The sequence below is a fragment of the Haliaeetus leucocephalus genome, unplaced genomic scaffold, assembly GCF_000737465.1.
Source record: "Haliaeetus leucocephalus isolate CR32 unplaced genomic scaffold, Haliaeetus_leucocephalus-4.0 Scaffold795, whole genome shotgun sequence".
Taxonomy (NCBI): Eukaryota; Metazoa; Chordata; class Aves; order Accipitriformes; family Accipitridae; genus Haliaeetus; species Haliaeetus leucocephalus.
In genome coordinates, this window is record NW_010973231.1 from 3998166 (window position 1) to 4142344 (window position 144179).

Below are 144179 nucleotides of genomic sequence, written 5' to 3' on the forward strand. Positions count from 1 at the left end.
GGGCTTACCCTTCTGCGGACCCACATTGTGTGACCCGTAGCAGAGCAGGTCCTGTACTTGTCCATGAGGGGCTGGCCACCAGGCAGCCGCATGTGCTCCAGCACATCCCTTTGCTGTAGGAAACCATTTTAGTCTTGCCCCTCACTTCATGTCTATCAATCAATATCACAGCTGTTGCAGGTCTTTATACTGGAGAGGATGGTGGGGGTTAACAGCCTGATGTAAAGAGCTCAAACGTCCTATATGATGTCTGGTGTAACTCTGGGCACCTACAATAGAAACTGCAGGAGCTGGTCATCTTGGTGGGGTGCTGTGTGTTAGAAACATGGAGGGTGGGTGTGCATTCAACCTTGCCTCTCCACGGGTCTTTTATCCTGGGCTGAATGTCCAGCTGCATCTTACAGCGTTTGAGTTTGGCGCTTACACCAGCCACTTCTCACAGTTCCCTTGTTTCCCTGCACACCCAGGCTTGCCTCTCTAACACAAACATCATGAGGGTTTCAGCAGGGAGGCAGATGGGAGGCAGGAGCTTTAGGTTCAGTTCTTGCCTCTCCATCCAGTGAGCAAATTAACCACTACGAAAAAGGCTGTTTTCTTCCCTGGCCTAATGGATATGTTCACAGAGAATGAAACAGCTTCAGTAAGAGAGGCAAAGTACTTCATAGCCTCATGAATGGGGCAGTCTCCTGAGGAAAGGGAATCTTAGCAAGGGAATAATTCACCCTCTCCCCCCATATTGTTGAAGCTTGAACCCCAAGAAGCCAGAATTATAACATGGAACCAGAAGAAGCACAAATGGGAAAGTATGTGTATGTACCAGGCCATCAGACAAGCAAGCTGGCTTCTGATCCTGGTCCCTCAACAGCTTGTCTTCTACAATTCACCAGCACTGAATGTTTATTCAGTGGAAATAATGCTGGGAACTAGACTATTGCTTAGTTAATGACTTTGTTCCTGGCAAATTTGCATTCTGCACAGTAGTCCCACTTCAACAGAAAGAGCAGATGTGTTGATTTGTTTGGGGTTTTTTGGGTTATTACAGAAAAGCTGCACCAGGGAGGCAGAGTGAGCTGGGACTGGAAGCTGAACAAGGAGGAAGGCAGAAGTGTTTGGAGCAGAGCAGGGAAGTGAGAAAAGGAGGAGAGGGATGAGGGTGTTAGTTACCTGTCCTACCTGGTAATCGTTACATGGAGGGAAAACTGGTGCTTGGAATGGTGCCTGTGTATCTGGAAGGAGGCAGTCTGGCATGGCAAGATTTATTAAGCAGGAGTTGCTGTAGCTGTTGAAAGTTCAGGGGTTTCTACTGCCTAACCCAGCTTGGTAGTGAGAAAGGGAGTGGTTTCATGTACATTCCCACAGGCTTGGAAAGGAGAGGTGCAGCGGAGATTATGACTTATTCCTTGTGCTCCTGTGACTAGTGCTTTGTGGTAGTGTTCCTTAAAAGTTGAGATGTGGCCAAAACATAGTTCAGATTCAATGTTGATTATCTGTGATGTGGAAAACCTTCAGCCAGACTCTGTTTATACCTTTATTTTACCTCTAATTATAATTACCACTTGAATTAGTTAATTGAATAAATAAATAATATGATGAAACAGGTGCTAAAATGTAGGACAGAGATTAAAAATCATTAATTACTACAATAATCCAAATAATGATTGAACTCGAGCAGTGACTGCATAGAATATTAAATATTCTGGTCAATGACAAATGTATGTTAGGTGTTCTGTTCTTTGGCTTTGTTTACTGGGTTTTTTCCAACCATTTGACCATTCGAATATTCTATGCCAGTAAAATGCCTGAAGGAATCAGAAACTGTGAACCAACTGTTTAGCAGTCTGGAAACCAGGATTTTCGAAAGTGAGGAATTTTACAGAGGTGAGCTCAGACTTTGTCCATGCTGTTCTTGTAACTATACTTACATGAAGCCAACTACTGTGTTCAGGCTACAGCAAGGCCTAAAAATATGATGGACGCCCCAGTACGGTAATTATGAGAGTATAAGCAGGAGCCTAAGTTCCCTATAAAAATCAAGATACAGAATCTGCATCTCAACATCCCTCAGAATAGCCAACTGAGACATCTCTAAGGAGAAATCTACAAATGCTTGCAGGACAATGCTCCTTCTGGCTTGCCAGAAAAACCAACCAGAGCAGCAATTAGCAAAGAAGGAGCTGCACTGGGGTAAGTAAGTGAGCTGTGCTTACATCAGGAGGTCAGGTACCACTCAACATCTAGAAGACCTGTATTATGGGGATTAGGACATTTACCTAACGTTATAACTGGGTACCAGCCCTACCAGATCCCAAGAGTCTCTAACCATGAGGCTACTGTGAAAAAGGAAAGGGCTGGTGATGGCACCTCTTATGCTTTGGTTTTTTCTGGAACTTAGTGCTGACAGGCGCAATTTTGGAGCCTTTGGTAGAGTTTGTGTCCTCCCCCTCATACCTGAATTGCAGCAGAGCTTAGGTGTCATTATTCCCAGGCTTGGGGACTTCAAGAGCCTGGTTGCCCACTCTAATTCATTCAGAAATTTTGGTGCCTAATAGTCATCCAATCTGAGGGTTAGGCGAGTAAAATTTGTCTCTAGGCAAAATGCAAATTTGGTAATGATCTAAACATAAATATACTTTATAAATCATAAGTCTTCATAATAAGGAAATACCTTTCCGTTTTACCTGGTGGGAAACATTAGAAGTACAGAACTACAGTTCATCTCACTTTTTAATTATTTAGAATGGTCCTTTCCCATGGCACAATTATTGCAGCCACTCATTTCTGCTGCATTTATCAAAGGAGAAACACTCAGCTAGCATTTGATGCACCAGCCCTGCAGCACTCCACATCAAATTGTCTGGAGCAGTCACAGCCCAGTTCTCACTAGCAACTGTTGAAAGAAAGACCTTACTTCAAAGGGGGGAAAGTTGTCTTTTAGAATACATTAGGAAAGAAAAACTATAACATTGGTTGTACTCGATTGAAACAAATATGATTTTAGCTTTATTTTAGGTATTACTCCTTCCTAGTGATGAAACTAGCCAGTGAATACTGCATGGGGGATGGTTCTCCTGAGTTAGATGCCTCCGTGGACATAACTTTGAGACAATGAAGCGACTCTCCCTAGCTAATATAGTTGACTGTCTAGCTTCCAAGCAATCTGCACATTTTTTCTGCGCCCTTTACTGAACCTCTGTGGATTAAGAAAGGCTGGTTAATCTGTAGGGTATGTGCTCTATAATGATGGCTGGCCCATGCAGACATTGCTCCGAATGCTGTGCAAGCCAGGAACAGACCGCAGGGGCTTTGCAAATCCCCACAAAGAGCCGTGCACTGATTGTTTAGGCTGCAGAATCATTTCTCAAATGAAACACAGCTGAAGTGCCAAATACTGACTCTCCCCAATCTGGCTGTTACATATGGTAGTGTCTTCCTAACCAGTTAACTGCTGTGGCTGGGGAAAGCACTGTAGCTGTAGGAACACTCAGATTGTTTTGACCCTGACTATACGAGATAATTCCGAGCATAGCAAGGGTTGAAATCATTAACTGTGCTCAAACTGTGCTTATAATGTGCTCAAACTGAGCATATTAATTATGCTCAGAATGCAAGAAAGATTAAAGGAGAGATGCAGAGTTGACCAAATGCTGCAGCTGCAGGTCAGCAATTCCTGTCGCATTCTGCCTAAGATCTCATAACTGCTTCAGGATACAGTTCTGACAGTCATGTCCCAGCTCCTGCTTGCCTTCACTGTGAAGTCACCAGTTACTGGTTGAGGTGGTGAACATGTATAGATTGATCTGTGCAAATGCAGCAGCTGCTTTTCTGAAAAGTCCGTATTTTTGGCATTGCATTAAGATAGTAAGCCAAAAACCAATCAAAAAACTCAGTGCAGTGTACCAGCGCCAGTAACACCGTGTTTGCTGTGTCCTCCAGCAGGCAGCAATACAAATCCCATGTGCCACAAGAGGGGCCCATCCACCACAGGTGCACCTTTCTTGTGTGGGATACAGTGTCTGTAAAACTGTGCTTACTGGGTATCCGGGCCACCACAGCAGAGAGGAACTGGAAGCAAGATCGCATTTGGAGTAGAGGAGCAGGACAGCACAGGGGAAAATAATGTTGCTTGTAGGGAACGTATGGGGAGGACGGACCTCCTGAAGGAGCAAAAAGGCTCCACAGGGATGGCAATAGGCTGTTTGGTTTGGAGGAAATGAGGACCTAGGCCAGGATACATGGTGCACAGCTGTAACAGGGCAGTGCTGAATTCCTCTCAACATTGTCTCTTCCATTTCCCTGCTGTGCCATCACAAGCGATGACAGGCAGGTCTAAGGCTCAGTCCCTTGTGACCAAATACAAACTGCAGGAACTATTACTACTTACTTAAGTTGCTGCATACCTGATGCCTCCTGCCTTTTCGGTGGGTGCATTGGGCCATGTTAGGGCTGCAGCAATCCATGGAAGAAGCTGGAGGCCCTGGGACTCCAGCACCAGCTTCTGAAATGAGTAATTTAACTTAAACTAGGATATTGCTGATATATCGATTTTATCAAACTTGTTCTCTGGAGCACGCCTTGAAATCTGTAATGCTTCTTTTGGATAAACCATTGATTAATGTTTCATTTGCACAAAGCCATAGTGCCTTTCTGCCTGCTTGGTGAGCACATTAAGCAGGATGAAGCCCATATTCTTTGCTACTACCTAAAAGTTAGCCTGTGACAGAGATTTAAGGGATGTTTCATCCCATTAAATGGGCATGATCGAACCTGCCATTTTCAGTCTTTGAGCTTAGCTCTGAATTAAAGCGCAAAGGAAAACTATATACAAAACCTGGAATCATAAGGGCTTTGCAACATCTAGCTTTAAAGAAGTTTCATGATTGTAAGCAGAATAACTTGGTAGGAGAAATCTTTTTTCTTCTCTTTTTAGATTTCTTTAATAAAGGATTTATGATGCTGAAGGAAAAAACATTTCTCTCTGAAAATAAAACAGCCAACAGTCAAGGCTGATTCTTTGAAGTCCACTGCGTGAACTTTACTAACTCCCTACTTAATATTAGCTAATCCATAACTGAATTAGATATCCTAAATGATCCAGCAGGCTTGAGTTATCCCTATAGGTGGGAAAAGGAAACATCAAAATCATACAGAGACATTAAGTTGAATACTTCTCCAATTAATAAGATGTTCAAGAAATGTTTCCAGTACTGTAAGTCAGTTGTTTTATTTTAAAAATAGAGTCCAAACATTGTTTTTATAAGGTGCAACATATATACTGGTTTCTACAATTAAAAAAAAAAAAAACCCAAACCAAAACCAAAACAAAACAATATTCATAATTATAGTGTCTTTCCAACACAGAATCAGTGGGTCTCCTGTAATTCTTAAACATTCTTTTTCTGTTCCATCAAAGCATAAGAATTAATAATTAGTATCACTGTGACAGCCAAAGGGTCTGGCTAATGTCATCCATGTTCTGTACTTTAATAATAAACTTTCTGGTACAGATTGTTTCAAGTACACATCGGAAATTGAATGTAACTGAATACAGTTCATGCAAAACAAAGTACAATACTGAACTTGCATCATCCAAAGATTTTTGTTCTTGTTTAGTTTGACATCTTCAAAGTCCAGCTGCTTGAACACAAGGATTGAACTGAGCTTGCATAAAGTGAGCACTATATACTAAAGTACTTACGTAACTCTCAGATTGATCAGGCTACGTGACTATCTTGAGCTCTAAAAAATTCAAATAAATACTTAAGGCTGAGATCTATGTTGGAGTCTATTCTGTAACTTCTGAGACAAGACGTATTTGGGAATACAGATGGAAAACAGTGACTGATAATGGGCTTGTTATGGGGAAATACATTAAATCATTACATCAGAAACGCATTTTTGGAGAAAAGCATGGTATTAATTTATATTAAGAGTGTTCCCCATTCAGCCACTCAAGCTACAAGAGCAATGAAGACTGTAGTATGGAGGAAGTTCAAGAGAAAGACTTCCAGCCAATTCCCATCTCTGGGAGTGTCTGAAGTGCTAAGTTTTCTAATTAGCAAAGTCTGTCCAGTTTCAAAACCCTTCTTGTCATTCTAGCATCACCTCAGCCTTGATAATGCCAAGCAGCTGAAGGTAGCTATGACTATGCCATTTCTGGAGAGCTAGTTATCAGTCCCTGCTCTCAGGGCATTTAACATATTTTGAACAGACATTGGAACAAGGAGCAGCAGTCCAACCACCCACGTATAGTTACACATCCAAACCTTTTTTCTTTGACCCCTTAGATATTTAGACCATTCCATCTAAAGAGGAACGTGTTTGATAGAAAAGAGCTGAACACCCATTTATCTGCCTTCTGCTTTGGCGGTAGGCCCAGGGTCAAACTGCACCTGCAATAAGTGCATAAATCTCAATTCCTTCTGTTGTTTCTTACAAACCACCATGCTGGTTTTATGGATTGTGTTCTTAAGTCCTTAAGGCTCCTCATATGCACTCTAGTAAGACAAGGTGACAAGCTATCACAGGGCTGACTGTCAGTTTTAGTGGATCAGGCCTCTAGGTGTTAATGGGAATTAGCCGTGCAAGTTTATGCAGATGCATAGCCACAGACTGAGTTTAAGCTGATAACCCAAGTCAATACCCAAGTGAGTTTGTATCCATGGCCAGTTTAACCTCAGTTAGGTGACTCCGTGTCTTTTTCTCAGCAAATTACAATTTTTTTCAGTGTTGATCCACCATCCTGATTCCTGTTAGCAAACATTCCCCTTAGTACTATGAATGCTTCGTCAGACTTAGCTCTGTCATGGACTACATTATAATGCAACATGGACTGAAATTTCTTTCACTTAAAAAGGAAGGCTTTAGACCTCTCCTTTTCCCTGACATACAAGAAGCTTTGAGTTTGACTTCAAATAGCAGATGGATTCACTTCCCAACTTATTTCTCTTGATTTATGAGCAAAAGAGATATTAAGAAGTGTTCAGGTGGGAAGAGTACTCACTCTTGTTTCCTAGGTAAACATAAAGGAAGATGGAGAAAGTGTTAATCAAACATGTATGTATCAACATTAAAAGCTATAAAAGTGAAAAGTAGAACACAGTCCTTCAATTTTAATTTCAGAACATGGTTGCCCTCAAAAGTACTTATCTTAGTCCAAATCCCTTAGATTCTAGTAGTTTTGGGTAGAAACTGACATTTGTACTAAGCCCCACTTGGGTTTAGTTGTGGGAAAGGACTGATCTTATTTTATAATGGCATCTCTGTCCAAATGAGGGAATCCAATGTTTATGATCTTGGTTGTTGACTTGGTTGGTTTTTTTATGAGTTTGGCTGATGACAGCTTCACAGAAAAACATAAGAAACAACAATATTATGTTGTATTTCCTATTTTCAGAAGGAAAGGGTTGCTCAGTTCTATAGTTTACATAGTTTTAACAATATCCCGTTAATAATACATTGTACTGCAGATGTTCAGTTAACAAAAAGTATACACTGAAATATTTATGGGCTTTGGCCAGAGCTACCTATATTTATGTCAGTCTGTTGCAAACACTATTGTTAAACGGAGTACTTAGCAGATTAAAATTATCCCTTTACTTCCGTTTCTTTTACTTAAACAATTTTGGCCATACTTCATGTGAATGCAGTGGGACACGTGCCGGAAGGAAGCAGGGTCACTGGAGATAAGAGGAGGAATTTGTGACATGTAACTTTGGGCATCTAACTGAGGGTGCACCTGGCTAGTTGTGTCAGTTCACGGACACAGTAATCATGTGCATTGCCTACAAGTTGGATCAACAGTCTGGCTTTTGTCTGGAGTAAGCAACAAGCTCTTCTGCCATGAAAGGACTCCATCTCTGTCCATGAAGACCAAGTGGACACAATGGACTTGAGCTACCAGTATCTGTGTGAATTTGAACAAAAATACCAGAGGTCTTAGATGCCTAAATGAAGGGACCAGACTCTCAGAGGGTCTGAAGGAGATTCAGGACATCTAAGTTAAGATGCAACTTCTCTCCAATCTTTAAGCTTATAGTTATAAATCCAACACTAGGTAGTGTGGATTATGCGTTACTGAGAGTAGAATTTGGTCTTCTGTTACTGACAGCAGTACTACTAAAGTGCTAGTATATTAACACAGACAATGTTGATTCTGTGCATCTCACACAAGACCAGAACAAGGGTTTAGAAAAATTTAGCATTTTTACCTGAGTGGCTTGGAGGTCCTGGGGGCTGTTAAATCTTGCATTCTTGCTGCAAACAGATCAATAATTAAAGCTTTGCAATCGTTTGCATTCTCAGTCCCTTTGATCTTATCCAGCCACAGTGTTGTGTGGATGGATTCCACAGTCCTATGACTGGCAGATGCATAAAGAGTAGATCTGCTACAGAATAAACGTCTGGGACTGTTAAATTAACTTCAGCAATCTCTTGGCAGGTACAGACAAATGCCAAGAAATAGCAATGACAAAAAGGAACTAAATGGAAAATCAGGAATCAATGCAGAACTTCATTAGTTTTTGAAAAATGATGATGTACATAAGGGGAGACAGGTGAGGGATTCAATCTCTTGTCACTAATATCGATGAGAGATGGATACCAGTCTCCCTTTAGTGCCTTCAAAAATTCCTCCATGGGCTTCTATGTTTTTTCCTGCTGTCACAGCAAACCACATAATACTAAATATTACAGTACCTGTATGCAAAATTGCATAGAGACATAATAAATCCTTACAAATAAGTCACATTTCAACATTAATAAAGGGAAGCTGATTGACAGAAACCCTAAACTGTATAAAATTCAAAGGACTAAAGCAGGGAGCAGGGGACACTATGTTTTAAAGTGAGCTGAAGTGTGTTCTTGCTCCTTTAACTCCAGTCCTGATTCACTTAACTTTTACAAAAATAAATGAAGATGGCAAAATTTTTCATTTTAAAATACGATGATTTTTTCCCTCATGAAAATGGTATAATTCAGTAGCAAATAAATAGCCATGATTTCAATAACAAAACCAACTGACATTACTCATACACACTCTTTAGTTTGGAACACAAATCTTTATCTCTGTTAACAGCTTATACGTAAACAGTGTCTGCTAGTCTTCACACCTGCCTTGATGCATCCCACTGGTGCTCCTGGCTCTTTGTCTCTAAGCACCACATCACTTACACCTACCAACACTCCAATTGAGCTGTTGGGAATCTCATTAAGGAAACACAGCTTGATGTCTGCAGCTGCTCAGAGCTTCTAAACTGCCTTCCTCATTAAATAAGTGCCATCCTGCATCCACTCCCTCTGTCAGAGGCATATTGAGCCATTCCTCATACATATTACATTTTCTCTTTAAACAAAATGAAACACTGAACATAGCCTTTGTGTTAATCTAGAAGGGATTCCTTTGGGGTTACTTTCTTCTTCCTTTACCAGTCTAGTTAAACATGATAGATTCAGGGTCTTGGTTTGCCATTTGAGCCATATGTCTTAATACATCCTTTTTAGTTATGATACCCAGCAGCCTCCTAGAGGAGAAAAGGAAAGGAAAGGTCAACATTCATCTCATATATCATGCAGTTTTTTTCTCCTGTTCAGCTGCAGCAGTATTTTGTGAGTGCTTCCATATAACACTGTCCATCCCATCCATTCCTCAATGATTATCTTTCATAAAAAGCATTCTCACCTCGTGTATGTTTACTACTCCAGCCATGATCATTAAGTTAAATACTTTGTGTTGTTATCTCTTTTTGTTGGGAATGTGACTTAGTGAGGAGCTACAACTACTGGCACTTTGTACAACGAAGTAATGAGTTTCTTTAGACTCTGGCTGCAGAGGACCAACAGCACAAAACCAAGGCACCAGTGTGCTGAGCTAGGGCATGGGGTTTACTAATACACGAACTAAGCTAAAGCATGGATTTTCTGAAACTCTCACTGTCCAAGAGCATAATTCCTTCAACTCTGAGTGATAATTTCTCATTTATATGATCCTAAATGAATTATATCTGTCAGGAAAGATGAGGCCTACAGGATATCTGGCCCCAAGGGTCAAAAATTTCCTAACCCTCAGTATTCAAGGGCTTTTATTTCCAGTCCCTGAAGGCCACGAGGCACTGAATTTTGAAACTACATCATTGTTTTATTTTTTCCACTTTTCATTTCATCTAGGTGCTAGAACTCAAGATCAACACTTCCAAATCCAAGCACCTAAAATCTGTGCCCTGATAATGGTCCTTATTTTCTTAATGCTGAGGACACTGCATTGATAGTAACAGTTGATATGCAGTATTTTTGAATAACAAGAAGGCTTTTTGCAGAAGAATAAATTTTAGTCTTCTGCATTTGAAAATTACGGCTCTGATTTTGCTATCCTGTTGTAAAGTTTCTTCTTACCACTAGGAACCTGGAATGAGCAATGATCCCAAAATAGCTCAAATCCCATTGGAATTATGGGATGTTATTTCCAGTGCACATGGTGCAGCTTTTTACTCTTCTAATTTCAGGTTTGCCCACACTTCTTCAGCTGTTTTTTGTGGACTTTTGGTTTATATGCCTTTCCATTTTCCATCAAAGAAAGCTGAACAGATTAATTTTCTTCCACTGATATCTTTATCACAGTCTTCACAAGCATCTAATCTAGCTGGATGTCTAGAAACAGGAACATCTTTTGCAAACAGTACTACTTGCCAGATCTGCCTCTGTTGAAAACTGAATGATAGTGGGAATCAGAATGGTTTATTTTGTATTTATCTTTACCTTATCTAAATAACAATACACCGAGGATTTGGGAGAACAGAATGAAACATGACACCTGGCAAGGGCTGTCTTGGTTCTGAGTCTGATTTCTTTTGCTGCCCTGGAGAGACACTGGGCACGCTTCCCTTATTCTTCCATTCACAAAATAGACAAACCCAAAATATTCACTTGCCTGTCTCAGAGGTGCTGATTGATTAGTTACTGTCTATACTTGGCTTTAAAGAGGAAACACAGTGTTTTTGTTAATGCTGAAGAAAATCTCCTGAGATTCTCTAGGCGTGCTTGACTCAGCATCTACTCACCCACTGCGAGTGACAAGACACTGCCGGAGTCCGAGTTTCCGGAAAATATCTACCACGGTCTCCATTGGCGTGTGGTCAGTGACAGTGAAAGGGCTCAGGTTGAGAATACGCCGCAGCTTCAGTGGATGGGGACTGTTGGGTGGCAGTTCTGGGGGGTCTTCGGTGAAGTACACAATGGAGTTGCTCACCACCCCATCCTGACGCTGTCTTGCATTCTCTGTACAACAGAAAGATCAAGGTAGACTGAGTTAGGCTTGATAACAAAATTAAAAAAAAAAAAAAATCCTTGTTTGGAAAGCAAATGTAGTAGTTGCTTTTTGTCTTTAACATACTGAGGTCCCAGAAGCTGGGGTTACTGAGCAAACTTGAATTTCCTTGAGACATTGTTCCCTTGAAGCAAATGTAACCGATATTTTTACAAACACATATTTTTGCTTGGTTGGGATAATGCTTTTCTGAATAAATACGCAGCTCACTGCATTCACAAACATCACTAATCCAATTTCTGTCAAATTCAAATGATTATATGTCATTTCCTCCATTGTGAGAATCACAACAGAAACTTCTATTATATGACCGAAGGAGTGGAGTCAACAGCTGTGTATGGTCCCAGCTGGCTTGGAGCAGTATGTTTGTTCCCAGGCTTCTCAGTGGAGTTGGGGAAATCTGGGCATGATGAATGGATTTATGAACACAAAGCTAGGGAAGGACAAATTCACATCCCAGGGATCCGGTACCTCTCTGGCATGCAGGGTGAATTTTGTGGTTTTGCACTTAATTCCTTAAATAGACTTTGCGTATCTAGATTTTAAAATGGCAGAAAAAAAATAGCATCCTACTTAAAGGAAAATAGTAAAGGGAGGAACAATATATAGCAGTAAATGAGTTTGATACATTTTTCTCAACAGTACATATTTGACCACTTTCAAAAGTTCAAAAGTTATCATTCATACTTTGATCAAACTATGAAGTGAACTTCATGCTACATCTGGAGTTTACGTGATCGGTGTAAGCCTTTTACTTTAAAGTATGCTCCAAGAAGGATTCTTAGCATTGAAGTAGCTTATTTTCTTTGTAGTGTTTATCTCATTTCTACTCAACACTACAGGGTGTGAACAACATATGAGACGGATTTCCAAATGATAGACAACTTCTCTCTCCCCAGAATAAGCATATCATGTGTTTGGCTCTGAGGGTTTAACTCTTTCTTTTTTTTTTTTTTTTTTAATAAATTCTTGGAAATGGTTAGAATTATTATCTTTGATTAATATAGGTTGCTTCTTTTCTTGAGAGGTACAGCAAATCAGACATATTCAAAGCTTATGTATATATTCTTGGAGCTCGTTGCCATCCATCAAAGTGCAGAAACGTGCTCCTGTGACTTGTAATGTGGAGATAGTAATGGTTTCCAACATGTTCCAGCTGCATTTTTTTTCCCTTTAATGATGATTGTCTTGTAATATTTCTGGACTGGAGCAGTGCTCGCTCAAACCTAATATCAGTAAAGTATACGATTTTCAACCTTCTCACCCCACATGTTACAAGCCCTATTGCAATTTATAGGAATGATGCTAACTTTGTCTCATCTTGTTTTGATTCATACATCTAATTTCAAGTGTGAATATGCCTGCATAGTTCTTTGATATATGATCTGTGCTAAAAGAGGTAACATTAATCAAACTGAAGGTAACTCCCACCCTTTGATAAAAACCCTTGACAGCTAGGTATTTCCTTCCCAAAGCTGCACCCAAAGCAACAGGCCTAAGCATTTCAGCTACCACGTTGCTGTTCCCAAGGCACCAGTGACCCTGGACAACAGTGATTAGCCAAAGCCATGACTTCACTCTTCAAAGTCAAACATCTCTCTGGAGAAATTTGAATGATGTAGTACTATTGAGCAAATTCAGTGGCATCAAAAAAATGGTGTACTTTGTATGCAGTCTCACTGGATGGGGGAGTTAGAGTAAAGGTAAAACAGAAAAACAGATCATTTTTGCAGTCAGTGGGTAAGAAAAACAGATATAACTTAACAGAAAGAGCAAAGCAAATGGATGACAATGTCTGGTTTTACAGAGTAATCTATGCAGGAGGCTCTTGTCATAGCTATAGAGTGAATTAGTTCTCCCAAATGTGAAAGGGCCTCTCATATTCAGAAGTTTACAGTTCACAGCCTATATTAACTATGTTGCTCTCTCAACTCCACATTGGGAAAAGTACATTATACAGGCCACCTGGCTTGTCTCCAAGACTCTGCCTTTTGTATGATGCCTCCCAAACTGGCCAAATTTAAGAAGAGCTTTACAGGTCAACTACTCCCCTCCGTAAGACTGTAAGGTAGGTGCCATCTAAAATGTAGACACCTATTCCCAGATGGTGACTCTGCCTACCTGACCTCCCTACCTGCTCAGCAAGGATCAGCGGAAGGATGCAATCCTGAAGGTGCTTCTGAGCAATTGGAAGTGGCATTGCCATTCACTTTACAGGGACAGGATGCATTAGAGCATGCTTAGTGCTCCACTTAGTAAGAAAGAAATGACGTAGGGGTAACTCACGAGGCACAGAGCTGTGTGTGAACAGGTATTCCACACATCTTCTATAGCAAGCCTGTTCAGCCATGTTGCCATTTATGACCTGAATCAAAAGACTCAGTTCCTCAAAATTCTCCGACTTGCTTCAGACAGCATCTGATCTTTCTGCTTTTATAGTGAGGGCTCTGCATCTTCACTCCATGCAATTTTCCCACTGACATACCTCCCTGCAAGGGAGATGCAAAAGGCTATGAAGTTAGGATGGCAGACAGTGTTACAGCCACGACATGGCATGGACAGTGTAAAAGCCAGACACAGGGTAGGCTAAATACATCTAATTAAGGTTTTTTCACTTCTCATGGGAGAATGCAGAAGATATTTGAAAATCATTAGCAGAAGCAGGATAAAATACAAACTATTTTATAAATGGTATCAACTCTTGGCATTTACACATTTGGTGAAATTTCAGACATGTATTTACTTTCCTAGCTTGGCCATACAAGGCATCTTTTGTTACAACCAAAGGAAGATTAGCCCTCTTCGAAAATCAGTTGTTTGAAGGGGGGATTGCAGCTAGCAGCCTTGGACTTCATCATGGTGTCTTTAAAATCCTCTTATACTGATATTGGTACACAGAGAATTATAACTTCATGGAGACTTTTTTTCTCTTGTTTTTGGAGGAGGGAGGAAGGAGCAACCAGTGATAGTGGGCTTTTAATGAAAAAGTTAGATTCCCACACTCCTTGGAAGTTAAATTACAATTGCACAGTTAGAGGAGCTGTAGAACTGGCAGTAAGGCCTGCTCTGTTTTCCTATGTTTTGAGAAATTAGTGGTATAACTAAATGCAAAAGAAATTCAGTTCATAAACTTTTTTCTCTAACTGAAATGACAACTTCCACAGAAGGGAAAAAATTAGAAAATAATTTCTAACTGAATTCTGCACTACATTTTAAGGGGAGAAAACTGGGGTCTCATTTCTTTTCTTATTCTGCATGTGGTATTGATGCAGCATTGATGACTTTCTGCTATGGGATGAAGAGAATCATGTAACAGCTGAGTGTCCTTAAATAAATGAATATAAATTTTATGCCTAATCACTTAGACTGAGTCTTTTTACATCCAGGAGACAAAAATAAATATGCATTTTAAAAAAATATGCTTCAAAGAGCACTGTCATTTCAAATTTTATTTTAGTTTTGTGAGAAGTGAGCAGGAAAGTGGCCCTCTAAAATAGCCCTGATTTTCCATTTATGGATTTTCTTTCCTGAAGAATACAGAAGTTTCCATCTGAGATGACAGCTTTTTAAATGTGCCTGAAATGGAGGGATGAAACAGGCCCACGCAGAGAGGAATAATTCCATGTCAAAGAGGTTTGGATATGCCAGGCATTCTACTTCCCTGCAAATTATAAGGCAACCATGCCTAGCCAGCAGCCCGCCTGCCTGCCCAGCTGGCCCTTAACACCTCAGGACTGCCAGAATTGGGAGCAGGCTGTGGGGTTGATTTGCCATGCTTGCAGACCTCTGCAGCTCTGGACACCCTGGGAAGGTGGGAACACTTGCTTTCATCCAATATACCTGTCTTTTCAATCCTCACCCAGCCATCAGGCCAACCAGGAAAGGACCTGCTGGGTCAAAACCTGTAATGACCTGGATCGGGCTCTCAGGTAACCAGCCGGCTATCCACTGGATGCTTGACAAAACTCAGCCATCTTTACCAAAAAACATCCTCCACCTAAAAGCTTTCCACCCATACCGCAAAAGGCCTGAGTGTGAGAAAAATCAAGACAGTGCAACAGAAAGAAGCACAGGGACTTGTACTTAGTCACAGAGTGACAAAGGTTCACAACTGCCCCAGCTGCTGACGGCAGCCCACGGAGACTGCAGAAAGCTCAGCACTGCAGTGGCTTTTCATCTGGTTCTGACAAAAATTGTGGCCATGAGTCAGGTTTATCTCTGTTGTCTTTAGCAGAATCATATTGTACTGTTGTGAGTGAAGGCAAAATTAAGCCCACAAAAGTCAAGCCCACGGAAGTCTACCAGGTGGTATGTTGCAATAGAAAATCTTCCAGCTATGTGTCCTAGCAACTAGTAAAAGCCAGACTTGAAAAAGTTAGGTTCGGTTCTTATTTATCCATTCTTCAAGGGGAATAACACTGGTAACACCCTACCCTATCAAAATCAAACTTGTATGTACACTGATATTCTACTCACTTATTGCAAGAATCAGCTCTCGTCTCTGCGCAAATCCAATAAGTCTCTCCGAGTCTTTCGAAACCACTACTGGAAAGCCGTTGTAGTCAGTCTCCTTGATTAGTGTCTCGACATCCTCCACCGTCATGCTGTCCTGCGTTAGAACAGAGAGAGGAGCTTCACCACGCCTTGGTCTCATGACGTCAGTTGCCAGGGTTCGGTGGGTGAATTCATCCTTCACATCCAGAAATGGGTAGCCGTTCAGATGAATGTGAGCTTCATAGATCCCTTCTTTCCCAAAGGCATCTGCCACCCACTTGCTTGTGACAGCTGCAGCCATAAGAGGTACGATGTACTCCAGGCCTCCAGTTAGCTCAAACATAATCACCACCAGAGAGACTGTCATTCGGGTAACACCACCTGCCAACAAGGAAAGCAGTTTCCCTCAGTGCTCTTGAAGTATACATACTAAACAACTCATTTATATTTTTGAGTCTTAAACTCAAAAAGGCATGAGATTATTCATGCTGAGTACTTTGCCCTTATACTTTGTGAGGTATCTGGGGGCTTATTTCATTGAAGAAAGAGATTTTTCATCTACTGCAATTTTCATCAAAAAGATTGAGTGACCTTGCTCAAGCCAAAGATGCTAACATTGAAAAGCAAATAATGAGTGCTAAAAGCTATCAAACCAGAAATCATGCCAAAAAATCAGCTATACTGGATGCTTGAGAAACTAAAACTGAATCCTGCCATTAGTCCTCTAAAACGACTCCAAGAATCAGCTAAGTATCATGGCTGGGGCAGGTAGGAGCACTGCGAGCTGGCCCTCACGTTGGTTTACCTAGCGCGTTCATACTGAAGAGAAAGCTAAGCATTATCTTTGGGCACGACATGGTTACAAAATCCTATGTGAGGATAGTTTAGGGCCACTGCAAGAGCTATGTTACAGCTTAAACCCTAACTTTTGATATCAGTATAACATACAGTTTGAACTGTATACAACTTGGTTTGAGGCCATCTAGGCATGCAGCCGTCGACAGGGTTGTAGCTGTATTTTTCAATCTAGTCTTTCTGTGTTAATTTCATAAGTAAGGTCCTTACTCCTTCAGTTTACATTAAAGGATAAAAATAATCATATAACTGCAGACAAGTGTGTATGTATCACTGAATTATTAGGTAACATTTCTTTGCCTCTGTTCAAAAGGTAAATGTAATAAATCTGCTATTTTTAGGCCTCAAAATACAGCACCATTTTAGATGAGACAAATCAGAAACAGGTCATTAAAAGATGCTTTTAATCTAGCAGCATACAGGAAAATTAAATTGTTGGTTATTTAACACGATGATCCGGATATGACTTTCATTGGAGGAATGCCTTAAACTTCTGACTCTGAAAAGCTGAGAGCAGATACCAGAGTAAAGATCATTTAATACTTACTCTGTATCTTACTCTAAGCAAGACAGGTCTTGGACTTAAGAATGAGCAGTGACTATTCTGCTGTATGTCTCACCATACTATTAAAATCACTACACCTTGATTTGGACCTTTTAAAAGAGGAAGTGATTGCTGACTAGCAGATCAACTGGAATATCAGAGCAAAATTTTTCTGAATCGTTTCTTTTATGAATATTAAGATCATTTATGGACAAGAGGAAGCACTTACTCTTTTTGACTATAAGATTCATCATAGCTATTTTAATGTGTCTACACTGATGTAGGTGTTCACATCCAAAGGGGTGATCCAGACTGCCTTTATAATCTCTGGAGAAAAACAGGCACTTTTGAGGCCAAATTCATCTGTCCATTTGCCTGGTTTTAGAGGTCTATTGCCAGGTAAGACTGATTTTTCCAGTATCTCATTTTTTTTATTTTGACTGTGAAAGGTAACAATGCAGCTAGCTCAGATGTCAATGTCTACATTACAGACATTAAATTTAGACAAGTAAATCCCACCCTTCCTTCCTCTATAACTGATCACACAAATGATCCTGCTCTTCTAACATGAGACTCCAAAACTGAAACTTTTCCAGCTCTTCCCGGAGTACATCCTTCATTTCAAATCTACCCAATTACATTAATCATGTGTTATGCCTCCCCACTATTATTTCATCATCTGGTGACGGTATCAACAACAAAAGGAGGTAGAAGGTACAAGTATGGAGGGGGAAAGACATGATCAGGGAAAAACATGTTCAGATGGTACGTTTGTAACATTCCTGTTGCATCTATGACTAGAAATTTGATATGTGAGGTATTATTCAATGATCTTGCTTTAATAGTTAACAGATCATTCCTGTTATATCCAATAAATCCTATCGATTGAATGTAATCAGATATTGGCCTATGGTCAAAACAAAAACCAAAATACAGCCCAGCTGACCATAGTGTGACACACAGCCAAAATAAGACCCAGAATTTTTACCTCTGTGTCACTTAAAATTTGGACAGAAGTGGGAAGTTTGTTCCCTGCGCTGAGAGCGAGCACAGTCTAAACAAGGAAGTAGCTTTAGTCCAGCTACAGTGGATTTCACTACATCAAAAGGAAAGAAAAAACCAGCAAAACCACTGTTGTTTTCCTTCTTGGAAACCTGTAGCCAAACTTTAATTTTTTCTTGCCCTCTGTGTGCTTTTTGGCAGATTACAAGGAGTAGGCATTGGTGACTGCAAGCCTCTGCTGTTGCCCACCCAGCAGATCACTGGAGAGACCATTAGAGGAAGCTGCCCATGCTTTAGCCCATCACATCTTGATTTCAACCTCTATTACATCCAGAAAAGCCAGCATAGCACCCAACACAAACACAAAACCCTCATAAACAATTTGTAGGTCCCCAAACATCAGTGTTATTCATGCACGAACCAACGATCAGCAGGTACTGTACCCAAGCAAGCTGCCGCTCCGACCATAGCATAAAGTCCTGGTGTGACGCAGTCTGCCCCAGGTCTGCACCAGTTCCTGAAGATGATCCAGTCATGATGGTGATATGCCAGTTGCTCTACTCCGATCCCAACCATCCTGCCAGCCATGGCTCCAACAGCCATGCTGGGAATGAAGAGGCCTGAAGGGATCTTGAATAAAATATAGACACATGAGCACCTTGACAAAAATTACTAGTATGAACTTATTGATCAAACAATTTATTATGAGTAGTAAGAGAACCGAGTTTCCTTATTAAATGCTAGCTCAGAAGGCCATAGCCTTATGGCAGCCTACAGCAATGCTCCCTGTGGTCTGAGACAGGTTTCTGCAGTGACTGAGTTTGTGTGGTTACATGTTTATCAATAGCTTTAGAAAACATTAATGCATTTTTTAGAAGTAATTTTGAATCCTACCTGCTGCATCACACTGAATTTGATAGATAAATGGTGTTTCTGAATAATAGTCTGCTTTTAAAGTCAAGATGCTCCTGGTTTTGCCTTTATTGCTTTCTCAGCAGGAAATCAGGAGATGCTGATGGTTCTGTCATGGGCTTGAGAATAAGTTTAACTGAAAATAACATCTTGATTTCACCCTCTATCACATGGAGTACTTTACAGTTTTATTATTACTCTTTCAGGCTAAATCAGAGCAGATTTTAAATTAAATGTCAAATACAGAACAAAAATTCCGAGAAAGGAGGCTGACTGCTCCGAGGAAGCTATTTCTTCATCTCAGTTTGCTATATATTTTCCAGGAAGTTCTACAAATCATTACCTTGTTGCCTGCTACACAGACAAGTTACAAATCATTAAAAACAGCATTGAAATGAGAAGGAGCAAAAAAGAAAAAGAAAAGAAAATGAAAACTCGCTTTGCCTTGGCTAAGTGCATTTCCTTTTAGATGTCAAGTGCACTTGCAAGTTGGAGAGAAATTTCCTGGTGGAGGAAACAACTCCTATCTGTGGCAAGGGCTTCCATGGAGTTTTTGTTGTTTTTAGAGAGGAAAGGCTGTTATATCTTTTTAATTCTGAAAACACACCTTGAGCTTCGTAGAGAACTAAACTAACAACCTCAGCATAGCCCAGAGGCATTAAGGCTGATGACAGCAGGCTCTATCTATCTCCCCCGCCATATAGTGTTAATTTTGCTGATACAGTCAGATTGAGTCTTCTAGATTTGGTGGATAAAGCTATGTTGTCTGTTCTTTTACAGAATAGTTGAAACTGTCAATTGCTTGTAACAAATTTTAAATATATAGACTAAATAAAGAACCACATATCAAATAAAGAACCAAACTTAGAAGTTTTTAAAGAAATGAACAAGCATAACAACTAGCTGCCAGCCATAAATCAGTTTCTGCAGTGAAGGGCATCTCATTTCAAGTCCTCCTCCAGAATTATTACACCTGCAACATCCAAGTGCTCTGAAACTCCCACGTGTTCTCCTTGCTCAGTAAATCAGCAGGACTCAGTCACTGGTCCTGAGTGACCTTCTACCATTCAGTAGTTCTTGTCATCAGATGGAGAAAACATGAAAGAAAAGCAAAACTCCAACAACTTCCTACTATAATTCAGGTAAAAGACTTTTTAGAAAGATGGATCCTCAGTTCAAGCCCAGTGTTTAAGAGAAAGATGAGATGCTTTAGCTTTGAGTGTGGTATAAAATATAGTGTATAATTCAGAAAAACTTCCCATCGTCTGCTGCAATCAGATCCAGAACTAAATGCTCAGATAATGGGAGCTGCAGACAGACAGATAATGTGTTTTATATGGGCTCTAGCAATCAGATATATAAAACTCACCACAAACAGCTTTGTATATATTGAAAGCTTGGATAAATTGTTCTTGGACCTTTCATCACCCATTTATGGGGAGGAGGAGTGGAAGGAAAAAGTTGCAAATCTAGAATAATCAAATCATACATCCGTCACTCTTCCCACTCATTCCCTCTTTTTTTCCAAGCTACAGTGCTTAAAAAGATTCAAAAATAGAACTTTTCAGCTGCTTTTTTATTTTTGTGAGGTTTTGAATGGGTAAATCACTAAATTTAAAGCTATTACTTCCCTGAGCATAGCTACCTTGAGGCACATTAAGACATTAATGCAACAAGACAAACAACAATGTAAATAGTCCATATCCCTGAGAGAGCTGAAAGACAGCTGCAGTGGCAATCACCTTGAATTTGCTTATTGGCAACAGTGGATATAAATTCCCACCCAGATTTCTTTGTCACTTAATAAAACTGCAGATGACTAGAAGGTGGAAGAGCAGGGCTCATCCCTCTGCTGTGACAGGGGCCCACAGAGCAAGGTGCTGGCGGGCAGGTGAACCATTAAGCATCTCAACGACACCCATGTGGGTGGGTGCAGGTCAGAAGCACACAAGCCCTGCCAGATAGACCACAGCTGCTGATAGCAACCCATCTGCGCCTTGTGCTTGCAACAGCTTCTGCGCCTGTCCCCGATTTACCTTCATGCCGAAAGTGAATATCGTGATGACAATTTTAAACACCAAAGCCAAGGCCAGCTGCCACATGGCAGTGTAGACTCCGGGGCCGGCAGGTCTGTCGGGAATGTCGTCCACCGGCCGGGTCATGTTTGGGTCATTGATATAGTCGCAGAGCTGCGAGGACTCCAGGGCACCACAGTCATTGAAGAGCTCTGAGATCAGCTCGCTGGTGCTCCTCCGGGTGTAGGGGTTGGGGTAGGCGATGATGGCAGTGATAGCTGTTATCACTATGACCTCCAGGACTGGGTATTTCCCGAGTCTGGTAGTTTTTCGCCTCCTGCACCAGGCAATGTTGCATCGGATAAAGAGGGTCCCCCAGAGGCCGCCGAAGACGCCGAGCAGGATAAAGGGGAAGAGCTCGGCCATGTACCAGGGGGTGTGGTACTCCACATAGAACAGGACCAGCCGGCTGTTTCCAAAAGGATTGATGGACCTCAGCGTGAAGGCAGCCACGAGAGCAGCAAAAAATGACCTCCAGAGGGTTTTCAGGGGAAAGTAGTAGCTGACCTAAAACAAAGCAGAGACCATAAACACTTCACTGCATGTGACAGAGGGTTTGCTTTAATTGCCATCGCTGTGTGTTTCATCTGTGACTCTACGTCTGATTTTACTGGGAGTGCTAGTCCTTACCACAACCAGAACGCGTTCACAAAGTTATCAGAAAAGGCATTTTCAGATAGGGAGCAGCAACCAGTTAAAAAATGATAAATCTAAATCCAAAACTGCTAGCTAGAGATGATAAGACAGATGCTTGACAGCTCGGCCCATGCGGCAGCAAGCTGGAGAAACCTCAGCAAAGGGATACACTTCCAGATTGAATAATTTCATTTGTTTCCAGAAAGCCAGTGCTCGTCTCCTACTCAAATGGGGCTAAAATACCCCATTTCTTATTACTTGAAATCAAAGATTATTTTTGCTTTAGAAGAAAAATAAGCATATAAATTTTTGAAAAATAAAGAGGAATCTTAGAAAAGGGTATCACATGAAAAGATATTTATTGAAGTAAATGAACTGCCAGGTCTCACCTCTTCCAGACTAAAAAGCACGCCTCCAATTGGAGCCCCAAAGGCAACAGAAACTCCTGCGGCAGCTGCAGCTGAAAGCACCTACAAAGCAAATATTTACGTACAAGGCATGAGTACCTTGAAACACTGAGTATCCGGACAGGGAAATTAGAGATGATGTGAGCCAACCTCACCTCTCTTCTCTTTCCTTCATTCTTGCTGTACTTTGAGAAAAGGCTGCTGAAGAAGTTTCCGCAGCAACAGGCCACGTGGACTAACGGCCCCTCTTTCCCAAGGCTGAGGCCTGAAGATACCACCAGAACCAAGGTGACTGTTTTGATTAAAAGTGTCCACTTTCCCAGGTAGCCCCTAATAATGAACCCACTCAAGATGGTTTTTATCTGGAAAGCAGGAAGAACATGTTGAAGAGCTGAAGAAACCTTTTCTACTCTGAACTTGCAAATGGAGTTAAAAATCCAGCAGAGTTAAAAAAATTGCAGACTGCTTGAAAAGAGACAGTGATGGAGAGAAAGAAACCATAGGTAGGGCAACTTTCCCACAGCAATATCTGAGCAGGGGTTAAGCAGACCACACTTTTACTGTTGTTATGGGTCGGTAAGGAGTCTCACAGATCAATAGAAATATGAAACTCTTACATATCTCCTTGGCTTACAGGATCAGAGTTAAACTAGACTCAACTTTAACAAAGAAGAAAAAAAGCAAATAAACCACCACAGAATTTTCCCAGTTAAAATAAGAAAAAAAAAGTTCTAAATATTTTGAATGGCCATGCCATAAAAGCATGCAAGTATTCTGAAATGAGAAAGTCCAAGAGATCTTATTTTTACACATTTCCTCTTAATTTTGCATGTGAGTAGATAGAATAGAGCACAATGCCCGTGCATGACAGACAGGCTGCAGGGTGGGATTTGGGTTTGGACTTCAGCCCTGGAAATGGGCTGGAGCTGAGCATCACCTCACATAAGAGATTTACCACTTGGAAACTAGATTTACAGTTAATTATGAAAACATTTTAGAAATACTTACAGATATATCAAACGTAACACACACACACGACTACTTTGAAACATGGAAATTACTTAAATATTTCAAATTCTTTGTGGTTTTGTTTTTTTTACCCCCTAATTGGCTGTGAAACACTTGGATGCTTCTCCTAGAGATGAAGAAAAGAAGTATACCAAGATTTCTAAAATTTGGGCTGTTGATTCTGTCTGCCAGATTCCTAAGTAATAATCCCAGTGGTTCTATAGCACTTTTAACAAAAGACTGCCCTGATTTCAAAAATTTTGAGTAGCTATGCTGCTTGAGTTACAGAGTTTCTCATTTTAACAGCTTAAATATGGACTGAGGCTCAATATGGAAAATATTGAAAACCAAGTAGAGATTTTGGCTGCCATAGTACTGCCATTCCAGCATGACATTGTGTACACGGACACAATCTGCAGAAGATGGATGCCAGACACTTTTCAGGCATCCCAAATGATGGGCATCTCGCATCTTCAGTAGCTTAGGAAACCTTAGCTTTGTAGCCCTCCCTCTTCATTTTATTTTGGTTTTATTTAAAGCCCAGCCTAGAAAATGACTGGTTTTGGAACTGGCCCAAGTAATTTCATCCAAGGAAATTTCTATATAACCTTCCAGTGAGTATGCCTCTCAGCCACAAAAAGTTGGGAGTCCACAAAGTGATGACTGGGAGCCGTTGATTTTTAATTCAAGCTCTGGCAGTGAAGACATATGTACATTAACCTGTCACAGTGGCATTTGAACATTTTCTACTACGAAAAATTTAGATGGGCACCATAAAGGCATGTCAGGCAAAGGAATTAAGGCAGGTGAGATGAAAAGACAATCTTCTTATTCCTATGCTATCTCATAGTACAGTCCTGGAATGGGAAAAGGAGGCAAATTATCATGTATTTGTTTTGTTTAGTATTTGGATATTCATCCGCAAAGAGAAACTCACCTCTGGGATTCCAGAGCCACAGGCATAGGGAGCAAACACTCTGACCAGGGAGACTGCCAGGAAAGCAAAACATAGAGCCCACATAATGTATAGAAAATAGTTTAGAATGTAAGCACTTGCACCCTAGAAAAATAACAGTAACAAACATTGTTAGATAAATGCAGGTTGGTAAATCTCACACTTCTACATGGTATCATGATGGCATGGAGCCTGATCTTTTCATTTACATGCTAGCTGCTGCTTTTCCTCAGGAAGGACAAACGACTTGATATACTCCAACAATTTTATTACTCATGGAAAGAAGCAGCTTACGAATACATACCTAGCCCAGTCATACGGTGTGTTTGCAAGGGACACAAACACCTTAAACAGGGCATCTTTCAAGCACTAAAATTTTAAGCCAACCACAAAAAGTTCCAAAACAAACAAATATGTGTGAAGGGCAAAAGTAATTGGTGATAAAAAAGCACCCATGGCAGGTGACAGTGGATAAGACCCTGATACATCTTTTTCTGAGGGCTGGTATTCAAAGGTCAGGTCTCCATGCAGATGCTGATCTTTTCAGACGACATCCCTGTGTATATCAGTAGCCAGTTCAGTTCACAAACGGGAAGGGTAAAACCATAAATAAACCCTTTCCTTCTATATGATGCTATCTATATGACAGGGTTGAAAATCACTTGAAAACACAATAGCTTGGCAGATCCCACTCAGACACATCTCAGTCATTTTTGCCCTGATATTTTAAAAGCATTCCAGTCAATAATAAAACCTATCTTCAAGCTGAATAGCTTTACTGACAGAATGGAAATGCTAATGATCATTAGCAATGGTTGACTGTGCAGTGCCATAGTGAAAGCATAGTCAGTAGCGACCTTCAAGCTTTCTACCTGTCTCCAATGGTCAAGTCAAAACTGTTGTTAAAATCTGCCTTAAAATACCTCTCCCTCTTCACAAGCATAATTTTTTAGATTAATTTCAAAAAAACCCACCTACACAGACAAAAGAGAATCTAGTCAGAGGCGTTGAATTGATACGAGGAGCTTAAGCCTTCAAACAATCTCCTCTAGCAACGTGACACTACAGAATAAGAAAGAAGATGAACCTCAGTGCATGAATTGGTATGAATTGTTCACCTCTAAGTGAACTCTTCCTACCAGATGCAATCCCAGCTGCTCAAGAACATCAGGGCCCCCGTCTTTGCTCTGCAGGACAGCAGTCTGGATATCAACATTATGATAAATCAAGTAGGAAAACAGGCATTAACCAGTTGTATCGTGTCTTCAGTTAACAGACCTGGCCAAGCCCAGTTCTCAAGTCATAAAAAACCTAGAGCTGAGAAGTCTCCCTGTTTGCAAGCCTGCAAGGAATCAACCTTTAACAGCACGGATGCTTGCTAGCCTCATTTTCCAGGTCTCTGTCCAATTGAGAAGACAGTAAGGGAACCACTGCCCTTAACCTTATGGATATATTTGGAAGAAGGGCAATTTGTTAAGGTCCTCTTGTGCTTGCTGAAGTTAGCAGCTGGCTTTGCTGATAACAGCAGAAGAGCAATACGATGCCACATCCCAATGCCCTGAGACTAAGCAGTCATGGATCCCACACTTACAGTGATTGACATCTGTCCGTAGTAACCATGGATCTTTGTTGCTACAGCTGAAGACAGTCTCATGTATGTGTTCTCCTACTGCCTTCAATTACAAACAGCTATGACAATATTTATTCTTCCTCTAGAGAAAACTCTGGATATGTTGCCCCAGGGCAAAATTCTCCTGTCAGTGCGAACCTGGAGTAACTCCAAAGAAGACCAATGCCATTACAACAGTTTGGCCCCACACTGTTGAGCGAAAGCTGTAGTTTTGCTTCTATATTCACTGGAGTCAAATTAACTTTGTTTCTTTTTACTTCTTCTTTCACATCTCAAAAGTCACATGAAAACTATGTCAGCTCGTTACTGCAATCACACATACAGCTACAGCCCTGTGGCAGGACCCCACAGGAGTCTATATGGCCAGTTCAGTCTTATCCCTTGGGAGAACTCTCATTGTTACATTTTCCAGATATCTGGCATTCTGCAGGTCCAATTGCAGCAGTTTCTAATGATTAATAAAATGAAAACCTTTGGGAAGTAAAGTAGTAGTAACTCAGTATAGCAAATAGCTCATTTCTCATTCATTACGTGGCATTACGATTACTAAGACCCTGAATCAGTAGAAGTCTTAAGCGTGTGTACTGGAATTGGAGACCAAAAAAGCTCATCAGCAGAGATGATCCTGCTAAGACCTTTTCCACTAGTGGCTCGAAGGACTCACCCTGGCAGCAATAGTAATGAAGCAAGTAGAGGAACTGAGCAAAATTTTGTCTTTTACTTTGCAAGACAGAGCAGTATTTCCGGGCTGGTGTCAGTCCAGTTTAGGTACAAATGGAACACAATTGAAAACAACCCTCACAAACTCAGAATACTGAAATAAACCCCATCCCTCAGGATACCATCCAATGCTTGTTTTCTCAGCAGGCCCAGAGCTCTATTCTGACTCGACTGGGGATCTCACAGCTTGCAGACTCCCTCCTGTGGATGTTACAGCAACGTGTCTCCTCAAAGCCCTCAAGGCTGACAGATTCAAGGCTGCAAAATTGGGAAGTGGGTTCGAGGTATAGAGGGACTTCCTTGTCTTGCAGGTCTCAGCTTCATGACAGGAGATCCAGAAGCCCTGGGATGGGATTGCAGTCCATGGCTGGATCCAGTGTCACGAGCCGTGGAAGACACGGGGTCCTTTCCTCTACCCTGGATAGGTGTAAGGCACCAGAAACGGGGTCCTCAGCTCCAGTGAAGTTGAGGTTGGGACCAAGCTGGATCTGCAGATTGGGAAAGCTCTGGGTCACCAGATACTGGCTAGAGATCCAGCTGAAGTGGGTAGCATCTGATGTGCTTTAACACATCCATTCCTCCAGTGAATTTGAGGTTTTGAAACTCTCTCACATCAAAAAAAACTCTTCACCTGCTCTTTGGAAGCAGTTCAGGACCAGAGGGATGAAGGATATAATTGGCCTACAAAACAGTGTTTAGGGAAGAAAACATAGCCTGGTATGTGTCTGATGTGCTATTATATTTTCCATAGTAATTTATATCAAGACTCTGCTTTGGGCTCAGTTTATAGGAGGACTAGAACGAAAACATTTTTCAGGAGATGCCATAGGAAATGTCACAATTCTCAGCGAGAACATATGTACAGGGTTTATCACAGTCATAAATTGGCAAAACCACAGGGAAGAGCTAATCTAAATCTTAGTCCTCAAAATGTCAAATTTAGTTGTCTATGATGAGAAAGAGTCACAGTCATGCATTAAAAAAGAAGACATGTCTGACCAGAGCACCTTTAGGGAAACTGTTCCAAATACTTCTTGTCTAAAACGTGCTCCAAAGTAGTAGTTCTGCACACTGCTGTTTTCTAGGGCTGTTATGCAAATGTTGGGCACAAAATGAAGCCACATACAAAATTAAAAAGGGGGGGGGGGCAAAATTATCCTGAAACTCAGTCAAATTCAGAGTATTTTGATCCCTCCTAGAGCCCTCTACAGCTACGGGAATCATGCAACCCTTGCCCATATCATAAGCCTTTTGCTACCAAACAGAATTTTTACTTTCCATATTCACATTTTTGTTGGGCTTTGCCTGGGATTTCAATGTAACAGTAATAGACAGCTGTATTATTAATAACTACAGCATCCATCAGGCCATGGCAGCCAGAAACCCACAGATCTTAGAGGCCCATTTGTTTTGAGAAAGACCCTAAATCTAAGCCAAGATGAACCTTTTTTCCCCACTGTGACAGTACACTAGGGAGTGAGAAGGCCAATCTGAATACAAAGTGAGTAAAGTTTCCCAGTGCCCACCTAGCAGATACCCTTCTTATAGGCCACAACATACAACACTTATGACTGCTGATTTCGAGTAGCAGGCGAAAGCAATAAATTTTCTCAAGGATATGCTCCATTTATATATTCCAGCCTTTCAGAGTAACAGCCTGTCAAACACATGCACAGGATTTCCAAATCCCATAACAATTGTAACAGTCTCCTCTCTTTTCCCTTCCCACATTTTTTTGTTCTCTTAAATTACAACATCGTCCCCAGTTCTGCAGCTTCATACCAGGGTAATATTTCTTCACTGTTACAATAACACAACCATCCAAAACATCTGTTGATGAAGACCAGTGTGAACCTAGAAAACCTCTGGCAAGGGGAAGCTTGGCACTGTGGACTGGCAACTGTGCAGAGAGATTTTTGCCTGCAATTAAATGGTGGGAATATTCAGGAACAGTGAGCACCCTGCTACTTTCACTATGTTTAATTAGAACTATGGAAAATTGGGCTATACATATTCACAGACACTCTTATCTAGTACTACTTGTACCGTAAGCCTAAAGAAGAACTGAAAGGAACATGAATGACAAACTTGTACGGTGATGAAGGTGCCCTCAAACAATTTCTCCAGGACCAGACCACCTCCACATTGGGGAAGATCCGAGACAATCTCTCCAAGTCAGACATTTTTTAATTGTCTGGCTGAAGATGATTTATCCCATAGAAGTATATATTTTCTTCTATTATTGACCAAACTGCATTACCAGACTTTTTTTATAAGTCCTGTTACATACTTAAGGCAGTTCTCTTCAAAGCCACATTCATCCCACCTCCATGTCTTATTCAATGTTTGTCATATTCAAGTCACCTGTAGAAATGGGGGGAGGGGGGGGTTGAGACAATATTTCTGCCTCAAAATTTGAGTTGTGAAGGGATCAATAGTATTCAATACTTGAATAGCTTGGGTTGACAATAAAATGTCCTTTTTTATATTTTTTTATAAAAGTGTCATCTGCTAAAAGGAGAATAGAAAGGCTTCTTTTGATGTCTTCAAAATGAAACTTTCACTTGCTTTACTTTGAAACTGCCTTCTTTGTATTTAAAATTACTACAATTTAAAAAAAAAAAAAGAATAGAAAAAAGTTCTTAAAATGTAAGTTTCATGTCCACCCAGATGTGCTTTTTCCCTTCCTGTTCACTCCCCCTGCTAATTTTTCACTTTGGCCATCTCCTGGGAAGCCCATTAGTTCCCCAGCTTTCGGTGCTAGCTAAATATTTTACTATCTAACACAGAAACCGATTGCAAGGGCATAACAAGCAGTCCTTCTGCATCTCCCACTACTACTCACAGCATGTGAATACATGAAAACCATCTGCAATCCCCAAAATTTCCTCTTAAATGTATGTATCAGGGATCATCTTTTTTGTCCCATAAAATTCTGTTTAAAAGAAAAAAAAATGGATAGCTGCTCAGGTCCCCTGGTGACTGTTATGAGTGTTATGAAACACTTTTGGTTTAATACTGATAAAAAGAAAGAGCGATCTCACAGTTTTCCAATTTCCATCACACACGACACTGAAACAATGGGACCTCTCCCAAGTTAAGCAGATATTGCTTGTGGAAATGTCTTTTTTTGCAAGGTGCTCCGTTCATTACTTTCAGAGAAACTCTCTGGAGGGAACATCAGCAACTATGAAAAAAAGGGCATTCCCTGGCCTGTTCTGACCCCAACCTAATCAGGTCTCCCGTACCTCAGACTGGCTTACAAGAAGTTCAGACCATTTCTGCCACTGGGGACATTTGTCCCTGTCATCGAATGTAGTTTCATTAGACGTCCAGCAGCACTGCTCGTGACTGTACCAGAAGGCAGACAGGCAGACACCCTCTTTCAGGTCTGTCATCCAATCCACAGCTAAATCTATCACTCCAGCTAACGTGCCTGGGAAAAGAAATGCAGAAAAAGAAACCGTGGCATTAAAAAATATCAAGTTGCAAGGAAAATATATCTAATAACAGCAAAAAGCACGATTTGGGGAAGCAGCTGCAATGTAAGCACAAATATACCAAAGAACTGGGGGCAATGATGAGTTTGCAAAGACACAGACACACCAGCTTGTTGTCTGACCTTCGATGCTCTCTCGTAAGCTTTTATTTTAAATATTATCATTTTCATACTGACTGATTGCCAAATAAGGCAGGCATAACTGATGTAGGGCCTGATCCTGCAGTCTGTCCCAGGCAGGTGCACCATTTGACTGACATACGGAGGGCTTCATGTAGGGTGTCTATACGTACCAAGCTGCAGGTCCCAAACTATGCTGTGTATTATTTCAGGGGTAGGGGAGGAGGAGGAGATGTATGTTTTCCTATAGCCTTACTGGCCCCAACGCAGCAACCTTTTAGAAGATATTTCAGTACAGAAACAACATGGATGCCAGATTCTGACTTAGGAACTTAACGGAATCGGGCTCTCAATGTGTACATTCATCAGCAATCCAAATATGCAGAATAAAATTATCCTTCAAGTCCTCTCTGTACCAAATAAACCCTTATTTCAGTTTTTTCCCCATGCATTACACAGAGCTGCAGCGACACCCGGTGGCCACCAGACCCAAGCACGGGTAAAAATGATGTGGCCAGACCCCACGGAAAAAAAAAAATCCTATTTTCCTAGGGCATTTGCTCCCCAGCAATAATCCCCTGCCCCAGTACCAGCACCCCCAGAGCAGATTTGTCCTCAGGAACGCAACCCCAGCAGGAGCGGGGAGGCCGGCAGCAGCCAGAACACAGAAAGGCAAACCTGAGTTCAGTCCCTATGGCCGTAGTTTCTGGAAAGCATTAAACCACCAACTGATAGAAAAGTCATTTAGTGTTTTCCAAACCCCTCTCCTATACAATGGAAAGTAGAAGTCAACATTATTTTTACAAGTAATCATTAATACAATTTCAGGAAACCACGAACGGATCTGAACAGAATTTATCAGTGCATTTCAGTAGGGCTAAAACACTGGGGAAAAAAAAAAAAAAAAAAGCTTTGGAAAATCCAGAATGGTTTGGGTTTATGTTTCCAAAACTTTTAGCTTTGTGGCTCCTGCTAAGAATGCAATTACATGAAGCAGGGGTAGGGGCTGCTCCCCTTTCCCCTAGCAGCTGGGGCACACAGCTGGGTTCAAGAGCCAGTTTATTTGACCTGGAACTAAAGTTTTCTGCTTTGCATTTCTGTGAAAGAGGAAAAAAAAAAAAATTTCAATAATTCAGGCATGTGTAACCTGTTTTTTATTCCCTAGAAGAGAAAAAAACCCCACCAGTGTTCACAGAGCCTTACACATAAGCATATGCTTTCACTCCCTTTAGAAGGATACTTGTCCCCACACTGACAAGTGATGTGACTAGGGTAGCAGTGAAGAATTTTTGTTGTATAGGAATAATCTGAAGAACTATGCAGATATACTAGACAAGATCACAAAAAAAGGCTGCAGGAGGGAGTAATGATGTCTGCACCAGTTATTTTCTTTCACGAAGACCTTGCCTTTCTCTTCCTCTTTTCCATTTTCCTAAGTTTCTATGGAACAAGGAACCATATTCTTAGGTGATGATAAATCACTGTGTTGCTAGTAGTGTCAGCATGCGTAGCTTACTGAGTTTTGCAGTAAACTCTAAATTCTCCTGCAATTTTCTGAAAGTTTCAGGAGACTATACAAAGAATCCTCATCCCTTGGACATGAGCACCAGATGCTGTGCCTCTTGCATCTCTTGGTGGACCTTTATCGTGCTCTGTAGCTACTCCAATCTTCAAAGCTCACATCACACTTTACCAGGCAATTGAGTATTAATTCTACATAGCAGCAGGTACAAAGGCAGGCAGACAGGCTTTTGAATGTTTTTCCCTGACAAAGTTAATAAACAGAGTGAGGAACAAACATTCAGTTCTCTAATACAACAAGCTCACATGCACCCCAGTATCTCTAGGAAAATGTACTTAAGTATGCAGCTGATCTGTTGCCAAATGCTTTAGGATCCACATAAGGAGGAAAATGTACATGCAATTTACTACACATGCTTTACACAGAAGAAAATCGTGAGAGGGGAGGGCAAGCGCTGGTGAGATAATAGTGCTATAGAGAATGCTTCACAAGACACGTGACCAGGGCTAGAAGTTTTCCAGGTTCTGAATCTTTGCAATTTTAAGTGAAATTAATGGAAGTTGAAGGCTGTTCAGCATCTCAGAAAGTCAAGCCTTTAATTTCTTGTGCTTGCCATGGCTGTCTAGACTGTAATAGAGAGTAAGTTTATCTCCCTACTTCTCTCATCAAAGGAACTGAACTTCTTCCCCCTTCTATGTAACCTCCTGCCCAGAATGAAAAATACTGAGCACTCCAAAGCCAGGAAATGCTGCACTTCGTTTTAGATATTAGCCTTTACCTCTCTCCTTTTCCTTTGGTTGATGATGGCCAATACTCATCCTTTACAATGCCCTAATGAGAATGCTAAAAATTTGCTTTGAAAACATTGTTTTCTTTATGCAACTGTGCCAGAAAACAGCATCACCCAACTGGCGCAACACTGAATTACAAAGGGGATTTTTGCACATCCAGCTCCAGTACCACAGCATTTTAGCATTAGTACAATAGTACTTTTTGTCACATAGCTTCAGAAAACACAGACTCTTTTGCTGATCTATACATAGCACATACCTTTAGTTGGCTAGTAGTAATGGTTACGTTAAGGGATGACCATTGGTCTGCAGGCAGGATGGGCACAGTAAAAACTCAGAATTCCTTAAAAACGAGTGCCTAAAAATTCAGCACCCACACCTAAAATTTTTAGGCTCATTTCCCCATACATTGCTTTGTATTTCTCCAGAAAGTGTGCAAACTTTCTGACCAAGACAGGCCTATCATCTTTTTCTGGAGCATTGTGTGAGCAGTTTTCATCTGATCTCCACACCAAACAGCATTTGGCTGTGTTACTGCTCCTTCCTCCTTCCCAAAATAAGTAGGCTCTGGGTCCCAAGACCTCATTTCCAGAAGCTCCTTAGTGCCTTTCCAGCCACTTGACAGTGTCATACACCATCTTCTCCCTCCATGTAGCACCTGAGGGTTCGAGGTCCTGTGGGTACATGGCTCTGAAAGAGCCTGGGAGCTAGATCTGTTGGACTGTGGCGGCAGCGAGGGGCTCCGCTCAGGTTAATTTACACTCACTCATGAAACTTTGGTCTGATCCCAAATGGCTGCTGTTACATTCTTAATATACTTTGGTGTTACTCAAAACATACAGCTCTAACTCTGAAGCTGGCCCTGCTGTGAGCAGAAAGCCAGAGCAGACACCCTGCAGAGGTCCCTTTCCCACCTACGCTTTTCTGGGACTAACGAAGGATGCAGGTTCGATGACATTCCAAAAATGACATGAGTCACACTGCTGAATGGGACGGTCCTCTCCTTCCTCCCTCCATCAGCTCCTTCCCGTCAGCACTATTTTGATTGCTTGTGGCTTTGTGGTGACCAACCCTGCTGAGCCCACTGATCAACTGAAAACTAATCTGGCCAAAACCTGTTTTTTTCCACCAAGTCAGTTCCCAGATTCACCTGCCCTGTGCAGCTGCACATGCACAAAGCAACAGGGCCCGATGGTGGGGACACTGGAGGACAAGGCTTGCTCCTTTTGGCCACACCAGCTTGTGTCAGCTGTGGCGGTGCAGACTTTGAAGCGTTGCAAAACCTGAAAGATTCAGTTGACCAAATTGGTGGGATTTAAGCTTCTAGATCAGTTAGGTTCACTTTAAACTCCTGGGCCTGGGTAAATCGTCCAGCCCCTTTGGAAACATGCGGAGGTCCCTGCCATCCCCTTCCCCAGGTGTCCCACCTGGCTGCCCTCCATCCCCAGCAAGGGGAAAGCATGGGCAGGGTCCTCCACAAGACCCTCACACCCTGGGCACTGCTGCTGCTGCTGCTTTCTCCTTCCTTTCCCACTCCTCATCACACTCCTTGCCTCTGGCGATGCCTGGACCCAGCTGCTTGAGAGCTCAACCCATGTAGCTTCTGCCTGTTCAGCAGGAGAAGAGGGACCACAGAGGAGCCAGGCTGGTCCGTGCAAGCTTGTGTGATCACACAGGTACCCTCGTGACAGGCCGGCTTCTCTGAGCAGGCAGTATTTCAAGTAGAGAAGGCAACAACATGAAATGCCTCTTGACTGCACCACCAACCCCACCTCCTCCCTCCCCAAACCTCATCCACTCATCAATAATTCCTGCCAGTCATCAAAGGAGTGTTGACCCCTCACTGAGGCTGAGATGGTGACTCCCCATCTTTGCCCTGTCCCAGAAATGCTGAAGGCACAGAGCATGTGTCGTTTCAACGGCAGGCAGAAAAAAAAAATCTACGGGGCTCAGCCCAGGTCACAAGCACGTAGGTAATTTTTGTTCTCTAGCTGATTCACAAGTCCTTGTCCCAGTTTAAAAACAGGCTAATTTGATCTGACTCTTTAAGGTAAAACTTGTTGCTCTGCACCCTTGTCATTGAAAAGGTTGCAAAAGCTAACACATCTCAGCTGCAGCTTACCTTCGACCTCTGTTCCCATGCTGGACGTACCAGCATTAGAGCTTATCAGAGGTCACCAACTCTGGCTTTCGACAACCTTGAGAACTTCAGCAGGAGATTTCATTGCGAACTAGAACTGAAACAAACCTCCTGGGATATTTTTACTCAAATGGGAATGTGTGAGTGTATACCATGTTCTCTGTATGAGAGAGGGGATTGCTGACCAGCTTGTGGGACGACACTAGAGCCCTCAAAGGCTTGCTCTAACTTTATTTGCAAGCAGAATTCTTTATCCCAGACGAGGCCAACCCTGGCCTTCAGGCAGAGTAGTAGTACACAGTCTATCAGACTCTCTTCCCATCACACCCTCCCATCAAAGCTTTTGTAGAAACAAGTGTATCTCTACAAAATAACGTAATTTGCCAAAAATGTCACATCAGCAACATTTTCTCAAGAACCTCCCTAGTACTTCTGAGGCTCCTGAACAACTGTAATAAACATATTAACTTGACAGTTGGTAAGCAGGAAATTCACACCACTTGGAAATTGTGAAACTTCACATCATGCTTTTACCAAGCAGCATGATACAAAGAGCACCCTGACATCACTGAAAAAGCATAAAAAATAGCAGCTGTTTCAACTTGGTAAGAGAAGTGCAGCTTTCCAAGTTAGAAGATGTGCTAAACTGAGCAGAAGACAGGAGCAATTTGGGAAAGTAATGAATTTGCCATCTGAGTTTGAGCAGGCTGTTAAATATGTAATGTCTGCCTGGCCTGGAAGCAGATCTGAAACTGAGTCTGAAACTGTATTTTCCCTTCATGCATATATAAAGAAGATAACCCTACCAATAAAATTGACTTCTGTGAATCAAAGGTTCAGAAAGTCAAAGTAGCCCATCGAGTGTAAAGCACTCAGATGTGTATTTCCAAAAGCAATAGAAAAATCCCTCTACTGGTGAGTAACATTTTTTCTAGGTCAGCACTCAGCAGGAGACGTTGCAAGTGGGTATTTTTATTAAGGATTGTAACTGCATGGATGCATGGCTGTCTTTTTAGCTTGAAACATCAGTGGAGAGACAATAAAGTGAAAAGAGAAGCTGATGGCACTGCAGCAAAATTGGGCAAGACAGTTTGGGGCATAACTGTAATACTAACACACACATACCTGCCAGTAGTCCTATGAGAAGCATTACAACCCATCCTGACCAGGCATCCAGCAAACTCTTGATGAACTCCCATATGGATTCCTTACTTTTGCTTGTAATCTGAAATTAAACATATATATAGACATGTTGCAGATTCAGGCTGACACAGTTTTAGTGTAAAATGTTTAAAACAAGAAATATTTAACTTCCTAGAAGGTATGTGCAATTTCTCTACTCTCTACTCCCCCCAGTCCCAATCATTTTTTAGAGATGCTCTGCTGGTTAAGTTGCTGGAAGCCCTTTCATATTTACAAACTCAAGACATACCACATCCCTATTTTTAGAAGTCCTCCTCAAGACATACAACAAGGTAGGAAGCAATAACTTTGGAAAACTGCTTGTTTTTCTCACCACCAGGATGGCTGTAACCCAGGGACTGCAGTGCATCAAAGCCAGACACCGTTACCTTTCTATGGCGGTCAGTGTCACGCGATTTCTCCCTCAGCCAGTCAATGGTGTGGAAATCTTCGTAAGTTCCAACATCAGGGAAAGGTTCATCCAGAAAATCCATCAGGTTGCCAGAACCATTCATGTCTCCTGCATTGACCATATTAGAGTCTGTATGTACAGGAAAAACAAGTATGTCAATAAATTCAGGCAGCTTTGCCAGACATTTCAGAATCAAGTTTTCCAAAATACCTCCACAAACCACAAAGTCAACGGAGCATGAGTCAGCAGTCCTGGTGTGCACTTACTGCAATCTATGCATTGCCACTAGAAAAAGTATTTTGCTGAAGACTACTTCAACAGCTTAGCAAACCCTAAAAAGCACATACAAAAAGCACAGTGTCCAAGTGCAGAAATACCAGCTTTCCTAAAAACAGAGCCCTGAAATCCAGGACGGTTCTGGGCTTCTTCTGCAATGATACATCCTGATCACACGCTGAAAGAAGTGCTCTGCCTGCAGCAAGATCATCGAGTAGGCAAGGTCACCAGCTCAGAAAACAGGTGATACACTAAAATTTACCATTCATTATGAACTGCAGATTTTACATAGCACCATTAGTCGTAACACTGCAATAGTGTCTAGTTTTGCATGCTCCCTGCTTTGATCCGCTGCCCTTCCACTGCTCAGAAGGCAAAGCTCGAGATCACAGTATGTCTACGCTGCATCAGGTCTGGAAATGCAGTATCTCCTTCAAGTTTGCTTTTCAAGGGCTAGGAGAAGAACTATTCTTGGGAGAACCTGAGTGGTTACCTTCTGTCCCATATACAAACTTTCCAAATTTGCTTTTAAGAAAGCAGGGGGAGAGACAGCCACCACATGTCCTGCTAGAGCACAAGAATAAAGATACCTATCCCCAAACTATAACAAGCAGTTACAAGAGGCATTTGGTAGTTAAAAAGGAGATCAAAGTAGGCTGTGAAATAATATCTACTCTAGAGTGTGGCACACAAGCCGAGTGGACATTTTCAGCCCAGAAGTTTTTGGGGACATGCTCTCTGGGTTTACAGACTACCAATACAAAGGCAGAGAAACATCCATGCCCATTGCTCTGAAGCCCTGGAAACTATACCTTGTTCATGCAATCCACATAAGCAAAGCATGAAAAAGTTAACTCATAACCACCGTTCCTCTTTTTCCCACAAAGAGCTCAGCAACATCTGGCTAGGTGCAAAAATGACTGTTATCTCCCTTAAAGGTCAGGTCCCAAAGTAGCCACTAATATGACAAGCTCCAGAAATGGCTGACTTCATTCCCAATGAGGCACCTTTAGTAGCATGAGAATCGATTAAGTGAAGTAGTTTAGGCACACAGCTGGATTCATCCAACTTAACTTCAGCCATCCAAAAGTTTCATGTCTGGACTATAAGAACCACCTAGGCTGCCTCTAGAGACAGAGAAAGATGTGTGTAAGGGTGAGTGCCTGCTCCTTTAAAGGTATCTGGGTCAAGGACCTTTCTGGATGCGACAAAGGATAATAAGCAAAGGAGGAAGCCTGAACAAGAACATACAGGGACACAAACCTGATGCAAATGCTAAGGGAGGCAGTGATGGGAACCTGTCACGGTTTAAGCCCAGCTGGTAACAAAGCACCACGAAGCTGCTCGCTCACTCCTTCCCCCCCTGGCCACGGTGGGACGAGGAGAAAATATAAAGAAAAGCTCGTGGGTCGAGACAAGGACAGGGAGGGATCACTCACCACTTATGGGCATGGGCAAAAGACAGGCTCAACTTGGGGAAGAAACAACAGCAATTTCATTTACTACCAATCAGATCAAAACAAGGACAATGAGAAGTAAAACCAGATCTTAGAACGCCTTCCCCCCATCCCTCCCTCCTTCCTACCTCAAGCCCATTCCCAGTTCTCTCTCCCTCCTCAGGGAATGGGGGCTGGGGTCAGTTCCTCAACCCTGGTCTCTGCCGCTCCTTCCTCCTCAGGGGGAGGAGGACTCCGCACTCGGGCCCTGCTCCGCCGTGGGGTGTCTCCCGCAGGAGACAGTCCTCCACCACCTGCTCCAGCGTGGGTCCCTTCCCATGGGCTGCAGTCCTTCAGTCCCAGCCTGCTCCAGCGCGGGCTTCCCCATGGAGTGGCGGCCATCTTGGGGGGCCTCCGCTCCCCTCCAGGGGCTGGGGGGGACAGCCTGCCGCCTCACCGCGGGCTGCGGGGGCATCCCCTCCTGCCTTCCTCCCTGACCTCGGTACCCACAGAGGGGTTCCTCTCCCGTTCCAATCCCCCACTCCCTGCAGGTTTCCCCTCTTAAATCTGCTCTCCCACCCGTGTTTCCACTGTCCCTGAGGGGCTCGGCCTGGGCCAGAGGCGGGTCCGGCTTGGAGCCGGGGGAGCTTCCAGCAGCTTCTCACAGGAGCCGGCCCTGTGGCCCCCTCCCTGGCTACCAAGACCCCACCACACAACCCCAAAACAGACCCAAACCTGGTCAGTCACACTCACTGATGAGGGCATGTGGGAGCGTGCGAATGTCTATTCCAGTGAGGTTTTGTGATTGGGGACCTTGTCGGTTAGGAAACTATAGGAAAAAGAGGGGAAATCAGAAACAAAATACAGAGACGCAGACCTGACAAAGCAAACATGGAGAGCGTGACAAGAAACAAACCCCACCGCTCACACTAATTGAAGAGCTATTAATTGTGTGCGTGCCTCTGGGATACATGCTCAGCTTTGCTACCGGTTGAACCTGCACATGGGAAAGTGGCAGCCATGTCCCCCAGCGTGGGCAGAGACCCCAGGGCCGTGGGCTGGGGTCCAGCAGCTGGGCAGGAGGGTCCTGGGCCAGGACGGCTGAAGGAGGTGGCCATGCATCTCTACATCACTTAACAAAGTGTGCCTCTAAAGAGTGATTGATCCCATCCGTACTAAATTAGGTGCCTGGGAAATGCGGTCTTCCAGAGAGTACCTAGGGTTTGTAATCTGAAATGGCAAGCCTAAAAAAAACAACTAACAGGGGGTTAGGAGAAAAAAAACCACATTAAAACTCATAAGAAAAAAATGAGGACAGATACAGACTTTACGGGTTTTATAGAACTGACCCTGCAGAACCTGCAGCTCCTTGACAGACACAAGATAACTTTTACAGGTCACTGATGAGGCTAGCACGGTACTAGCAAGGACTGCTACCCACTTTCCTTCATCAGGTATGGAAACAGGGATTTCACAAGTAAAGAATTTGCATCTTTGAATGAGGAAATTTCCCAATTTTGTAATTGGAACAGGCAAAACCGTGGCAGATAGGCTTTTAATCAACTGTCCATACACCCTGCTGCTCTGCTCAGCACCCTTTATTTACTGCCTTTTTTTCCTCCTCTCTCCATTTTCAACTGTTTTACTTGAATCCTCTCCATTTAATTTTTTTCCCTGGTGGGGACTTTAGGGATGTAACAAGCATGAATACTCAGCTTTGTCAGGGTCTGCTCTTTGCACTCCACTGGGTAGGACTTTCTGGACAACACAATGTGCTCAGCACAAGCTGCTGAGAAAAGCATTCTTTTATAGGCAACCAGCAGGTCACCATTGTAATGCTATAGAAGTCTTTTTAAGTGCGGAAATCAAGTAATCTCCAAGCACCGTGGCATGTTTGTCTGAAAGAGAATCGAGCAAGGGAGTTGCAGCCTGGGGAAGGAAACCAAAGGTGTCCCACGCGGCACGGCTGGGCACAAATAAGCTGCCACAGGATTGAGGCGATTTAAAAAGCAGCAGTTAAGAGGAGTGACAGCTGAGTAGCAAAACTTCGCCAAACAGATGAGAGCACGCTCCTACATTTGGTAAGGGAAATGAGAGTCTGAAGGTGGGATGCTGCGGCTGACGCCAGGGAGCTGAAGTTGCAAGCGGACCTTGAGTTCAGTGTCTTGTAAACCGTGACCGAGGACTGGAACGGGAAGCTGAAATGAGGTGAAAGGATTAGACCATGCTATTATTTTGTAACGCTGTGATATTTTGCAGGTCATTTACTTCACCCTATTCTTCCCCTATAGCAAAGAAGGACCTGTAAAGAACACGCTGTTCAGACCGCTTGCCTGCACGAAGCAGCCCCCCCTGCTACATAAACAAACTTCTGGGAACTCTTGTGCTGAAAGCTTTGGCAAGTTTTCCTTAATACTACAAGAAAACTACCCAATGTGCTAGTTATATCACATAAAAAATAGCTAAGTATGTTGTCAATGCCCAGCACATGACAGTATTGTGATGGATAATACCAGGCCAGACCACAACTATGTAGGATAATTACAATCTCAGCCTGAATCTACCCCCAAAATACGTGCTACATAACACGTCCAGGGAAGAGAAAAATGTGCTAGAGGCCACAGGGCCATGGAAGACTAAGAAAACAAACAAACTTTGAACTCTAGGTAGCGTACCAATACCTGGAAATTGCAGCTAGTGGGATGATTATTAGCCTTAAAGTTCACTTAAGGTACTACGCTTCTGAAAGCAGAGATGTGGTATCAGATTATGCAAAACCCAATTTTAGCAAATAAAACCTAGCTATAGCACTTCTGAACTGAGTACTACAGAGTTCCCATCTTATGTCCTAGCACTAAGCACCGTAAGCGTCACTTTCTCTTTATTTTGCGTTTATTTATCTCACCTTACTTTGGCATCTGAAATAATGTCCGAAGTTTATTTCAGGATAAGCTAACTTGCCCTCTTAGAGATGCTTGCAGAGATGCTCTCAGTTCTGCCAGCAGAACTGGAGCCTTGCACAAATAACTCAGTTATAGATATTTTAATTTAATACACATAGGTTAAGGGCAAATTAATCTCATCCCAACATGAATTGTAGTCAGGTATACTGCAGCAATCCACGCTGATGATGGCAAAAGTATGAGCATTCGTGGTGCGAGCTGTCTCATCTAGCATGAGAAATCTGCACTAGACTCTGGACACTAAAACCTAGACTCCTTTCATAGCTGATGAGAGGAAGTAAACTATTCAGATACAATTTATCTGATTTATTTTAGATATTTACATTAGAATGAGACAGATTGTTTCCTAGAGTGCTAATTTCTGTTTCCTGATTACAAAGAGATATCAGAAGTAGACATCCACATCTCATCAAATCCGTCCGACACTACCAATTCAAAAGAAAACATTGCAATACCATTACATGCAGAATTAGTAACAAATGCAACTCATAGCTATTTCTAACACCTGAGCGTCTAAGATACTCTGACAGAACTTATATACACTGAAAGGTGTTGAATCCTGCTGAGTTGACTGTTTGACATATGTATTTTGTCCCTTTGCTGTTCTATGTCTTAGATGTCCTTGCTGTCCTTTCCACTACTTTTCCAGATGCTGATGCAACATAATTTGTGCAAGGGCAAACGTTTCCTGCTTAGTCCCCTGTTCTTTTCCTAATAATTCCTGGCATTCCAGCAGTTTTTCCTAGGGCAGACATCCAACATTTTCACTGAGCACTCTGCCACGACTCCAGGCTATGCTCCATGAGAGGCAGTGGCCAGTTTGGAGCCCATCATTCTGTGGTCTCTTAGGGACATTTTCCCCATTGCTTTGCCTTTATTGACTTTGAATTACATCTGCCATTTTATTCCCTGCAATACAGTAGAGATCCTTCTTCAGCTCTCAACAGTGAGCTCTCATTTTACTGACTTGCTTAGCATATCTACAACTGAACATTTTTGTCAACACTCAGCTTTAAGAATTGTAAACAGGTTCTTGCTAAAAATTGAATGAGGAAACCTCCTGAACTCAGAGGGTTCTGGTTAGCGGATTCCCTGAATTTAGACCCATGCCAGACTACTACGGTTCTGTATGTGGAGCAAGGTCCTGGCCAGCATCGATTCACGAATTGAGAGAGATCACAGTGCTAGACTGGCAATTGTGCCTCTTGATAGAGGCTCTCCTGGCTGCCACATAACCCTAGATGTCTTCCAGAAACCTTGGGCCAGGTCAACCCGATGTTCAGTCCCCGATCTCCCAGCTAGCCATGCTTGGGCAACGATACTCTGAAGCCAGAAAGAAAGAGACCTTGCCCTACAAACATCGGTCAGAGGTGCTGCATGAGAGCAGCCAGAGGTAAGGGTCAAAAGAGCAAGTCCAAAGATAAGCCCATGAGGCTCGATGACTGTAGGAAGCCAGGTAATTTTTGAGAAAGTAACCACTGAAGCCTCCCTCCTATGTAAAGAAAGCAAAGAAGAGATTAGTGCAAACAACCTACAGAAGCTGCCTGACAACTGGGACATGCCAACAAGCACAGCAGGTACTGCATGGACTGCAGGCCTCTTCTGGTACATTTACTTACTTTTTGTTATTTTTTAAGGAACCAAAAGTACTATCATCTTTAAGGTCATGTTTTTCCTGCAGGTCTCACAGTGAGTAAACTCATCATGTGATTGGGACCAACTGCATGATACACTGCAGCTGGGAGCTAAGTTTTATAGAAGATCAATAAATTGCATTTACGATGGAAATGCTGACAACCTCTCAGCTTTATAGCACTGTTACAGCATGTGCAAATGTAAAAGCCACAGCTAGAAGAGCTCTATTGGTGAACTGACATTCTAGGTATTCTGTTGACTGACTGATCGGATCTGAAATGGATTTGACATGGCAAGCACAGGCCAAAACATCCCATGGTTCAAAGAAGCTGAAAAGTATACTGATGGGAAATAACTAGCTGAACAGTCATCAAAGGAAAAGTCTTGGCCCTGGCCTATTGCTACTAGACATGCTAGTTCCATGCTACGTTCTCCTCATCCTGTTTTCTGTTTTAATTGGACACATTACACTGAGGCAGGCAGTACGTTTTTTAATGCAGTTCCAACAAGTTTCGAGTTACTTTCAGCAGATCACAGTTACTGAATTACTTCAACACTTCAAATGTTTCTAGCAGATGAACATTCACCTACACACTTTCATCTGCATGCTGTTTTCCTTGAAGACAGTAGCAGGGGATTGCTATGTGAAACATAAGAGTATGCAGGCAGGAAAGCCTGTCTTCAGTGACTCCCCTGCTGTAGCGTAAGGAAGAAGTGAACGTGGCAAGAGGCTGGGGAAAGAAAGCAAAAGCCTAAAGGTCATTTGCAAGTTCCTCAATTCACATTTGTTTGGAGTGACTTTTCCAGGGCATCCAAAGCATCATCTGTTCCATCTCTTCCAAATGTGGTGCGAGTTAGCTGACACGCAAAGGCAGAAATACGGTGCATCTCAGGGCTTTTCTGTGCTCTGGTACCAACATACAATGATAACACAGGGGAAATCCCACTCCAGACACAATGCTTTTGAAGTGATTCATGGTCATTTCAATCATGACTTTATCAGTCGAGCACGCCGCTGATCTGAATGGTTGGTCAGCTTAGCTGTGCTCACATGGCATGACATGACAGCAGGTACTGCACGAACTGAGGAGCATGCGGGCTGTGAAAATCCTTGGGATTTATTTTCCATAGCACCCAATAATGAACAACGCAGTCTTACTGGTTTACTAACTGGCAATCATCACAAGACCCCTTCACGCAGACGGATGATTTGCTGCTCTCTATGCCCTCAATACTTGTATTGACCGTTCCTCGTACCATATTCTCAAAACAGCCAAGCATGGTGCCCCAGCCTCATGGCCATTAACTGCTCAATGTGATCAGTCGAGCAAAGGCACCTCGTCTTGAGAGCTGGGTGCTCTGCCAGCATCCATCCATCCATCCCCCATCCCAAGGGATTTAAGCCTAGTCGCAGAGATGGACACGGAGCGCTCTCCACCCAGGCTTCGAATCCGGGCAGTGAGGAGGTCAGCGCTGCCCGCGGTGTGAGCTGAAGAAGTCGGTGTCCAGAAAGAGTGGTGAGGGGATAAGGCTGAGGGAGAAATCTCCTAGAGCTGAGTGCGGTTACGCCACAGGGTTTCACCACCAGCTGGCCAGAGAAAATGGGCCTGATAGCTCAGGAAGGCGGCAAGCAAGATTATTAACAGGGTCATCTTGAAAGACATGAATGAAAAGTACGTGGAGATGATTATGGGCCAATACCTTTTAGGGAAGGGTCAGAGGATGAGGACTGTTTAGCCCAGAGCCAGGAAGGCCGAGAGGTGGGGATGTAATTCCCCTTCCACCACCCGCCACGCAGGAGAAGACGACCTAGAAATGGCAAGGTGACTTTGCACCCTACAGGACATGGGAGGCAGGTAAATGGTTCTGGAACGTTCTTCTAAACAAGAAGTAAGATGCTTTTGGGTGGTGATGTTGCAAGGAAGATGTTTCCAGCAGAGGCAAGCAGGCTGAATCACCGGCGAGTTCAACAGGCGGGTTTCTGCAGGTTGAAAAATATCCACGGGCAATTTAAGACTATTCACCTTAGAAGCCTCAGACTGAACAAGCTGACTGATTTACTGACCCTCTGTCTTAATGATGGTGTTTAAAAAAAATGTTAAAATGGCCTTGGATCAGAGCAAGGTTCAGACTCCTGGAAAAATAAGAAAATGCTGAACCCAGTTACAAGCCTTTTTTGGAAATATAATATGGCACACAAAAAGCAGAGAATAGTTAAATTGGGAAAATACAGAGGGAAGATGGGATATTAAAATTGGCAAATGCCTTTCCTACAGTTCAAGGACTAGTTCGCAGCCTCCGTATACAAGTAAATTGCACTGCAAACCCTCAGCCTCCTGCCGCACAAGCTCAGGCAGGCTGCAGTATCGGAAACATTACTGTAAAATATTGCAGCATTTTACTGTATGCCCCCCACACACACATATTAAGGAGTTTCCTGCTATGATAGTGTGGGCAAGCTATACACAGTCACATCTTTGATGTGCACTTTACCCCGAGTAACCTCTATGGAAAAAATTATGAAGCCGCAGCAGAGCTCAAAAAACACAGGGCACCGGATCACAGGGGAGAGGGCCTGGGAGAGCAGGGGAAGGGCAGGAGGGAACATTTGGGATAAATGGCGGAAAACTGAGGCACAAAAGGCTCCTCCAGACTAAACCACAGCCTCTGACCGCCCCTCCTCAAGCACCACATGTGCTCGTGGGGCGAGCGCAGGGGAGATAACAGGGCTGGCTGGGAGCACGGGTGAAGGGAGGCACTGGGGGACACGGGGCACACCAGTGCACCCCAGGAGCTGATAAAACAACCATCAGGGCTTCTCGACCCTTTGGCCTGAGTCCCTCTCCTCCTTTTCTCCTCCTGGGAGGCCCCTGGGTCCGCACACTTCTCTTTCTCCGAGGGGCGAACCTCATCCCAGCACCCCACTCCCCGCTCTTTCCCAGGATGACTGTCTCTTTAGAAACCAATTCCTTTCGGTATGAAATATCATGTGTCTGGTCTCTGTTCAAGTTTTCTTGGAAAGTCTGAGCAAAATTAGTTCAGCTGCTGAGTTATGTCAGAAATGGAAGGGGGAAAAAAATCCTAGTGAGCTCCGAGTGGAATTTTTGCACTCACATAACTCAAAATCAGCTCCATATAAAAAAAAATGCTAAACTCATGTATCTGTTTCCAGCGAGTCTTAAAGATCCCTCCAATAAATTTAGTTGTTAGTGTAGATGTCGGGGCTGGGGAAAAAGCAGGAGGGAAGCATTGCTGGCTCTGGAACATCCATCTGAATTTTTCTAACTGAGCTGAAACATCTCTATTAAAGGATGCCCCTCTGCTAACAGCCCGTCAGGTTGGGCAGATGAGCCCCGTGGGCCTGCATCAACCCCACACGCCCTTGGCTTCTTGAAGGAAACAAGATTAGATTAGATAAAATTCAGAAAGCCTTCAGCATCTGGGGTAAGAAAGTAAACTTCAGAAGACAGGACAGACTGGAAATCAGGCTACCGGTGTAGTGGCATCTATAGTTTCTATGCTTGATTTCCCTCTAGTTCCCTTCCTCACAAAAAAAGGGGAAAATTCCCTCCTGGAGCAGCCGGTTTTGCTGCCACAGAGCTCTGAGCCAGGGCTGAAGGGTCGAGGGTGCTGTACAGTTTTCCTCCTCGTGCCACACGCAGCCGAGCTTTGCAGCACCAGGTTTGGGTTTCCAGTGCTGCTCTTTGTCTCCTCGCTCAGAAAACGATAGGATTAAGCAGAGGGGGAACAGTTCTTGGACTGCAAAAAGCCAAATACATTCAGAGAGAACAGAGTTGCACTGTCAGAAGGGAAATGCCCTGGTATATAGCTACTCCTAAAAAGCTCTCCCCTGAAATGGGGTGCTCAATGGCATTATACGCACCTCTCGCCGAAAACCTTTTTAAGCCTTCAGCTTGAAATAGAGCTGCTAAACCTGCAGTAGAAAAGCCATTAATCTGTTCTACCATGTCACTTCTCAAGATCCGAGTGGAGGCAGTGAGTCATTTTCACACAGATGGAGGGCAATGTTTTCCTGTTTGGAGGGCACTGGTTTTTATTGCTGCGTTTGATGCTGATGGGCTGCGCGGTTACGGAGGAGTTACTTCATACTGCCAAGAGGAATCTCCCCCACCTGCAAGACAGGGAAACCTTTTCCTTGGGGTGATGTTTGAGAACAACATGTTGAAAGTGTTTTTAGGAACAGCAGCCTACCGTAACCCTGCCAGAGTTTCTCCTTTGGCATTAATGATAGTGTGTGATTTTTTGGGTTCTGCTGGACTAGAGAAGAAATCTGAGAAAACCCCATACCTGGTGCGTATGTACGCACACACACGCACACAAATGAATTAGACTCTTACTCTACAACCTGATCCCATTTCACTAAATGGAAAAATCAAGACACACACCCCCCTTGAGCACCCTGCAAGCTGCAGCCTGATGGCAAAAGCAAACTGGAAGAGGACCTACGGGCGCTGCGCCGCCATTTGAGGGCTGCGCACCGCTCTAAGCTAAGAGCAGGTCAGACCCAAGAGAAGCTCACGCGACACAACGCTGACCGCCAACGCGTGCAAAATGGCCCTGAACCGTAGGGGAGTGGAAGCCTCCCGCTTCCCCCAGCACGAGCACTGGGGTACAGCCACGATCCCGCTCGCTTTCCCCTCCATCCCAACACCCAACGGCTTCACGCCGAAGCAGCTCCCGGAGCGGGGAGGTTACGGCACTCCAGGGAGCCGGTTCGCTCCAGGCAAGCGGGAAGGACCCAAGCCCAGGGCAAACGCTCCCCTCCAACGCCATCCCCTTCTCCAGTCCTCGTTTAAAAGCCACCAGTCGCTACCTTTGAGAAGGTACTACCTTCGCAAGGCAGATCCCAACGCGTGCAGGGGCTGAGCACCCGTGCAACCGTGAGTTGGAGCGGGGCACGGCATCCCGGTGCTGCCGGGCAGAGACCCCTCCACCTGGGGATGTTTCCAGGGTCACACTTTTATGCTAAATAACCGTTAAAGGACTTAAGTCCTTAATTTCCAAGTTGCCCCCACATACATTTAAGCGTGGCGCCTTGTCACCAATTGCACAAAAGATGCTTGACTCCAATGAGGAGACCAGGAGAACCACTGCGCCGCACGTATTTCCATAGGGCATTCAAATACGATCCGGGGCGGATGGGAAACCCACTGCGGTTGGGAAACCCACACGTGGCAGCCCCGCCGTGCACTTCGCGTGGGCGAAGAGCTCAGCCTCGGCGCGCCTGGCGAGCAAGGGCACGGCTCGGCTCACGGCGCTGGAGAGAATCGACCCAGCCGTAAGTTCCGAGGGAGGCAGGGGAACAAACCCAGCACCGGCGCCGTCAGGATGCCACCCTCCCTGCCACCTCGTACAGCGACAGGTCTGCGTTTCTGTCGCTTCTGAGGTTCATTCAGTCTTGGGAAAAAACCCAGAGGTTCTGGTGAAGAAAAATAAAATAGAAATTTATTTTTCTTTTCAGTTTTGAAGAACCATTGTCCTTTCTTACTTCATTTCAATAATTCATTATGCACTTCTCCCCCCCCCATTATTTTCTGATCCTGACACTACTGCATACCTGATCACTGGGAACCAGAATTAACCTTTCACTAGGACGTACAACCTCCTTCAGCACATCTCCCCCATGATTGTAAGGGTGAGCACAGAGAGACCCTAGGCCTGCCGAATTTTCAGATTTTTCCAATAGTGAGAAAAATTTATTTAAACAAAGAACGGCATTTTCAAGAATAAGAAAACTTCCTGTAGACTAGGAGTGAAAAGTCACCTGACTCTATGACTGATGAAGCTGTGGCTGAGTCATCCTCCGTTCTCTGGCAAAGGCACAGAATTATTTATCAGCATTCTTAAAAAAGAAAAAAAAAAAAAAGGGTAGAATTTTATTTTTCTGACTAGTATAAGCTTAAAATTTAGTTTAGCTTCTTGCATTCTAACATACGTATTAGAATAATTTTTAAAAGTAATAAAATATTTTAAAAACCCCTAAAATATATCTAAAAAGCAATACAGAAAAAAAAACCACCCCAGAAAAGTCACCATTTTCCCCCACAAATATATGTCTTCATATATTTGTATAGAGTGCATAATTAAACACCCACATCAGGAAAAGAAAACAGACTCTGGACTTTGCTTATATAAACACTAACAGTCCAAAAAAGCAGTTTGGCATGGACTTTTCAGCCTTTTGGTGACTGGCATTTTGCGTAAGAAGCAAAAATCTGCTTGTCATCTCTTACGTTCCTTCTGGAAAAGAATTTTTCAGGCTTATATTGGACGACAAGCAAAACCTACCTGCAAATTACGCAGGAAACCTGCCAGACTAGGTGCTTTCAAACCATGTCAGCAAAAATTAACAATAAAGGAAAAGCTGCTTTCCCCAAATACATCTACTAGCCCCCTGAGCAAGTTAATCCTCATTCCTTTATAGGCTCAGACACATCTATCTGTACAACAACCGCTTCCTTTAGGCACCCAGGGAAAAAAAAAAAAAGCAGGGAATGCAAGCAAAACACTAGAGCTGCTCTCCCTCTGCACGATGGGATGATGATGCCTGCTCACGTAAATCCAGAATTCGGCAGACACCCGAAGGAGCCATAGCAAAACACAGGGACAAAGGGCCTTCTTCAGCGTTAAAGCTCCGTCTGGCAGCGTTTCTAGCGGAGCTGTCAGGCGGAGGATCAGCACGGAGCCAGCAGGCAGCCTCTGCACCTGCAAACCCTCTGCTCGCAGAAAAAGCCGCTTTTCCAGCAGAAACTCTGCCCGACGGAGCTGGCGCTCTGGGACGGCAGCACGAGAGCAAGCGGGAAATCAATTTTTTTCCAAGAGTTCTGTTGCTTACCTGTGATGCCACATCATTTAGCCCAGTCCCAAAGATTTTTTTATAGCATCCTTTCTTGGGTGGTATGGCTGCAAAAGCAGTGATGTCATGGGGAGGAAGCAGTAACTATCATGTGACTGCATCCTCCGTCTATAGGATATCTGATAGGAGACGGACCAGGCTGTAATCCAGCAGGATTAAACCACAAGCTGCTTTGCCCTGCCCTACCTAGCCAGTCACCATCAGCACACGTGCTGCTTCCCCCCGCCCCCAACCCCAGCTCATTATTTTTAAAAGGGGTTGCGGATTTTGTTGCGACAGCAGTAAGGATCACGGTTTTTCACAAGGAAAAAGTACAGTAAGTATGCTGCGTGCAAAGCAAGAAGTATCCCTGTTGCATCTGCAGCAACGCCCAGGTGTCGTATTTTCTTTCATCTTTATGAAATATGTAATCACAGCAGCTTGGAAACGAGACAAACCACAATTCCAGCACCCCTTGCGTTTTTCCTTCTCCCAGTGCTCCATTTCAAGCTTATCCAGACTGACTTCCCTCCATCTTCTGTCTCATACTTAAGCTTTACAATCTTACCTCAAAGGTTTCAGCGCTGTTACCTTCACTTCGTTCTCCCCACCATCCATCCATCACTCCTCTTGCAGCCGTCTGCCTTTTCTTCAGTGCAACTGTCGCTGCTTCAAAGATCGTCTCCTATACGCCAGCCTGATTTTCCTTTCCAAAACTTCTGCTTAGGTTTTCCCATCAAATATTTTAAAATTAGAACATCCTAAAATGTTTTATTTAAAACAAAACAATTACCCTAACTTTCACATTTTGGTTAACTGAGTATTACATCTCAGAACCACATTTTGGGGGGATTTTGGTGGGTTATTTTTTTTTGTTTGTTTTTAAGGATTTTATTATACATTACAATGTATTTGAGCTGTACAACAAAATAATAATTTCAAAAGTTCTGATTGTAGAAATGTACAAGCCACCAGAATCATGTTCTGCAAGGCAGAGGCTACAGCCGTTCTTTGTGAAGATCGGGTACATGTTTGTACCCATGCAATGTGTTTTATTTCAGGACATTCACCTTACTGCTCCTTTTCCCATATTTGAATATTGTGCCGACTGGTTTTACCCTTACGGGTATCCAGGGACGTGCTTTCTGTTACCAAGCAGATGCAACAGCTGGTTGAGGGAGATCTTGCACAAGCACCCATGAAAATATCCACGGGTAACTGAAGGTGCACGCACAACTTCCACTCACTTCAAAGGCGAAGGAATGCGGTTTTGGAAAACCTTTTTGTCCCAGTGTTTTTATGGGACATAAACATTTATGGGTGCCCTAAGCAGGCGGCCCAGCCCAACAAAGCAAGCCAGCTGACAGAGAGTGTAGAAAACCTTTTTTCAGAATGGCTACACAACTCCTCCACATCTTGTCTATAAGCTGAAAAAAGTTCCTGTACTCTATGTCTGATATGTACTCCCCACGCAGAAGCCACATTTGGATTTTATTATGAAATTTGAACACTTCGCTTGCTTCCCCTGAAGTTCCCACACCTTTCTGGAGCGAGAAGCATGCCGTTAGAAAAGAGATTTGATTACAGCCTTCATACACAGCACTGCAGATCACAGTTCTCTGCCACTCATAGATCAGGAACAGCCCCAGGCATATTAGAACCATGTCAGTGAAGTGCAGAAAAGCGATCGAAGTCCTAACTTCTGCTAGTGTCTGTTCTTTGTGCCCATTATGAATAGGCCAACTGAATTCTGTGGAGGAAGTTAAACAAACACTGAGTACTTAATTTATTTCCTTGATAATGTACCTGTAGTTTTCCTTAATCCGTTTACAAGAGGGAAATACAGAAAACAGCAAGCAGCATTCAGTTGGTCAGACACAAACATCTATACCTGGGAACTTGTCCTGGTTTCGGCTGGGATAGATAGAGTTAATTTTCTTTCTAGTAGCTGGTACAGTGCTATGTTTTGGGTTCAGTATGAGAAGAATGTTGATAACACACTGGTGTTTTCAGTTGGTGCTAAGTAGTGTTTAGGCTAAAAGTCAAGGATTTTTCAGCTTCTCATGCCCAGCCAGCAAGAAGGCTGGAGGGGCACAAGAAGTTGGGAGGGGACACAGCCAGGACAGCTGACCCAAACTGGCCAAAGGGGTATTCCAGACCACGGGACGTCATGCCCGGTATATAAACTGGGTGGAGGTGGCCCGGGGGGGCGGATTTCTGCTCAGGAACTAACTGGGCATCGGTCGGCAAGCAGTGAGCAATTAATTGCATTGTGCATCACTTGTTTTGTATATTCCAATTCTTTTATTATTATTGTAGTTGTATTATTATTACTATTATTTTCTTCCTTTCTATCCTATTAAACTGCTCTTATCTCAACCCACGAGTTTTACCCTTTTTTTTCTGATTCTCTCCCCCATCCCACTGGGTGGGGGGGAAGTAAGCGAGCAGCTGCGTGGTGCTGAGTTGCCGGCTGGGGTTAAACCAGGACAGAACTTCTGTGCCGCAAGACGCACACTGTAACACAAACACTGTGCCCTAGACATGGAATAGTAATTTTATGCACTAAACAAACCAGTGCAAGGGTCTCAATCCCCCATTTTCTTCCTGGACAGACTTTCTTAAATTCACTTCCTAATTTTTCCTTGTCTATTAGCATAGCTGAACTCATCAAGTCTCCTGCTGAATGTGTATTTTTAGTTGGATGGTCTAACCACAAACAAACTAAAGTGACAGAGTATCTAATTCTCTATAGAAAATGTTATTCTATAACCTAGATATGTATGTTCAAATTTAAGATATTATTAGAAATCATCAGAAGCTAGAAACAGCTTCTAAGAAGCTTTTAATTCCAAGAACACTGAGATTTTCCAGCAAGCAAATCACTTAACATTTACAGATTCCAAAACCAAATCAGCTTTACTCTTTGGTATTTTCTTGAAATGATACTTAGTCAATTGAGTGGTCTCAGGAAAAAGAAAGTATTTTTCAAATGATGATCTGGAAAAGTTCTTGCCTTTGCTAGCCTGCAGTTTCTCAAGTCTCTCTGTAAACACGTTTTTCTTCCTCTCAAAGATATATGACTCTATAGTTAAAAAGGAGACTGGATGCAAAACAAGCCGTGAAGTGTCCTCTTCCCTAAAAATTCAAACTTCAGTTTTACATCCACTGAAAACAAAATACATAGTTCATCTAATTACTAAAAAAAAAAAAAAAAAAATTTTTAAAAATGCTTTTTATACAGTACTTACCTTGAAGTCTTGCAAAGCGCTTACAAGAACTGCAGCAAGAAATACATATAAGACTTCATTCTTATAACAGAAAACCCATACCGACATACCCATTATAGCTTTTGTTGTTGATCCTGATGGTAGCGAGACAGAGATGGTTGGTATTCCAAATCACTATTTCTAGCAGACCGTTTAAAAATAACCTAAACCCTGTCATACCCTTAATGCCTTGCAAATACTGGATGGAGACAGGAGTCATATGTCAGTGCTATGATTTTGCCTGTGCTCCTGCAGCTTAGGGTTGCAGAGAGAAACTGAGAAATGGCCTTTCTGCAATTATGCAGGTTTAGTGTTTCCTTTGTGAAATCAGCAGCAAAGTTCAGCCTAAAAAAAATTAACTCATATTCTTCTGAGTGGCTTCCACCTTGGAATTAGTAAGATATTACAGAGCTAATTATGTCAACTTCCAATACAAATCTATGAAGCACAAGCTTCTGTAAGAAAAAAAGGCAGTTCAACGTGTTGTAAGTGGAGCTACCCATGAATTCCAGAAATATTCAACTATAAGCTTCTGACACAGCTGTCAGCTTATTGTGAGCGATAAGCACGTGGGAGAACATACCTGCCATTCTTTACACTCTGCATCCCTTTCAGGTCTTCAGTGTAACCCCTCTACGATCTCTGATTTCACAGATTTCCTCTCTTTTATTTGAAAATTCACTACTTTCACCTAAATGACAGCGTTATTCAAAATACAGAATTTCTTTATGAAAGCATCATGAACATGGTAAATATAAACCATTCAAAAAATGTCTTTGACATATAATAAAACTCTATTTCTGTTTATGGCAAATTATTTTATTTCGTAGAAGAAATACTTTCAAATAATACAAAAATGAGACAACCATACACAACTGTGACAAAAACAAGAGAGATGAATACTGAATATAACAACTCATTACCACATCAAGACAGAACTCATTACAGCAGTCAGAATCACAGACCCACAAGATATGCTGACGATGTCTCACAGCGGTCACTATTTAAAAACACGAACCAAACCCCCTGACGGAGAGGCCACCAGACATCGCCCCTTCGTTATACAGTCACGGAACAATTGAGGGTGGAAGGGAGGTCCCTACCCCAAACCCTGCTCAACGCGGGCCTAATGCGACCAGGATGCTCCGGGCTACATCCAGTCAAGTCCTCAACTCCTCCACGGACAGAAAGCTCCATCCACCTCTCTGGGCAACCTCTTCCAGTATCTGAGCACCCTCATGGGAACACGGTGTTGTCTGTTCTTAGTATACAGTATACGTCTGGCGCCGTTGCATGGTAACTTCCGATAAACACTACTATGTAAGGGCCCCCACCAAAAATGAGACGCAAAATTCTGACTAACTAGTCTTTTCAAGTAACGAGCACTGAAAAGCTTGCTGTCCCTAGACTTTTACCCAAACACTAAAAATTTCTTACGTGATTTGCTTTTTATCTGCATAGTTGCTGAATATGTCTAGTTGCACTCAAGGAACCCAACGTACACCCACTGAAGCTTAATGGCAAAAACAGACTTCAGGATGGTTAGCATGATAAATGCTAAACACACTTTAATTTCACATATATTGCTATATGATCGAATCACTTGATGCCTGCAATGATTATAGGCCTTACTAGGAAACAGGGAATACCACCTTAAAATTAAATGTCTGCGTTAATCATCCTCATTGATTAATGATTTAGGTTTACGATCTTTTTTCCCATTACTTTTTGCTTCAGCTTGGAGAATTAAAAGCAATTCAGTTTCACTTTCAGGTTTTCCTGATCTTTGACAAGATAAGAGTATAAGCTCTTGAAACTCACAAAAAACACTTTACTTACAAAATATTTGAAAATATTCTCATTGGTTGCAATAAGTCCATTTAGTTTTTGGCTGCTGTTTTGATTTCCTGACATAAAAACCTGGAAACAATTTGACCTTTACTTTAATTAAGAGACAGCATGATCTTCCTTCTAGGAGATTCCAGCAATCTGCAAAGTCAGTCTTGTGTTGGGCACCTCTCTTTGTAGGTAATGTATAATTAGAAAAATATGAGAAACTCTATTATAGTAGCTTAGTAAAGAAGTATTTTTACATACTTGCAGGATGCAAGGACACAAAACTGGCATTCTCGGGAATTTAGGGTGACAGTCTTTCATTAAAACAAATGGTCACAAGCAAAATTATTTCTTACTGGATTTTAGCTGGTCCAACTAGCAATCAAGTGAGCTGTACCTTCTAGAATTATACACCTTCCTCCTGGGAAGTGTCACTATTCAAAAGAACTTGCATGCAGTAACCTCAAAGCACATCCTTTAGGGTGAACATGTGTTTAAGCACCCTCACTTAATGCAGCTGCTTTCTGGAATCAGCACATAATGTACTTTCCTGAATCAGACCAGAATCTTTAAAACTGTAGAAATTCCTATAATATTCCTTTAGCAGTCTTTACACACAGCTAGCTCACATTGCTATTTTAACTGCCTTCTCATTAAACAGCAAAACAAAGACCTGTCACCCTTTTCCTTCCTCCGTTTAAACTGAGAATCTAGTTAAGAATATAAAGATACTTTAGACACAACTGAAATGAAAACAATCTATTAGTGCACAGTAAGAACATGCAAATGAATTCTGCAATGTTTAACATCACTTCTAATCAATGTTAAACACATTGCAGGTGATAATATTTTGCTATAACACAGACAGTGCTAAAGGATACAATGTACATAATAAGCTACAGATAATAAAGCTGAAAAAAGTGACAATTTTAGAACATAGTATTTTCATTTCAGGTATCAGAAACAAAACCAGCTCAATGGTTCCATTCTACTGTATGACAAATACTGAAGAACAAAATTTCAGTCTTAAAATACATCTTAAAGTAGGTATTTTCCTTCAAGGAAAAAAGGCACTATAAATAAATTACACTACAGTGAATTTGCCTGAACTCACTTTGTTTCTGTCTTCCAGCCTTTAAGTCAAATAAAACAGCATAAAAACTGTACACGCTCTTAACAGGATAGTCGATCTTTTATAAAATAAGTTGTCTTCAGAGATGTCAGTTTCACAACAAGGAAAAACCAAGCCTTGTTGCAGTCGCTATTATAAAATATATATGTATATATATTTATATATATGTTTTTGTTTACTTTTACTTTTTTTACTTTTTTTATTTTTTACAAAATGTGTATATTAGCTTTTGCACAATTTTTTTTTTTTAAAGAAACTTGGCTAGTCTAATAACTTCATTAAAATAAAAGCGATAAATACTTCATGTTTACAATGCAACATGTCATACATCATCAGCTGGCAGAGGAGGTATGTTAATCCTTGGTCTTGTAAAAAAAGCTATCTTCTCTCTGTGATCAAAACAAGATAAAAAGGAAGTCAATCAATTATATACCTATGTTTCCCCCCCCCAGAACATGGTTTCTTTACTCTGGTTAGTGGTTAGTATTTGTTACTTACATACTGAACTGATGGTTTATTTGAGTACAAGAAGCTTACAAAACTCTTAAACCTCAGTGTAGACTTTTGGCAACATTGTGTTGAACACAATTACTATTTTTGAAAATTTAGGTGGAAGCTTTATACAACTCATTGTACATCAGTCATAGTGGACTGTAAAATGGTTTCACAGGACAAGCCCTGACATAAGCCCCTTCTGCAATGCAAAGTTCACCCTTGTACATTTTGCAATAATGCCTACAAAAAAAAAAAAAGAAATGGCAGAGTCATCTTTTTGCTTCTTTATTGGGCAAACAGTACATGCTGTAAAGCATCATAAAAAATGGATGTGTGCATAAAAAGGGCAAGAACTTAAAGATGACAGCTTTTGCTCCATTTTCTACATCTCATTTTATTCAATTCCCTGTATCTTTTTATATCTCAGTAGACAAAGCATAAAAACCCCTCTCTTATTACCAGAAACTTAAGATGTAAAAACAACCCTAAGATTTCTATTCCTCTTACTTCCTCCCCACCTTTGTGAGAAAGACCTTGCCAATGTAATTCAAGCAAAAAAATTACATTAAAGGACAGACAGCTTTTCTACCTCACTTAAGTACTGCCTGCAAAAAAGTTCCAGGAATCTAAACACTGGATGAAATAGTATAATGTAACATTGTAGCTGAGCTGTCCTCCACATCTGTGCTGCACTAACATTTTCTTACTCTCACTGCTACTCTCCCAATAAAAATTACAAAAATTTTAATGCTGAAGTAATAAAATTCTTCCTGTGAAATGCACATTATTTATCAATGCCACCTGTACACAAAATAAACTGTCAGAATAAAGCTAAGAGAGGACACGTACCATGTGAACAAAGATGAAATAGGAAAAAAAGTCCAAAGAAAAGGCTTGAGAGAAAGCTGGAATATTACTGAGTAATTTTTAGGGAGAGATTGTTACTAGTAATGTATATGTATTACATTAGACAAACTATTTATGCCCACAGGCTTGCATTGAAAAACTGACAAATCATTTGAACTTAATAGTGACTAGGCTAAGTTGAAAGAATCACCTAAGCTATGTTTGTACTTGAAGACTTTGGGGTTGTTTTTTTTAAAATTAAATTTCGTGTGTTGTAGAATTGTAACACTGCGATTTTACTTTTGCTTTGACTCTTTGCACTACAAATAACTCAAAGGAAACTCATGTGTCCAAGTCAATATACAGTTAAAAATTACTGGCTATATAGAAGACACACAGAATTTAGGTTAAATGCTTCAGAGAGCTTTAACCTCTCTAATGAGCTGTTGCTATGCTGTTTTGGTACACATTACCACTTACCTAAAAGTTTGCACCTGAATAGGCTCCTTCTGATTTTGCCCACGCAACTGGTATATTTCTTTTGATGCTTTCTTTAGCATCTTTTCAGCTGCTTGCTCTTGGTGATGTTCAAATTTGGTCTGTCTGGTCTGAAAACAAGAATATAATGCTTAAAATGGTCATGTGAATAAATAAAACACAAGAATACCCAGGTTAAAATAATGGATTTTTTCCCACTCACCACAGTAAAACCACACAAGTATACTGTCTGAATTGGCTGATCATCCAAGAACTATAAATTCAAAAAGACTGACAGTGTTGTTTCATTTCTTAATGCTCTTCAGACAGATATGTATTAAATTGATGAAATTGACTGCACATAGATCTGTCAAACAAGACTTTAAAATACATTTAGGCTCACATTTCATCTCTGATAATCCAATGACAATTTTGTTTGTTGTGTATTTTTTGCCACTGTTTGCCTATAACTGCTTTATCCAAGAACAGGAAAAAAATCACATACTTAGGGAATATTCCAAATATTTGTAAAAAATGAAATATGAAATCAGCAAAAATTCTTTCAGAGATCAGAAATAAAGACATTATTAAAGTTCCAGTAATAAATATCTAAACCAAAAAAACCCAACCCAACCCAAAAAGTGCCACTGGCAACTAGTGCCATTCTCCAGCAATTGTTCTCAAATAAATACACAACTTGGCAATAATCAGTGCAATAATTTTTATTGTGCTAACTTCAAGAATATAGAAGCAACGTTCATTGTCTGAAGTTCTGTAAAAACAGCTCTTTAGACACCTTGTCACAACGAAGAAATTTTGAAACGAGAAGTTTCTGAACATGTTGAGTGCTCATCTCATGTTACCATACCTGCCTTTCTGCTTCCTTCAACAAGTTTCGGAATCGTTCATCCCGGAGGACCCAGTGGGGTAGATCCGTCTGCCCTCTTAGCTGGGCATCTTCCAGACGCTGTCTCAACTCTCTTAAAACACATATCTCCTCGTTCAGCTGTCTCTGTCTAGTTCTGGATGCCTGGAGATCCAGCTCCAGGTCTAAGGATGTCCTTGCCATAAGCTCAGCCAAAGATGATCTGCAGGACTGCTGAGTTATTAGGATTCAAATAAAATGCACAATATATTAACTCAAACATGGTATACTGGTCTATCTTTAGCTACATAGAGCATACATTTTCTGTACTTCACACACAAAGTCTTTCTTGACACAAAGTTTTGGAGAGATTATTTATATCCCACAGTGAAAGGCTAACTAGCTGTAGGGGTTTTCTGTACCATACATAAACTTTCCAATTAATGCTTTCTACTACCTCCTTTTACAGACTCCTTTTGGCTTATAAATATTTAACTAATTTAAGTTTATGGACTAAACTTTCATGTTATGATGGTAATAAAAGGGATGCAATATGAAAAACTCCTAACAGAGTCATGACGTTGGAGAATAAGGGGAATCTTGCTCAGTACAGTAAAGGGCTTTATTCAATACTGGCTTTAAGATACATTGTGAATCAAAATGGGAGACATGGCTGTCTACTTGCCTACACCAGCAAGAAATCAACTTCTGCTGACCAGGCTAAACTGTATGCAATGTATACAAAAGGCATTAATGCCTTACCTGCCCTTCTCTGCCCGCTTGTTCTGCAGCGTGCAGGCTGGCATGGAGGAGAAAGGAGAGCTTAACCTATTCATTCCTGAATACTTGGGCCTCAAATACTATGGTTTGCTAGGCTGCATGGGAGGGGAGCTGGATGTTTTACTGTCACATTCACACACACTTCTCTGGGCCTGCATCATAAACTAGATTTTAAAGATTTAACAAAGTTTACATTTAAATCAACACGAATTCAGTCCCTGTTGAACTAATTTTTGTCTGCCACACTATTTTTTTTCCTCCTCAATAATTGTTCATAACTATATTTCACTTCTCTATGTCTACCTTTTAGCTTAAAAAACCCAAACCAAACCCAAAACACCCACCCTTCCCCCAATTCATTACAGAAGCCTTATACATTTCCTCAAAACATCAGAATGTACATGTAGACATCTAAAGCTTAGGTGTAAAAGTACCAGTGTTCTAGCAACCTAGTGAAAAGTAAAAACCAGTTTCCTAGGTATACCTGCTTATATCGTAGGGTACGCCTCTCCAATGTATTCCGGACAAAAGGTGACTTCCTTGGCAGAGTTGAACTGTCACTGTCACTGCGATACAGCTGATAAGAAAAGATTCAAAATACAGGTTGCTTACAAGGTTGTCTACGTTAAGAAATCTGCATTATTTTTTAATTCTTTTGCTTCTGAGATTTATTTTTAAAAATGCACTGAATCTGTCTTAAGCAACTGATTTTTTTCAGCTTTTGTTATTTATAAAAATTTTATATATAATGGTGCTCATACTGTATAGTCACAATAATTCAAGAAAACTTCAAAACCATCAATGTTTTACAGCTAAGTTTCATCAGGCATTCTGCTAAATATTCAAGACAACGTAACATAAAAATAAGGGGAGAGGGGAGTTAGAGGCAATACTATTTCTTCCTAAAGAGTTTACTGTCATGGGCACAAACAATACAGTCTCCCACTTTTTTCACCAAGTCTGATTTTAAGTAAATACAGATTAAGTGAGGGTGTTTAACAATCTTCTCCTTTTTGCACTATCTTTGTTCTGGTGTGCAAGGGTGTTTTACTCACATGCCCTGTATCATAAACAGATACAGAATCCAGAAATCAAACTGAAGAATTTGAAGGGGTCCATAGATGTACTGTGTGCAATGTCAATAAGAGAGCAAAACCCAGAAGATCCTCAGTTTAGCAAAATGCATAAAAATTAAAAATCATTAATGCATTTTCAAACTCAAGCTCTCAAAAGCTAATGAAAGAGTACAATTAAAGCTGCATGCATTCCACCAATATTGCAAAGTCAATACCCATGTATTGTTCTGCAATACCATGAGCCAACTGCTTATAAGCCTTTTGCCACTGAACACAGCAACCAGCTAACGTGAGCTCGAAAACTGTTGTGCCGATCTTCAACTGCTTGCACCAGCGCATCCAGGAATCCTAGGTCCCACTGCAACAGGCATCCTATGACTGACATTCATGACAGCAACCACAGCTGTAAGAATATTTATGCAATAACCCTAAGATTATATATTCAGTCTCCTTTCCCAAACTTTTAGGTAGCTGAAAGTTAAACTAAGCTAACTGTTTATACACCTTAATAGACAGCATTGTACCTCTGTAAAATCAATCACCCTAGCCTAACATCTAAGGTTGCCAGGGAAAAGAGCTTAATATCTAATTTGTCATAGATTCTTAAATTTTAAATGAAATAAATTCAGGTTTAAACTCTTAAAAAAGAACCAGGGGACCTCTTCCCCACTGCAATGTTTAAATTCTGTGAAAGATTATTCTTTAGTATTAAAAAGTAGTATATGTTTCTTATAAATGTAATAAAGTCTTAAGAAGAGATTATAAAAAAACGTAGAAAATACTTGTGTGCCTCCCCCGCTCCCCCCGCCTTCTTTTTAAGCCTTACTCACTCTGCAAACATATTGACTTCGTGCTCCAGGTGAGAAGGTCTGGGAACGAACAATAGTGCTACTGCGAACAAAAGCAGAACCCCGTGGCCTGCGGCTAGTTCTCTCTTTTGGAAGAATAGCAACTTCTTCAGGAAACAGATCCTCGGTGTTAGTTTCCTTATCCACCTAAAATTTCAATGAAGTAAAAATTTTTATTTTTTCCTCATTTTCTCTCTCTCACCAAAAACAATAAGACAGTTCAACAATATCAAAAGCAAACAATCTGCCCTGAGAGCTAGGTTCAAGTTTTAAGGAGAAATGAGAACAAAGGATGAATCACCTCATTTTTAACAAAGTTTTAAAACTAGGTCATTCAAAATGGTAAGATTACCTTTCAGAAGCCTTTCCTGGAAAAGTAACAATTATGAGATGCAGTTATAATGTGAATCATAGCTGCAGAGCACAAAGACTGCATTCAGCACTGGCAATTGGGCATTAACCTAGCTACCACCTGATCTCCAGCCTCAACAGAAGAAAACAGTCACCTTCCAATAAGCAAGATGAATCTGAAGCAAGCAACCACCTTAAAACTGGAGGAAGTCAAATGAAGACAAGAAACTCAACAAAAGGGAACTGAAAGACTCTTGAAACAATGATACAAGAACACTAAAATATTCAGAAATACAGAAAACGTACGCTACTCTAGCAAAGCTTCCAAACTTTAAGTTAACTCACTCCTCAATAGGAGTTATGATCTTCCCTAAAGGCAACACAAACAGCTTATGTTCCTCTACTTCAATGAAAATGTGCTGATTTCAGCTTGTTCAGGACTATTTTCATTATCTCATATCTTGAATACAAAAGATTTTAAACACATCAGTTTCAGCACAAACGTTCTGAAAATTTCAGCTGTATTTACTGTAACACTGAAACCGCAATGCAAGTCTTAAAACATTAAGCTTCTTTCTTCACAGTTCCTTCAAAAATTCTTAGTTCTAAGAGCACTGGAATTCGATCATGAACTTTTCGGTTACAATTTCAGGTCAACACAGACATTGATACGAGTGCGTATTTACAGAGTAGATAAAGGCCACAGTAAAAATAGCTTGCCTTTTGATATAAAATACTAATTCCGTCTAGAAATAACTAGTAAGCAAACAAAACCCCCCAGTCCTAAAGAGGGCATTTTTAACAACTCAAAAGGTACACCGCTGTCATGAAGGCAGTGCTCATACAGGGTTGTTAATGTCATTTCTGATTCTTTTCTCTCCTGATCAATTCGGACTCAAACTCAAGGAGCAGCAGTAACACACTCTGTGTGTGTCAGGCAGTGTGGCAGTTCCATACTGCAGTGTCTTCTCTCATTACCTTCAGTGGCGGAGGCTGCGTTTTTCCAGAACTGTACTGGCCTGCTTGAGTTGCAAACATGTGTCCAGCTAACGAATCCCCGCAAAATGGCTCTGGATAAGGAGGACTAGTCTGGGTGCAATTACTGCATCCACTGTCAACAGATTCCGCTTGCCAACTCCTAAAGTCAGAACATCAGAAGAATTTTGTAGGTATTAAAAAACCCCATGCAATTATGTGTCACATTTATATATTTCATTATCCAGGTCATTTATCATTTTAAAGTATTATTTCTCCAAGAAAAATACAGAATTTGCAAAGGGAGAACATAGGCTGCTTACATTTCTCCAGATGCAGACAAGCAAATACATTTCATGCCAAAAAAAAAAAAAATCACCTTCCCTAATTTTCTTAAAGCATATGTTCTGGTCTTTATAACAATACTAAGAAAACAATAACAAAAAGAACAATGCAACTCATGTAACAAACTAGGAGTATTATTAATGATGAAATAGTAAGAGCTGTGTTGCATGTTCCCTCCATAAGCATTGCAATGCACACCTTTCTTTGACATTTTTCCATGTCACTGCAAAATTGTATGTATTTTTTTAGTACAGTGCTGTTGCAAACCCGTTACAGTTGCATCCCTAGAAAAGTTACTGTTTGATATAATGTTTTCCCACTCCCCAAATTTGAAGTCCTCAACTCAGCCAGCTATTCAAATAAGGTTTTCTCTTGTTTGCACATCATCACAAAATAACAGAATTTTATACTCATAACACTAACAGGGAGCAGATCTCAGAATAAGGAGATCTGCTGTTTCTCCTGCTGTCTGTATTTCAGATTATACCTATAGTGTACATATCAATCTGTTGTTCGATGACATATTTAAACTACTGTTTTTACCTTTCTGATATGGCTTCTGCCTGATCTTCCTTTCTTTCCATCTCCAGGATTTCCTCCTCTGTGTACTCCAGTTTCACTCTCTCTTCTGCCAACTCTCTCTCAACTGCTTCCAGCTGGGCAGTGGTCCTAGCTAACAGGACTGTCACTGCATCCTGGAAGGTAAACTAGACTTCAGATAAAACCGTTTGAACAAGACAATGTATTTAGTGTATATTATTCAGAGAAAACAAAATAAAAACATAGCCATTCTATGTTCCCTTAAAAAAAAAAAAAAAAGCAAGCCCATCCTGAATCTTAATGATCAAAAAGTACGTGGTGTTCCGTGAATGCAACTTCTCACAGAAATTGGGCAGACTTTATCTCACTGTGGAACATCATCCAGCAAGTTAGGTCAGAAGAGACCTCTGGAGGTCACCTAGTCTGATGTCCTGCCCAAAGCAGGGACAGCTTCATAGCCACATCAGGTTGCCCAGGGCCCAGCCAAAGGCTGAAAAATCTCCAAAAATGAAAATTGCGCAACCTTCCTTGACAACCTCTTGAAGTGCAGTGGCAGAGATTTTTGATGAGTTTTAGCTAGTTGGACTGGAAGTGTGCATACAAACATACACAGAGTACCATTTCAAGCACCTGTCCAGACATGATTTAGCTTTTAATTATTCTATTAAAATCCAGCTCTTGCCACAAGAGCTAAATTATGGTATCACCTTCTGTGCACCTCAAAAAAAAAAATGCACCGAGATAAGATCACAAACAACCACCCAGCAGGTCAAATAAAGGAAACAAATCACTTTTTCAAAGCCATACTGTTTTAACTGTAGTTACATTTCCAGAAGATCGGGCAATACTTTCTTCACACTGGTTTTTGTTCTTTGCTCTCTGGGGGTCTGAACCAGTGAAGATCTGAACAGTATACCAGTGAAGCTGCATCTCCCCCGAACTCTCTGCATCAGTCAGGTTTATCTGAGCAATGCCCTGTAAACAACAAAAAGCATTGACCACAACAAGATAAACATACACTGCAGGATAGGCACCTTCTCATTTAAAGAGTATTTTACTTATAGGGTCTCTTAAAAAGACAGTTTTGTTCTGTTGTGTTATGATGTCTATGATACCGAATTTCTTGCCTCTTGCTTACTACCAGGAAGGATCAGAGTAGATATTCATTTTTTTAAGTTGAAAAATAAAATTTCTAAGACTGATGTAGATATGATTGTTACAGCTGACAGCTCTTAGTATCTTATTTAAAAACCACTCTGAATTACATATCTGATTTCTACATTTGCTTAAATTAATATTACTTTAACAATATTAGTTTATAGTTCTCTCACAAGAAAACAGATTATTCTGAGATATCCTTCTGTTCTCTGGTACTCAGAGGCATCTTTGAAAGGGAAAAAAAAAATGTCATGTAAAGCAATTTATTTTTTCTGCCTATTTTTATCATAAGGTAGTCAAATGGGCCATAAAGCCATTTTTCCACTTTCCAAGTCATCGTTATCTCTCCCACATTCAGGTGAAAACAGGTTTAATGGAGGCTTCCCACTAAAAATATTCCCAACTTTAAAGTAGCTCTACTCCTTCAGACAGTGCTCATGTAAAAAATTTCTGAGTGGTGTTGACCTAAATGAAAAACAGCTCTGAGCAAATCCATGCTTTTTTTTTTTTTTTAAAATCAGTTCACTAGCTGGACCTAGTGATGATTTTATATTAGCTAGCCTTTAATTACTGCTTTTGACTTTATCTGGCTATCTCTGCAATCTGTTCATTTCCATGCTAATGGACCACATGCTAAGAATGTTTTCATTTATATCACTGGAAAAATCACATAAAAATTGTTTTCATCTCTCACAAAACAACTCGCTGTATGTAATGATTCTTATTGTAAAGGCAGCAGGAAATGTATACAGAAACTGCATTCAACTTTAAGCAGGTAAAGAAACAGTTAATTAGAAAATAATAATAATTAAAAAATCATTGTATTGTTTTTCCAAGGTGAATGTTCCCTGGGGCTCTGTTTAAACAGGTGTATAAAGGATGATGGAGGAAAGTTTTTGCGACTAACAAAATAATGTCATATCGGGATACAACATGTTACTGAGAACATCGTTTTATGTCAGTAAAAGGAGGCTACAAACAGAGATGTCTCATCTTTTATATATAAAACAGAGATGTCTTCTAATTACCTATTTGCTCTGATGCAGTGTAAAAAAGAAACATGTATTGAATACTCACACTTTTGCATCAGAGCTGGAGAATGTTTAAGACATGCTGGGTTTGGTTTTAGAGGTAGAGGGTAAAGGTGTTTTCCTGTCATCAATATTGGAAAAAACATGTGTTGACTCTTAAGATGTCTGACACTGCCCTACATGCTGCATTTATTAAGCAGCTAAGAAAGCATGCCGAAGCAGCTCTTACTACAAAGCGAATGACTAATCGGGTATAAAATCACCATCAAACCCAATTAATGATTACCAGTACTGAAAGGACTAATTAATATTGCACCTCCACCTCAAGATTTGGAGCTCGCTCAAAAGGATGAAGAAACCAAGGTGGGTCAGCTAGCGGTCTGTCACGTGCCTGCTCTGACACATTTGTTAACAACTTGGATGGTGGAATAGTGAAAGCATTTATGAATCTCTCGGTGATGTCAAACAGAGGGATTGTAAAATTTATGAGAAAAGGATGAGAATCTAAAATTATGTTAAAAAATGGGACGGATGTTCTGAAAAACACGAAATGCAAAAAGACAAATGTTACACTCAAGAAGAATTCAAATAAATTAAGACATGGTGAATAATTCGTTGATCAGGGCTGTAAAAGATCAGAAACTGGGAGTGAAACAGCAAATGCCATGTAATTGCAAAAAAGGCAATTGCATTTCTCTGATATTTTAACATGAGTTATATATGCTAATCATGGAAAATAACAACTCCCTTATCTCAACATTGATGAGGCCAGCAGGGGAGAAATAAGCCAACTTAAGGAAGCAGAGTTTCAGAAAGCTGTAGGGAAACAGAAAAAGATCTTTCAGCAAGGCAGGGCATAGGAGTAAAAGGTTGAGAAGCTTCAGGGAATGGAAAGACCATCCCACAAGTTTAGTAGATTTACTTCTCTATGTAAGTGAAGTTTAGAACTATTTTTGCCAGAATATTGCCTTTTTTTTTCATTCCCTGTTATGTACAAATATTTGTATAACTTAGGATAAACTCCAGCCTGGCTTCTGCATTTAGGAAAGCATTAAACTGGCATAATCTAATTGAAAAAAAGCAGAACTTCAGAAATACATGCATGATTAAATAGATGGAAAAAACTGTAATCTCAGTGGAAGAGATTTTGAAAGACAGAGGCCTTGTTGATAAAAGCCATCACAGCAATTCCACAGAGAGGCAGCAAATGATTTCTCAATTTGAGAAAATGCTTATTTCCAATTTACAGCAAAAGACAGCAACAATCATAATGTCTAAATACATACTCCAATGCACATACCTTAAGAAACCACGGCATTGTTTCTCTCTTTTTGAGTAGTATTGCTAACTTACCCTAAAGTATGTTACCAACTAGACAAAGATATTTCTGACAAAACTACACTAAGACTATGAAAGAGAAAAAATTCCTACCAACATAACCTGAAGACCTATCATTTTTTTGCTAATTCAGTAATAGCAGTTAAAACAAAAGCGCCTTAAACTTAGATGCACTTGTGTCAATATAAAGACGCTTTACACTGAAATAGCTATTTAGCTTCCCAGAGAAGGCTGTACCAGTATAAAGCATTTTACACCAATATATCCAGCCTGTTCTTGAGATGCTTTCTTTCATTATGTTGTACTGCAAAAATGACAAAACTTCCTACTGCAGACAAGACCTTTGCTCCACTCCACATTAAGACCGCTGTTTATATAAGATGCTACCTAGTTTTAAGGTGGACTAACAAACGTGCATTCTTGTCCAGATTTGCTCAAACACCTCTTAATCATAGTCCAGCATGACAACGAGATGCCTGTACCTCTTAACTACTTTGATAAGCTTAAAAAACATTTCACTAACCCATTCAAACTCCTCACTGAAATGGCAGCCCACTCACTTCCACATAGCCACGACATCAGCCTCAAGGCAGATTTATTTCAGCATATTTACATTTGACAATAGCTAAATGAAGCTAACATTTAACACATCTAAAGTTAACAAAGTTAACACATGTAACCTATTTAAACAGTTGCTACATATATTTGAATGCATCTACATCAGATACCTCTATCAGTTTAAAGTAAAAGGTTGGTGTTACAGAAACCTGCTTGGACCACTATTATCCTGCAACAAAGTTAAGACTGATATAATAGTAGTCATCTTCACCCACTGTTACACAGCAACAATGGGTTTGTATTTATCTTTTTATTAGGAAAGTATTTTAATGATACTGATTCATCACGCACGTGTTACAGTGCCATGCAGAAACAGAAGTCTTGAGCACACTGTAGTCTAAAAGCTGTCAGATGAAGTCTTTGGGGAAAAGTTTAATTTTTTTTTTTTTTTTTTTTTTTACACAATGCTTTCCTTCTCGCACCAAAATTTAGCAATGGCAGATTCTTCAACTTTCCCCAAAGCAGACAATTGTAAGAAATGCACTAAATAAATAAAAACTTAACTCCTTATTTACTAAATTCCATAGCAATGAATGTAAACCTTATATCAATTTTCAACATGCCTCTGTAATATAACAGTAAACTGTACCACAGATAACTTTCATCACTGCTTAAAATGCTCCAATTCTCAAACCCTGCTAATCATTCCCAAGACTTTATGTAACCTAAAATGCACATTTCAACTTTTTAGAAATCCCACCTTTTTTTTTATTAACAGAACTATACTTACGTATGTGAACAAACAGACGCATTAACATGTAACTCTATCAGCATTTCTTATGGAAAAATAAGTCTTCACTTTCTCTTTTTAATCTTAAAAATTATTCCTCAAGTAACTTTAGTTTCCCACATCACATGGCTTTTAAGAAAAATGGCCACTTACCAATAGTTCTTCTTGTTGCTGATGGTCAACTGAACAGATATACAGCTGCAGTGATTTTAATTTCAAAACACTTGAATGCACGGGGATTCGGAAAACTTCATTAAATATTAATGGAGTTTGGAATTCCAAAGCTCTAGAGCAGTAAGTGGTTGGTGTGCCTGACTCAAGTGGTGGTAAATAAACTCTCACATGACTGGGGACAGCAAAACAGACAAATAACACAATTCAGACAAAGAAAGCTATTTTACATTTCTCAAAATCAAGCTAAGCAAAAACATCAGTGTAACTTCTCCATTAAGAATCTGCTCTGGGATCTCCTTGTTACAGGAATTTATTTTGTACTCTTAACAGAGAAGAACTGCAAAGCTAATTTGGAAATGCTATCTTTTTTTAACTAAAACTAATTTTTTTTTTTTTTAACTTGGTGCTTAAGCAGAGGCACCAAGTGGCACTTGAGATGCCCTGAGGTATCCAAACCATCTACATGGGGCTAGCAAATATGACACAGGATCTATGGGACAGATACAGCCTTCCCCTGAGCAGCAGCAGCTGGAGGCCAGGTGCTATGCTATGCTATTTCAAATGGAAACACATGCCTATGTTTAGGCAATTGAATTGCCCCATAAGTGTCACTAATCCATTTCTTCCTTCCACCCAGTAAGCATACCTTTTTTCCCCCCCTTAAGAAACTCAGCACAAAAGGATGGCAAAAGAAACCTGCAATCCTTGCATCCATCTGCCATCTTAATAAACAAATTTAAATATCTGATACCACCTCATTTGAGACTCCAAGCCAAAACAAAATCCACAACCATTTTAATCTGACAGAAGGCAGCAGAGCTACTTAGAGAAGTGTTTCTGTATCCTTCCTGTCCCAACTGCTTGTCCAGCCCTTGTAATATCATATATTTTGCCATACTTTCCCTTGTGCGAGCAAACAGTTTCACGCAACTGTGTAACTCTTATGCCACCACCAGGGAGGGGTTGACACTGACAGGAAAATAAATGGTTAGAGGACAATTGGAAGAGCTCACTATGGTGGAACTGCAGCACTGGAGCGTGGAGCATCAGTTAGGTAAACAGCTTCACATTCCGTAAAAAGGGAGCAATCCAACTCCTCTGCTCACTGCCTGCTGCAGGTAACCTCCCCCTCGCTGCCCCCAGCAACTGATTTCAATGAATGTACAGATGCACGGAGGAGTTCATTAAACTGGCTAAAAGCTTTTTCTGGTTTTGGTAAGATAAACTACTTTTTTGACCATACAAACCACTTGATTTACCCTGCAGCCATTCAATTTCTTGATTCCAGCCCAGGTAGTTAACAGAGAAGAATGTGGAACAGAACTGCCTTTTTGAGAGTCGTTTAGATGCCCGATTGCCTTGATGACAATGTCCAACAAACCCTCTGGAGTAATTTTTTTTCTTTGGTGACTCTACTTTGTTCAAATGATGCTTATTTCTTTTTCTAATCACAAGACAACATGGCTTAGTACCACTCAATACTCAAATTTTTTCCCCTATCGCGTGTTCCTTGCACTCACACTGAAAACAAAGCAAAAGTCCAACACTAACGCACTGACCTATAGAAAGAATTTCCACTAGAGGTTTGCAGGGTTAACAAGATCAAGCATTCTCAACAAAGATCAACTCATTCAGTGAGCTGTATGTCTATGTAACAACTCCCACAGAATGACTTATTTTACAATACAATGTTATCACACTTCCATTTTCCACAGTTTTCAAACAACCTCTCCCAGAGATAAAGATCAACAATTTTCACGTCAAATTTCTTTAAAATATGTTTAAGATACATATCACTAGATAAAACAGTGTTTTATGGCAACATTGTCATTATTTAAAGAACATTTACTAGAATTAACTAAGCAATGTTCTACATAATGTGATATTGAATTTGAAAAAGTAGCACAGGCTGCCAGAGGTTAAAAAATTCAACTGTTTGTACTGATTCTCAGCTAGTATTTGTCTTGGGAAGGTGTTTCACAGATATTCAAGGAGAGCTATAATGGCCACAAAAGTCTGCAGATGTCCTGGTTGGGTTTGTTGTTGCTGTTTCTGTGTTGGTTTGGGGGTTTTATTTGTTTTGTTTTGTTTGTTTGTTTGTTTAAGATAAAGGGCAAGGTATCTCTTTTACTGATTAATATAGATGCTGCGTAGGAATTTGAGAAAATTACACTAAGCTTATTCTGGGATGCATCACAGATAAGCTGTAGAGAAGTTGTACAGGAAATAATATTTCTCAAATACTGCAAATAATGTAGACAGCTTTTTGGCCAGAAGGCATGGGATGATGGAAGCATGACTTCAATGTTTTTGAACAAATTTTCTTGTGCATAATAAACATGGAAGAACATGGGTCATTAGAGACTACGCTTGTTACCTGACCATTATGACAGAGGTTCTATAAAAGGGACAGTTTGTGTCCATAAAATTAACCCTTTCCTCATGTAAACTAAGACGCACCATCTTCTCCATAAATGGCTTAATTTTGCATGAAAGCAAACAAATCTGTGGTATTTACGACTGTGGCACAAAACAAGCAATGATCAGGTTTTGGGTGGAATTTAAGCTTACATTTTGCAGTTTTCTTTAACAACTAGACTACTAAAGTTCTTCAGCTGTAATACATGGACTAACAGACATTCGCTTCCACTGTCATGCCTGGAAAATAAATTTCATGTGTTAGTCACCAAGCATCAATACTTTGCTTAAGAGATAGAGATGAAAGACTAGAAAGATTTAAGGAATGTAAAAGTAAATTTTGCTGTTAAGCAAATCTCTTACACAAATCAATTTGAATCAAAAGCAATTAGAGATAGCACACTGATAACAGAACATTATTAATAATATTAGCTATAGTAACAAAGTTATCAGAACTAAGAGAATTAAACATTATTCTGTTTGAAAAGAATAACATTCCTTACTGTGACTCTTGGTGGTGAATAGGTTTTCTAAAATACATTCCTTGGTTTAAACAGTTACACAATACACGTGTGTGTGTGCGTGCATGTGTAACAACATATCATTTACATTAGACAAATGAGTCTGCATTATTTTCATGGGTTAATGAAAAGAAACAAAAAAAAATTATACGCTTTCACATCAGCATGAATTCTGATATGGAACTACAAACCTGTTGAGATTTGAAAACTCCCAAGCTTGGGAATTAATTTTCCAAGGGGTAGGGATGATTCGGGGGGGCTGTCATACAACACCCTGCCTTGCACTGCTATAGCCTGCCCTTCCTCATGCTACTCCCGCTACCAACAATAGCATGCCCTAAGCACAGGATTTCAAAGCTGTATTTGGGAACCGTATTTGTGTCTCTTCACCTGTGACTTTCCTTGGTAATCCTCCTTTATTTGGCACAAAAAGATCTCGCTCACAGAGACACATCCCTATATCCATACTCACACTAATGGCCCAGACAATGAAAATAAATGCTACTGAAAGAAGTAATGAAGGCCATTCTATCAGCTAGCATTGAAAGGACACTGAACGAACTGTGGTTAAGGCACATCCCCAACACAAAGTGGCATATGACTGACTAATCTGTACGTCCACTGAACTTTGGCTGTCAGTTCAGAAACTTCTTAAAACTATCCACTGCAAGTTCAGTTTATTAAAAAGTTAAAAACCAAGAAAAGTAGTGAGCAGTTCCTGCTGAGTTGACAGGGAGAAAGAGAAGTAACTACTCACAGAAATCCAACATGTATTTGCGGTTCTTCATTACTGGCAGCATCACTATAAACAGACTCTTCCAGATCTTCATTCCTGCAGGAACAGAAAGTACTGTAAACTACATACTGACCTAAGCTGTTACAACATAATGAAATGAACATTTATTTTGTGATTTGTGGATATAAGCAATTGTTTGGTAATACAGGAGGGACTGGTAATATAGAAAGAACTGAGATATCTATTTTAAAACATATAGAAGTAGTAATTCACAATTTTAAAAATTGAGGTTTTAGAATACCTCTTTCAAGATATTTAGGTTGTTTTAATATTTATTCAGTCTTCCGTTTCTCTTTAGTATCCTCAAAACCTTATCTTCTTCCCAGTTATTGTTTATTGTGTTAAATAATTGTATAAAGTAACACGTCTTTATCCACCCTTCGATCACTTGGTCAACCTGTACATTTTTCGATTTTCAGCAGTGCATGTATTTCTCCCTTGCAGTTATACTTCTATCACGTGCTGCTCAGAATTGTAAGTCACACTGTATAATTTTGTTTTATTATAGATGGTTAAAATAAAATTATTGATTTATGACTAATAAGCTGAGGAAACTATCTTTCAAGGGAGAAATATACGGTATTTTAAGAGACAATAAAGCAAAATGAGTTGGCACTTGTGAAGATGACAGTGGAACTGCACGTAAAAAGCTTCTTTCCTTTAAAACATGCAACCTAATATTTTTATGTTACTAAGAATTAGCTATTTTGAAAGCATATTCAGAAATTTATAATGAATTATTTTGGACTGTGTGGAAGAACAGGAATATTTCCAGCTTACTATGCATTTATACACCTGACCTTTTGCTTAAAGCTTCAAACACGCCACTGTCACTAGCCAGTGAATGATCTGAGAGACATGCTGAAACTCGCCTGGCTCTCCTCTCCGATCTTCTACCACTGTCTCCTCGCAGAGTTACAGCTGTCATGGAGAAAAAAGTGAAGACAACATCAGCTCAAGGCAATCTCTTAAAAACTAAACAAGAACATTTACTTTATCAAAACTAGCAGCAAAATGGCACAAACACAGTTCATTGCTTTTTCACCTAAGTTAAAAACCTCGAATACAACTGACCGGAGATTTTCTGTGGTAGAATTAAGGAAGGAAATTTGTGGCTAACTTCTCTCCAACAAGACTAAGTATAAACAAATTGCATTGTTATTAAATGCTTTTCTGGTAGAATAACCCCTCCTGGAGGAAGACCTACATTAATTCAACATAGGTACACATGATATCCTAAACTTTTAAGATTTACCTACTGAATATACAATAGGTTGAAAACAAACACAGAGACTAATTCTTTTAAGAAGTTATCAGAAAACACAATGTGAGGTTTTGTTCTCATTTGTTTCCTAATATGAAGTCTCAAAGCATACTGTTTATACCACCGCATAATAGCAGCTTTTATTTACAGTCTGAGAGGCATTATCAAAAAGAACCAGTGCTTTCCAACTCACTCAGATCACTGTTTTTTCAAATTTTTGGTGAATGACTTTGAAAGCTGACTGGGGGAGGAGGAAGCAATATTCAATCCCCTCTTCCATCCTTCCCCGAGTCACCAGCAACACCATAAATAGCGACTCAGCAATCAGTTTCCTGTTTTAAGTGTATCAACAAAAATGATGTTATACATCAGGTTTTGCACAGGCAAGTGGGTATAGCAGCTACCAATCCTTTAAAGTACATGCACAAGCGGTGATGCTCAAGAATTTCATAGGTAAGGTTTCAACACTTCAATGATAGCTAACTTGAGGTTGCTTTCTTTCAAGTCCTAGAGAGAACCATTAAACAGACTTCTTCACTGCAGTAAAGAACTTCTACCAACTTTCCTCTCTTTTGCTTAAGGCTCAACGCTTGTCCTCTAAGCAGAAAAGCAATGGCAAAGAGATGCCACTTCAAAAGTGGGGAAAGCATCTTATTTGCTTCTACTCATGCTCAGAAACTTAAGACAGCATGGAAGCATTCACAGTTTCAGCAGACAGCATTTGGAATGACAGTAGCATTGTGCACATCGCATGGGAGACAAGCACCAGCTGACATTTACAGCTTACCGCCCCCAACTAAGGACAAAACGTGTCTTACTCCAAGTAACAACTTGTTGAGTACCTCTGTAACGCATTATCTTAAGGCATCAAAAAGAAAATACTGGTACCTAATCAGTAAGTTTCCTTCAACGGAATGCCAGCCCATGGCTTGAGCTCCACCTGCAGAGCCCAGCCGAGGTACAGACTACGGACAGTGAGCCACCCCCCTGCATGGGACCCATCTCGCCTCCCACCCAAGCACCACCAGGACAGGACATCAGGACTTGAAGCTTGATAAAAGTCCCCCAAATTAACACAACCACATCACTGCTGTCAACAGAAGAGTTTGGCTACGGTTAGCTTTAACCCACTGTGGGACTGGCAGACAAGATGCACTGAGCCCAGCAGTCCTGCACCGGCCCAAGGTACATTCCTATTATCAGGCCACAAACAGCACAAAATCTCAAAAGCCGTTCCAAAAATCACAGGGTCCTGTTTGGAGGTAAAATTCCCATATATCAGCAGAGCCAGTTCTCTGTCCTTTTGGATCTGTAAGCAGCCCTGTGAACCTCCCCTCCGAATTCAATGAAGGATTTGGTCATCTTCAGCTATGCAGGAATTTTATCTGCTGACCAGGAACAGCCCAATTTGCATTTGTCTCTGTACCTGGAGAAAGAACCACCCTTCCCCCCGACCTCCAATTACAGCATCCCACCCTTAGTGTACACCACACACCACGCACTGTAACTCATGTCATCCTTCCCACAAATGAGAGCCAAGTTCAAGCTAGCTCACAGAAAGCAAAGAAACTGTATTTGAACCACGCTCTCCTCCATATCACTTGTACAAAGTGGTGGGTTTGTTTCCTTGGTTGTTTGGGTTTTTTCCTTCTTTTTTTTTTTTTAAAGAACTTTTTATTTGGTGAGTCCACCTCAAGTTCTGTCACTGATATTTATGCAGAATCAAAACTAGCACTCTGTAGAGATACCTTTTAATATGAAAGTTTTGCAATAATTTTACATCATTGGAAAGAAGCTGAACTTCACAAAAGTGTATAAATTTTGTATGAAAGTGCTTCTGTAATTTCTGTACTAATTTCAGCAAGTTACACTGGATGGCTTCTTTTTTCAATAAGCCTTTGGCTCACCCCTCTATTTGAACACTTTGTATAGATGTAGCGGATGAAGGACCTCACAGGCTCTCTCCTTTGGAGGTTCATGTTCCCAATTTGTCTGGAAGGAAAAATTGGTCTGAAGCACCAATATAATGTCATGAAAAACTGACATGTTACAACAATGCTGTAACTTGACGATGATTTGCTCGCTGCCTGCAGGCCACAGAAGCATTCAGTAACATCTGGACAACCCCAGTGAATTTGGGAGAGATGCAAACACCAAAACATGCCCTTGACTAGGGAAAAAAAAAAAAGTCAGCAGGAAAAATTGGTCAAGAAGAAAGAAACATCAGATTTTGATTTAAACAGAACAAGGTTTAGGACAGGTTACAGACCTTCCAATGCTGGAAGCTATAGAATTGTTTAAAAATGAAGTTTCTAAGATAGACAATTACCTTTCATTTTCTTATTTAAATAACATCATCAGTGAACTATATATATGAATTTCCAGAACTACTGGGTGCCAAAGCTTGAGAAACATAAGACAGCCCTGATTAAAAGAACGTTCTCAGGTGTCATTAGTTGAAAAAGTGAACTTCAAAGGAAATTTGTGTTTCCAATATTTCATTAACTAAAAAATACATAAATAAGTCTAAAGCATGTTTTACAAACTTAGGGGACTACAAATACCGCACGTCAGCTCAAAATGCACTAATAAAGGAGTCAAACACTCTCATAAAAACTAAATCAGAGACACAAACAGACCTTACCTACCATGATGCTGTCAGGCATTACTATGATATAATAAAGCTGAAGCTCGCAGAACACTTTTTCCAGGAATTTAACTACAGCCATGAATATATTGTTTAGTTGACATCGCAAAAAATTAAGTATGCTATAACGATTAAACAGATACAGCACAATAACAAACAAAACCAAATGTAGCAAAATCTCCTGTTTCTTCACATGCAACTCAAAAAAACCCCCCAAAACCAAAAAACAAAACAACCAACACTTCACACAGAAAAACACACTGGGAATTACAGGCAAAAACAGCACAGTAAGTAATTTCAGGTTCACTTACAGTGAATTTTTCTGTTGTGCCGCATGAGAAACAAGACAAAATGAAAAGCACACAATGATAAATCATCTTTTAGATCTGTGACAGTATTTTACAAACAAGAGATTATTTAGGCATTAAAGGAAACTTAGCACTTGAAATATTATTTTAGGATAGAGAGGAAGAGATAGTGAGGATATTAAAGCCCAGTATTTTATTAATATGTTTCCTCCCACTCCCAGCTTCATAAATACGATGGATTTAACCTCTCAGGCATATTCCCTCCATTCATACATGCTAACATATTTCACAGTATGTCCCGGAGACAGATGCAGAACAATAAAACAGCACATCAGCAACTGAACATCAAAACTGCAGTTCCTGAAGAACTTGAACTTGCTCAGGTGCTGTGTCAGTGCAAAGTATGTGCAGTTTATTCAGTGTTAACCTCCCCGATCCCCAGAATTTGCAAAAATTACCTCATGTTTTGTCTAGTGAAGGAACAGGCAAAAGACCTTTAAGATTTGTCCAAGCTGAGACTTACTGGTTTTCCAGCATCGCGTTATGCTACCAGACCATTGGGTGGCAGCAGCAAAGCACACCGCATAGTACCTTAGTGAAAACCAAAACCCCCCAATGTCTGCGGGTTCCCAAGCTGGGATACATGAGTTTGATGCTCCATCGAATTCTTCAAGAAAAGGGTACAAAACCAAAATAATTTCGAAACTTCCAACTGCTACTTGCAAACTGCATTACTAGCTGGTGGGTTTGCGAGTGTGGAGCTCAACATAGTCATGACTCCAGACAGAAATCAGAAAAGTTAAACCAATTCTCCTTAAGCAATTATTTTCAAATTAAAATATTAAAAAAAAAAAAAAAAAAAGACAGCCTGGCTACCTTTTAACCATACATTCTTCCTCAAAAAGCAACACGAAGCACTCTATTGTACACAGAGAAAAGTTGTAACCCCTGTCCTAGGAGCTGGAGCTGGACACTGCAGCAGTGACAGCAGGTAGCACAGGCATGTTCTGCCAGAGGTTTTCAGAGAAATGTGAATATGTAGAAACGTGACAGAGGAAGGAGAAAAGGAAAACTAAAGCAGGAACTTGACCCTCATCCTATTGCTCCCTAGGCCCTCAGACCAGGCCTTCACTTCTAGGAAACACGTACAAGCTATAAATGAACTACTAACATAGTTTCACTTACCACAATGGGTGAAGACAGGCTGTGGTCTGATCTGAGGTTTAAAGAAAGCCTCAGGAAGCCTCTTCATGGCACTAATTTAAGCACAGGCTTACATGCTGGTCTCTGGAATTCTGTTTATTTTGGTCTGAAAGCTGCAATACGGGCACTAGAAATGTTTACATCTAGTAAATGTAAATTCTGCAGCAGTATCTTCTGGCAATGCTAGCTGTGTTAAGGAAAGTAGGTGAGTCTAGACTCAAATGTTGTTTGAGCAATACAGGCTTTTCAGCACAGTAGTGACATTTTCTTTTTAAAAATAAAAAGCTGAAAGCGTTTCCTTAGGTACTGTCAATGTTCCTCCTCATTATCACTTGACAACTAAGATTTTGGTAGGATAATATGATACATTCTCTGGTTATATTTCACATTATTCGTGATGTCCTAAGTTCTGAATGCAACATTCTATGCAACTGCCAACACAGAATTCTGGATACAGAAATAGGATGGGAATTAGAAGCGTTAATATTAAATTCTATACTAAAAATATTCTCTAAAAGCCCTTCTCTACTTGTATGGTTTTATTAGAAATATGAGCAACCAACAAACAAAAACATGATCATGAAGGAATACTCTTTTTCATTTTAACAGCAGTTCATTTGATTGATTAAAACAGGAGAGGAAATTTCTCATGTGCCTGTACGCTTGGGTTTTTAAATCTCTTTTGGTTTTTAAAAAGGTTTTGTTTCCTCTTTTGATGTCTCTAATTTATGTTTCTCTACTGTAGTGCCTCAGGAGCTTCCACCAATGCAAGCTAAAGAAAGTCCATCAACTTCACAGTCAAGCAGGAGAAGAAAACTCAACAGTACATGTGCCGTGGTAACCGCACACATCACTCCTCTGCGATCACAGAGCACAGGTTCTGAGACAACATCTTAACTTCTTGCACAGCCCCTACAAAAGATGCTCCTTGGCTGATGAAGACTCTCAGCACAGCGCACCATGAACTCCTGACCACCACGCTGCTGTGGCTTCTGCTCCATTGCAGAACTTGGACATGGGAACATGGTCTGGGGTGCGTACGAATTCAGCGTAGAGTCAGCCAACCTTCAAGCACTGTCGGCAGCATCACCTTGTGCCTGGTTTTGTGTTTGGGGTTTTTGGGGGGAGTTGGTTTGGGTTTTTTTTTCCCCTATCTCCCCCAGGTTTGTGTTGCTTTAAATTATCAGAATAATGGCAATATGGCACAATTCGGGGCCTCAGAAGTAACTAAACCATGCTTTTTTTTTTTTTTTTTTACTAATTCCCAATCCAAGACCAAAATATTTATTCCTTGATGTGCTACACTCCAAAAAAAGTCCATATTCCATTCCCTTTCTTCCACCCAATTCACCACTATTTTAAGATCTATTTACAAGGATTTTTCTCTGTTCTTTCACCTCGTTGCCCTAAATCTAAAGTTTCAGGTTCAGAGGTTTTTTTTGGTTGGTTGGTTGGGTTTTTTAACAGCTAACATCTACCATGTAATTTTTAACTGATGGAAGTAAAATAAGTCAAACTGAGGAACAATCTCTACTGTGCTAGTATGCTTAGGTCTGTGTGACATTTTCTATGATAATGTGACAAAATAGTAACGTTCAGAAACTCACCTCCACCAGTTTGGACAGCAGTCAGCTGTGGTCCCATTTCTCGCAGCCCTTCATTGTCCACAGGATAGGAGGACGTCTGAGATGAGCTCGTTCCTTGTGTATCATCATCACCCAACACTGTGGTCTGAGCCCTGAGTATTTCCAGGGCTCCTATGCTTGCCATCTCCTCAAAACCTTCTGACATCTGAGCCAAGGGAGAATCTCGAGATGCAGAGAGAAATGGGGTGTCCAGAGGCGAGCTTGGAGGGGACAATGATGACAAGGAGGACCGTGATGACAGGGACGCCAGGGACTGTGGGGTATCCAGAGACCTCCGCTGTTTATTGAAATTTGAGTGTCCAATGGGATCAGCGTATGGCACATCCTTTGTGAGAGACTCGAAGGGAATTATGTCAAAGCGTAAATGCTGCCCGTAGTCTGTAACGCTGTCTGATTTGTCGTACTGCGGAAGGCCATAGATGTCCGTAAAGCTGACCGAGCTGAGGGAGCCTCTGCTGGAGGCCAAGGATCCTCGACTGGAGGCCAGGGATCCTCTGCTGCTGCCAGAGGACATTGTGAGGGTGCTAGCTGACAGACTACAGCAGGCAGAGGAAGAGAAAGCAAAAAAGGCCCTTTCAAACATAATCAGAAACACCAGCACAGGCCTAAAAACATCAATACAGATTACACAAGCAATTTTGCCTGTATTCAGTACAATGACAAGGAGAGATGATTTGGCATTTTAAGGCCTAGCTCACGTCTTTCGCCCTGATCTCAAGCACAACCATGACTGGAACAGCGCAGGTGACAACCAAATCCAGAACAAGTGCCTGAAGACAAACGGTCCAACAGGACAAGCCTACTCTTTCCTCCAAAGCGTAAGCAGCCGTAATTTGGTAGAAAAGAGGCCAGAGCAGGATCTGGATCAGTAGACTCAATGTAAAGCCAGGAAGGGTAGATTACCGTGATCCATCTTGAATTTACATTAATGATGGGTCATAAACATACCAGAGAAAAGAAGTGCGAGGGGATTTGGTAAAGTCCTAACAAACTGCTGTGTAAGCCTCATCCTCACAAGTTTTTCTGGTATAAAATAAAAAAGACTTTAGGATGAATCCTATTCCAGTTCCTCTTGCCACTTTCAGACAGTTAAGGAGAGAAGAATATAAGTGACGGAGAGAGATGAAGTGAGACACAGCAGGAACTGAGCTTTTCACATTGACATCGTGTTGAGCTGAGGAATCCCCAAGAGCTGCATCTAAAAAGGCAGCTGCCAGTGTGAATATGCAAAACATTTGGGGCTTCTGTGTGGGTCTTAGCACATTCTTGTATTTAAATGGCAAAATTTTGTCATCTCACCAGAGGTCAAAACCCCATCCTTTGCAGAAGGTATCAAAATTTTAAAACCTCACAGAACTTAAAAGAATGTTATCATCAAATTAGTAAAACGGTAACAATATTACAATGTGTTTTAAGTATGTATCTTTGGAAAATAAGATAACATACAAAATTCCCAAATACACTTAATAATCTAGCTCACATAGCCATCACTAACACTATTTATAAAACTCCATCCAAATCATCACATTCCATAGACCAAACTGTATAAATTTAGTAAAAAATTAATTTACTTGGCACACATACATACAAGTATTAAAAGGCAAACTTGATAGACTATTAATATTCTTCTCTGCTGCAGTTAAACTTCAAAACCTGCTGGTTTTACTTAACTCACCTTTTTAACTGGGAGTGTAAATATGAGGTTAAACGTGTAGCTTCTTCTAGTTGCATAAGCAAACAATTTCTCTTTTCCTGTAACAGTATCCTATAATTAAACAGATACATATTACTATTTTTCTTCATTACAGTAGTGCTTAAGAAGTGCTAGGAGCTTTCCAAGTACAGAAAAATATTACTGCGTTGCAGTTTGGAATATAAAAAGAAGTTTCACTGTTTAATGAGAAGTTTTAATTTACACAGCTCATATGCAGCGATGGTAGTTCCAGCAAGAACACAAGAACCAAGACTCCAGCAGAATTCCCAGACAAGAAAAGTAATTGAGGTACAGTGTAAGAGTCATGATGTTGAAAATACATTACAGCAATTAGCAAAGTCAGAAAAAGTCCTAGGTAAAAACATCAGGCTCTACAAGATTTTTTTTTTTTTTTTTCCCCTTGCATCAACCTGACTGTGTCAGTAAAATACAGAGAACTACTAGGACTTTCATCACCTTGGCAGGAAAAAAACATTCCAAATAGCCCTACTATCCAAGCTAACTAGTGTCAAATTTCAAAGGTAAAAAGAAAAATTTTTGGAGGACTTCTGTTAAGCAGTAACCATAAACCTCAACTTTAAGCTCTAATTCTAGGTGTTTCAAGCACATTTATATATCGTTATATTTAAGCAGGTGATACAGCATTTTGAATACTAAGCTATGACAAAAATCTCTCGCTGCGACTTATTTTTTTTCCCATTCTAATAACAAGCAGCTGAATTACTCAGTACCACTGCCACAACACAAAGGAAATGTACCTGTAATGCTGTCGGTCTCATACACCTGTAAGATATCTTAAATTTTGTGTTTTGAGATTATAAAAACTGCAAAGAATAAGTTTTATCTATTGATATCACATTTATTCTTTTCCTGAATCTAGAATTATAAGTATTTCTGGTATATTGTTTTTCTAAGCTCAATCACTGAACTTCAAAATAAAATCAGGGTGTAATCTGTTTTGAGTTGTACATTTTTATGTCCAGGAAAGTTACTGCTCCAGCCCTACATTCATAAGTTGGCTGGAAATTGGGATTCTGACAGACAGTTTGGAGAAAGCAGATTAAACTTATTTGAGTGCTTCAGACCTTCGTCAACTGCAAAGACAGTTGTTTGAATTCAACATGTTAGTGGGCAGGATAAAAAAAATTAAAAAATCCAACAACAAAAAGGGAGTCCTCCTGGATAAAACAAAATGGCAGCATTAGTTTCAATGAATTTTGGATAGTTAAGATGTGAAAAAAATATGTCTTTGTTAGCAGAAAAAAAAAAAAAAAAATCTCAACCTTTTTGGCATCCCAACTTCATCCATTCATATGCTGGCAAGGGGCTGTAGTGCTACACTCCAGCAACCCACCACCCTCCGGGGAGGCTCCCTTCATCGCAATCGCACCGAAGCATAAGCAACGCCAAAGCTTTTCTCCCGCTTCTGTGGTCCCCAGACCAGGTTAACCAAGTGGTATGAGGAAGGCTACAGCTTGGCTGTGCAAACTTCCATGATAAAGACACTGCATGCAGGAACCAAAAGACGATGACAAATGGATCCAAGAAACTTAACTGATTCAAAAGCTTGCAGGGCAGAGAAGAGGTATCCATACCATCTTTAAAAAACAAATTTAGGAACCTACACTCCACAGTCATCAATGCCGTAAGGTAGGTACCTGTGCTAAAGGGCAAGAGATGACTCCAACTAAGGCTGCCAGCTAATCTTTGGGAAAAAAAAAAACCAAAACAAAAACCAACACAAAAACCAAACAGAAACATCCTCCCCCAAACAAACAAAAAAACCCCCACCTCTGTCACACAGATTTTAAGTTAACTCAGTGCCTTTAAAACTCAGTTACAGAAAGAACTGGTAATTATTTAAAGAGGAAACTTCTTTGTATTTCAGGATTAGGAGAAAGTGGAAATAGACAAGCAGAACTAGGAATGTTTTTGGTTATTCCTGAGCCTAAAACAAACAAACAAATGAACCAGGGCTACTAATAGTTAAGCTTTCCTCCAATTTGTTATACAAAAATAGAGTGCCCTTCAATATTATTCTAACTTCTACTCAACTTTTTGCTAGCATTTGAAATATCAAGTATCACATTGGAACGCTGATTTCCACAGCATGAGCTACATGGAAAAACAGCTTGGCCTTCTTGCCAACATAGTATGCACTACCTAACAGGAGAGCCCAAAACCAACAAATAAAACTTACTACACTGCAGTGTAAAGTGAACTCCCTTTTCTGTCAGTTTAAGCTGGAAAGCCAATGTAACAATATTGCAAAAATTGCAAAATAGGTAACACTGAACAGCAGGTTGGCTGTGAATTTTCTAGTTATTGTCCGAATTTACTGTGCGAAGTAAGCCTTTTCAAAGGAGCTGATGTTCTCAAAATTTGTACATGGTTTCCAAATACTTTAAAAGTGTCTTAATTATGTAAATATTAACCTTTACACAGATCACTTTAAAGCTGGTTCATGTAGTCTTCCTCAAGTGTCAAACCTGGGGTTTTACCACTACTTAAGAGAACCAAGTCTGGGAAACAAGTATTTTCTCGCTTTCTCTGGAAACAGCCTATGGTAACAAGAAAAGGTTAAGAGGTTTTGTCCATTTCTATGGCTACAGGAAAAACTGGGCAACTTTGAAATAAACACAGTGTTTTCATTAATATGTTTTGGGGGGTGTTTGTTTTTACATATAACTTGATATTTAATTTAAGTTTTCAAGAATGATTCCGTTTATTGTGTTCCACGAATGTCAGAGTTGGGATGTACTCCCACTACTGAGGCTGCAAATTAAAAGGAAAAAATGTATACAAAAAGCAGTGAAAACTTAATCATTTAACTTTCCTGTTATAAGGTAGAAACCAAATATAGGAAAGGATCTTTGTTCTGATGCTTTTGGAGATGAATATTACTCCACAGCAAAATAACAGAAAAATCTTTCACTATCCAGGTACTGTTGTTCCAGCCTCTATTATCAAACAATATCATTCAGACTTTTTCCAAGCATCTTTTGTCACTCTATTCTGATCTCTTCTTCCTATTCAGATGAATGAAAGGAGTACTAACTAGTTGACATCACTCTAACTCTCCTTCAGAAAACTTCAAGACAGACAGAATTAAATAATGGCAGCCAGGAGCAGTCTCTTCCTTTTTCGAAAGCAAATTACTCTAGTAACATTTTTTTTTGTTTCTTAAACACAGTGAAATTCCCTACTCTTCCTTTTGAAATTACCTATATGGATCTTAAAGTAGACAAGAAAATGGTTTAAGTTCCCAAACCTTTCAGTGGCCCCATGAGCAGACGTTGCTCGAGCCCGTTGAATTTCATCTTCCAAGCGTCTTTTTTCTTCCTCCAAACGTGCAATGTCTTCTGGGGATCGTCTCTGCTGACTGATGAGCTGCAACTCCTGAAGAAGAGCCTCCTTCTCTTTGATGAGCTGAAGACGATCCCTGTCCGCTTCAGCCATTCCAGGCCAAGATTCATTATCTAGCAAGGCCAGCTGCTGTTGTATATTCGAAACTCTTTAAAAGAGGATAAATATATTTCAAAATGCAGGAGACAAAGATGAAGACAATTAAGAAGAAAAATACCAGGAGGTGAAGCCTGTTGACTTCTGTAACTTTTCTTCTAAATTTTGAAACAAGAAAATATAGAGGACTTTAGGATTATATGTTTCTGGTTTGGGGGGGGACGGGGAGGGAAATTTGGGGTTTTTTGCTTTGTTTAGTGTATTTTTAAACACTAAAGAACTGCCAGTGCTTCTAAGTGTGTAGCTGTATAAGAATTACAGTGCATTTATCTATCATGTGGACAATACCCGCCTTGACAGCTCTTTTTGAAATAGATCAATTCATATTTTTATAGCTCTTGAGTTTGCTGCCTGTACAGCTGATGAAGTTGAACATCCTTTCATTACTCATTCTTCCTCTATCAGATCTTAACTTGGGATTTCAAAAGTGCAGTGAGAAGCTAAAAGGGATGAAGGGGAGATGCTTATCTAGTGACAATAGATCCATATATTCATGTCCCACTGAGCACAGGAATGGTTGAAGGGGCTGAAAATATTAGGCAGTCCTGACAGACAACAAAATTTTAAGAATAAGCAAGCTGTCAGTAAAAGAAAAACAAGGTCTGGAAAAAAGATCTACTGGTTACAAAATACAGGTGGCTTTAGACGGATCCATCATCAAATCAAGCAATTAAATTAAATAAGCTAACTTGATTTTTTTTGTAGTAGGCTTTATAGCCTAACGTAGGTTCCTGTATCTCAATATGCTGAACCACTACATGAAACAGCAGTTGTAAGAATAATTGCACAGTTGACATTTTAAGAAAATGTTCTGCTAAAAACAAATTTTGAACTCTCATAAATATTATGAAGAACCCTAAAGCTAGACATTTCACAAATGCTTCTTTTGGCAAAATCTAAAGGTATATAAACATCACGGGGAGAACACTCTTCTACTGCTAGATATTTATGCTTGTCTTACAATGGGCAACTTAGACACTTTAGAATGTTACAGTGAAAATGAAAAGTAAGAGGAAATCTAACTTTCTGATTTTTGAACATTTGAAACTAAGAACTGTACAACAGTTATGCAGTTGTACACCTCATTTTCATCTTCACTTTGAAATGGTAGCATTCAAAGTTCAGTGCACCACAGCAGATTATCACCCTTTAAATAAATAAATAAAAGCACATTTAAAGCCAGCCATAAAAGTGGGATATGCATTCATTCTTTTGGTTAAAGTAATCTTTCTTCCAAAATATCTGGTAAGAAAGAAAAGATAATAACAAAGCAAGGTAAAGGCACATAACAAGCCAACAGAAGATCCACAATGTGATAACGTGTGTTTAAGAATAAAAGAAAAGGCGTAGACAGGACAAAGGTAAGGTTTTCCCCATCTAAAACCAAAACCTCATGGAGTCTTTATTTCATACTGACATCTGGAAAGTATTTGGCTATCTTATTATCAGGGGAAGGGAAATAAAATATCAATATAAGTCATTTTGCAAGGACTGCATTCATATATGAATAGGAGTTTTACTGTGAATTTTGTCAAATACATTTTTCCCCACTTCGATTTCATTTACAGCAAGTAAAGAACTTGGGTATTATGTTACATGTTAGTCCAAAGCAGAATACTTTATCAAGCCCTTCAATACCATTTCCTCCTCCTTGCATTAATAACCAATAGATACTGCCAATAGATACTGAAAGCACCATTGTGAATCAATACATAGTGTCTACATATTTCATGCCTCTGCTGTTGTGCATGAATTCCAGATGCAGCCTCCTGAAGAGCACCTCACCCCATTGACCAAACGTCAGGGCCAAGAAGAACGAGCAGAGTGAGGATCCCTCCTCTCCCCTACCCAGGCTGCTACGCTGTTGAAGATTCAGTAAACACTCCTGAAGGTGTGTACAGCTTGATTTTCAGGTGTTCGGTGCCAAATGAAACAAGTGGGGGCTCAAGGTCCTTTCAACAGAATTACAGAATTCAGGTACAATCGAGTTATCATAGCTTGGCAAGCGACTGTGAATCAGATGAGCCCTGGCAATGTATTTGAGTGACCATGTTCATAAGCGCTTACACAGCTTGTGGATGAAAGAAGACGAGATGTGTCTGGTGAAGTCTCTGGGTTGTTTTATAAGACAGCTGAAAGACTGACCCTCTCCTTCATTTTAACACAATTGTTTTGCTAGCTATTTTTCTAATGCAGAGTAAGCTGGTTAAGAAGCTGACCACAGGAGCAAATAAATGCTAATGCAGGCAATAAGGAAGAGAGAAGTACCAGCAGGCAAGAGGGGAAGGTGGGATCCCCCCTTTCAGTGCTAATTAACCACTGAATCCACTCGGCTGTAGAGTAACAAACCACCCTCAAGACAAGAGGTTTTAATTTAGACTCTTGAGCTTGCTGAGACCACATAACTCCCTTTGTGTACGACATTCCAGTTTGAAGTTTTGTTTTTTCCCCTCAATTTCTGTTATGATGATGCTTTGAAAGCAGGAAGTTGTTGTACAGTAACTTAATTATACTGTCATTAAAGGGAAAAGTACTGCTGTGGACAAGGTTTGTATCACTGAAGAGTTCCAAAATCAGATTAGGTATTTACTTAGATTCCCTTGACACTCTTAGCATTTCAGCTAGCTCTTCTTGTCTCTACGTCTTCCCTTTCAGCAAAGAAAAAGCACTCGCAAAAAGCTACATAATGCAGGAATCTGTTGGGAGGGGAACTTCAGCACCAATAAGTCAGGTTTCTGCAACCTGTATTTCCTTCAAACGAATTTTGTTGCTTGCTTTCCACTAAAGACTCCCTCTGTATGGTAAGTTCTTCCAAAAAGCTACCAGTGATAAACTTTTAAAAATTTATCTCCTTGGCTAGAAAACTTCCCTAAGGCTTTTATGGTCTCACTCACTTAAACCAAAGAAAAATATCAAAGGAGTCATGTTCAGTTCTGCTAAAAACATAATAAAAAAATCCTCTTAAGCATGTTCCATAATTGCAATTTGTCTTCTCCCAACACAAGCTTTTCTTCCCAAACACAATAAATGCATAAAGAAGCAATTTCACTGGGCTTGTCTATGCCAGATTTTATTCCTATACTACACCAGCCATTCTCACTGCTGGTATGTTACAAAAAGGTAGCTGGTTTGCATTTTCAGACTCAGGGCATATATTCACCTACTTTAAACACCCACTTAAATAAAGCAATGACTTGACAAAGATTGCAATTTAAAGGGGAAAAAAAAAAGTAGTTAGGATCCTTTGTGATGCCTCTGTTTTTCAAACACATTTTTTCTTTCCTACTGGGTATTTTTTAAGATACTACTTCTTAAGTGTAGTCACTGTAAAAGAGTACTTTTATCTGGCCTAATGCCAGATACTAAGGTCCCTACTGATATAGCAATTTAACATATTCCTGGGGAAAAAACAGTTAATTTTGAGCCATCAACATTCCAGGCATTTTGCCCATTCCCATCCTTGCATAACAAGTGCTGAGGAGCTTGCATTCCACGCTCGAGTAGGTGGTATCAAATGACTGGTTTCCTAGGTAGGCAGACTGACTTGCTGCTTATTTCAGTATTGAAAAATTTCAAATGTGTATGAATATAACAGCTCCTGTTAAGCAGAAAAGCAGGAGGGGCACAGAGGGGACGACAAAGGTTTAACCTGGTGATCTTAAGTAAACACTGATTCAAAACGGCAAAGTTGCCCTGAAATGGCCATCCATACTAATGTAGCTAGAATTATGCCTAGCCCAAGATAATGTAGACATAGCATGAGGGTGGAGATCAGTACAGCCAGTAGTTTACTACACAAACTACATCACGGGGGCAAAAAAGCATGTATTTTCAGAATTTACAGCATGTCTGCATCGTTATAGATCTACACAGATCTCCCCCTAGACAAAATAGGGCAACCCTTCCATCACTGGAAATATCTGGGGAACCTCAAAGATTCTGTTAGCGTCTAACAACCTTATTTTCAAGACTGCTATCTGAACTCAGCATTAATGGAATTATACTGCTGAGCTCGAGAAGATTTCAGTTTAGAAGAGGTTATTTATTAAAATATAGCACGAGAAGTGCAATTAAAGTAAAAATCACTTTTTGTGAGATGAAAGAGACTGATCTACAATTACAATTAACCCCATGTTTAGACCATTACTCACATTATGAACAAGACAGGTGTCTTAGGGAGGGAAATACTCTGAAGCAATACAAAGGTCCTAACTCATGCTCATAAAAGGGACAAATCATGGGTATCCTACAGCTGGCACATCCTAACCTACAAGCTCTGCTCTTCCTAGCTTAAACAAGTTCTTCGACCTTACTTTGTCTGAATTTTCCAAGGAAAAAACCCAATACTCCCCTACATTTAAATGCCTAGACTTTCGGGTGACATATCAGACCACTCTACAGCAGAGGCCTTTGTTCCCTGTGGAATGGGAAGATCAGTGGGGATAAAATAAAGAAAAAAACCCACAGTTATGATCTGTAGAATGGTGGCAAGGATCACACAAATATGCAGACAATCAACATAAATCAGGCCAGCTCACTCTTTTCCTTAGGCTTATAATTGGACTCAGTTCTCTGCCACTTCAGGTAACAGGGAACTTCTCCCACGTATATCCAGAGAAGGTGGCTGTGGGACTGAAGACGCATAATAAAGGGTGTAAGAACTCAGTAATTTCTGGTATTTACAGACCCTCTTGAGAGTGGATTATAATTTTTATCCTAAGAGGGGAAGGCTAGAGAAAGGGGAAGAAAGACATGGAAGGAACAAGAAGTTGGGGAACTCAGCCAAATGCTCACAAAATTTCTCCACTGTGTCTACTTTGGCTGTTCCTGCACATATATGCCACTGTGGCTTTGGCAAAAAACAGGAGTACGCTCTGTAGAGTATCCAGCCTTCCTGGCAGCCCAATTCAATAACAAGGAGGTCTTAAATTGGCTTAAGACGCTCATGAAACCTTTGGAGTACACTGGCATTTTGCAGATAAAATTAGGTATTCACCTTTAGGAAAACTGCAAAGCCTGCTAAAACCAATGCAGGAGAGCAATTAGTATTCCCCAGTTCACAGGTAAACTGGTGTAATGAAAACTTTAAAGACAGTTCAAGAGCATGGCTCAGCTCCCTTTACAACCCAAAGGAAAAGTTTTATGTTTAAAAACTGACACTGGGAGATTAAGGTTTAGCTGACAGGGCTTACCCAGATATTTGTGTGATATCAGACAAATTACTTCATCCCTATATCAGATTTTCAGATTAGTTTAGCAGAATAAAGCGGACAAATCCACTGAATTTCACTATAAATTAGGCAATTACACCTTGAAACCTGCCTACACAAGATGAATTTTAACAGGAAAATACTTGACTGTTATTGTATCACTACTGGAATGTTGCTGTCAATATCCAACCAACATGTATTTTGTCAGTACAAGCACAAATTGCATTGACACACTTCTGCTTGTGCTAGTGCTTTTAAAAGCCCAACTGAAAATTAATTTTGGTAATGAGACAACAAGATTGCAACAAAGTAACTATTCAGCAACTATACTGAAAAGAAAGTAATAACATTCTTAAAGGGAATGTGGAAATATTAAGCATAGCTGAGGAGGAGGCTTTTTCAAGGCTAAAATAAATCTGTTGACAGCTGCTGTAAGATTTAAACAATTGAATTGAAAAATGACATCTTTGAATTCAAATTTACAGAAGGCACAAACAAGTTACTGCTTTTGCACCCAAATTAGATAAGCTAGTTGAATATGCTTGGATGTAATTAGTTCATTAAAGTCAGCTACCATCAAACTGGATTATAAAAAAAATTAACAAAAATGACAGTTAAAAATTTTGGTGCTTCTTATTGGAGGGATCATTTTTCATCTATTGATTAATACACTTCACAGGATATGACACACTACAGCAGTGACATTTCATGATCACTTGCTAAGATACTTCGGGTAGTCATCATACTGAACCGCACAACTTAAAGAGTTATCAAAGAAAAACAATTTGCTTTTGATTTCTCTTTCTATGAAGCAGTCTATTCAGAAAAGTGCTTGAGGGGTACACTTCCAGTGTGCAAATGCTTTCATGAGAGGTGGTCTCACTGAAATAGCAACTGAAACTAAAACCGGTATTTATCCAGGCAGCTTGAGACTGTCTGTTTAAAAAGACTGTCCTCCCCCCACTCCCGCCTCTCTGGAGGGCCACACTGACAGATCTGAGAGAAGAAATTTCACGGAAATAAGGTACAGTTTATTTAAAAATAATGGGGGGGGAAGAGAAAAGAGCAAAAGAAAAGTGATTGAGCCTCTCTTCAGCATGACTGGCAAGTTAAAAAGTAGAATTTACATGCCTCCTCCCAGAGCCTGGATCAGACACAGAAGAGAGGACCTCTTCCCCAGCGTGCTGAAGATGTCAGAACCCACAGCTCAAATACCCATGGGAAAAATTAAATTGCAAATTATCCAACTTCCTTCCAGTGGGAAAGGGAAGGGGGAAAAAAAAAAAAAGCAGCTATGTGAATGTCTTAATTTATGCAAAGGCCAAACCACTCAATAGTTAGAGAGATTTTTGAAGGAATTAAAATCAAATTACCTTTTATGAGGGAAGAGAGATATTTTGGGATTATAAGCCAACTTTTCTACTATCCCTGGGTCTCTTCTCCTGAATCTCTCAAGATAGTTCATTCAGAAATCCCAACACTGTGTTTCCTTGCTCAGATACCATTTACAGAGAACATATTTTTACTTTTAAGAACTACTTCACTACATACGGCAAATATTCTGCTTGTATCTAGAGCTGTATGATCTTCTGGCTAGTATTCACAAGACTGACTAAAATGCAGCACACTGCCCTTCAGTTTGTGGGGCTTTTTTCCTGCTTTCCTTTAAGGGAAAAGGCATACTTTTCTCCTCCAGTGTATTTTAAAAGTCTCCCTTAAAACTTGGAAATAAGACAGTTTCTCTGTTGTACTTATTTGCTATATGTTTCCACACCCCATTTGACAAGCAAGTAGTCATAATATATTGCTTTACAGTTGTGACATACTGTAGCATTTTAATTTTCTACTTTGTAGATTTTAATCCATCACAGCACATTCCGTCACCCACACTGTGCAGGAACAGTAGATATTTCACCAGCCAAGGGAGAACGAACACAAAGATATTTAGTAGAGACAAAAGCCCTACAGAAATGCCAGCAAGCTAAGGGGAAGGAATGCATGATAAATGAAGAATGCAACCACAGAGATAACTGGTAGGGGCAATGAGCTTTGTGCAGTTCCACTCAAAAGCTGAAAGCTGATTACTTCCGTACAACATACTGGGCAGAATAAGGCTACTATTTTAAAGCAACTAACATGCTTTTGCTAAATAATGGACCTTTGTCAGAGCCGCTATCCCAGGACAGCAAAACTACCCTTATTGCAATTACTATTCTCTAGTTGGAACGTTAGTTACCCGGATTTTCTACACTTAATTAACATCAAACCCCAGCTCACTTCTGATGTTCAGAAATACTGCATTCCACGCATAAACAAATGTTCCGTGTTTCCAGCTGAGAAGTGCTTCTGCTACTCAAAAAAAAAAAAAAAACCCAAACCCACAACCACACCACCAAAAAAACCCCCACCACTCTATCTTTTCTCTGCAGTAACACACAAGAAGATAATTATTTTGAAAAACACATAGAAAAGGTATGTCAGAAAACTAACTAAAAACTTTTATTAAAATCTTCACAGCACCAGTGGCTCTGCTAAACTAAACAGTACAAAATGAAATGCTATCCTCCATCTTTCAGCAACTGTCATGAACCCCTAAATTATCACTGGACTATTAAGTGCTAAGGATTAAGCCTGTGACCAAACGGGACACTTGACGGGTTTTTGTTTTGCCCTTTTTATGCCCAATTATTTAACCTGTATTAGGTAATAGTCACTGGTATTCACATGCAGTATTTTACAATGCAGACTTTCATTCCAGTTACAAATCCTGAATATTTAGCTGTGTATCTCTAACATGCTTGCACCAATTTAATTTTTTTTTAAGCTAGTATTGCGTCCAAATGTGGGTAAATTTTCCAAGAACAACAAAACGGTGAATTGCCCTATAAAGCTTCCAATCCCTGCCAAGACATATGACAGTATTACAGTTTCCCCCAAAGAAAAAGTCACCAAAATATGAAAAAAATGAGGCAAAAGTATTGAACTTTAATTCCTTGTTCTGAGAGATGTAAAAAAATTGGCGAAATAGGCAAAGTTGAAAAGGAAAAAGAAAAATTCTAACCTAAAAAAATTAAAAACCTAAGGTTTTCAAAGTTAACTACACAGAATCTTTTAAGTGTCAGTCAATTTTAATAAGAGAATGTTCTATGAGCACGAATTAAATAAGTGCATAAAATTACTGCGTTCAAGTCATCATGTATCCCTGCACTATTGTCCTGAATATGTGGGAATTAGTTTGAAAACAATGAGGTTAAATGAGGACCCACTAAACTACACGACTAGATAGTATTTTTAAAATAGTACTAAATAAGAATATATTACTTTTACAAAGCCATGAAAAAACACTGCAAGACTGACCTTCACAAAAGAAATACTTATGATAAGGAATTAGACTGAAGGACTTAGTGAAAAATTAATCTATTTCAAGTAATTTTTATTTCTTCTTATTTTTATCAGATTTTTTTTTCCAATCTCAGCATTTATTTTTATGTAACCTTTTGTTCAGCTCTGAACATCTTCATTTATCTCACAGGAAATTCTGCATTCTTTCTTCACACTGAGTTCATTACTTCAGTACACTGAACTTAGAACACAGGTATGCAAAGCTCCGAATGTACTGACAGACCAGGCTGATAAGTGTAAATTTAAAGATTGTTTATACTGAGGTTTGAGAAGAAGGGGGAAAAACGTAAAACAGTTCAATTAAACTACTGCAATTTTGTGTTTATACAAGTGTAGAACAGCGCTGACATTTAGCTTTATCTCTGCAAACAAATACAATAATCTTATGATAAAGTCTTATGTTTACCTAAGTTTTTATTACCTGTAAGCTATTCAATAGTAAGCAAATTACTCTTCCTAAAGACATTTCAGCTAGGAAGCTGGTTCCAGTTCTACTGTGAAAACTTTAATCACAAGAGTAAAAATTAAAACCAACAAATTTATCTTTAATTACCTTTTCTTGGCCTCTTCATACTGCCAGTTCAGTCTTACTTTGTCTACGAGTCTTGTTTTGTCATCAAATCCATACTTTTGCAGAGTTGAAGAGCAAGGAAGGGGGGGGAAGAGAGAGAGAAATGAGATTTTAAAAACACTCTCACAACAAAGAAAGGGATAAATTAGTTTCACTTGCTGGACTCACTAAAAAAACCTCAATGCTTTAAGTAATAACATAATAAAAATCAAATTTATGCTTTAGAAATACAAAACTGGTTATTGCTAAAAATACAGAAGATAAATGAGCCCTTTCAATAAATTATGATCCTGGAAATGGAGTGTTAGGAAACAGAATCACTGATGAATGGTCAAAGCTTTTCAACTTTATCCATGTCTAAAACACAAAGGGTATTTTTAATTGAAATATTTTACTACTTGATACAGCTATGTTATGGATAGTTTAATTAAAAGTAATTCAGATTATATTCCCTGTACTGTGATGTGTTACCCAGCACTTAGATCATTAGTGCATTTTAAACACTATTACAAAAACATCACCTGATCCTTGAACCAGTCATAGAACGCGCATTTATGCTACAACTTCTACTGTATACAGTCCGGTTTCTACAGCAACTTCTCTCCATCTTAGGGCATCAGCAGTTCCCCTCTTCAAAAGTCTACATACAGTCTAATACTTAAAACCCAAGTCCCTATTTAAGTGCATTGCTGCACCTTTGGATTTCTCATCTAACTGCTGCTTTTGCTCTCTTCATCATCACACATGCAAAAAATGCACCTCTTTTTTACTCACATTCCACTACTAATAATTCAGGAAAACAACTGACATAATTATGTAATTTTGTTTTCCTAACAAAAAACCTACACCTGATAAACACAATTTTCAGACTGTACTTGGCTTGTCTTGGATGGCACTCAATGTCTATTGTGAATGGGAAAACGCTGCTATGTTCCTTTTGGCAATTCATTTTGGAATTCAGTAATCACATCCACCACCAGTCTCAAAAATTACATCCCAAAGGCACCATCTACCTAACACACTGAAAGACAGCCTAGTGTTAGCTAAGATTTCTTAGATGCTTTAGAACTAAATCTTCTTAAAAACACAGATTTCCTCTTCTGTAGAGGCCCTCTGGAGACATCCAACTCGGCAACTAGTCAGCAGTGAAAGAAGACAATAGAGGAGAAATGGGATGATAAAAGCCTACAATTAAAAAGTTACATAGTTCAATAAAAATTTCTAACCAAATGTGGAATAACATCCAAACTATAGTACTATAACAAACTACAAACAGGTTTTCGTCTTGCTTTGTTGTCAATCTCATCCACCAAAGCAAATGTTTTATTGCTCAAGAACAGCTAGGCTGCCATAATACTAGCGTAAGCCAAATTTTTATTATTTGGAATACACAATTTCATTCACACAGAACTATTTCCAAGGAACGCTAATATGTTCTTCTCAAGTACCATATTTAAAGGCATATTTGAGCATAAAGGTATGACAGACAAAATCTTAAAAGTTTTGTTAGTTTTTAAGAAAAATACTTTGACACTAACAAATACTCACTCCCCTTGTCTCAGACAGAGGAAAGGAGCAGAGGTCTACCCTACATCTTTGATGTATATGAACAATGATGACAAGCATGATAAACACAAGATTAAAAAAAACCCCAACCAACCAACCAACACAAACAAACAAAAAAAACCCCATCCATCACTACTACCAGAATACTAACATCTCGTGCTGTTGCACAATCAAGTCTCTACTGCAACTTTAAGCTGGCTAAAGCGTTTTCTTTCTTCCTGCATCATTACACATATCAGTAAGTCAGAGCTGGTAACATGAAGAGAAGAGTTCTGCGGACACCTCAGCGAGAGTTACTACTCAAGAGATGAACCTGCAGTCACCAAAGTGATGATGTGAGAAGTGCTCTGCCAGGCTGGCTGAGTCTGGGAGCTGATTTTACCTGTCACTGACCTGCAAGCTCACCGCTATGCCCCTGTGCCACGCTCAAGTAGCAGAACCGCAAAGCCCACCACTCATGAGAGCCGATCACGTTCTCTGGAAACAATAAGCAAATGCAACTCCCTCACCACCAATACTGCTTTGCATTTTTCGCTCTGCCACAGCCAACACCTCTTAAATTAAAACAGGAAATAACAATGTATCACTAAAGCACAAAAGCAGCTTATTTTCTACAGCAAATGTCTCGCATAGGAACACATACCTCTCCAGTGATGTCAGTCTGTGAACAAGCATCACAGTGTTGTTGAGGTAAACAGGAGTCGCTGAGCGAACTAGAATTGTGCTGGAGATCCTGCAGGGAATCTGTAATACAACAGCTATTCCTGAATCCATCTGTTAACTTGGCCAGGCTCTACAGGAGAAGAGATTTAGGGGAAAAAAAAAAAAAAAAAAAAAAAAAAAAAAAAAAAAAAAAAAAAATCAGAAAAACTGATTTTTATAATTCTTTTATTAAGAGAAAACAAAGAAAAAAATTTTATTTTAGAAATATGACAGGTAGCTTGCCTATAAAGAGCTATTTACAGAAAGTAAAATTCATCGTAGCGTTACCAACATGCAGAAGCTTTGCTTTGAAGTAAACCTCTCCTTTTAAAAGATGCATCTAACAGTAAACAGATTTTAAATTATTTCTTTTAAATCTATGAATGTTTCAGCTTTTGTATGGCTTACAGTTCTTTAAATCTAGCAGCCGTCAACTTTCAGGTTAGCTGATAGGGAAGACAAATGTGATTCACCTGCCCTTTTGCCATCTTCTGCACAGGTTACATTCCTTAGCCACTACTGCTATCACATCCAGCTTGATGAATACCTTGTATTGATTGTAGTTTTATGACAGCTGATTTCACCCTTGTGCTCTCTTACCCAAGGTTCACATAGTTAAGAGATATTTTACACTTTGGGTTATGCAAGGGACATCTCTGAGATGTCTAGACGATGACACAAACTGTGAGGGTAAAGCAGACACCTCAAGCAGTCTTTAAGGGGGAAGGAGAATAAGAGAGAGTCACACAAAATAGTAACTTGTTCGACAATACAAGCTTGGTTGGCAGGCTTTTAAAATTCCTTTTAAAAAAAAATAAAGTTGTTAATATCACTTATTTTCTGATTGTGCATTCTCTCTTTTTCAAAAATTACAGATAATGTAGTACCAATAACAAAACCACACTGTGCAGGCTGTCATTTATGACAAAGGCCCTAAGCATTATGCATCAAAAGAACATTAAAAAAAAAAAAGTTAAAAAATTAAATTCCGTCCCCTCACCAGAAGATAAAAGGTAATCAAATTATGTGAAAAAAATCTATCAGAAATTTGACAAGCTGAATCAATTTATAAATCATAACATAATCAAACCACGTGGTTCTAAAAATACACATAAAAACTCTCAAAACTGCTTACTCCGGTGTGTAAACTACAGAATCAGAGACAAACCTGAAGCACTGCACAGGGAGAAGTCTGGCCCTCAGGAATCTCAGTGGCTCCGACAACTGGTGATTGGCAACAAGCCCCAGTTACTGTCCATATCCAATTACCAGATTTCTTAGTCTTCAAAGCGCAGTTTACAAAGGATAACATATCAATGCTGCCTTTTCTTACGACAAATTCAACTAATGGAGCCAAGAAGATAAACCTGTGTAACAGCAACTGGTTGGTGCTCACAGAACAGCAAGGCCGCCTCGAAGACGAAGGCGTCCGGTTTCGGAGCCTAGGAAGCATCCACGGGAACTGCAGCAGGCCCGAAACCAGCCAAGAAAAGCGGCTTTTTCTGGTGGCCTCCATTTCTGTCATACGTGGTCCATCCCTTTGTTCTCATTATACACTGGTCCCTCCCTCAGGCCTGCCTCCACGAGACGAAAAAGAGGGAAAATACCCAGCCTGGTGCAGGACGAATGAAGGAGTGGGCTCCCTACCCACAGGAGCGGGAGGCCTGTGCTCCCCCCACGGCCCCCCCAGTCACACATTTTGTCTTCTTCTATGAGGGAAAGGCAGGGTGAGACATCGCTCCCTCTCCAGTCACCGTCTGCCGGTACTACAAGGTCTGAGCGGGGCTGGGATTTTGTGCTCAGCCCTGGCAGGGACAGAGGACAGCGAAGGACGAAATAGTTCTTCTCAGTGCTGAGACAGCAAAATTCAGTTTCAAGTTACGTTGCCGAGAAGTCCCTAGCTAGTGTCTCTTTATCCTCCCAGACTTGCCGCAAAATTAACCATTCCACCACATGGCAAAAAACCTAGAATGTCTTCCACTTTATGAAAACTGAAAATTACAGGCTCCTGTCTTAAGTCTTTTCTTCAAAACTCACTGGAAACCATCCAGTCCTGTCAGTCTCCTGCCGTATGGACAATCAAGATAGATCCCTAATGCGTTTATAACATGGAAATAACAATTTCAAAGAATAGCTACACAAACATTGAACATCTAACATGTCCTCTTCCCAATAAAGCAGAGTCAGTCATATGAACAAAAATGGAGGATTCAGAAAGCCGGAGGTTTCTCCCAAATAAGCTATGTCCCGTTTGGCACTTTTGGCTAACACATATTATGTTACAGACATATGTAACACCAAAGATCCCGATGCCAGAACTTTTGCCTCTATTTCAGCTACCTTACGCACTCCTGGTGTGCTCCTGACACCCTCCAGCACTTCCTTGGCAGCTAATGAAGGGCAGTTTGGCTGCTGGCCACGCTTCCCATCCGGGTACACTTGCTGAACCCTGGATACTACTTAAAAATTACATAGCAGTTGGCAGGTGGCAATCACCAAGTAGCATCACCTTAACTTACATCTACACGCATAGGTGACTATGCTCCAGGCTAAGCATATATGCTTTGAGTCCTTCTAGCTGGATAAGTGAAAGCACAGCCTCCAGCAATCCTAACATGGAAAATTATAACCTGAGTTAGCATACTTTTAGATAGAAACAATTTACATAAACTGTTAGGAGTAATATCCTCCCCAGCTATGTGGAAGAATCCATCTTTCGTCTGGGGTTTATGGATTGTTTATGGCAATCCCACAGAATCTGCCAGACCAGTCTATCAATATGGATGTGAAGTTCTAGGCACACCAGCCCAGACCTATCCAAAAAGAGAGAAATGAGCACTGTCATTTCATCATTGTCTGTTGCTATCTGATTTAGGAGCTCTCTGCCACATACGATTTCATTGCAGTTCCTATCTAACCTATTTAGCCTGCTTCACTGGTAAAGAAAAGGAAAAAAGGAAGAAAAAAACCACAAAACCCAAAATCCAATGCTTCCTAAGGATAAAGTACAACATTTTAAAAGCACATGCACATACTGGAACAAAAACAAAAGTAAGAAAGGGAAGGGGGGCAGGAGAAGGGACACACACACACATATGCTGCTTTCAGGAACCTAACCACGCACCTTGATTACTCAATCTTACATAAAAAGTTCACCCAATTTTTTAGAGCTGTGACACTGCATATCTGGCTTGCTTTGTAACCACAGCACCCAGTTTAAATCTGACCACTCTCTCCTTCCCTGGTCAGCCTTCTCTCCCACACAACTCAATCCAATTACCATCTTTCCATGACAGCTACAATTTTCCAAGCACCTACACACAACTGAGTCACTTCTACTATGTTTAGTTCTGTTGCTTACACTGGCCAGATTTAAATTAAGAAATAGTAAGAAACTGTCTATTTCCTTTCTCTGAAATAATAAATCCCCATCTGTTTACACAATACTTCAAACTCCTCTATAAACAGCTTTCAAAACAAAAAGTTTTTCATAAGAAAGCTCTTGTTAGACCCCACCTGGAGTACCACGTTCAGCTCTGGGGCCCCCAACATAAGAAGGACATGGACCTGTTGGAGCAAGTCCAGAGGAGGGCCACAAAGATGAGCAGAGGGCTGGAGCACCTCTCCTGTGAGGAAAGGCTGAGAGAGTTGGGGTTGTTCAGCCTAGAGAAGAGAAGGCTCCAGGGAGACCTTATAGTGGCCTTCCAGTAGCTAAAAGGGGACTTACGGGAAAGCTGGAGAGGGACTTTTTACAAGGTCATGTAGTGATAGGACAAGGGGTGACGGCTTTAAACTGCAAGAGGGTAGATTTAGGTTAGATGTAAGGAAGAAGGTCCTCACTGTGAGGGTGGTGAGGCACTCGAACAGGTTGCCCAGACGAGTTGTGGACGCCCCATCCCTGGCAGTGTTCAAGACCAGGTTGGATGGGGCTTTGAGCAACCTGGTCTGGTGGAAGGTGTCCCTGCCCATGGCAGGGGGCTTAGACCAGATGATCTTTAAAGGTCCCTTCCAACCCAAACCATTCTATGAAAGCTTGTTTTACCAACAGTAACTTTAAAATGTAGCATATTCGAGGACAAAACAATTTCAAAATTGATAGGAAATTTCTGAACTCATTAGGAAGATACTTAAAATAGACTTGCACTTGTTTGACAAGGCTAAATAAATCCATAACAATAATCTTCAACTAATCATAAAAAGGCAAAACACAGAAAAGTTTAGTGATAACAAAAATAATTTCATTTTTTTGTTCAAAATTTTAAAAAATATCAGGCAGGAAGCTGGATATTTTTGCGGAGCACAGTAAATTGGCAGAAACACACAATTTTTACAACTGTAGATACTGTAAACTATGGCATTTAATCCCTTAATACAATTGCCACAAAACATGCAGAACTGTTTTGCATGCTAGGCCTGTGTGGAACTTCTAGATTCTCCTGGGCTGTACGCCTATTATTGGATGCTATCACAACAGTTTGTCATTAATTACAAAAATGATACCTCCTCGACTGATATTTCCTGTACGTCACGTAGACCCATGAAGAAGGATGGCAACACTTTTCATTTTCACTTCTGTCTTGTGCAACCTCTACATGCTGGTGCTGCCAGCATTGCCCAATCCTTGATGCTAAGCTTGATCCTAGACTTCTAATTCCCTCAACACTGTATTTAAAGAAACTGCAAGTGCACCTAAAGCTGGTTTAATAGATATGATTTTCAAGACATCTCAATGTTTACAGCTAGATTTAGTGCCACTGAGGACTGCAAATGTAAGGAAAAGGGGGGGGTGGGGTGGGGAATCTAGTGGGGGAGTTAAAACAAGGCCAGTAGTTAAGCTGCTCCAAGATCTCACACACAAGTCTTGAAATTACCAGTTAGTTTCCTAAAATGTGCGTCACTGCATCCATGAAGAACTGCCTTTCTAATCGTTTCTTGCTAGCCAGGCATGTGGAAGACTGAGAATTACTTTAAAACTTGGCCAACGCAAAATATCAAATATGTTAAAAGTTGCCAAGGCAGAAACTTTTCATAGTGACTTAAGTGTTCTGTCTACTTGAACAAGGATTTGTGGTCCATCAGCTGACCTTTGGGTAATGCTTTGGAGACGGAATAATTGTATAACTATGGATATTCATTATATGTAGGTTACAAGCTACACATATCATTTAACAATTAAAAAAATACCAGTGAAACACTACTGCAGAGAAAACTGAAAGAAAACGTTTGAATGGCGATATTAACTTAATACAGTCCCAAAAATTTAGGTAACAAAGATGCCTTTTTCCATATAGCAGTTAGAAGACTGGGTGAAGATAACTGTCCCTGATACCCCTCTGTATCTGCAGCATATTTGTGCAATTCTATGCTGAAGTCCCTGTGGTGGCAGAGTCATGGCTCTTTGAACAAGCTCTCATCACATTATTAACGCAGACATAGCAACTGAGAGCTCGGAGCAGGATGCAGAATCCGTTCAAAAGTCTGGTCACTACTCGGGCATGTATCTCCCCACGATCCTCATGCATTCATTTAAAGCTTTCATGATGTTTTCTGTATACATTGCATTTAATCATAGTCTGAGGATTTTGTGAGAACATTTAAAATTAACATGTGTCTTGATATGGGTATTTAAGAGGAGAATTTGGGGCAAAAAAGGAGAACTACCAAACTGTGGCATAGTGACACAGAGATCCAGTTTTGTGAAATGCTTATAAAAGAAAAAAATCACAGTAGACAAACTGGTAAACGTTTTAGCACATGACTTCTCAGTCCTACTTCATTATAGATAACACAAAGAGACATTAAACAAAATGAAAAATAAATAACATAAAACTTAAAGTTTTTTTTAAAATGCAACATAATTACTCCATAGCAGTCTTTGATACAGTCAGCAGCAATAGAAAGCTATATTCAATAAAGACATTGATCTAAATGTAAGAATAGTACATTACCTAAAACAAAAGTAAGAAATGCATATAAAGTCTTGTGTTCACAGTATAGACAATGACTACTTACCTCTTTCGAGCTGCCTGCTATTAGCAATTATCAAACAAAAAAAATCAGTGTAGGCCACCCACTTCCTTATTTAAACTTGGTAACCCCAATGCAATCACAAACAAGAAAATAGAGGTAGGTTATTACTGTTTAGCAGCTATTTGTTCAGTAGCATATTTTTTACCTGCATAAGGTCCTGCCTTTCTTTTTCACCTGTACATATAGCTTTCTTTATGGTTCGAAGCTCACTCATTATAGCTTGTGCTTCATCCAGTCTATAATTTGTATGAGCACTTGACATCTTACGATCAATCCTGTTGAAAAGATTAAGACAAATTCAGGAATTTTCACATAATCAGAAAGTGCATAGACATTTTAAGACCTGTTGTTCATTCATGTACCACTTTATTTCCAGGAATAAAATGATACTCTACTTGGAATTAACACAGCACTCAGTGCCAAGTACACTCTAAAGACAAAGCAATGCAATTACTTACCCAGGTTCTGCAGAACCAACAAATTTCCTGGGTTTAGTATCCTAATACAGAGCGAGCTTACAGGTAGTGTCTGTGGACTATTTCACGCAACAGAAGTAAAATCAACCTAAAACTAACCTATAAAGATATTAGCAGTCCAGCTGTCATATTTTCCATGCAGCACTACACATCACAACATCTCTTCCAGGACTTCTATATGATCTTTCTTCAGAAGTTTCTAACACAAGCATTTCATTTTCTTGGGAAGAAATTTTTAATTCCTAAAATTTTATTGCAAATGTTTTCCTGCCACTATGGGCATCTTTGAGTATCTCGTCTAGAAGACATCATTGTCCTGCACTAAGGAATATCACATGGGACCATTCCAGAAGGTTTCAAATGCAAACTCAGCAAGGAGCAAGAGCGCTACTCACTACATGAGATTGAAGTACTAATAACATTTCCACCTTGCCATAAAAATCTCTCATCTTATGTGGGACATCCACTGTCTGATCCACTTTTTTTCCAGCAGTTTGCAATAGTAAAGGACAACAGATCAGGACACAGAAGCCTAGTCCAGTGTACCATCTTCATAATTTGCTTTGATTTATAGATAAAGAACAAGACCAGATACTCTGCAGAACTTACTAGAACCACCATTTGGTCTCAGATTTACAATGAAAAGCTATGGGTTTTTAACAGGCTACCCACAGCCATTAGTGAAAATTGTGTTAAATTCCTGTTAAAATATGAAAAACCTCAATTTTCCTGTTAATCTAGCATAGAAAGTGTGTATATAGAAAAAAAGGTGGTATGTGTAATGGTCCCTAAGCCAATGCTAAGAATGAACATCTCCAGGAAAAGGTGACTCTGGTTAACAGAATTAAAGATAAAACATACATCGGTCATTACAGAGGACATCAGTCTATAAAAGGATGTAGTAGGAGAGGGTACACTATACATATATGACAAGAATACTCAAACTCTATTTAAAATATTGAGAATAACTAAAAGTTTCAAGGCAGGTATTATATCAAGCTAAGAGTGTCAAGAACACTCACTCAGCATGTTCTGCCAGTTAAACAAAATCAGTGAAATTTCATTTGCAGCAGATTACTTGGTTTAAAATTAAAATATTAAAATGAAAAATCAAAAGGCTTGAATGAAAATCCTGTGGTTTTATTGTGCAGCTCACAATATTTAGGAAAAAAAAATGCAGGTTAAGTTTCTATGGTTTTGGTTTGTTTGTTTTTTTCTGACAGTTCCTGCTTTTGGAGTCAACACAAAGTAAGTCTGAACCTCAACCTTCCTACTTAAACACAATTTTCCCCATGTTGCATAAGAAAATATATAAGCCTTTATGATATTTGGTTCAAGAACAAGAAAGGACTTAAATGTCATGTGGATTAAAGGGGTTTTTGGTTAGGTTAGTTTTGTTTTCCTTTTAAGATGTTTACTTGAGTCTTCACTAATTTATAGTTAAAATCCTGAAAAGATTAGATAAAACCATGGTAAAACTACTAATCCAATTCATTAAAAGTTACATGAAAAAGATAACATGTGGTTTTATCTGAAGGTTACCATAATGTTAAGAACATAGATTCTGCCCAAACATTAGACCTGAAAATGCCTCTTACAAAACTGCTCATTATACTGTTTGCCAGGTCCAAGGTGGCATTTCAGGAAAAGGAAATTATTTAATTTCAACCAGATTTTTGTCCAGCTACCCACATATTCATGTTCCTGGACGTCATTTCGGAGCCCAACTTATGAATTGGTATTTGTTTAAGGAAAGAATCAGAAAAGTTTCTACTGCCAGAAATATTTGAGCTTAAATCAGTATTGCTGTCAACCCAAACTGACTTAAGTATCTTACAAAATTATTTGTTATTTATTGTCTGTTACCTCCTTTCACAAAGCTCTAGTTTGAAAAGCCACAAAGTTAACAGGAATCTTCCGTTTTATTAATGGAAAAGAGCATGACACAAATACAGATTAGACCTTTGTATGAACAGAAAGAACATTCAACTAATACCCAAAACTATGAATAAAGTATACATTTTCTGAGGAAGATGTTTCTAGGATACACAGACTATTAATACACTTGCAATACTTCCAGTCCTATAGGGCAGTTTCCATGTTCCTCTATTGTTCTCCACAGGCCTTCAAACACACAAGACTCCCCCTATCCTCACCAAAGCTCAGGTCTGTAGCCGAGTTAAAATCTAATTTAATTTTGTCAGGTCTCATATGCTCTAAACTAGCCTGTAGCTACAAATTGTTTAGTCAGTCCTAATTCCCTGTCTCTCCCAACTTCTCTCAGCATTCACACCGCTCTCGGAGCCAACTGGCCAAGTTTTCATTTCCTTTGTTGCTAAATGCCTTCCTCCAAAATTCCTGCCGTCGAGCAGAAGGGTCACTGAAAACACAGGGGAGGAGGAACTGCTCCTCCTCCTCAGTCCCTGCGCCAGGTCAGAAGAAGGAGTTTGTTCCAGGAAAGGCTCATCTTTAACCCTATAACTCTGGACTGCGACAGGATCAGCTGCACCTTGGGCAAAGGCGCCTGCGGAGGTTGAGGAACACTGTCATGCAGGGTGGGATTTTTGCAGGCTTTAAACGGTGAGCTCCAGAAAGTCTCCAGTGGGCAAAGGCAGACTGCGATGTCCAAAGGCTTATCACAACATTGCCAAATTTGGATGAAACAATAGAAAACACAGCCCTAAGAAAAAGCTGCAGCACTACAAAGTTTGAAATTCTGACCGTATTGAAGTTGTAGAGGTATTAAAAAGAAAAAACTTTAATCCTCTCTCCCTCCACTTTTCTCTAGTTGCTTTGTGGTTCGGTTTTTGGGTTGGGTCTTTTTTTTTTTTTGTCTCCTCAAAGATGGCTAAGCCATTTTACTAAAATTAAAAAGAACAGAAAACAAAACACAGTCCAAGGCAGACACTGTACGTGGAAAATGTCAATGCAAGAGATTTGCATTTAACAAAGGCATCTGAATCAGACAGCAAAATAAATTGATGGAAATACAGAGCAACCTAACCACCCTCATGATAAAATATGTCTCTCCTCTAAGAGCTATACCCAGCAGAGGTGCCCAGGAAGTCGCATGGCAGCAGGTTCTGATACCTGCTCATAATGCCATTCTGGTCAGACTTTCAAAGCAAACATTCAGCCAGATGTAAAGTCCAAGTGTGACAGCTCCTAATGTTGTTCTTGGCTTATACTTGAAATAAAGTGAAGAACACGGCTTTAAAAAAGCTGAACAGGACGCATGCCATTCTCAGTTTGGCAGTTACTTGAAGATTTGACCTAGCACAAGAAGGAAGAAAAATTATGCAGACAAAAAGTTTAGAAAAGGTAACAAAAGGGGAAAATGTCTGAGATGTAAGAAACTTAAAAAAAAAATTTCTGCATATTTGTTTTAAAAAAAAGGAGCAATGAGTTTCTTTTTAGACAATATACTTACTTCACGGATATGCAAAAACTAAAATACTTCAGCTTTGGTACTTGACTCGAGTGACCCTTCTCTCCTGACAAATACAAGCAGTAGGGGAGAGATCGCCCAGGGACAACCTAGAGCACAGTTAGGCTTTTAGCCTGATTTGTCTGCAGACTACACAAGGAGGCTAGAGAAACTTCTCCCTTCGGTTGTTAGCGTGAGTACTCTCCAAATCGGCTCACTTCCAACTAGAAGCAAAATACTCAAAAGAAAGCACGTATCTCACCAGAAGGACAATTAAAAAATTACTTAAAAACACAAAACAAAGAAAAACCAACAAGCCTCTGGTTCACAAGTGAAGTCGTCACTGCAGAGAGCAGAGCTCAGCAAGGCACAAACACTGACAGAAATTCACTCCAATCCTCCCCAGCTTCAGCAAGCAACAACAAATGCCACCCAGTGCACCAACAGGACAGAGGGTGACCATAGCAATAGCAGCAATGAGCAGCACCGAAGCATTGAGTTTTCATACTTGAACTTTTAAACTAGATGATTAGAGTGACCACTGACTAATCAGATATGCTTTAAAGTAATTCCTCTCTTGTATGCCTCACCTATACCGCATCCTGGAGTATGGGCAACTTCACTTGGGCTAAAATCCAAGACTAACATTTGTCGTCTTAATCATTCACAGACTTTACTTTTCAAAAAGTTGCACTATCTTAAATGAATTATATTAATTAAAACAATCTTGAGTTTCAAATGGCCTTCAAATACTTTCATCATCCTAGTCAACTGGTTAGTCCTTTTATAAAACAATTGAACCTACACCCTTAAAATAACTCAATAACCAGTAGGAAAGCAAATAAAGTAGAAAAGGCAAGGCAATTCTTACTCACGTCAAGAAAATATGATTAAGAATCTTAAGACAAAATTGCTTTTGTTCTGTTACTGCTTATGTATCTAGGCCACCATCCTAAAACGTTGACTATACCTAAATTATTACTTAAAATATTTGCTGTTTCAATATACCGAGTGCTTTATTTTACTAATTTTCAGTTAATACCATACATTAACAATTCCCCTAACTACCTGTAAATACTTAGTGTAGTCAATAAAAATGTATTTATGCCTGACAATTATTACATTATATCTGCCAATGAAGGATTTTGGCTGAAAAAGTTTTCTTCTCTGAAGCTTCTAAAATGCATTGTAAAACAAAAGAACGTTGTAAGCTTAAAAAAAAAAAAAAAAAACCAAACAAAAAACCCAAAACAAACCAAGCCCCAAACAATATGAAGTGCATGGGCTACTCCCTCTCCTTTAAAAGTTAAATCTGAGTATGTCCCTTTATATCATTTTGTTACCGTAATACCAATCAAAATCAAAGTTGGAAAATAAGTAACCTAATTGCTCCAAGATCCCTGAAACTTTGCCAGAATTCCTGAAGCGAAAGTGTGCGCCCATACTTTGTAGCACCAACACAATAAATCCGAAACGTCAAAATATTTCCACAGATACTGTACTTATGCTGCAAAACGCATTAGACATGCAACAGTTCCAACGTTTTTCAGGAAGCGCCTGCATTAGGCAGTTCTTTCACATGCATGTTGGAAAAAATGCCAAGTTTTCTAAATGCATGGCCACATGTCCAAGGGAAACGCAAGAGCTGTTCAACACATGGTCTAGCCCCTGGCCTTGTTGAACAGATCTGGAAGCCACAACAACCTGTGTTTACCTGCCATCTTCTCCATGGCCTGGCAACCTCTCTCCCTACCCCACCGGGCATCCTGCATACGTGCTACGCATGTAGGTGACTAAGCGGCGCACAGATGGAAGTCACTCAGTTCCCATCTGATGGCCTGCGGGAAGAGTGGCAGGGAGAGGGTCACCACAACAGGTCACAACCTTTCCCACCACTGAGCGCAAAAGAAACAGAGCACCGGCTGCCTAATAGCCCCGGGGGCGGTAGCAAATTGCCCCAAGCTACCTTTCCGCACAGGGAGGAGACAAGGAGTCGCATTGACATGCGCTCATTCTGCAGACATGCAACAAAACCCAAAGTCTCACAGACCATCAGATTTGCAGTACATGCACAAATCAGCTATGCCGTGCAGAATGAGACAGCCTGACCGTAAGGTAAAAGGAAGAAGTAGTGTTGTGGTGTCCAGCCTCCCCCCCAGGAGAAGTACCGTGCCCAGCCAGAAAGCCTCGGTACTCTTCACAGGAAAACTACTCCACTGCGTGGTGCTTTGGGCTGTGCTCCAGGCACTGGGTATGTCCAGAAAACGTTTGGAAAATATTTTAAAAATCTAATTCCACCTCGACAACATCTTCAGAAGAGTTAAAGAACAGGGCCTATAAAACTGTTTTTGCATGTGGATCTATGAAATCACCACTCCAACCAATTCTGTCCAACCCTTCTTCCATCATTTCACACTGTTCTCACCCAGCATCACTATCATAGCAGAAACTCTGAAGCAAAGCAATTAAGAGGTTTCAACTTTTTTTTCTTTTTTTTGGCAATGCTTTTCTAAGAAATTCATTCCAAGGCGAATAAAGAAAAAAAAAAGATCCTCCCACAAACTATTAACTTACTCTTGCAGAGTTTCCACTCCTTTTTCCTTATATTGCAGCTCCTGCTTCATCTGTGCCAATTCTCGTTTTAGCCTAGAAAGCTGAATATAACAAGATAATTTAAAGTAATAATATGTAACAGAAACTTTCATAATAAAAATAATTGTTTTTCAAATACAAAATCTTAAGTTACTTTAAAAAATGGGAAGTGATAATCTAAGTTCCCTTCTTTTTTTGCTTTAAAATTTGCATTAAAATAACAGAAGACTTTCTGAAATATCTAAGACCCAGTCTAATAGCAGTCACAACATTCAGCTTTCAAAGTATCTATTTCCTCATCTATTCCATTAGTTAGCTTATGCTAACAGCTAGCAAGTTTCAATCCATATGATTCTTCTTTTCCCCTTGTAGCAGACAGACGCCTCTCAACTGTCTTCAACTCTTTAGTCAACTTCAAAAACAGACTGAACATTCAATGCTGCTAATTTTTCAATCTGGGAAAACAAAATCACTGGCAACAGAACTGGTCTCTCTCCCAAAAATGGCAGCCTGATTTTCTACAGTATTTTCATATTGTCCTGCCCTCTCAATCCCCCCCGCCAATTACCTTGATCCAACTAGTGAGCACAAATCAAAAGTGACAAAGCAGTGATGTCTCCAAAAACACATTTTTGTGGTTTTATGAAAACGGCTACCTGAGTAGGTTGGGCAGACGTTACAAGAGCACCATCAGCACCAAGAATGATCTGCAAAGAAATAGCTTCTTGCCCTCCAAAGCTGACAGGTAACTGAGGGCAACAGGAAGAGGAGGATGCAAGGGACTGCAGACAAACGGGGGGAATGGAGGCGCTTCAGTGTGTGGTGGTGAGGTGTGAGACTGAACTGAGAGCCCAAAGAGGGGCAGGGATGGCAGAAAAAAGCTCTCTCTCCTCAAGCTATCAAACTTGGTACCTTTTCTAAAATTTACCCGGAGTGCTCTTGACTTTCACATGTACATCAATAAATGACAAAACCATTACTAGAAAAAGAGTAAGGAAAAGAGAGTAAGGAAATGTGAGTTTTAAAAAAGAGTAGAAGAACAGAGAAAGAAAAAGTTTTTTAAAAAAAAGTTTAAAAAAATTCCTACATAACCAGGCACAGATTAATTTTGTCAGCTCTGCTCCAAGAGCAAGGGGCTTCACAGCAGTTCCAGGGATGCAAACCACGACTGCTAGAGTCTCACCATCCTCTGTGGCCCCCCCCTTCCCCATGTGTTCTTGCCCTTTCCTCAAAACCCATCACACCAGCCCCCCAAACACTCCTGTACCCTCACCAACTCTTTCAACGCTTGCCAAAAGTAAAATGAAAAAATGCATCACTAGTATCATGTACGCAAACACTTTATAAGTGCATATTTTATTCTATTACCTGAAACAACTCAATGCCTATGGACACACTCAGTTGGAACAGGTTATCCTATGGACTTAGGAGATCATTATGTTTTAAGGTGCAGGAACAGAGAGAAATAGTCATATAAGTGGAGACCTTGTTTCTTTTCTTTAAATATTATTTAAATAAATAAGGCTTATTTTCTCCTTTAGAATATGCTGACACTTAGAGTATGTGAAACAAGCAAACACTAGTCAGCACGTAGTAAACATATACAGATAGAATAAATGCCTTTGAAGGGTGGTGAACGGGATTTATTTTCAGAGGCACTCATGTGAAAAGTGGTCACTACAACAAAAATGGAACACTATCCTGCAAAGATAAGTATTTTTTATTTATTTTGTGAGCTGAATGCCTGGCATGCTAAACCCCATTTTATCCTTTAATAAAAAGAAACATGTAATTTAGAAATAGGTTCTAGAGCTTAATATTATAAACTGCTTTTTGTAATTGTTTATGACTGCTATATCAATTTGCTAGAAACCAACGTGCAGACTTCAACTCTTTGCTAAAACAGCGTGGGAGAAATCAAAGAAGTCAACTATTCTTCCTTCAGCAAAGACAGTACCAAAAGCATGACTCTAGTTTAAAAAAAATAAAATCTAAAAATGGAACATTTTTATTACAGAACTGCCTATCACTGTCAGAATGCTTGAACTCCCCTCCCCTCACAGAGGACCTCTGGCCACATCAGCTGAAAAGTTCTATTTGGCCAACATGTCTACTGAATTGTGAACAGGTTTCCAAACAAATGGCTAAATCTAGAGTTCAGTGACATCCATGGAACCCCATTGAAAATGGGTAAATGGGAAAATATGAAGACAGTGTGTTTTAACTGCACTTAATCAAGAAAGAATTTGGCTGCAGAGTATTTACTACTTGTGACAGTTTGCACATGGAAAGCGATTTCTGAAAGCCTGGCTGACTTTGCCTCTGACATCCGTGACAAAAATCTTTACGCTTGTAACATGGAAAAAGTATTACTTTGCAAGTCACTGAAATGCAGTAAATATAGACTCATTTTCATAGAACAATAGTTCAGAGTAGAAAAGCAATTTATAATATTATATTTCCAAAAATGCATGCAACATCCAGTGTAAATGCTAAAGTAAAACACATAGTCCTCCTCCCTTCCCCATGCCCAATTCATATTTTTACAAAATGAAAAAAGATTACTCACTCTGTCACGACGGCTGGCTATTTCTGCTTTAATCTGATATGGGTCATATTTGGTATTAGTTGAAAATCCAGAGAATGCTAAACAGATGGAAAACAGCATTTTACATTATTTTTTTTTCTTCTTTAATATGCTTGTTAAGATGTGGCACTATTTAATAGACCATAGCATTCATTCTTTGTGTTACAAGTCACTAGGTTTTAAAATAACCCTCTGTACTAAAGTACAAATGAAGAATTACCTTTGGCCTGCCTGAATTTTTTTTTGTCCTCAACAACAACAAAAATTGTATATAGTAGCACTGCATATTGCCTAAAAGCAACTAGCTTCCATGACAGGAGGGTGGCATTTACTGATGCAAGCAATTTGTGCAACATTAACAATTGCTAATTGCTTCCTACGTATGTTGAACTGAGAGTATGTTAGAGACTAAAGTAACAAAACTATTGTCAGAATAAAATTCAATCAGCTACAGAGAGAAGTTGCCTCCTAAAGCAACAGTGTAGGGAACCGACATAGAGATCAATCTCTGGCAAGTGAGATCTTAACACAGTGTATCTAGAGTCAGGCAATGATTTCAAGCTGTGGCATTACAAGCTAAATAAATCCTAGGCAGATGAAGTAAAGGTCCTAGAGGATAGGCTAGGCAAGACCAACCATGATTTATCGAGTGAGCCATTCACAGCAGCACTGGCCCCCTGCAAAAGGCCTGGTATGTGAGTGGATGGGGTTGTGCTGTTAGACCTACCATCCTTTTGTAGAGCTGAAGGCTGCTGCTTTAAAACCCATATTCGTGTCTGCGTTGCACTGAGCCTTTCAACTCTCGAAAGAATACTGCAACGCCAAGGTCATGTCAAGCATGCAGGAACTTGCCAAAATGAGTAGTCATGCCTGGATTAATTCTCTAAATCCAGGATTTTCTATGGATTTTTTTTTTTTTTTTAAAACAGTGCTGATCACAACTGAGTCACAGAACTGCTGCATGGGCACCTCCCTGCCAACCCACAACCGCTGAGCTCACACCACCTCCCACTCATGAGCACACGACACTGAGTCAATGGCAGCACCCACAAACAAAAAGGAGGAAAACAGTTTGTGAAGTTTTAGTTCTTTTAACACAACAGACTGAAACAAGTGATGGTGGAGGCAGGAATATTTGCAATATAAGCACCCAACTTTGGCCATCTAATTGCACTCGAATCAGGAGCCTAAGATTTCGGTAAAATAAATGGAGAAGCATCCATCCCAGAATGGAGTGGAGGAGCTGAATTAAGAAAACACAAGTGGAGAAGCCTTGGGGAATCTGAGCTGACAGCATGATTAATCCCCAAAGGGATTTTTAATTTTTTTTGGTAAATATATCATCTGACTAATCAGTCCATCCCATTTTCTCAAAACAGATGCATATGATCTTAAACCAATATAAAATATTAACATATCTGTAGAAAATTATTTTTTCACCTCAAAACAAGTGAAAGGTTTCATTAAATGATTTTACAGTATCTGACTATCAATTCCAGATATACCTAAAAAAACCCCAAACCTATCAGAAGACTGAGAAACATAAAAGTCAATGGACATAGCATTTGCATTCATGCTACAGATAAGCCCCAATTTTGTCATTTTCAGTCACATTTTGTTGCTGTTTCCAAGAGCTTTAAAAATATGAAAAACAGGTTATATTTTTCTAGTATATTATCTTCAACAGAAGTTTCTTTCTGAATATTCACCTGAAGTAATTCAACAAAATATCCCACAGAACTACTGCAAATTTTCAAAACAAAAAGCCCAAGCTCCTAGAAAAGTATTGTAATAAATGTGTATTTTGATTTTATAATCTAAATAAATACTGATGACACTATCTTTTACCCTATTCCAAGTCTTTAAACAGTAGTTAAACACTCTTTAAACAATAATTTCTTTTTTAAAATTTCTTTTTCTCAATAAGAAAAAAATTTAACCTTTCTTAATAATTCTTAAGAAACTTGAACATAACAGGAAGAAATAAGACTAGTCACAGCTGTTCAGTTATGTCACAAACTAAATCACCGAATACATATATTTAAAACTAAGCAAAAAGATGAGATAATCCCACTTCAACAGTGAAAGAACACTTGGTCAAGACCATCTGGGACACCTCAGCCCTAGAAAACATCTTCTATTCAGGATTTTGGCATACATATGAATTACCTTGGATCAATAAATACCACTGGATGAGTAGCTAAACGCTTCTATCCAGATGCCTGCTTTAACCGCCCCCTCCAGCCAGGTTTCTTGAACATTTTCAGAAAGGGCTAAGCAGATCTTCCCATACTTGGCATTTACCAGCAAATCCTGCAGTTAAACAATCGCTGTACACACAGCAGCCACTGAAAAGCCAGCAGCGCAGTGAAACTCCACTACATTTCCACGTGGCTGGTGGGTATATCCATCTGATACACTTCTTTGAACTAGACTGACTCTTCAGCAAAGACACCTTTTCCTGTTGCACCAGCCAACAGCCATGACAGTGGTGCAACAACTTCAGGTTTCAAAAAAAGTGTATAATCTACTCCAAGCTACCAGAGACATCTGAAGAATGAAAAGGGCAGGAAATCAAGGGTCTATGACCTACACCACCAGCATTAGGATCAGGGACTGGCATTCAAGAACAAGGTGCACTAATTAAACACTGCTTCCTACTTCATGGTCAGAGATACTCTTGATCACAACACCTCATCCCTAACTCTTTACAGAAATCGATAAAGCGACCATGGATTCTCAGAAGCCTTCCCCTAAGATGATGGTTCCCTCCCATGTCGAGGGTAAAATAATATATGAATTTAGGAGTGCAAGTAGGTGGCTGGTCCAGCAACATTCAGTCTTGTCTTTGTTACCTTGCATGAAGCATCACTACAGCTGGCTCCAAGATGGTTAGAGATGCTAGCGGGAACATATCCCTGTTTAATGTTAAAAAGGCATATTCTAATAGACCTAACAGGAAATGGAAGTCCCTGAATAGCAGTTAAACGATAGTGCCTCACTTCTGTAGTCAGGATCTTCATTCAGAGGAGAACCAGACGATGGAAGCACTTCACACTATTTCTTACGCCACATGTTGTGAGAGGCAGGTGGGTAAATCAAGAAAAGACTAGTAAACTCACAGCTGGCATAAGAACGGCTGTCATCCTCACACATTTTGTGCAATTGTTGGTATTCTTCTTGGGCTAGTTCAAAACGCTGCTGCTTTACTTGGTAAATCTCTTTCTTGGCATTGAGTGCCTCCTGGGCAACTATTAAATATTCCTTTAGCATGCGTTCCTGCTCCCTTCTCCATTGCTCCCTTGGGTCCTCGATTTGTGTGAGCTCTGAGGAGAAAAGCATAAAAAAACAAAAAAAGAATAAATTGTAAGACACTTCAGCCTACAAAGTACAAATTATTTTAAGGTCTGTTCTCAACTAGCACACCTAACACTACATTGCTCAAAATCACTCCAGCCTGGACAAGAAGTAGTAAGGACACAGAGTGGAAGAACAGGGAAAGCCCTTCCAAATATAAAAGGCATTTAAATTTGATTCTTTTCTTTACAAATTAGAGTAAACCCAAAGAAAACAGTGTTTTGGCTCTAACTTTCCCTCGTAGCCAACTTCAAAATTCTGAGAACTACCTAAAACCCCAGAACCATGTAGGAGCGTGAAAGGTATCTCAATGGTTAACCCATAACTCTATAAACGGTTGGAACAACCTTAGAGATACTACATACAACTTTACAAGTATAAGTCCTGAAAGGTCAGTGACTACACCTGTGTAACTAAGGAGAATAAGGTCATTCAACAGAAGTTAGCATTTTAATCTCAAATCCATAAAAGCATTTAAAACGGTTCTTTTTTGATCTTAAGAAACAGCACTCTCATGCTTTCCCTTTCCAGGATTTAGAACAGTTCGTATTCAAACACAATAAAAAATAGGTTTCCAGTACAAACTCTTTCCCATATATATGGATTTTCAAAGTTATTACCATGCAACAGTATCTTTGCAGTTGCAAAGACACTGGAGGAGGACACATACATTAAAAACCTAAAAAATTATTGGTTCATTTGTTTTCTTTTTGTGGTGATGCTCAAGCTAGCAAATATGTTTTACATGAGGATGTCCATGTAAAGTCTTGTGTTTAAGTGAATGTTAATTTCTGATGATTGAGGCTCTACCAGTAAAAAGTTGCTGCAGATGCAATGTCAGTGTTCAAAGCAATGACAGAACCTGCAGCACAGTCAGGAGGTAAACACCTGGTCATTTTTTCCAAACTTTGTTTCTGACAAGAGATGAAAGCCAGTTATGTTTTGTATTATCTTGTGTATGTAAGTCAGTATATTGGTGTCAGTGTTGAAACAAGAAACTTATATAAAAGATTTAGCCCAACACATTAAGAACTCCAATGGTGTCAGGGTCATGCTAGCAGCTCTACCATTTGAGAGCCATCTGAAAAGTACATAAACAAAACCACGAAGCTCATCTATGAACAGTACTTCCAACAGATTTGTATATTAGGTTTCTAATAAGCTTTTCTCGCAACAGCTGTAACATTTCTCTCCCCACAACTCCTCACATTGCAAGAATATAAAGACTGTCCCTGTAGTTGTGCAATTTCTCCCCACTTCCCAGGGAACCTCGATTCCCAGCAGCACCTTCTGGCTCCAATGCCCCCAGACTACCTCTGCAGCCCAGGACAGGATGTGCTGTGGCTTGTTCCAGTCTCCATAAATCCTTCTCTGCACGTAGGGCAAGCAGAAGCAAACAGAGTTCACATTGCAGCCCATCCTTTACTGACAGCATGGTAATTTGCAGTGCTATCTCATCTGTCCGTAAGTATTCCTGAAATCTGTGCAAATTTAATATTCCTAAAACTGCTAATCCCCTATGGAAACTATGCAGAAATTAATAAATATTTATAAGACAGAAAAGGTGGATCCTAGTAAGTGTCTCTTTTTTAATAGGAAATTAATCGTTCTAATCTCAATAAACAGCCATGGCTAAAATGTTATGTTGTATCACACATTAATTTTCTGAGGTCTTATACTACAGGACACTGCATCTCTTACCAAATTGTTTCAGAAGCTTTCTCAAAAGCTAGCAGCGTTCTTCTGAGGCAGAAAACTTCTTCAGTACAGTAGTAACATTCTCTTCTGTTTTATAAAGTACAGAGGCTTCCCTTTGCCCTGGATTTCTACACAAGTTTGCCATGTAACAACACAACTAAAGCTACATTGTATGATAAAATTCACTTTCTTAATTTCTCTATAACCAATTAAAACAAAACAAAACACCCCACCACCCCAAAATCCCCACTACAGTAATTCAAGAACAGCCCCAGACAAACGCAGAGAATATATTATTCTCTCACTGGGGAATGCCCAACTGGTTAAAGGAGACTTCAAAGGCTCCCAAGACTCTGAGGAGGAGGGAAAGGAATTCTGCGGCTGGCAGCCGCCAAGGTTTTTAAGCAATGGTTGGACAAGAGCCAAGAGCAGCTTAGTAAGGGTGTCAACAAAGTACTGAATTTAGAGAACAAGATGGAGATCAGGGTTGGAAGCACCATTGAGATTTACAGAAGATTCCTCTGTTCCCGGAGTTTTTCAATATAAATGGAAAGTTATTGCCTAGAAATCTTTTTATTACTTTTTGGGTAAACAAACATAGCAAGAGGCTTGGAAAAATCAGATGTATTACTGTTTTCTTTTAAAAGGTGGAAGGGCAAAAAGCTTGAGATGGTGCATAAAGCATGAGAGGTCCCTGGTAAGCATAATGCTAGAAAGACTCTCTTTGAATTATCCCTTGCGTTTTCTCACAATATATCTTGAAACCAAAGCACTTCTAACTGTTTTGTCAATTAACACAGAACTCCAATGCTGTATAAAGCATTTAACCTGGTCAGCCACAAAAGGCAGTCGGAATGTTTTGATGTGGAAGTTGCCATTCCAAGTATTTTAGACATAGTTCAGAATACAATGTAAGGGAGTCATTTCAGAAAAATTTTTCTTCAGTTCCTACACCATCTCTGCCACTTGCCTGACACCATCTCATGACACACGATTGTCTACTCATTAGTTCTCACTTCTACAAAGGAGGTTAATGCAGTCTTGATTGGTACCTTTGTTATCCACAGTTTAAAATTGGACCGAGTATCCTACCAATAATTTGAATAATGATTATCCAGCTATAATATCAACTCTTGTCTTCCCTCTGAATATAAATCTCGCTTGTATATGCAAGCGCTGTATTAGCCTAAGGGTGACAAACCCATTTTGCTGTGACGGTTGAATTACCATTTAGGATAATATCTGTGGGCTGCAAGTAATTAGTTATCATGAAAGAGACAAATTTTGCAACCTTGTTAATTGCAGAATGATTCCTTTCCCTCAGTTCAGTACTGGCCCTATAATGTTTCCATCCTTCTGTTTATATATTACCTTTACTTAATTCCCAATATGATTAGTTTCTTCTCTTTCTGGGCCTTCCCATTGAGCATTTAGGAATTCAACTTCTCTCTGCAAAGACTCTCTTCTACAGTTTTTGCTCTCAACTGCACAGAAAAAACACGCGAGCCAGATCTGACATGCCTACAATGATTAATATCCTTTCTGTAAGTTCAAACTTGATGTTTGTGGTAAAGCCACTAATAACAAAGTCTGAAAAGCAAAAGGGAGTGATTTCTTTTGCATGCGATGGTGATTGTTATTCCTATCAAAGATGCCTACCAGTAGGATGCTTTAGTAGCTTTTTTAGTTGCAGCATTGCAATGGGAGTTCATGTTCTACTCACTACCTATAGGGACTCCTAAAGCCTTCTACAAAGTTCAAGAAAAAAAGAAAATTGCCAATATCCTCATTTGTACTTTTACTAATATGTGCATTCACGCACACGTACATATGTTGGTGCAAGTGTACTCCATTACTGTACTCCGATGTAAACCTCACTTTGTCTTAAACTTCAACATTAACTAAAGTTACCATGACAGTTTAAAGAGCAATCATCATTAAGCTACTACTTCTTTTAAACAGAGTTATTGTAAGAATTACCTAACAGTCTGTATTTATTGCCTTTCAATTGTCTTGGCTACCTATCTTTATGATCGGTGCATTAACAGCTCTTTAAAGCTTATTATTTAATTTGCAATCTTTGTTAATTTCACAACATATAAGTACCCATGTTGGTCAAACAATATCATGGGAACATTTGTTATTCTGTTGGGATTTTATTTAAATAAGTAATTGTGAAACCACAATACACAAGTAATTCCAATGATGGCAGGAAGCCAAACTCTATTTCTACACTTTTATTTTTTAATTGACTAGATTTTAAGTAGATAGTATTGAGGTTGTTTTTGCAGATTATACTATTTACCATTGCTGTGATAGCCCATATAACTACCACCTTCTCTTCTCCCTCCCCACCAACCGCCAATTGCCACAATATTGAAAGCATTCACTCATTGGCGATAAGAAGCTTAATGATAGCAGCACAACAGTAACAGCAGCAGCAGTACAAAGCTGTAAAGATAAGACTTTTTTTTAAAAGTAGAACTGGCAAATGTGCCAGACAGTGGCAATAGAAAGCTCAGCAATAGTCCAAAGGGGAAAACATTGGAAATTTCTCCATCTTAGTTTCCAAAAGGGACATCTGTTGTCTTTTTGATAGCACTTTGTACTGTATTAAAGCATAAAACATACATTGCTTAAGAGAGGATGAGAATATTGTATTACATTGTGCTTCTAATTAAAAATCAGCACCTTCAGAATGTATTTTGCTTTTCAATATAGGAGAGTGAACTACGGTTGACTAGAAAAAGAGGAAATACAAGAGTATAGGACGAAAATCTTAACTGACATGTGACAAAAAGCAACAACAAAATTACTGATACTCCACAGTATGACAAAGCAAAACAAAAGAGTTTTATACACTCTAACTCGATCATAATTTGTAAAATTCTTTACAAATGGAAGAAGGATTGTGCCCCCATTTGAAAGAAAGAAAACAGATACTGCAAGAAATTACTTGCATGCATTTTCTCACTGTAGCATGAGGTGCATAAATGCCATCGGAAACAAAGCTAGTGCCACCAGTTAACATCAGCTTGCTAGGATTTCTCAAAATAATCATACATCTACTCACGATTTATGTGGTCCATATAATAAACTCCAATCTGTTGATCGTAAACAGTTTCCCATCCTAAAGGAAGCTCATCACCGACACAGTCAGCAAATGTCAATGGCTTTGTAATCCTGCAAAAATAAAAATAACACAAATAAATACAAAAGGTGCAGAGTTTACAGTGCAATGAATGTTATTACACATTTTGAAGATACCTCCATCATTTGATCACAAACTAGTTATGCTGCTGAGGAATGTGCTAATTACAAACATACAGTTTCAAAATAAAATTTCATTTAAATATGCTGACAGATACTCCCCAAACAGGTAAGACAAGCTTCTCCCTTCAAGTTGCTATGTTTAACAGTTTAATTACAATGGCATGCAGTCCTGCCAGTTTTTCTCCCATATTGCAAAGAACACAAACCTGAAGCTGGAGTTCACTGATGCTAAAAATTACTAGAAGCTTTATAGGCTTTAACTTCTTTAAGGTGTCAAAGCAGTATAATTGTTTATCCTTAAAAAAAATGAAATCAAATTTTAAGAAAGCACTATAAACCAGATTTCTCCTCTTTTCAATTATACATTTCCAACTACTAATGATAATCTCTTGGTCCAGACCCATCCAAAGTAATTCTGCTCTCTCAAAACGAACAGAGACAAACAAATGTCTCCAAAGAATTCCAAAGCCATTAGAGCAGACATAGTAACTAATAAGTAACAGCATTACTATCTAGCAGCTTAAAATATCACACCCCTTGCTAGGCAAAATCTTGATAGGCCAGTAGGTTATAGAAAGCCAAAACAGCTATTTCGATTTTCAATTTATTGACAGGAACGTTGAAGATACTGGGTTACAAATTCTAGAGAAAGACTCTAAACTAACACTGTTCTGGAACATCAAGGTATATAAAAAAAACTAGGATGAACAATGATGTAAATAAAAAATCCTTAACATTCAGTGGAATCGCATCTATTTCCCAAATCATCGTTTTCATCATTACTTAACCCCTAAAATAATGTTTTCCTCTAAAAGCTGCCACAAAATTCCTTTACAAAAAAGCTATTAATATAGTAATTTCAATTATACATGGGATATAGATCCAACACCTTCAACGTTTATTTGTTGAGGCATTTCCAATACCTAGAATGATGATGATAGCTTTTCAAAGATTAAATAACATGCATTAATTTAGGAACTGACTTATGTTCAGCATAACCTATGGCATAATACTGTTTGGCGTAAAATGGAAATTCCATTTGTATGTTACAATACCCAATTAAGGTTTCCTGACACCAGATTCGGACTATGTGTACAAGTACACTGGGGAGTAGAGAGATCACTGGGACTGGTAATTGCACTTCATCTGATAACACCTCTACAAAACAATAACTTTGTCTGAACTAAAACATGTTTGTCTTTGAACTAGAAGTCCTTCTCCACCCCAAAACAAAATCAACCAGAAGAATCCAATAGTGAAGACTTGAAATGATGGAAATACTACTATATTCTAGCTATTCCAATGGTCCAGTAAGCACACCATTCAACCACTAACAAAAAGCACATAACTTTGCACACAGCAAACAGAAAAACTGCATTTACCTGTCTCCTAAAACTATTTTAGTATTCTTGAGATTAAAGTGTTCAAGATTAACTGTAGAAGAATAAAAAAATCATATCCTCACTAGCTTAAATATAATGTTTGAACAGCTCTGCACAACAGTACAAAGATCAAGTTATTTAGGTCAAATAATAAAGAGCCTGATCATATGCTATGGATTCTCAAACATGTATAAACAGTTTAGTAAGATGAAGATGTACATAAACTTGAACACCACTGTTTAAAGTAAAAATTTTCCATTACTGACAAATACGTAGTTTACATCATGTAATCATGCAAATCCAAAGCTGCTGTATTCAAGAAAGAAAATGTTACTATGGACTGGCACATGGATTCTTTCAGTAATTCATCTAGCAGTCAGGCAGACCAAATATTGCCAAAATAGTTCTGCTCTCCCTGGAATTCAGTCAAATATTAAAAATATAACATGCAGCATTTTTTTCTTAAACTCTCATGGTTTTGTTCTGAAGATATCATGTTTACAATTTCTCAAAGTAGTCTAGACATGGGCTCCTAAATTACCACACTATAGACAAGATTTTCTTTGGAATGAGTTATGAGACATGCTTGCTTGCTATACAAACACACCCTCACCCTTTATTCGTAAATAAAACCTGCACATGATACTCTAACCTTTCACACTACAAGAACTTCAATTCAATGCTGTGATCCCACCAGGGCTCAGACTTCCAGGACAAGGACAACACTCACTTACTGGAAAAGGGAGACTGAAGAAAGCCAATGCATCTGGTCTAACCAGTTTTCATTCCAATGTTATAAAGCCTGCATGAACAGTTTAATTAATGGTTTTGAAGGAAACCTTGCAAGAAAAAGAACACATAAAAAGCTGTCTTCCAGATACTCAGACCATTAACAACTTCATGTTGCTCATTTTAAACTATACTCAAAGCTCCTCCAAACTGGATTCCCTTCAAAGCACAACGTCACATTGATTCTCAATTCAGTCACATTTATATCTATTTAGTTTGAACGTTCTTCATTCAATTCATCTACGTCAAAACATGCAACGCTTAAACTACAAATTGGAAGTTTCTCCCTGTGTTTTGCCCTGGTTTAACTAAGTCAACTGAAAAAAATATGTTTCTGGTTTAACCAGCACAACCTTCAGGACAAGATTTTTTTTTTTTTCCCAGCTAGGGAAACTAAGGGTTTCCAGAATAACAAAGAAAAAATGGAACAGATGCAGATATGGATATTGGAGGTCAGCCACAAATTACAGCAGTAGACTGCTGAAATTAACTATCTTCTGGAAGTACAGCTTGACTCTCTGTTTTTTTTAATTAGCTTAAGCACTGTAAAACAGGACAGGTCTTTTCTGCTTCTATATAAAGAATTGTACAAGGTACAAGTACATCTGTTAAAACATTTCAAAGTATTAAAATAAAGACAAAAAAAATTTTTTGAAGCATTATAAAGACAAAGACAGAATAAAAATGCTGCCATCTTTAATTAAATAAAAAACAGGGCTGCCCTGAACTATGCTATTCACAGTAGTAAAGAATAACTAAAGCATTTTATCTGTTCCCAGTGATCATCTCCTGTCCCCCCCAAGACAACTGGTAGACACTAATAAGAAGATTCTGAACTTCCAGCTGAAGACAGAATTCCTCTGGGACCAGAGGAAACATTAACTGGTTGCAGCCCCTGGATCTACAGCCCACGTACAAGTGACAGTCGTCCACGGGGGCCAATCTTGCATATATCAAAGAACCAACCATAACTTCAGATTAACTGATTTGCTGATTCTTCGTTATCTTGAGACGTTTATCCTTTCCAAAAGTAATGATGGTCTTCAGTCATTAGGCACCTAATCTTTTTAGACACTGAAACCCTTCAAAAGCAAATACAGAAACAGGTAAGAAAGCTTCCATAACCCAAATCCTGCACACCAAGCTGAGAGAAAAATTTTTAAGCATTGTCATGCGCCTTGGATCTGTCACCACTAACTCTACCGAAATTAAGTGTTTTCATTAAGAAGAAATGGAATTCTGCTATTTGCATGCAGTAAAACAGACGTATCTGAAAACCCAAGTTTTAATATTTTCTCTGCATCAATTATCAAGCTAAACAGTTAGAATACAGAAATCAAACTACAAAATAAAACCAAGCAGTTGAATAAAACTGTTTCTGACTAAGAGGTGTTTTTTCTCCTCCTTGCATATTTATTTTGTATCTTTATCCATTACCCATACACAGAAGGATTCCAGAATACATTACCACATTCTGAACAAGCGGCAGCAACAGATATTTCTTGAATGCATCAGTTCATGGCAGGGAGTGGGTGGGAAGGAGCAAAGACGACAGCAAAAGGCAATAGTTAAATACCATTTTAGATAAGTTACTGCAAAACTGCTCTCAGCTTTAGTATACTTTGTTAACAGAATCTAATTTCAACCTCCAAAACCACCACAGAAAACCTCAACCTTTAAATAATAAAAGGAACACTTCAGGGTTCAAAGAAAAGGCATACTTCAACTCTCCAAAACACAGTCTGACCAATAGCATGGGACAGCCATTTCATTGTCATGGATTTTCAAAAACAGAACCAGATCACTAAAAACACAAGGCATCAGTACATACTGGATAAGATCGTCAGTCTTCCCATGGCCCTGATGCCACATCAGAGGGCCCTGGCTGCCTGAAACCCCCAGGTCTAATTGAGCAAAACGTCCCCTGGGAGGAACTAAATTAAGACAAACAGAGCCTGTTTTTGCAAGATCTTGGACAGGAAATCAAAAAGGTGTTTCCAAAGTAGAAATGCCGCTGCAAACTAGCTGCTATCCCTCAGACAACGTCTAGATGCCTGAATTACATCCAGGGTCACCATATCTTCCAAAGCGGGCCTGGATTAAGAGGAAAGCACTAAACAAGGACTAATTATGAAAAAGAACCACCAAATTCTGAAGAAAAGCAATCATTTGTAGGGGAGATGGAAGGAAGGATGCAAGAACAGCAACTTCCAACGGTGCTTTTATTTCTGTTCATGATTTTGGTCAGGTTCAACAGCAGAGGCAGAAAGTGTCTAATAAAGTTTCATACTCCTCCACAGACAACTAAGAGAAACCTCTTAAATCTGATTTCAGTCTGAATGGCCATCTAATGGGATAGATGGTTTTGCCTGACAAATGCAAATTACAGGCTAGGAAACTTTATTAATTCATGTTACAGATCTGAAAAATACCAGGCAATTTAAAAAGGACTAACAGTGTAACTAGAAGAGAATTAAACATTCTGATAAATTTAGCAATAATTTATCCAAAGTACTATGCTGAGTATATTACTAAAGTGTCTGTCACAAGGGAAGAAACAGAGAAGGCAAAAAGAGAAATCATGCACACACTTAAAAGCTTTCAGCCAGACATTTTTTTCTTACCTCCTTTCAAACATGAATTTAAGCTACAACCATTGTTAAAAAATTCAACTAATCCTCTTATCTTGTATCATGGCTCTTATACCCTCCAACCGCGCAGCAAAAAAACACCCAAGAAATCAAGCAGGAATGGAAGATGGTTTTTTTGTTGTTTCACAGACACGAGCAAGAAGAGCTGTTTACACTGAAGGGGAGGATGGGGGTGGTGAGGGGGTGGGTGTTGGGGGTTGTTGTTATTTTATTTTAAAATAAATGCCCTGAAGAGAGCACCTCCTCCTCCGAGCAGGGCAGGCGCTCATCCCGTACACGCTGCCCAGCCGCCGAAGCGAGGAGCTCCCTACGCGGTTCAGAAACGGGCACGCACCAGCCAGAGCCACGCAGCCTCACCTCGCAGCAAAAAACACAAGCCAGGCACGGGCTGTTTGCGGCAAATGCCACCATGAAGTCCAGAACCTGTTACAGCACTCTGGAGCGCACCGTGGTTTTCCTCACTCTCTGTCCTCTATCACGGACCCAGCTCTTCTCAAGTAGCCAAGTCATAAAAATGAGATGGATTTTGAAATAAGGTTTGGCAAATTACATCCTGACTGCTTAGTCAAAAGTACAAAGTTCACTGAACTATATTTTCAAGACAAAAATACCTTACAAATTTTTTCTTAATCCAAATGATATATCTTCATTTTACTGCATAATTTAACCTCGAGTTCTGAATAAAATAACTTACTGAACTACTCAATCCTTCATTCAAATAAATCCACAATACAGGTGGCCAGACAGAAACTTGCACAAATGAGATTCTGTGCTCAGGACAAAGACTTAAAGAAGGTAACTTGTATGCAGAGTCACCACTGGGATACATTTCCCTTAGAAATAAAATGCTACCCTACAGCAAGGAAATAACAGCACCAGCTCTTCTAAAGGTCACTTGAAATTCAGTCTTTTTAAGACCACACTGTATTTTGCAGTAATTTTCATTCTTTTTTTAAAAAAACTTCAAATAAGTACATGAAAGAGCACTAATAGTGTCAAATCAGTGTATTTGCTTCAATTAATTTTACAGTAACATAAGCCAACACAGCATACATCAATGTGCAAAACAGAAGGCACAGGATGGCATTAGCCAGGCTACGGTAATGAATCAACATCTTTAAGTGTGGAGAAAAATGTGTGTTCGTTAGTAACTTTTAACTATTTTTTTTTCTTAATGGAAACAAGTGTTAACTACCTTTAACACATGGTATTACTAACCTGGACAACCTATGCCAAGACAGCTGACTAGCGTGTCCCTCCCACAAGTATCTGAGTTATTTGTCGATCACCACCTCCCGAGCCATGGTTTGCCACTGTTTACAGCATGACAAACAAGCTGGTGGCAATTCCTTTTAACCCCACTCTGTAAGGTACAGTGCTTCAGGAGCTGGTTAAAAAGCAGGTCCAACATCTGGGCAACAGGGCAGCATAGACGGCAACTTCGTCAGCCATCCTATTCCTCGGTCGCTAACTGCCCTTGTTTTACAGCCACCTGAGCTTATGTGGGTCAAGAAAACCAAGTGGTATCAGCTATCTACCTCTCTTGTGACCTCGTGCTGAAGAAAAACATGCAGGAAAAATGGAAATAACGTTATAAAAACTTAGTGGATGGACCAGAATGCACAAGCGCTCTATTTTGGCACCCAAAACCTGAATGGAATGATTTTGATGATTTGAAATGCTGTAGGCAACAAGTCCTGTGTTGTGCACTACAGTAAATCAACTGACTCCAAAAAGAATTCACTTTTTTATGCTAGGCAGTCCCTTTACATTTTTTTAAATCTCACTAACGCTTTTCTGATTAGCAGGGTATTATACACATATTAGATGAAAATTGTTCATCACATGCAACGTATTTGCTGCTACATGTAATGCTAATAGGGCAGGTGGCCATTTAAACCCTGAACAATTAGACTTTGTGATGCAAAATGTATGTGAAGCTACATGCATGAGTAAGAGATAACCTATATGATTTGTTGACTCAGAGGAGGTAACAGAAGTTTATATTGACTACAAACACCTACAAGAAATGTACCTGAGGACACCCTCTAACATCTTTTCACTAGTCTAGAAACAATAAACATTTACTAACAAGGAACAACAGAGAAATAATATACTTTTGTTTTTATCCTTTATCATACTCCCAAAAAAACAAAACAGCTAAGAATATTGGCTTAGTATGTTGGAACGTAAAATAAAATGCTATGTCCAACTGCAACTCTCGCATAACTTGTCTGGCTGCTCAGGAACTGCTGAAACAGTTACACACGAGCAGCCAAGTCTTCCAAGCAGCTATCCATTTCTTAACAGCAGCTATGACCCACATCCAAATTCAGAACACAAATAGTATGAGAAATTCTTGCTGAAAATATACCCACATTTCATCAAGACAACCAAAATTCCTCCTTCAAAAATCATAGCCAGGTTAAAAGTCAATGCTTTTAAGAAAACTGCTTTTGTTTCTATTTTTTTTTTCCAGAGCATAAACAATAAAAATATGGGGGCAGAGGGGTGAAGTAAGACTGTCCATGCACTCTTTAAAACATGTTTTGTTTGTTTATGCGCAGATAGCCCGAAGTTACAGGCAACTGTACAACGCTAGCAGCCAGAACCTAAGATTGGCGGCAGGGCAGAGGCAATTGCTGGAGGGGCTGGCTGAAGGAAGGCAGTCTGGGCAGCAGGTGACTTGACATCTAGACCAGAAAACAGACAAAATTACATCTGACAGTTGGGAATAAGCCATAAAAATAGGACAGCAGGAATATGCAGCAGATAAGACAGTTGGGGGGGCGGAATTAGGAGACTACAGTTCTACTGAACTGATGTCAAACTGGACGCTCATATTGAGTATGTGCTTAGCTAGAAACAGTAACATGCAAGATATTTACGACTTGTGTTTTGCCAATCCTAATAAAGCTGTCTCTGTCACTCAGAATCTCTAAATATTTACAAGATCTTCTCAAGGACTTGCATATTGGGAGAGATTTAAAAAAAAAAACCCAAACAGATAAAAATCAAAAGCCTAAACTAAAAAATAAGAAAAAATTTAATGGGGAACTTCAGAATCTGAGAAGCAAGCTGCATTCTTCCACCTGTGTAAGAAGCCTAACATGATACTACACCCGTCCAGACACAGCACAGCTTTAGAGAGGGCAAGGAAAGCAGTGTTCTAGTTTCACTGATCCTGAATCAACATTTATAACTTCTTCACCAGTTTCTGTGAGTTAACAGTGCTTTCTAACCACACACTATTGGTAATTAAGGTCCTAGTCAGTTAAGGCCAGCCTTGCAGTTATTTCTGCCATCCTGCAAACCAGAACTCTGCAACCTTCTGCTGGAGAAGAGCAAGTCCCACAGCTGCCAGGCTTCTATGTCCTCAGTACATATTAAAGCCTCTTTCTATGTTCAGTTCAGTCTAACAAACTGCTTGGCAGTTGTATCCTTAGTTTTCCAATGACTCTCCTGGTTTGAGAACTTGTATTTCTGACTAACTTACTTGGCCGCAATCCTGCCCACCAGTTAACTAAACCGTCATAGAAGAGTCACTGGGAGAGGTGATGAGCTGCTGCACCCTTACACAGAAGACTGTATATGTGCTTGTGCATAAGCGCATGCATACACACACGAATTTTGACTGCTGGTCAACTTCTATATGCAACTACCAGATGAGGAGGAAACACCTGTACTTTCTTAACGGAAGCCATCTGAGCAAGGGTGAAAAGGTGCATCTGCAAGACCTTACCAGCAAGTTTTTACTAATAAGCCCTTTGCACATTAACAAGAATAACGGGAGGAGTTCAAAGCAGGAAGAAAATAAAGCAGACAGGAAAAGGGAGGTCCCCAGCAGACAAGGAGGAACAAAACTGGAACATAAAACTCCAAATTCAAGTCCATGAACTTCCACATGCTAGAATAAAAGGAGGTATCAAATGAAGCTTTACATCTCAATAACAAGTAACTAAAATGCTCTTAAATGCTGCAAGACACTATCATGCAGTGGAATACTTCCTGCAGACTCTTGCAGGATCGTTTCAAGTTTATATCAAAAAAGATTAGCACATCCTCACTACTGCATTGCCTCTTTCATTTCTAGTTTATTGAGGTATCTGAGCTATCTCAAGACTAGTACAGAAGCAAAAGGGTGAAGTTCTTCAAAACTCTCTTCCCATCTACTGTGCTCTCTCGCTAACCTCATGTCCTACATCCAGAAAGATTATACCAGCATTTGCTGACTAGCTTGTTACCCTTAAGTCTGACCTTGCTAGACTAAACTTTTCTTCAAAATTTTGAAGTCTATGTGATTATCCCAAACACTATGGCAGAGATTCTTCTAAAACATTCTAACAGCCACTGGTAATTCAAGTTTCTGTACGTTTGTAATGGTTAGCTCTGCACTGCTGAAGGCCTCCCCCGCCACCTGCCTTAATTTATCATTCTTCTTTACCAACTAGCCAGATTGGAAATAACTAAATATATGTATGTGTGTATATATAAAAACATATATACACACACGTGCAAGTTACTGGTTTGTCCAAATACCATTAAAGTGTCAAATGACAGCACTGTAAAATACTTTTGTGAACACTTTAAATCACTTCAGACAAGTTTCAGCCAGCAAAACTGAGAATCTTATGTTAACTGGTAACCTTTGGGCTGACTAGAAGGCAAGTAGTTGAAGACACATAGAGGTTAACGCTAGAATCTTGAGGTATATATGCAATTACATCCTGATGTGGTCTACAACTGCTTATTAACTGAAGAAAACCCTTCTCATACACTGCGAAGGCTCATCATGCTAGAAAAAATGCCAATGAACATGATGCTAAAGGGATTTTATACTTCTGTAGTCTGGGAGAAACAATCTTTTAGAATAGGCTATAGCCAAACTATACTTAACTACTAGTGTTCCCCTAGAGGTAAATTGAAGTTTAATGAGATCTGAAACAGACATCTGTCATTTCTATGTGCACAAACATGCTCAGCACTATTATCAGTGAAAATTTAAGTAATTTGATGTTTAAAAATTTTTAAGCCCCAATCTTCCAAAAATTTACTATGCTTGGACTATATTCAATTAAATTTTACTGAAATTAATTTCATTAAACTATTTCCTCCAATAAGTATTACTCGATGACACTAATAAAAGAGAAAACACATGTTAAAAGTTACCAGAAACCGCTTCTAGAAAAAAGAAGCAGAAAGTGACAAACAATGGGAGGAAAAAGTAAATGCAACTGGACCGAGTATAAAACAATGGTTGGAAAAATATATATTCAAGAGACCATTCTTTTCAAGTCTCAGAACAAAGTGATGTGTAGATAAGTGCCAAAAGAATATGCATACCATGACTTCACATACATCCTATTAAAAACAAATTGTGAGGTAAAACAGTAAACAAATGCCTCACACCCAGAGAAGTCTACACTGCCAGCTAATATTAGAAATTCAAGACAAGAGTTTCTCATTTAACCTTTCAGAACAGCTTTGCTCCTCCTTCTCTTCCAGCCTTCTTGAAAACAGTGTTGTACTTGTCCTGCATTTTTTCCTAAAAGTACCACATATGGCATCTCTCAAACATGTTCAATTATCACATTCCTGGAAGTTTTATGGACTTTTCCACTATTTCTATGTAACGTCCTCTAACGTGCTACTATGTTGTCATACACCGACTTTGCCTGGACAGCAGAGTAATTTTCCCTTGTAAAAGGCCCCAAGCTCCCCTCAGTGGAGTGGGTGCCCATGGGCACAGAGGGAAACCTGCAACCGAAGAGGCCGTTGCACTGCGCTCCAGCAGACCCCTGCCCAAACTGTGTTGCAGATCAGTAAGGCAGGCTTTCCAGACTACTTCTCAAGTTTCTGAACTACATTAATAAAGCAATACTTTATGTGGGAGTGAAAGAGTGCAACTAATGTGACACACACACACACGATCCAAGGCGCTGTTTCAATCACTTGCCTGAAGAGTTACTAAGCTCAACTTAGCTCTAAGCAACTGAAGTGGAAATAAGTTGACAGGATCTTTGATGCTTTTGGTTTCAGACTCCGTTTCTTGCAAGCAGCGATCTATGGCAGTCACCTCATTATTTAAAGTTTTTCCACTCTTCCAGGAGCTAGAGACCCTTAGTCAAGCACACATGGGTGCATGTTTCAGCTACCTAGAAGTGATGATGGACAAGTCATTAGTGAATATTGTATACATTAGCATACACATACAGACATCTTCAATCTACCTACTTAAGTAAGAGCTCTGTATTTTAACTGCTATTACAAAAACAGTTAATGGTTACTTTTAAGGTATTATAAGCGGTCTAAAAATAAAACCATTAAAGAAAATTGTGCTTAAAATGTGTCTCATTTTCCAAACATATCAGGAGATCTAACAAAAGAAACTGTATCTCCCTAAAATCTTTGCTTCTCTTATACCACTGGAGCAACAACCCCCCCTGCTAAGGAAAATAATTTCTTTGAAGCTCAGTAACTACCTAAGGAGAAAAGCAATGGTTCTGCAATGATTTGCAGCCTTGCTACGTTTTCTTCTCCACAAGTCACTTTTTGCATTTACTTTCAAATTATAGATATAACTGCCAACTTATTTATACTTTATGACATGCTAGTTTATATAATTTTCAAGCTTTTGATTTTCAACATTCTCAACCTACCAGTCACAAATACAAAATCATGGAAGCTACAAGTATATAATGTTAATAGAGGTGTTGGGGAGAAGATTCTCTAAAATATGTATTTAAACTCTTACAACTGCTTCCACACTCCAGGCTGATGTGCTTGTCAGCCAGTAGTTTTCAAGCTTTTATGAAAACCTAGCCCCTGTTTTCCCAGTATTTAATTATCCCAGTATTATTACCATTCCCCAAATACACTTGCTTCCTACACTCCTCCTTAATGCTCACCTTGCGAACTAACGCAGTTACTCCCCAGTCAATATTAGTAATTTAGTAATATATCCTAAAGAAAAAGCCAGTTTTAAAAAATTTCAGATGAACATAAATCTGTAAGAGGTTGAAGATATGAAGTTTGATGCTATTACTTCTATGGTTGCCAGTAGTTGTGCAATGTGTTATATTTAAGCTTCAAGCTAGACCAATAAAGTACTTCCAAGTAAGTCATATGAGGAATTACTCACAATTTCACTGTCACGCTTTTGCTAAAATACAGGAATAAAAAATATTTTGTGAAAAATCGAGAGAAATGCAGCCAGATAATGTACTTTTTATGAATAGTAGTAATGCAATAAGAAAAAACAGATCTTAACACAACCTGCTTAAACCCGGTACAAAAATATTTCGACCTATTAGGAAAATTCATTTTCAGTATAAGAAACTAAACCAAAGAGTAAGACAGCACAAGTAATTTTTTTTTTTTTTTTACAGTATAAAATTTCAGATCTACCAAAAAAAATGATAAAGTAAAAAACAATCAACAGGAGATAAAGCACAATTATAGAAGACACATCATGCCATCAAACCTACACTGATCTTAATTTGAACATAACTGAACATCCACAAGTAATAAGTACCTCTTCACTAAAACAGCAGCGGCAATTAGATTTAATTTATAGTAACATACTAAAGAGACTTCAACAGTAGATGGCCTCCTCTTCTTCCTCCCCATCTCCCATGACCAAGAAGGTTAAAAATAGAGGCTTCCGTTTCCTTAGATTATTTCACTTTAAACTTTTCTAGAGCACTGAAATTAGCTACTTTGCCAGCTTCCTACATTTGTGTTAGAAAAGGAGGAGTGTTAAAAACACGCTTCCATTTACAGCAACTCAGGAAACCAACTTCTGTGGTTTGCAGTATTATTATCACTTGTAAATGACAAGTCCCTCTAGAAGCTGTAGGTGTCTCTTCCAAAGTTTCCCTTTGGATATTGCTCATCCAAAGGCCCCTTGCACCACATAGTAACACATTTTGGGGGTAGTCTGTACTTGCATATTTTTCTATATTTATGCATTCCTTTGCAGTTAGTAAACGCAGATATTTTCAGTGCACGGCATTCAATTCCCCATATCCAAGAGCAGCTCCAGGACTAGGAGGGAGAGCTTAAGAGCCACAGAAAGCCAGCTTCAGCTCCCTCCCGGCTCTGAACCTTTGATCAAGTTGGAGCCACAGAAAGCCAGAGTGGCCCCAGCTGTCCAGGTCCATCTTGTAAGGTCAGAAGGAACTACTGTCATCATCTAATTGACCTCCTGCATAATACAGGCCACAAAACTTTAGCTGGTAATTCCTGCATCGAGCCCAACATCTCGTGGTTGACCTAGAGCATATTTTCCATGGTGGCAAGAGCAGTGTTTGTTTATATTGAAAAATATGTACATCGCAGAGTAAGTATCTGAACTCTTTATCTAGAAGTATTGCATATCAACAAACAGAAAGTAGCAGGTATCCAAAAACCGCTGTAGTATAAATGTGTATCATCTACATGTTACTATAATGCAGTGCCACCCATTCATTAGGATGTCTGGTATGCTTCGTTAGGCATTGCTTCATTAGGCAATTTTTTGATTGCTACTAATTCTGCTAGACAGAAGCCATCCTGGCTGAAGTTCTCCCTCCTGAGGGCGTGCCTCATTCTCATCTCTTGTGAGAATTTTCAATTAAAACAGCTCAGCCATTTGAAACAATGAAGCAGAGGAATAAATGCTGTCCCTCCCCACCCCCCTGCTACAATTCCTACAACTGTCTCCCAGATAATCTCAGCACTACTAACACCAGGACCTGAATTTTTTAGGTCTCCTACTATCCCCATGGAAAAACGTTCAAGTCTGGTCAAGGCACAGGGGAGCAGAAGAGGGGGAATATTGTTGCACATGCTTAACTTAACTCTGTGAAGTATGGAAGCCCTGTTCTTTGCAGATTTAATCTCCACTGAACATGTGCCGGCTTCTCAGGACCTCTCCTGGCCCCAGTGTGCCAAGACATCCTGAGGCTTGCTCCAGCCACACGGAGCAGCTCCAGAAAAACACTTCCAGTACAACCCTCCTCCCTGCTCCTTGTATTCCAGGAAAAGAGACTAGGAAGCCAGTTTCTCCTTCCAGTCTCAATGCAATCCCTGTCAGCACCTGAACACCATGGAAGAAAAGAAGGAAGCAGGCACTCGGTGATACAGAAGGATGAGGAGCATAGGAACCAGGTGCTGGAAGAAGAGGAGGTGGCAATCAAAAAAGCAGTAAATGATGCTGGGAGGCACGGACACAGAAGGAAGATAAGCACAGAAAGAAGGACAAACAGCAGAGCTGGAGCAGAAGGGACTGGCTGGGAGCAGTGTGAACAGGCCACAGCCTGACCAGCAGGATGGGGAAAGACAATGATGTTGCCCTCCGCATCCCTCAGCTCTGAGACTCTGAACACGGCTCTCTTCTCCCCTGGGCATTCCAACTATACCATCAACTCCACCTGCAGTTTTGTACGAAAGCTGGATTAACAGCTTGGTACCATCGACCTGGAGAGATCTCCGTTGTCTCAAATGTGTCCCCCTCTGCTGCCCTGAACTGCACAATCCCGTCATTTCGTAGCACTACTACTTTTGACACTCCTCTGATGATACAGTAAGCTAGCAGTAGGTATGCTTCAACTCACTAGAACTGCAAAGTAAGTAATGAGGAAGGGGGAAAGTAGTAATTTGGGGTTTTCCCCCACAGTTACTGAATGGAATCCATTTACTTTGCTATCAGACGAGCAAAAAGGCAATGCAGAGGAGGCAGGAGGTGAACAAGATCCCCTACTATTTCTAAAAAGCTGTTGATCCAACTTGCAGTGTACTATGGGTACCCTAAGCCTCACTCCAGGGATGGGTGGGGGTAGGGGGGACAAACCAAAAAAAACTCACCCAAACAAAACCAGAATGCAGCCATATAAATAAAGATGATTTCACAATAATGACAATGCAGACCTTAATTCCGGCATTTTAGAATGTGTCTACATTTGGCTATGCAACTTTAATAAACATGAAAAAAATTTACGCACGCATCACAAAAGTATCTCAGTTAAGAAGAGTACATTTAGGCACCAGGATCCATACCTTAAAGAGCCTTCTAAAGTTTGGTGGAAGGAAGGTGGAAGCCTATTTAAAAAGTCTGATTCTTTTCTGAGAAAATCAAGTATAGAGCAAATGAAAACCCAAAACTTCAAAACCATCTTTGAATATCCACTGCTAGGCAATGATACTGTTCCTTCATTGCTCATGAAAGGTTAAGACCTAACAACATAGACACTTGACACGGATAACATGTTTGGAAACAACCTAATTAATCCATTTATCTGTTAAGACTGGTTAAAAAGACAGCACACACTGGGAGCTACTCAGGAAATAATTAGATATTCATGAAGGACATGAACTACTGAAACACATGTAATGATTGATTGACCAAACAACCACTAAAAGAAAGCTGTGCAAAGGGAGACAGCTACTGTGTTTTGAGATACATCCTCAACAATACTCTCACTAAAAACTATTTTTTTGTAGTAACTGCAATTAAAATCTCTGCCCAGCTTCTCTTCTTTTTCTCAAAGATCGAGTCTACCTTTAATGCAGAGAGCACTCACATTCAACAACAGAAAAGCCACAAAGACATCAGAAATGCAGATTAAATGAACTGCAGGAGTAGAAGTGGAGGAAGAAGGAGAAAAACATCTGCATTTCCAAGAGGCCTGTCTGGTACTAACAAGCAGGTTGGACAGATGCATTCAGAAGAGAAGTGGGGGGTTAAGTCTGACGTATTAGATATCTAAGCTCTTCTCAGTGCTAGCAGAAGGGACATAATGTTTCCTTTAATTAAAATACGGAAAATTACCTACCCACAGAAATTATATGAAGCCTTGTCAGAGTAACTGTTGCCTGCATTTCACAGCCCTTTGCGTTCCTAGCAGAGGAAGCATCTAAGCCTTTAGTTTCTTTAAGTCTAATTTACCTACTTTCTTCAAAATTATTTATGGGCAAAACCTAACCATCAATGGGACCCTCCCAGTTTTTGAAGTGAGGATGGCTGGTAGAACTGTCTCCTGGACCTAGGAGTTGATCAGCAAAATTTGAGACAGGTGGCAAACTTTTCCCAACAATACCAGCTATCTCCAATTACTGAAGGATCTACTAATTCAATCTCTTAGTAGCTTGAAAGAGAAAAAAAATCAGTTTTCAGAACTGTTGTAACCCTGCTTGCTTAGTTGGGTTGATGAGCAATGCTTCAGGAGATCCAGTAAAAGGAGGGCATGAAGCAGACTGAACCACGATTACTATTCCAGACAGCAAATGCCTAATGTGTGCTGAAAACTTTGTGACTAAAGTCTGTTTAAGAGACCAAGACTTCAAAAACTTACCACCAGCTCCTCAAAGGCTATTAGGAAACCCGAGTGAACTGAAAGGGAAACTATGGCGCATGCGAAGGTAGGAGAGCGTACAAGCATGACAGGAAATTCCCAGAAAAATGTGGTAATGACTCTTACGCACTTACTCTGTTCCACACATTTTCATGTTGTGTCATTTTCTAAAAACCTTTTACTATTACCCATTAAGCAAGACGACAGCTTCTCATAAGACAGCTGTGGAAAAAGAAACAGGAGTACTCCCTCTTTCCTCCCCCATCTTGTACTTATGCCACAACTGAACAACTATTTTCTCACCCTTTCCTAGGCCGCTGCTATTGCCAGGAAAGCCTGTCTTCTGCCATCTCCCTTCGTCTAGCTTCCTTTTGCAGGTCTTACTTCCCCGTAAGCGAGCTCAGATGTTTACATACATAGCCACTCTCGGCTCTTCCCAGCGTTAAATCCACAGATTTTGATTTTGATTTCATACTGCTGCAGCATGACAACAAGGAATTACTGAAGATGGAAGTGGTCAGAAGATGGTCTTCAGTCCATCCCTTCCCTACTCATCATCATGGTTGAAAATCTGATCCTAAATTTTTAATGTCTTTGAGAAGTTAAATTCCTTGACGATTTTGCCCTCAAATTCTAGTTAGAGTACAATGAAGATACCACTGCTTAAATAACCTGTTATCATACTGCATTACATCTATCTCCCCCCCACTCCAAATCAAGAAGGTATTTTTAATCACCATTCAGCAGCACTGCTTTTCAGCCTATCTGATCATCTTCAATCTCTTTTCAGAACAGCCTTCTGATGCAAGGAGCCTCACTGCATGCCCAGTTAAACCCTGTTGCTGTGCTACCTTTTAATGGAATCTTAAATTTTACAGATATGACTGGTCTAGACCCCCTCCTTCCCTCTGGCCATATATTGAGCAATGCATCTTACTCACAATGAGTTAATGCTTCTAATTCCTGCAAAAGTTAGTCTTATGGAGATGATTAACTTTCCCTAACTCCTCTCAACAAAGCAGCAGTAATAACTACGCTTATTTAAGACACCAGTCAAGTCTCAAGTGGAATGCTGATTTGGGGAGGAACACCAATCCCACCCACCTCCACCATCCCCCAAAAAAACCTAAAAAACAAACCCCAAACTCTCTAAAACAGAGAGCAACATGCAAGGCAGCATATCAACTCTCCAAGACATCTCTAAACCACACTGCTTTCTGAGGTGGCACTATAGCGACGCTAAGGGTGGACATCCACGGACGCAAGCACATTTCTACTGACTGAACAATCTGTACTTCTCAAAATTCCAGCAAACACATAAAAGGGGCACTATTCAGCGTTTACTTCTTCCCAGAAAATGAATGCTGACAGAAGCAAAGGATGGGATGGCATCGTTGTTGCCACAATATAAATCCAGAATACTTAAAAGGATAACACACAACTTATTGACAACTGAGCCAAAACGATTTCACAATGTAACATTTTATGCAATCCAAGAACAGTATAAAAGTAAACAAAAAATGTTTAAAGAGCTCTTGTATATGGACTCTAATTGCTTTTAAAAGGAAAACAAATTACACAAATGCCATTTTCAACAGCAGCTTGTCTAAGACATGGTTTAACTTAACAAGTATTAAAGATATTGTAAAATATTCTAAGCATGGACAAGTTCTTCTGGCAACTTCTAACATCCCTCAAACTTTAATGTTGAGAAGGAAAAAAAAAAAAATCATTGTCTTCAGAGATCTAAGATTTATTTTATTTTTATTTCTTGCTTCCTTCAAAAGTAGCCATGAAAATGAACTCACCCTGTCCTCAGTAAACAGCTCATCCTCATGTATTTTGTACAATTAAGCCCAGCACATTCTTCCATTGTTTTGTACCTACACCGCCTTGATCTCCCATTTTCCAAAACAAGAGAGCTACAAAAGCATCCTCAAACACACCTTCCGGATCAGACACGTGCTTCCTCATACACACAGGTATTAATGGCACAAATTACTCTCTTTCTCTTACATTACTGTCAATCACAAGCTTTTATACGTGTAAATTTTGACTGTACAAAACATACGGCTATCCAAACAATGACAAAAATACCTTCTTAGTGCTGCCTCCATCTTTCTGCGCTGGAAGCACACAAATGCCTTCTCGCAGCAGCGGGAGCGAAGCCTGCCCTCCCTCCAGAGCGGAGGGCAGCCGGTTCCCATGCAAGGACAGCCAGCTCCAGCAGCACTCCGCGAGCACCACGCCATCGCCACTGCGCTGCCTCAATGGGACGTGCTCCTCGAGCTCGTTCCAGCGGGCAGGAGCGGGACACGGCTCCCATCTCAGGAGCTGGCACAGGAGCAGCACCTGCCGACAGCTTCGTGGTGCAGTGTCGTGGTGGAGAAACTGGAGGGTTACTTGGCACTCATTTATAAATACAGTTTTTCCTGTCACACACTGTCAATAGTCATGTGCGGCTTATTAATTTCTAAAGTATTCCGATGACCTTATGGCTACTGCTTTCCCCAAACAAAACCGCTACAGGCTAAGCTGCCAACCATTCTGTACTGTGGTGGACACCTATTACTCGCCCCCATCAACCTAATAGAATGAAAACTTTTTAACTCAAACTACATAGCTAAAAGACACAGCTTAACACATGAGAGAAAGTACACTTGCAGAAAACGAGAAGGATCTACATTTATCGCATTGTTCTTGGCAAGCACAGTTGTAATATGAATATGAAGATCAATAAATCCCAAGAATTTGTAATGCTGTTTAAAAAAACATTGTACCTACTGCCTTTGATAGCGAGGCGGGGGGCCGGGGGGGAAGAGGGGGAGAGAGACCACACCATTCCATCCTCAAATCAAGCTTGCTCACTGCTACATTTCTTCCTAGTGTCATCAACAAAACTTTATTTCAAATATCTACGCAAAGTAATACAAGATTCAGAAACTGAGGTCTTCTGCCTTTGGAAGGCTGTAACTGAAAGCGTCGAAGTATCACCAATTTTAGGAAGTGCTTTACAAAGGAAAAGCATGAACGTTACCAAACAAAGCCAAAAAAAAGAGAATTGAATCTTTACATTACTAATTCTATCTGTATTCATACAATCACATTATTCATTCATAATTATTATTCATTTATCACTCCACTGTAAAGTTAAGAAATACCATAATTAGTACCTGCCTGAGCACCAGATACAAAGAGTTTAAAAATAACAGTACCCAAAAAAAAACAAGTGGCAGAGAACTGAATCCCAATCTCCCAAATCCCAAACCAGTACCACTGAACCATACTCCCTCTTGCTTTGCAGAGGCATGATTAAAATAGGCACACAACATTTTAGAACTGGTATTTCACAATAGCTAGAAGAGGAGGTCAGAAAAGGCATTGCAGTAATACAGCTGGGAGATAGGGCAATGAATCTAAAGCAGGATTTTGGAAGACTGGGAAGAAACACTTAAAGGTGCTTTTTTGTTTCTATCAAGTACTTAAAAAGAGTAATTTAATCGTCTACTTTGAAGATTCAACTTATCCTTCCAAGTAGCTATTGTGATTGGATTGTATTAGAAATCTTCCTGAAGTCATGGCTTTATTTCAAATATCTTTGCTGAAGATAACTTTCATTATACACAAAATGCTATACTACTGCAAATCAACAGGTAAGAAAGTTATGAATCCATTTAACTAACACTGGTGATACATCCTGTGATAATACACATTTTATGCATGCTTTATAAATACAACCCTACGAAAAATAACTAGCGCTTACAAGTTGCACAAAAAGATTATTAACTGATTCCTGTAAAGAAAGTAACATTACAGTAAAGGTACTGTAAATTCATATAGTAAGTTAATTACTCCACACAAACACTTCTAGAGTTTGTCTACACAAGACATTTCCAGCAGACCCAAAGCAGCTCTGCCCTGGCTCCCATGTGTACAGCTTCCAGCTACTTCAGTGTGGCATGGAGCTCCATCTAATATAACCTAGCCTACACAGGGCTTGTTAGCTCAGGTTCGGTGATGAATTAACCACAGCCACCTGGCTCCCGACCAGCTCAAAGCACGAGCCCAATTTGCAACATAGCATTTAGACACAACTGAAAGCGTCTCATAATGAAATTGCTTACTCACCTTATTCACCTCACTTACTTCATCTAGTGGAATAAACTACTCACCCGTATTGCTACACAAAGAGCATTCACATGGAAGATCGAGGGCCCTGTTTATTCACACCCAAGCTTGCTGAACTCCCGCTTGTCCAGGTAGAAAAATCTGTGCTTAATGAAGGTCAAAACTAAAGTGAACAATCTCTGCTGACAGCAAAACCAATGGCACCCGCTCCCTTTGACAGTATTTCACACAATACATCTCTGATCCTTATGAACAAAAAAACCCAACTCCTAATAGCTCCAGGAGGTGCATTAATAGCAGATATCTCACTGATAAACCTTGTGCAAGACTGTGGATCTCTACTCAAGATTGTACTGTTTGTTCACACATATAGGAAACCAAACCTACAAGCCAGGCAGCGTATCACAGGTAACGCAGCCTAACAGCTACACTGGAAACTTGAATGTCTAATGCTTTGTTTCATTTGTGGGGGAATAGCGCATCCATTGCACACACGCTTTGCAAGGCAAAGAGCGTCTGTCAGAACTTTCGCCCTCCCAGACACTGAAGTCAATCAGCCGTAAGGCACAAACCCACAGGAAACCAGACTTCATTAGTTCCGGTACTCACGGAAATACCTGATTTCTATAAATGGTAACATTTTCCATGTAACATCTACTGCAAGCTTCTTTAGCACATCAAGCTCCGTACCCTGCAAGGCATCTCTCTACCCTACCCTAGACATTCACGTGCAAGCTACCCAAATATTTTCCCTTGCAAATGTTATTTTCTTTAAAAATTCATTAAATATTTCCTTTAAAAATCCACAGCTAGTGCTATTTATGTGACTATTTGCTGGGTGGAACAAAGTTAGATGCTAAGCTGGAAATACCGTAACAGCTGAGTATTTTAACTGGCAACACCCTTGTAATGACATGCTTGTGTGTCATATCAGCTATAGACTCCACAACCTTACAAATCTGACATCTCCCAGCTTGAAAAATTAATTTAGCAGGTTTATCAGAATTTCACGTGCACATGTTCACAGACATTCTTGCATTAAAAATACCCAAGAGCACTGCATAAAATGTATATTCACAAGTTTGATGCTCATCAGTAACTATCTCAGTAGCCAACTCGGGCAGGTCAATACACCATCCCTCCAAAATTGGATAAAACTTTTATGCCATGCCATAATACAATTTAAGTTACAGTAATTTTTCTCTAAAATAAAAACCCCAAGTGGAGAACATATATTGTTTTTAACACTGAAATTTTATCTCTTTCCAGAGAAAAATCAATAGTCTTATTACCTATACTGTTCCATCAATACAGGTGTGCACTGTTTACATAGATTAGCAGTGTTATACAAGGAACTTGTCCTAAATAAACATAAATTGTATAATAAGGATGCTGCAATTCCTTGTGCAGCTAACACTGCCAGGCTTGGGAGATTTTTTTTTTTCCCAAAATTTGAAAGCAAACACATAGCAATACATACAAAGACTACGCTACTTTTTCCTTACCACTGGCACCAGACGTATTGAGAAAAGGCAGGTTCATTCTGGAGTATTTCCTGATAGTTTGTTGCTGCATTTTGTAACTTTGCTGAGGTTTATTTCCTTCATTTTACAAATGGGGGGGAGAACTGAGGTAACACTGCATTTAGTAATCCAGTACATATTGGAGTCTTGATTAAAAATATTTCTCCTGATTAAAAGCGACCCACCCATGAAAATCAAAGAGAGAGAAATTTGGAGACATGCCAGTTCATACAATAACTATGTTTATTTGCCTTAATAAATATTTAAGAAACATGACTTGGGGCATTTGATATAACTGAGCCCGTGGTTAAAAGGCCTCTCTCCATGACATAAGCAAATACAGTCTATCCTCTTTATTTGTCCGACTTCTCTTCAACATTCAAGGCTAATCTAGTTTTAGGTCAGGAAAAAGACTGCGGTCTATCATTTTAAACAAACCATTGTAGTAAAACGTGAACAGGAAATTCCTAACTACACTGTTCAAAGAACAATGATTAGAAAAACAACACTAGCTCACAAAGTACAAGGAGCCTACAAACTATCACAGGACAGTTTGGGTGGAAAAAAAAAAAAATTCCAACACACACATATAGTCACCTTCCTCATTTTTTCTTCCCTCTCCCACCCCATCCTCCCCACTGGGGCCAGGGGTCCTTCGGACATTGCCAAGGGAGAAACCTTTGGATGTGAAGGGGGAAGAGTGCAGTATATACAGCTCTGTCTGATACCTTGGAAATATCCGGCCTGCGGGAGTTAGCGCAGGCATGCCATTCATTCCACAACATATAAATGCCCTCTTTAGAGCCTCATCTAAGCAGCAGTTTCATTTGGATTTTGAGGCACAGGTCTGCCTTGTTTTTCAATAAGCTGCAAGCTATTTTTACCATGAAAAAAAAGCCAAACCCCAACATTTTAAAAGCATGCCTCCTAGCATACAGAGAGTATATAAAATGAGTAAAATGTGGACTCAAGGAAAATCTCCTGTATTAGCATTCTATTCATAGCACAGATTTCCCTCTCCTAAAAAACAAAAAACAACAAAAAAAACAAGAACCCCACACACCCCAAAACCTAAACCATAAAACCCCCATCAAAACTCATGTATTTTAAATTCTACCAGGTATAGTATCATAAAACGTTCAGAAATTCTTCAAAGTGCTCTGATAATTATTTGGAAATTTTTCTCATAGAAGTCTGGACAACTGACCATCTTCACTAATAGGGAGAAAAAAACGACGTATTCTTAATTTGAGACAGAAACCACAGTAAAGGGAACTATTTCACTTTCAATATAATGTACTAACGTTAAGAGCCTATTAATCTGTACAACATCTCAGAAAACATCTTTTTCTTCTTTACAGGAGACATATCCTAAAAATATCTAGATACAGGCAGGAGTATTAAAATCTTCACCCACTTTGAAAAATAAGCTTCAGCGCACATACATAAAAAGCCAAACACAGGAAAATTAACATAAGATCTTGAAAGACTTGCATTTTAAAGAACACTATTCATGGGCTCAAGGGCAGGGAGAAAATTTCCACAGCCGGGACACTATCCATAGTTTTGGGGTGTTCCTAATAGAACCAGAGTTTTGGACACAGGGTAATTTTTTTTTTTTAAAGAGGACAGAAAAGCCTTTTATAAATGTTCCACAGATTCTAGATGTAAAGAAAAGAAACTTACAACTGTAATTAAGGTTAAAAATAAACATAATTTTCTTTATCAACTGACTTCAGAAAGAATAAAACAAATATCTGAAGAACAGTGTGGGCAAATGGTCATATCTGCAAAACTTCAAAAACCCCAGATGTTCACATACCAAACATAATTAAACAAAGGAGATATTCCAGAATCTATCACAGTAAGTTTTAACAATAAAATTATGCAGCTGTATTTTAAACCAACAAAAAAAATTTAAAAAATTCTGAACCCCTTCCATGTAAGGCATTAGAAGAAAAAACATTACCAATATCCTCTTTCAGATACTATTTCCAAAAGAATCGGGTAACAGCCAAAAAGCTTCGTACAAGTCAGAAACCAGCAAAAGAGAGAATGTCTTTAACTCAAGGATCGAAATCGAGTCCTGGTCAATAGTAATGAAAGCCTATTATCGCCTTAGAGCTGCTTGGCAGATATTGTGAAACAGAATGGAGGATACGGCTCACTCCTAGCAGGCAGATGTCCAGAGAGCAAGATGAGCTACATCATTGCTGTTACCAAACAGAAGCCCTGAACAGGCAGGAACAGATCTACAAGATTACTCCCAGAAGTAATTTACCTAACACAATGTTACAGCATACTCCCCTACAAGAGAGTTCACTCTCTACCTGTAACAAGCTCTACATACGAGGCACTTGATATTTCAGTGGGAGAAGTTTACAAAAATGGGCTATTTTCCATAATTACTAGAGCTTTATCTACTCTGTCAGTTTTCCAGAATATTGTGACAAATTTTATGAACATTTGTTTAAAAAAATATACGCTATATATATGTATATGTGTCTTCATCCTTATAAACCATCTGGTGTTTTGCCTTTTATTAAGTCATAGAAAGACATCCTATAACCTGGCTTAGCATGAAAACAGGTTTACATCTAAGCTCAACGAAATGTTCAAGTTTTTTTTGGATGCCCTTCTGGGAAAACTTAAGACTTTTTTTTCCTAAGTGCACGACACGCTCCTAGAAGAGAAAAAGTTGTGATATCAAAATTTGTGCCAAAATTCCCACAAGCTGTTTCTGAAAATGTATTAAAAATGAAGGTAGTTGATAATTCCCTAAGACGCCCTTGAATCCCTAAGAACAAATTCAGTACAAAGAATCAGGAGGTTCTGAGTGATATTCACAGCCAATGATATGAAACACTATTGTGCTTTTTCTTTTGGAAAAAAAAAACGACAACAAAAAACGACAACAAAAAACCCAGCAAAAACCAATCATGGCTCTGCAAATCTTCCACAGTCATTTCCCACAAACATTTCTCAACTCCAAGCTTCCAGATTGTAAAGTCACAATAATGTTTACCAACAGAAGCATTGAGGCTATAGCTGTAAGAAATCTATAGATGGTAAGTTGCCTGAAATTTCAGATGATTAAATGACACCGCACAAAACATTCACATACTCCTTCCTACATATTTGTGTTTGGATACCTGCTCATGGACTAAAAGGG

The 144179-nt window shown here is 39.8% G+C and overlaps 2 protein-coding genes across 6 annotated transcripts; both read right to left on the reverse strand.

Annotated features, from left to right (window-relative positions):
- Window positions 1–9427: 9427 nt before the first annotated feature.
- On the reverse strand, window positions 9428–36342 carry CLCN4 (chloride channel, voltage-sensitive 4). 3 transcript variants are annotated; one of them, XM_010581578.1, is made up of 11 exons: window positions 36199–36342; window positions 35753–35852; window positions 29804–29991; window positions 24188–24310; window positions 22398–22604; window positions 22225–22305; window positions 21161–21706; window positions 18656–18842; window positions 15794–16192; window positions 11052–11268; window positions 9428–9518 (listed from the first exon to the last, which is right to left on the reverse strand). In XM_010581578.1, the coding sequence occupies exons 1-11, from the start codon at window positions 36340–36342 to the stop codon at window positions 9428–9430; spliced, it is 2283 nt and encodes a 760-aa protein (XP_010579880.1). The 3 variants fall into 3 exon arrangements, with proteins under 3 accessions (XP_010579880.1, XP_010579881.1, XP_010579884.1); XM_010581579.1 differs by having other exon boundaries at window positions 35753–35844; window positions 36191–36303; XM_010581582.1 differs by lacking the exon at window positions 22225–22305 and having other exon boundaries at window positions 36199–36324.
- An 18194-nt stretch (window positions 36343–54536) lies between these two features.
- On the reverse strand, window positions 54537–119108 carry WWC3 (WWC family member 3). Of its 3 annotated transcripts, none has more exons than XM_010581585.1 (22): window positions 119002–119108; window positions 113996–114199; window positions 110856–110932; window positions 108269–108348; window positions 101937–102066; window positions 95703–95852; window positions 93476–93549; window positions 84060–84302; window positions 80750–80839; window positions 79036–79610; window positions 72807–72927; window positions 71968–72042; window positions 70843–70929; window positions 68251–68443; window positions 64048–64197; window positions 63226–63377; window positions 62341–62500; window positions 60994–61158; window positions 59572–59664; window positions 58311–58541; window positions 57446–57573; window positions 54537–56013 (listed from the first exon to the last, which is right to left on the reverse strand). In XM_010581585.1, exons 1-22 carry the CDS (start codon window positions 119015–119017, stop codon window positions 55947–55949), a joined length of 3261 nt encoding a protein of 1086 aa, XP_010579887.1. In that variant the 5' UTR covers window positions 119018–119108; the 3' UTR covers window positions 54537–55946. The 3 variants fall into 3 exon arrangements, with proteins under 3 accessions (XP_010579887.1, XP_010579886.1, XP_010579885.1); XM_010581584.1 differs by having other exon boundaries at window positions 58311–58538; window positions 64030–64197; XM_010581583.1 differs by having other exon boundaries at window positions 64030–64197.
- Between the last annotated feature and the right edge of the window lie 25071 nt (window positions 119109–144179).

Excerpts from the sequence above, each read along its gene's own strand:
- WWC3 (XM_010581583.1), bottom strand. Across the intron at positions 93,550-95,702 it reads AGACTGACATCACTGGAGAG|TATGGATTTGATGACAAAAC; the intron begins GTATGTGTTCCT and ends ACTCTGCAAAAG. Across the intron at positions 62,501-63,225 it reads GCAGAAGCCATATCAGAAAG|GAGTTGGCAAGCGGAATCTG; the intron begins GTAAAAACAGTA and ends TTCTGACTTTAG.
- CLCN4 (XM_010581578.1), bottom strand. The coding sequence starts at position 36,342 with ATGGTCAATGCAGGAGACATGAATGGTTCTGGCAACCTGATGGATTTT. Across the intron at positions 21,707-22,224 it reads TGCTTTTTAGTCTGGAAGAG|GTCAGCTACTACTTTCCCCT; the intron begins GTGAGACCTGGC and ends GCTTTGTTTTAG. Across the intron at positions 11,269-15,793 it reads AGAGCTGATTCTTGCAATAA|AGAATGCAAGACAGCGTCAG; the intron begins GTGAGTAGAATA and ends TCTGTTGTACAG.